The sequence below is a fragment of the Pyrus communis genome, chromosome 11, assembly GCF_963583255.1.
Source record: "Pyrus communis chromosome 11, drPyrComm1.1, whole genome shotgun sequence".
NCBI classification, from domain to species: Eukaryota; Viridiplantae; Streptophyta; class Magnoliopsida; order Rosales; family Rosaceae; genus Pyrus; species Pyrus communis.
Genome location: NC_084813.1, coordinates 5,905,455 through 6,019,567, shown reverse-complemented (window position 1 = coordinate 6,019,567; position 114,113 = coordinate 5,905,455). Strand labels below are relative to the sequence as shown.

The following is a 114,113-nucleotide window of genomic DNA, read 5'->3' as shown; positions in this document are numbered from 1 at the left end:
TTTGCTTAGTGCGATCCTTCTTCTTCATTTGTGGCGAGTGCCATTTCTTATACTCCAATAGTCAACCCTCCGCACGGACCCCTATTTCTCCCGGTGGCAATTGCACCCCATTCCACAACAATTCATTCCTTGTCTTCCAGATATTCCAAAGGATCATTCAAATGCTTGTGAAGATAATGTTTGGGCTAGATGAGCCATCCAATCCTGCAAGCTTAACCTGCAAAAAAATCATTAGTTCTTAAACCCAAGCAATAAAACCACACGGCTGCTACCATAGAGCAGTCCCTCAAAGACATGTTCGATAGTTTTCGGTTTTCCGACACAGAAAAGACAACCGTCGTCCTGAGTCACTTTGCGTTTAGCTAGATTATTGCGAGTAGGGAGGGCATCGCAGCAGCTCCGCCAAGCATAAATTTTGACCTTGTTCGAGACACACGCCTTCCACAATTTTCTCCAAAGATTTCCCACCTGTCCATTTGAAGCTGACGCTCCAGCCGCCTCATTCCCCGACTCCACCTCACTCCGAGCAATGTGATAAGCACTCCCAACCGAGAAGCGTCCATCTCTTTCGAAATGCCGAATCAACTTGTCTCGTACATCCATTATGCTCAGGGGGATACTGAGTATCACATCAATCTCTTGTGGACAAAATAATTGCCCCAGGAGCATCGCATCCCACATACGTGTTCCTTCACAGAATAATTTATCAACGGTAGCCTCCTTATTCCAGTCCAACGGGGTGGGTTAGTACTTTGAATTTTACGTTAGAAGGAGCCATGTCAGCCATACTTGAAAACTAAAAGATTTGCGACAAAATCCTTTGGAGAAAAGTTTTGCAAATCCGTTAATATGATATTACAGCACGTGAAATATATAATGCACAAATGTTTTAACATTTTTAAGTGTGTTCAATCATATTTCAACATTTTAAAATTAATAAAAGCATTTTTTGAGAAAATATTTTTAGGTTCTAAAAGCATTTGAAGTGTTTTCTACAAGAAGCACCAGTTATATGTGCTTTTACAGGATTTATAGTATTTTAACAAATGATTGTTTTCAACAAAAAATTCACCAAAAATAGTTTCAATCAATTTAAAAAAAAATTAAAAAAAAAACATCCAAATGAACTATTAGTCTACTTGAAATGTCAAAAGTGCTTTTATGCGTGGCACATATATTAACAAATGGGCAAGTAAATGCAGATATTTCAAAGTTATGGTCCATTATAAAATTTCACTTAATACCAAGGTGTAAAGTGCAACTAACGCCAATTAAAAGCAAAATCTTTCCCTCCAAGCTAATCAGCGTTCCTTGCAGGTTTACTTTAGCAATTTAATTGTGCTTTAAGCAACTCAAAAAATAAAAAAACAAAATGTTGTAAACTCGATGGTGTGTGCAGTGGAATAAAAGAAATAAGACACAAAATTAGAATAATAGGAGTACAAAAGTAACTCGCTCTATTATCTCATCTCTTCTTCTTCTCTTCTTCCTCTCTTTTCTCTCTTCCTCTTCCATGAACGTCTTCCTCTTTCGTGAGCCTTGTGTCTTCTGCCTATATCCTTTGTGTTGTGTGGGGTGTTGTATTTATATAGAAAGCAGGATTCGTATGAAGCAAATTTCGGCAGACAGTGGAAGGGCAACTTGCGCATTATTTAATTATTTGAGTGGACATCCACTGTTATACAACACTCGCCCTTGGATGGCCACAAGTCTTCGATTGACTCGTTAAAATCTTGATCTATTTTTGGATACTCCTCCTGATGAGCATTTTCCCCTGATTTCAAATCATTTAGGCTGATCGTTGGTCATTCTGCTACAGTCTCTTAGCGAGAAGAGTTGTTGAAAGAGGTGATTTACTTGTTGTTAACTTTCCACAGACTTGTTCTTGAACTGGGCTGGAGTGTCTTCTGATTTTCTCCAAAAGTTTGAATTTACTTCATTTATCTGGAGCTAAATTTGATTCAAGGGTGGTGGACACTTGATCTTGAATCGGACTTGTGATTTCTTCAAGGACCTCCAAGGCTTGATCTTGAATGAAATTGGACCATGAGGAGCTTCACGTGGCAAGTGATCTTCGGCTTTCTTGGGGATGAATTAACACGTGTTTGTTGCGCTTGTCTTCACATGCTTCAATGTATCATTTTCACTTGCTTTACATGTTCCTCTTGCAGAAGTGGTATCTTTCCTAGTTTTTCCCCATGCAGGTTTGGCATCTTCTTTTGCAATATTTGCTCACTGATGCAGAGTGGAATGCAAACCTTGCATTTGTATGGTCCTTCACTTGGTGACTCATCCATGCATGGCAGCGAAAGTTTGAGTGGAGGTTCCGACATATTGCTTTCTTTTATCCTTGTCTTGCAGGTAAGAATAAGGACAAAGGAAAGGACAGGGAGATTGCATGATATGAGATAATCTTGCTCTAGTGTGATTGGTTTTGAAGAGGTATTCTCGGAGATGAAGAAAACTGGGTATTTTGAGATGTTTTGTTAAAGATGCATTCTCGGAGATGAGGAAGAGTTAGGTATTCTTGCATGTCTGCGAAGGTCGACATATATAGAGATTTTTTAATAGCAAGTAGTGGTGATGTGCCTTTACTCTTGTCAGCAACTATGGTGTAATTAGAATAATAAGATTTACGCTTTTTCAACTTTGTCAGAGATCTTTGCAAAGTTGCAAGTGATATCCAAAAAGCTAAGATTGCGTCTGATAAGTATTAACAAACTTTATTCAGGAAAATCTGGCTTTTGAAATTCGAAGAGCGGTGCATCTTCGATCTTTGAACAAGTGGCTCTATTGCCTCTTCTTTTTATAGAGACATCAATTGTGTTCAAAAGTATGCCCAGAAAGTTGTTGCCTGTAGAAATTTTCCCCTTCTTGCACTTCTGAGATTTTATTTGACCTCATTTTTCCTTCATCATTTCTGAAAATGGATTGCCCATCTAACATTTGCTTAGATTTGAGTCTTAGAAGTGATATAGACGAGTAGTGTCAGGATAATATATGGCGCCCGTCCTTCTTATCTTTTAATGGTCTTTTTACGGTTGGGGACTTTGTGATGAAGAATAACATAACCGCTACTGTGGTAGATATGAATTTTCTCACTCTAAAGGATAATAGAATCCTTTCAAAACGGTCTGATGAGTCGGCTGTTCAAGACTCCTTGGCTCTCAGTGTTCAATGTTCGAGCTCTGTATCCAATATGGGCCAACGCCTACTTGCTCGAACTCACCAAGTTGAATCATTGATGGCTGAGGTAGCAAGTCTTAACTAAGAGATCAGAGGGCTCAAGCACGAGAATAGAGTGTTACACGTGCTTGCAAATAATTATTCTACAAGCATGAAAAGAAAGCTCGACCAGTTACTAGGAATTCGAAAGTCAGATTCAAAGTGATCACCAAAGGTTCGTTGTTAGATTACGAAGGCAACTGATGTCTTCCCCTTCTAGTGTTTTGCTAAATACTGGGGTGCCACATGATCAATCTCCAGTGCCTCCCCCTTCTGGGGTACTGCCGAGTACTGAGGCTTCACATGAGCAACCTTTGTGAAGGCTTCATCCTGTTTGTTTGTTTTAACTCATGTGTATATACATGTCTGTAATATCTCGGAGATATTAATAGATAAGCTTTATTTCATTCAATGTATTGTGTAAATACAATAAAGCATATACTTCACTAAGATGTGGTACTTCTGGACCAAATATCAATTCATCTTTATCCTCACGAAGATAAACAATCATTCTTAGTGTCTACATCATTTGAGTATTCAACTCATAATCTTCAATCCATATGATTCTTTAATATCATAAACATCATGGATAAGATTTGTGTTGGCATATTGTTCGATCTGCAGTTCGAAACAATATTTCTCTCAACACTTTATAATCTTTCTAGACTCTTCAGGAGTCTCAATTTAATATTATTTACTATTGCAAGAGATTTAGTATGTTGCAACAATATCATAATGATAGTACTCACTAAGGCAATTTATACCATCTATTTGTATTTAAGTACATATTTTATGCTTTGCCCTTCCAGGGTTTTCTTCAAGCAATCTGAATCCTTGAGGGATTTTCTACACTTCATGACACATTTTCCTTTTGAATTTATATAGGGCAATTTGCTTCCATGTATATTTGAGGGATTTACTTATGGAGATATGATGTGGGCGACTCATAACCCTTCATATATAATTCTCTATTCATATGAATTTGTTTATAAGAGCATAATTTCAGGTTTCAATTAGTAACCTTGTGTCATATCATATTAATGTAATTCACTGTATTACAGATGCCCATATGTAATCTTATTTGATTCAACATCTTTTGGCTATTTGTATTATATACACATATATATAGGTCCATTTTCCATGTTCTTACAAGATTGTAATGGAATTGCCTTTCTCCATTTTTAGCAAATAATATTTCCTTTCGTCGACGAACAAAAGAACATGACTCAATATCAATACAGCTCATTGATGAATTTAGTAGCTACTTGTAAAAACCAAAATTATCATTGGTTATCATCAATCTGTGATCCCATATTCTCAAGTGCATGCACATGCATAAATTTTATTTTATTTTTTTCATTTCTTCTGGATATCCATTGCCTCTTCAAGGGCATGACACTATCTCTTCCAGGATAGTCATAATTTAGAGAATGCGAATCATAACCTCTTCTTGAGCGTTATAGAGCTTGGATTGTAATCTTCACTTCTGGGAGTTGAGTCATTGGAACCTATATGTCTATCATGCTTCATGCATGAGATATCAACATTCTCATGTCCGCGGATTGTCTTTTCTGGGACATATATCCATGCGGCGACTGTCATGCTTCTAGCATGTAACAGTTATGCTTCGGGAATGCAAAAGTTCAGTAGTGCCATATTCTTCTTCTTTCGAAGGACTGAACATTTTGAGTCTGAAGGTTTGCCACGGTTCAGGTGTGTAACAGATAAATCATTTACTACCTCATTATATTGTCTAACATGGACATTAATTCTTGTAGGCACATTTGTAGCAAGTATATGTGATTTCATCACTTTCGTTGCATCATTAAATTCATCTGGCATTTAATTGACACATCATTGCATCATTCAATTATTCTTACTTCGTTTTCATATTGATTGCTTCGTGAATCAAAATAAGACAAATTCTCTTTATTCTTCACATACTTATGTTGATGAACAAAAAGACCTCTTGCCTGATATTCAATTTGTAACCTAAGAAAGAAATGTAAAATACCAAGATCCTTCATATCAAACTCTTTGGTCAACTGGGATATCACAGTTAATGCTAAAATCAACCGAACTGTAGTAGGTTTCACAACTATACTAAAGGTCTCATAATAGTCCAAACTGACTTCTTGAGAAAAACCTTTGGCTACCAATCAAGCCTTATATCGTGCCACAGACCCATCTGAATTTTACTTGAGTTGATAAATTCACTTACATCCAACACAATTTTTGTTTGAAGGTAAAGGAACAAGTTTCCATGTATGTTGTTGTAAAAGAGCATCCATTTCTTCCTTCATAGCAGCTTGCCACTACACAGACTTAGAAGCAGCTTGAAGAGTATATGGTTCTTGGAGAGACATTGAATCAGAGCACTGTTGAGAAACATAAGCTTTCTTTTTGTAAATGCCAAACTTAGACCTAGTCTGCATTGGATGACAGTTAAGTATCACAGATTAAAGATCAGCAACCTGAGAAGTAGTAACATCTGGATTGTCCTCAGTATGTATCACTGAATTAACCGAAGACTCCCTTATTGCAGAAGTAGCTAAATCACAAGTGCTAGAACCCTTTGATGAAGAACAAACAAGGTCACATTGTTGAGTTGATGAAGGACTAGACTGAGTAACATGGGAACCAAGAGCAGTGAAAGATGGACCCACAATAGGATAAGGAATTGGAATAGAAGTAATAGGAGTAAATTTGGTAGGATGACCAACTAAAGAATATTGTTTAGTTGTAGGTGAAGTGGGTTGAGATGCAATAGAAAATCCAGGAAACTTTTTTTCACCAAACATTACATGTCTTGACACAATGAGTTTATGGGTGTGGATATCATAACATATGTACCCTTTATACTGAGATGCATACCCAAGAAACAAGCACTCAGTAGTTTTGGGTTCCAACTTAGTGGATCGATATGGTTTCATAGATGGATAACAAGCACACCCAAACACTCTGAGATAATGAAGTGTAGGCGGGGATTTGTATAAAACTTCAAATGGAGAGTTCATGTGCAATATAGCAGTTGGCATCCTATTAATAAGAAAAGTTGCAGTTGCACAAGCATGGAACCAAAACTGAGAAGGAAGAGAAGCTTGTTGTAAAAGAGTGATGGAAATTTCTATAATATGTATGTTCTTTCTCTCAGCCAACCCATTTTGTTCAGGGGTATATGGATAAGACTTTTGATGAACAATACCATTGTCTTTTAAAAAACTTTGAAATTGATGATTGATGTATTCCCCACCCCCATCACTTTGGAGTATTTTAACATTGGCATTGAACATATTGAATATGAAAGCCAATAATTGAACAAATGTATGAAAAACAGCTACTTTATTCATCAATGGAAAAATCCAAGTGTACCTCGTACATTCATCTATGAAGGATACATAGTACTTAAATCCTTCTATAGACATATTAGGTGATGGACCCCAAACATCTATGAGGATGACTTCAAAAGGAACAAGACATTTTGAAGCAACACTGGGAAAAGGCAGTTTAGTGAACTTGCCTTGCAAACATGTAACACAGATTTTGGATGGTGAAGTACTAGGTACAAACACATTACATTTATTTAATGCAGTTGACAGCAATCAACGAAAAATCCCCAAATTGGTTAGGGTTTCAACCACCGACTGCAAACAGAAAACTTAATCACCGACAGAAATCACCAACAAACAGGAATGACGACGTCACAACCAAAGAACATAGGTAGCGGAAGCACAAGGATCTTCAACCGACTGCCGCGGCCATGGTCGGCGATGATACCATGTCAATTCTTCAAGCAATCTTACACTATAAGTAATCGAGAGAGAGAGAGAGAGAGAGAGAGAGAGATCTATGAGAAATGCACTGATATTTCATTAACTTTATATTGTGATAATTACACTTATGTATTTATAGTTAACACCTTAAAACACCACTTCACTAATCTAAAAGCACATGGCACTATCCTCGTCGTCCATTCCATCATATAATCTATCACTCGCTTCAATATGTAAGAAAATGTGTAAATTTACACAATGTATGCGCTGTTTTGACCATCACCACCGCAATTTAGAGCATGAACGGTGACAAAGACTGTTGAAAGTGGTGGTAGTGCCCCACTTGACACCCCAGCGCCGGAGATGCTCCTGCATCGTTTGGTAATGTTATTTTATATAATTTGGTTTTGTATTTAGCACCAAGGGGAGCCGATGATTTTGGTTTATTGGCAGAAAAGTGATGATCTAGGGGAAAAGCATTGGTTGTATATGTTCAGTTCCACATCTCATTCTGCAGCTCCTGCACCTTTTCAGACATTGCGAATGTCAACCGCAATGGATTTGGAGGTATCCATACCCAAGTTGCTCAATCTTTTGAGAAGAGCCAAGGATATGGCCAAAGATCCTGAAGCAGGTGGGCACTTGAATATGTTGAAAATAAGCTCATCCTCATGGAATGTATTGACTTGCTACCCAAAGTGAAGATCTTTAATCAAACTCTATCGGAGCAATTTACTGCCCTAGAATGCCGCCTTAGTAGCATTATCTTTCAAGCTGAAACCATTTACAGCAGTAAAATCCAGGGAGTGAAGAATTTGCCCGCCCCCGCCCCACAACTCATTCCACTGTCACATGTGCATTGGTCTGCTGTCGATCAGTCAGGACTGAATCAGAAGATGTCGAAAGAGTGGTCACAACTACGCCTGGAGGATAGAATTTCTGAGACTCCTGCCATGGCTAATATAAGGAGGGCATATGAAGATCTTGAGAGAATGGAATTGAAGTTGTGCTTCCTCTCTTTTTCAATCTTCCCGGATGGTTCTATGATGAAGAAAGGGCCTTTGATTTACTGGTGGATCGGCAAGGGCTTCATCACGTCCCAAAAGAAGACAGCGGAAGAGGTAGGAGAAGATATATTCGAAAATCTTATGAGAAAGGGCTTGATTAGTCAAACTGGCTCAAATGAATCATCCTGTCCGTTTGTAAAAAGTTGTGTAATGAACCCTTGGATCCGCCGTATGTTGATCATCTTGGCCAGCGAAGCTAGGCTGTTTCACTTTTATGCAACATGAGCAAGGATGCCATCTTATGATACTTCAACCTGCAGGCGTGCATGCTTGATTTTCAATAATCAAATTCGTCAGGGTGACGATGGCCCCAAGGTGGATGATCTGTTGACTGTGTTCAATGTCAACGACCTGTATCTTGGTTTGAAAAAGGAATGGCTTAGTAAGTTGAAGAAGGTTGCGGTTCTTCAGCTTGGGCGATGGCAGGACTTGGCTACGCATCATATTGAGGTTGAGTTTGTGAACCGAGAAGATGTGGGATTTCTAAAAGGTTTGGGGGCTCAGAATAAACACTTGAAGGTGTTACTTACTTGAAAAGATGCCAAAAGGGCTTGACAAGCTCTCTTCCCTGCAAGTACTCAAAGGTTGTCATTTCTTCTCTCAAAAATACTCCCTGCAGACTTGGCCTTGCCAAGTTGAAGAATTTAAAGCGGCTCAGTATACACATGGGGAATGAGGCTCTAGTTCAGAAGGGGGAACTCAACAAGTTGAAGGACATTTCATCTCTTCGGCACCTGAACATATCTTGGGGAGGGGCTTCTCTCGCGATAGAAGAACAAACTGCCCATGAATTAGCATTTCTGCCGAATTTAGAAAAATTGGACGTCCAAGGTATCCCCGTAGAGCACGTACCGAAATGGCTGAACCCGGGACAACTGGGAAATTTAAAGAAGCTGTACATAAGGGGTGGAGAACTTTCCAGCTTAGATCATGGGGAGACTGATGCTGCGTGGAAGGTAGAAATCTTGCGTCTCAAGTACTTGAGAGATTGGCCAAAGTTGAAGGGATCTTTTCCTCTTCTGCTGCACTCGGATTTGGAGGACATCCACAGTCACGAGGTTAAAAGGAAGCGAGTAATTTAAGGAGACGATCCTGCTTGTCAAATCTATTTCTTTCTCTCGAGTCCTTGAATGTTGTTCTACTGTCTCTGCAACTTCGCTGTCTACAAAGTTTAGATTAAAAATGTATATTTTGTTGTGTTATTTGTAATGGACATGGTTACGAAAGCTCGAAATCAATTTTCGGGTTAATAATGTAGAAATAAGCGTTTACTATCATGTAAAATCATCCATCGATTCTCTCTGTCGTGACTCGTTCACTGTTTCCGGCTACAACACATGAACATGTACATCAAAATGTTCAATCATCCCTTTTGGTCAATCTTTAATAGGGGAATAAAAGTACCGAGCTTTGTCTCAGAAATCACAGTAAACAGCCTTTAAAACCCTTTTCCAACTCCTGCGCATCCAAGTTCTTCCCTATGAAAACAATCTTGTTCGTTCTTGGCTCGTTGGGGCCCCACAGCCGATCAGGCGAGCCTTGGAATATATCGTGAACTCCCTGTTACCCAACCGAAAACACATTATTACAATAATATTCGCAACAAAAATAAACACTGACTAAATTTGTTCAGAACGACACATCGAACTTCTTTATCAGAAAGTAAAGACAGATTCAAAACATCCATTATGTAAAAAAGATGTCAATGTACATTAGCAGCAAGTTTCTCACCTGGAAGACAAATCTCTCTTTCATTCCTTGAACAGATAGAAGACCTTTCATACGATATATGTCCTCGCTTCGTTCCAACAACAGCGTACCAAGCCATATGTTAGCCTGAAAAAATTAAAACAAAATCAGTAGTCTTTGTCAGGTTTTCTTTCATACCTGCCAGACAAAGCCTCTAGATGCAACTGGCCCTCAAATGTGTACTTGTGTCATTCAAAAGGCAACAGGTCCACATAGAAGACACATAAAGAAATATTCAAATATATCGTGAAATAAGATGAAACAGAGATCCTACCTTCTCAAGATCTAAGTTCCCTTCACAAACTATGCTGACAGAAGAAACACCAGGATCATGAACATGATCATGGGCGTGGTGATCATCATGATGATCTGCATATCAGTATCAAATGCGTGAATATCAGTTCATAAATCTATAATAAAAATAGTAGCAATGTCAAATTACATTATTGTGGAAGATCGAAACTCTTAAAGCAAATCAAAATATTATCCAATCAAAAACCAAACTAATGCAAAATTATGAGTAACCATGACAAAAAGCAAATAAAAAAAACCTTATTATCCCCAACTTTGAATATGTAGTTATCTATTATCCATTCCAAGAAATGTGAAATGCATAAGAGAAAACGTAAAATAACTGGAGTAGGAGGGGAAAGACTGAGCTGCTAAGGGCAGGTCGTACACCAAAATCTTATCCTTTACACTTCGGTAATTAGTACCTTTCTTACAGAAATAAATTCAACAACAAATGGTAAATGAATTAACAGGGAGAAAGAGAAAACTTAGGATAACTAGAAGGGGCAAAGTAGTCCGAAAAGTTGAGCTATTTGGAGAGGAACTCAGCTATGTTTAGTTCCCTTACAGCTTTCTTAGTGCCACTTTCACTAGGACTGAAACCGCAGCACCCACATATTTAAGAGACTAGTGCAATTTGAAGGCCCTTAAGTCCATTAAGCTCTTTGCAGTTAAAATTTCCACCCAAGGCAGCAAAAGAAGAGCACTTAATAATTACTTCTTCAGATCTCCAAGTTAGTCATGCTTCATATCTTGCCCCAAGAAGCATACTACCACAACATTAATTCCCTCCCATGAGCCATTGGCCCCCGGGTTCCAAATAGGACTTACATTATACGCTGAAAACCCCATTTCAAATAAATGCATTTGAAAAGATGGAAGGAAAGAACAAGATGAAACCAAGGGATGCTGCCTCAAAGATTTGACTAAGCTGAACCCAAAGAAAATGAGATTGACAAGATATTGTTTTATGGTTGAGTCCTTTGAAGTGTAGAAGATAGCGCTATGATCTAGCAAGGAAACAAAAAGTTCATTGTCGACATGACGTGTAAAGTTAAAAAAAATTGCCCATTACAGGAAGCTGACTAAATTCTGAGCTTTGCCTAAGTTCTATGGCACCCACTGTTAAGCATCCACGTATCATACCCCATAGATGTATAATCGGACCCACTGAATGTCCACCCATTTGCACCCATGTGTTTTAAAAGTACTTGTTAGTTCCAATAAGATCTATATGTCTGCAGTAAGCATACATAGAGATGTAATGTAAGGGTTTCGGCAAATCAGAGGACTCAGTTTTGAAGTGATGCCATAACTTAAACCTGCAGCTGAGCTTCAAAGCTAAACATAAACTTACTACCCCGCCAATAATTCTCAAGAATATGTAATAATGATTTGTTTTCAAATTCCAAAAACACCGCCTATTGGGAACCAAGATTCCAGAAATGCACTTATGCGTGTGCAACAAACGGACTTTGAGAACTAATTAGCTTTACTTCCCCAACAGATGAACAAGAGTCCCCACAAAGCCATCATCAGCGAGTTCAATGTGTAGGAAAAACAAACTTATATTTTGCAGCAATAACAACTTGTGATTAGTAATAGAACAATTATTTAACAAGGTACCATCAAGATGAGTATGTGCCCTGATGATAAAAAAGATGTACCATGCTTGTGATTGTGTTTCTCATCATGATGGTGATGATGATCATGGTCATGATCATGGTGATGGTCATGAACTTCCTTTTCACCTTCAGCATCAATAGCACTCTCTATCCTGGCAAGATTAGGATATAATATCAAACTCAATACACAAGATCTGGTGTGAAATTATGAAGCATGGAAGCATGTTATGGAGCATTATATATCAATTTGAAACAGCGTAATGTCACAGAAGAACAAAGAAAATTAACACATGGGAAAGCAAAGGCCATATGATTTTTAAGACAAAATATCAGTGGCAATGGTGGACAACACAACTTCAAAAGTAGTATATACAAAGGGAGATTAGAAGAAGTGCAAACCAAAAAAATGAAAAGGAAAGGAAATAAATATTCCATCAACGATCCTATACTCGTATCCAAGACTCATAGAGTGAAATTTTAGTCAAAACATGAGTAGTCTGATTACATTTACTACTTTTACAAACAGATTCATGAGTCCCCCTCAATGTTCCTACTTGCTGAATGAATATTTACACAAGCGCAAATATACAAATATTCAATTGATACAGTTAGTTTGATGACCAAAGATAAAGGCATAATTTGCAGGAACTTCTATTAAACCTTATAATCTGCCTTTCTTTTCACATGCAGATTGTACAGAACAATTAGAACCATTATGCATCATCATGGAGAACCTAATTTACAGAAACGGAAGTAATGTCCACTAAGCAGAAAAATCGTAGGACATAATTGTCTAAACCAACAACGATGAAATGGGGTGTGAAAGATTACCTCTCCAAATCAAATCCTCCAATACCAAGAACATAATCCAGGTTAACTTTCCCAAACTCTGTCCGCTTCAATTGAGCCATGCCATTGATGTTCTAAAGCCAAGACAAAACATTTTGTTCAATGGACTGATCATAAGCAAGCATGATGAAATGGGGAAAGAAAATTAAAAATAATAAAAAAGAAAGGTACAGACCTTAATTCGTTGCACCAAAGAAGCAATTTCTGGCTCACTAACAAGATCGGTCTAGGCGAAAATGGACAAGTAAGTACTCGGGCATTATAACAAAAACTGTAACAATCATAAATAAATTCTGTATATAATATCCTAGAATAATCTTCAAGTGAACATAAGTTTTTTCCAATTTTTTATTATCAAAAAGTTTTTTCCAATTAATGATGCCCCAAAAAAAAGGGAGGCAGCCACAACATAAAAAACACATATAAACCTTCTTGTTGAAATATTAGAGCCACATATTTTCAGTTTTCAAGAATCACAAAGATTCAATTTGAGTGCATTGCAGTATAAATTAGATTCACAAATAAATCATAGTAAATCAGTGTACCTTATTGACAATGATACGGTCAGCATAAGCAATCTGCTCTACAGCCTCATTGACAACTCCTTTTGGCTTAACTTCATCCAAATGAAAAACAGCATGCTTAGCATCAACTAACGTTACAACACCGTCCAACTTGACATCATTAAAAACCTGATCTTCAGCATAAAAGGTTTGAATGATCGGTGCCGGATTTGCCAATCCTACAAATAAGCAGGAAACAAAATCACACGGTGGTCAATGCCAAAGGGCCAATCAAATTCAGACAATTAGGATTTCATGCACCCTACAACTTGCAAACAACACATCACTCAAAGCTTAGTGCAATAAAACAAAACCAAAAATTTCCATACCAGTAGTCTCTATAACAATATGATCAAACCTCCCTTTCTTCTTATTCACCAAGTCCGCAATCATCCGCACAAGATCACCCCTCACAGTGCAGCAAAGGCAACCATTATTCAACATAACAATGTCTTCGGCCCCAGTGGTTTTCGCAGCAACCAAAGAACCATCAATATCTATCTCACCATACTGAAAAATCAACACAATCACATACCTTCTTATACACAACAACAAAAAAAGGTAACAATAAAAACAATAAACCGCAAAATCCCATCCCCATACCTCGTTCTCAATCACCGCGATTCGCTTCCCGTGTTCCGCGGTCAATATATGGTTAAGCAATGTAGTCTGCATATTCCATTTCACAAGTACATTTCAGTAAATAATGAAGATTATTGCGGCATTCAAACGATGAAACTCCGATACAAACCCGCCATAAGTTATCAAAGAACATCGAACCTTTCCGGAGCCCAAGAAACCGGTGATTATGGTGGCGGGGATGCGATTATCCGGCTCAATCTGGGTCAAAACGTCGGAGCTCTCGCTCTGCGACGTCGTTGCGCTGCTCGCAGCCGCAGTGAACCTTCTGTAGCCTCCGTTGGGCTTGGCGACAAGAGCTCGGCAAAACGACGACGCCGAGTAGTGTAGGGCTTGGAAGCGTGCGAAAGTCCTCGGTCTCCACGTGAAGGGAAAGCGGGCTACGGCACCGACCCTGGGGAGTCGGGTAGAGCGGCGAGAAGTTAGCCCGATAAGGGTCGTGGCGATGTCCGCCGATATGGAAGCCATGGAAGCGAAACGGCGTCGCTCTGGTAGAGGGGTTCAGACAGAGAAAGAAAGAGGTGTGGGTTTATGTGAGGTTTGAAGAGTGCAGAGGCGGATAGACTGATACGGCGGCAAAATGGTAGTTCTGGATTGTTCTGTGCTCGCAATTTATCTACCAATCAGAGCCACCCACGCGCTTGATTTTTATTTTTCATTTTTCTTTGGGCGGTTTTGTTTTTTGTATCTTTTATGTAGCACTAGAGCTGGAAATTTTTTCTCAAAATTCCAAATCAAACCAAAAAAAAAATCTGATTTCTTACCGAAAAATTCACAAACTGGTAATATCGAAATTTTGGAAATTCATACAGAACCGATCTTGAACTTTTTGGTACGAAAATCGGAATTACATGTTCAATGATTTGAGAATCCCAAACCGAACCGAAAAAATATATATATTTATTTTGGTTGCATGCACTTTGAATGTTGAATTTAAGTAGTTTAATAGTAGACTATATTATAAATAGAAATATGAAATTAAGTAGTTTGGAATTTTGGAACATTAATTTGACTTGGTATGAACGAATTAGTATTTCAAATGATATGAGGTAAAAAATCTAAATTTCAATTGATATGAAATTTGAGGACAAAATTTTAGACAAAAAGCCCAAATTTTAGTCTATAGCCCAAAAATTTCAAATTTCAAATTTCAACCCCAAAACCGAAAATCCAATCCCGATCCGTCTCGAAATACCGAAAATATTTCAGGAATCCTGAAAATTGGAAATACCAAAATTTTGATTTGGGATTGGTTTTCAAATTCCCGTCTCAAAAATTTTCGATTTGGGATCCCATACGAAACCATCCTTATGTACCACCCACTAATTTATAAACAACTTTCATCTTTTCGTACATCTTTTGGAAGAAGACTTCATTAACCTAAGGTTTTTAGCCGAATTAGCCTTTGAGATTGACATAACTCTTTATGTTGATTTCTAAGATTTGAAATCAATAGAGGTGGCCCATGAGTTTATCAACTATCAATTATTTTGGTTATTCCCTGAAAAATCTCTATTAAATAAGGATAAAATAACAAAAATACCCTCAAGTTTTGTCAAATATTATGGCCATTGGTTGTTAAATTGAGGATTTTTTTTTTTTTGTCATTTTGATCTTTGTTTAACAATTTTTTTTATGGAAGGACCAATAGTCGATGGTAAACAAACTCAATGACCATTTTAGCTAAAAAGCCTTACTTTAAATTGTAATTGAGGAATGCAACTTAGCACAACAATCTATTGTTATTCTTTTTCATTCGTAAGCGCAAAGTATTAAGTCCAATTCTCATCAAAACCGATTCTTGTCAAAAGTGTGTCCAAACTAAATTGTTAACTGATCTATCGTGTAGCTTATCTCAAATTCATCCATTTATATTGTTTTATTATAAAACTACAATTAATGGGCATCTGCCTTCACGTTCTTTATAAAAATGTTATTGTATTTCAGATTTATATATTTAGAACACCACATAACCTGCAAAGAAAATAAAGTAAGTATCGAAAGACACTAGTGCGGTACTGACTGAAGGTACAGTTTGGTACCATTTGGTACGCAGACAGGACGGGACGGAATAGTGATTTCATGTTATGTTTGGTATGCGCAAGACATAACGGGAGAGTTGTTCTGTTTTGCGTTTGGTACGCACAGGACGGAAAGAAACCAAAAGATTAAAATGACTAACTTACCCATGTTCCGTCTATTGTTTGGTACAATGTTTAGGCTTGGACGGGACGGAACAATTTTTTTTTTTTTTTCCTTCTAGTTGCTGCTTATCTATGATATATTTTGTACACTATACTTGGATGTGTTCATATTTCGTACTGTATATAACATAAAACAAGAGACATGTATTTGTACTTTATATTGCTCATATATTAATTTAGTGGGATAATACATCAATTAATTTTATGTGATCTAAAAAAATAATAGGGTAAGAGCATGCTATTGGCTTGGCACTTGGCACATGGCTGTGTAGCCACAATATGTATATGGTTATGTATGTGTGATGAATTACATATGAAGAGGTTGGTGTGGTAGAACAACCGTTAATGCAATGGCTATGTTGAAATCTTTGACACAATCTGATTTCATCTCTTCATCATCACATTGAAATGCAAATTGTGTCAAACAATATGTATATTATAAGTTGAGTTGTGAGACAATTGGATGTCTATGGCAATGGTTGTCATGCAAGGATGAAAAATATATAAATTTAATTATATTATCTTGCTAAAGCAATAAACATGAAATATCCAGAACTTAAACATGAAATCCCAAATTAAACATTTGTCCTGACTTAAGAAAAAAAAAGAAAAAAAAAAGATAATGTCTTACTAAACCCCAGAAGTTGATATTGATATAGTTCATATCATACTAAACCCCTTAATGCTTAGATGCCATCCATAAACATTTTAATGAAATCTGCCTTGTGAGAGTCATTCAGGGTATACCAAATACCCATCATATCAGTATCTTTCACTAACTTCATTGAAATTTTCAACACTTGATCATATGGGAGACCCATGGCCTAAAGTTGAGAAGGTAACTTGGCTTTCGCTTCTCTGAAAGTAAAACTTTCACCTAAATTCTTCATTTCAGTAACTGCTTTATCCCAACCTTCACGAATAACAGCTACAATATTTGCAGTATTGGGCAGATCGAAGCACTACAAAATGCAAAAAAATTCAGCAGAATTAGAAACTGAGTGTTAATGAAATCGAAACAAGCAAATCAGAAAAGAATAATAATGCCACTTCAAATTTACATCAAAATTAATTAAAGATAAAGATTGGAGGATTTGTAAGAGTATGGGGTTTAGTTTCAACAGTACTACAAAATACCAAACCAAGAGAGATTTACAAGCAACAGCAAACACCAAACCCGTTCCAGGGATTGGAGGATTTACAAGCAGCATCAAAATTAATTAAAGATAAAGATTGGAGGATTTACAAGCAGCAGCAAACACCAAACCAAGAGAGAAAGTACTACAAAATACAAAGAAAGAGAGATCGAGAGGCTACACAATCACAACCAAATCGAACCTGGAATGGAGATGTAGAGCTAAAAGTTCACGGAGAGGCTACACAGAAGAGGATGAGGGGGAAGGCTACGAAGCGAAGATACAGGGATGAACAAGTTCACAGCAGCAGAGAGAAGAGAAATGATAGTTTTAGGGTTTGTTGGATGATATAGATGGTGTAAATATTGAAAAAGCTAAGAGGTATTTTTGTCTTAAACTTTATGATTTTTGTGTTCCACGGGATGGAAAAACCCGTTCTAGGGGGAGGCGGAACCAAAATTTAACCTATTTTCGTTCCGTGGGACAATGCGTTCCACATAATTTTAGCGCATTAAACATGGAACAGAACGCGTCCGTCCCACTTTGTTCCGTCCCATCCCACATACCAAACGCACCCTTTGGTACGTGGGATGGGACAGAACGCAGTGAGACGAGACACACTCATCCCATGTTTGGTGTGCCAATTTGCCTGGGACGCGCTATTCTGTGGAACAAATTTTAGTCAATTTTTTGTGCCACCCTCCCTTCTGGAACGACTTGTTCCAATCTATAGAACACAAAATTATAACTTTTTGGACAACAATACCCCTTATATTTTTCATTAATTTCACTATATACCCTTTCTCTTGTAGCCTTTCTCTCTCATGTAGCCTACTCCTCCTCCTCAACCACAAACCCAACAACCCAGGCTAACCCAATCCTAGTAAACCCATCCGAATCCAACCCCACCTTCCTCTCGTCGCCTCCTTCCTCCCTGCTAGTCCCACGACAAGTTCGTCAACCTCCGTTACAAAAACCTCAAGACCACCCACTCGCGAGACATGGCTGACGCCGTTGCTCGAGGGATGAGACGACAAGGATTAGGTGGAAGATGTGAGGGATGACGTTGAACTCATCAGCGGTGGCTCAGGTAAGGTCGAACTTGTCGGAGTAGATACGTATGATTGTCATTTAATCTTTCGTTCCATTCCGGCCTGTGCGTACACCAAACGTAGCATGGAACCTCCGTTTCATTCCATTATATCCTGTTCCGTCCCGTCTGCATACCAAATAGTACATAATGTCATCGATGCTTAAGATATCAAAGCATGCTTAGGGCACCGCTTGGGAAGCTTAGTTGTAATATACTATAATGTTGAACATTAATTACCAGTAAGCTTTAAAAAGGAGTAGAAACTACCTTTTATAGAGGCAAAGTTGGAGGAGCTTTATTAAATAGAAATTCCATGTAAAATTTTGATTTAATTCCTTCGAAATCTCATGGGGTGAGATGAGATTTGTGAATGCTTAAAATAAACTACGAAATCTCTCTAATTCTCTCGAATTCCTTAATTTTTTTAATTTCTTTAAAATCAATTTCTTTAAAATCAATTTCTAATTGAATACTGATTGAATACACATTAAATTTCAGATAACCACTTAAAATCGTAATTGAATGTTCATAAATTCATTAAAAAAATTAAAAATTTTCAAAATTCCATTTGAATACACCTTTAAGGCTTTATCAGATGAGTTTGGACCGTAGCGGAGAAGAATCGATTGCGTGCACATAATTGCAAGGCTTGATCCCCAAGTGGGGCCGGATCTTGTCAAACGGATAATGCTCAACCTTGTGGCCCACTCCTTGCCCCTAATCGCGCGCTTCACCTACGACACACCTGCCTCTGGAGCCATACCCGCGAAATACACCCACACGTGTCGCCCATCCGTTGGTTCGGGTTTGGTTCGGTCATACGCCATCTCGCACTTTCCTCCAGTCTCCGTCACTCTGAGTCGCTCTCTCTCTCTCTCTCCTCTCTGTCTCTAGAAAGCACTGAAACAGAGACTTTTTGGAGTTGTTCATCTCTCCTTTTTCTGGAAAATCAAACTGCGAAATCATGATCGGGTCAAGCCTTCAAGGTAGGATTGGAGAAACACTTTTCTCTGTTAAACTCCTGATTTTGTTTTGGTTATGGGCTGTTTGTTTCTCTGGAAAATTTTCATTTCCCTAGGAAAAAAGTGATTATTTTCTCTGCTGTAAGCCTTTGCTCGCTTCATCAACCAAAATACGAGTTTTTTTTTTTTAAAGGAAAATATTTATTTTTCACTCGTGGGTGGTTTTCTTTTTTCGTTAACATTTCCATTATTCCGTTATCGATGATGGGTTCTGTTTGTTTCCTCAGAAAATTCAGAATAATGAAGTATAAAAATGCAGAAAGTTCAAAATTATAGTTCTTTTTGTAGTTGTTCTCTGTGTGCTGATCGAATGCGTGAAACTAGTCGAAAATAAGGGAAGACGAAAAAGAAATTCTTTAATGTCGATCAATATGTGACCCAAAGTTCTTTCCTTTATGACAGTTAGTTAAAAAACTCGAGCATGAATTACAAGTTTTAGTGCACCTTGGTTTACAAATGGACACACAAATTAATCGTCTTTTGCAAGTGTGCGTAAAACTTGTCATTCAAATGTTAATGCTCTGCTTTAATTATTGGTTTGTTAGTGACTAGTCTTTGTAAACTGGGTGTTAACTGTAAGTAGCCAGAAAATCTGGGCTCGGTAATTATGTTCCTAAGTGTTTGCGGAGCTGTTTATCGCTAAACTGATGTCTAAGATTAATAGCTACCCTGTTTACTGCGTTATTACTTGAATAGTACACATTCTTTGCCATGGTTGATTCTTTCGTTGTCTATTTTAGCTGCAATGCTGTGTAGTTTCGGTTTTTCCTGTTGATCATTCCATGTTGATGTTTGCAAGAAAGTTTGGGGAGAGTATGGCTTTTGTTTATAAACTGAGTACTAGAAAGTTTCACGTCTACTACCCCACATAGTTTGCAAAGGGAATCAGGACAATCCTTTTTCTTTCTCTTTGTATTTTTGGGTTGGGGGACACGGGGGGATGTTATGGACAATGTAAAGGCTTAGTTGGGATGAACTTTTGATATTTCCATATATGGACCTTTCTTTATGCATCAACACTGTTTTGTAGGTTTAGTTTTTTCTGTTCTAGCACAAATAAGCACCATTTTGAGTTTGCTCACTTTTGTGCATGAAAGCTGTATTTCGTACTCTTATGCTGCTAGAATTTGGACCAACTGCCTCTTTATATGTTGTAATGTTCATTAAATAAATTGATGAGTTGTGCTTAAAGGCATTTTTTGCAAGGTCAATTGATTACCGTATTGAGTACTTGCCCTCTACTTTTACAGGTTTGTAATGAAAGTTTCCAGTTTGGCTATTGAAGGGATAAATAACCTTCTGATTCAGTTTTTATAAGATATATTGGTTACAAGGTATTTTCTTGATGGGGGGAGCTTGTTCTAGGAAGAGAGACCACCAAGACGATGTTTATGATTTTCAGAGAGGGTTTTCTAGGAGATATGCTAAAAGTGGGAGTTCAAAGTGGTTGGCAACCTCCTTCACCCGCCCTGTTTTGGATATTCAACCAGGCACAAGGAACGGTCCTTCTCTCATGGACTTGTGTGTCCGAAAAATATGCAAGGTAATTGCTTTTCGGAGTATTTCTTGTATTTGGGACTGAGGTTCACTATATTTTGGCTTATTGCAATTGTTGCTTTGATTTACAGGACATCAATAAATTTAACACATTCTCCAAGCTCCCAAGAGATATTAGTCAACAGATCATTAATGAGTTGGTGTACTCTGGATGCCTCACTGATGTTTCTTTTGAAGGTTTCCGTGATTGTGCTTTGCAGGTAACCCTTATTCGTAATGCTGGCAATCACATTTCTAATTCTTTATTAAAAAAAAGTGTCAGAGCCGTCCTGTTCATCTTTGTTGTCAGTGTCATGCTGACCTTGGAAGTTTCTTTCATTTTTTTTTTTTAATTGGAAGGATCTTTACTTGGGGGAATGTCCTGGTGTAAATGATAGTTGGATGGATGTCATCTCCTCACAAGGGTCATCTTTACTCTCTCTGGATCTCTCTGGTTCTGATGTTACTGACGATGGGTTAATTTATCTTCAAGATTGCAAAAGTCTCCAAGCATTAAATTTTAATGATTGTGACCACATCTCAGACCATGGCCTGGAACACATCAGTGGTAGTCCATCTTAATCTTTGTTTTTGTTTCTTTGATAGCTTTTCTCTCTAGTATTAAATCAATTTGCAATATAGTCAGTTTATATGGTTCTTTCTGCTGAAGCGCAATTCCGAAAGCCATTTTGGATAAAAGATGAAGCATATCTGCACAAAATTTTGTTACCCATTGTGGCCTGCCAAGATAGCTGTTGGAATAGCGCATCCCTTTTATAATCAGCTAGAACTATTTAGTAAGCTCAGTGTTAAATAAGAAATTTTGAGAAGCAAGAGAAGAATGAGGTATGATTGGGGAGGGATGGCGTGTCATCTGATACTTCTTTGTGATAAATAACCTGTGTAGCATACATAGTTGGAGTTTATACCATGTCTGCAATTATTTTGTACAAGACTGAATTGTTTTCCACACTTACAAAGCATTCATTATTGGTTCAACACTGTTACTGTTACACTTATTCTTCCTATTCTTTTCTTGTTAACCCTTTTATGCTCAACATTGTTGTATTTCCTTCTTACTGCACCTGCAAATGAAATATTTATGAGAGTTGGTTGCCATCATTGAGGATTTAGGAAAGGGGAGGAAAGCTAAAGCTTTGTGGGGTTGTTTGGTGTTGGCAGGTTTCTGGAACATTTGGTTGGAGCGGAATAAAGAGTTTTTGAGGATTATAATGGAGTGGGGGTAGAAGAACTATGGGTAGAGTAAGATACTGGGCAGCCTTTTGGGCATCAGTTTCGAATGAGTTTAGGGAATAATCTCTTTTTCATAAGTGAGGGATGTGTTAGCAGCCGTAAAATGAATTTGGTTCAGCTTTAGTTACTTGTAAATAGATCTACTTGAGAGGTCTTAGCTAGTTTTGCTAGATGGTGGATTTCTTATCCACCTTTTTGTAATTCATGTCACTGTTTTGATATAACTTTATCGTTTCTTCTCAAAAAAAGAAAAAGGGTTCTGCATATGATTTTGTTAGATTCTTTCAGGTCTGTCTAGCTTGACAAATTTGAGTTTTAGAAGAAACAGTGCAATTACTGCTCATGGAATAAGTGCGTTTGCTAGTTTGATTAACTTGATGAAGTTGGACTTGGAGAAATGCCCTGGGATCCATGGTGGACTTGTTCATCTACAAGGTAAACGCCTCTAAATGAAGTCATCTGGAAAATGAATTATTTTCTTTGTTGAAGGTGCTGGTAGAAAGTACAACCATGTCCGAAGGATTGTACTATGTGTTATGTAAAGGAGAATAGTTTTCCTATATTCTTGAACATGATGAGAAAACATTCTCAAAGGAAGCGTGCATTCTTTATTCTACAACACAGTTGGAGCTGGTGCTATTATCATCTATATAGTTTAGTACCCCTCTATAATATGAGTCTGGCATCCGTTTGAAGTGATAATGTCATTAGCTTACACTCAACTAATGTACGTACAAAAATACTGTAAATGATATGTGGCCCAATAAATGAAACACTTGCGCAATATGACAACAATCTACTCGAGGGTGGACTTGTATGAGTACAATGATGTAATGGTAGGCCAAAGGTCCTCAAACCTCTAGTATGAGATGTCTGATAGTGATTATTCACCATAATATGATCCATGATGTCTCCTGTGATGCACGTTGGAAATGAACCATGTACTAAATTATGGATAATGCTTTCACCTCAGCATGCCACCATTCTCATTACTTTGAATTCATTATTATCCTTATACATTTCATTTAAATCTTTGTACAGGCTTAACAAAACTAGAGTCTCTTAATATCAAATGGTGCAACTCTATAGACGATGCTGACATGAAACCTCTCTCAGGTAATATACATATTGGTTTTCTTCTTGTTTACTATGAAAAGGAAATGTAGGCCTTAATCTTATATTTTTGGGGTTTGACTTCTATTGAAAAGGTTCTCTCCCTTGACACAGATGACAGACTTCGATACCAATCCCTTTCCACTTCCCTCTTCTCTCTCACCCCCAAAATGTGTTGCTTATGTCTAATAGTTGCATATTGTATTAAGAATTTGTGTCCACCTTGATCTGTCTTTGTTGATAATTTCTTCCCCCATAAGCTGTTCAAGTTCAGTTCCACATCTTCATTCCATCTGCAAAATGTGGAAATAGACAGAGCATACCTAAAGTACCAATTTGAAGCAACTTCGACTGGAAGTCGTCTATTATATTTACATTTGGCAAATCAAGTGCATCCATGCCAAATTAGATTGAGAGATATATCTTTTCACATGATTTTTTTTAATCCCAGTCTTCAAGAAGAGCGCATTTTAAAATTTTAATATATGTTTGTATGTGCTTTGATTTTTAATGTGAATTAAATTTCTGTTACAGCACATTGTGTGAATTACTTTTTCATTTGTATTTCAGGGCTTACAAATTTGAAATGCTTACAAATCTGCTGCAGTAAGGTTACTGATTTTGGCATTACTTACTTGAAAGGTATTTGCTTTTGTATTTCATTTGTCTACAACTTACATCTTTGTGCTGCAAGGAGAAATCATGTGTAATAAGTTTTTATCCATGGATCTTTTATAGTTTGAAACTATTGTGATTGTGCAGTGTACTCCTTAGGGCTTATCTACTTGCACCCATTTTTAAAAACTTAATGCCTTTTAGTATTTTATCGACATGGGATGCCAGTATTTTGTCTCTGTTAATAAAAAACTTATTCTATTCTACTTAACCGGACATGAATGTTGTTAGGCGGAAGTTTTTAGCTGTTCCTCCATGCAACTGTTTATATCATCTCTATGTCTTACAGGTCTGCACAATCTTTCTCTTTTGAACTTGGAGGGATGCCCGGTTACTGCTGCATGCTTGGACTCGCTTGCAGGTTTGTATACTGAAGTAATTACACTTCTCTTAGCCATTCTAATCTTTTTCTGGTCGTTGTATGCCGTGCAATCCTTTTCTCATTGATAAGGTTGATAAATTACTATCAATTGATTGTCCACATACATCTTTGTATGAAGTATGTGATTACTTCGTATTTGACAATTTCTATGTGATTGTATTATGTGTGTAATCATTTCTATTATGTCTAGTGATAGTTTACTTTTTGGAAATGCCAATAGAACAAAGAATTAGTTTGGAATTAGTATGTGTCTGAATCTGAGCCCGAATAGCCAAATTAAATATTAAACTCTTGGAAAAGCTTTCTGCTTGCATTTTAAAACGTTTTGTGTTCCATAAAGAGAGTGTGTGATGAAAATGGACCATTATGCACAGAAAAGATTGGGAATCTGATTTTGGTTAGGTCTTGAACAATAACTGATGACTTATGGAGTAGCATAGCCGAAAGTTATACGTGTCATCTGCTAAAGCTGAATGTGAAGACTTTTGCCATTTTTTTTCCACTGCCTAAGTACATACTTTATCTTTTGTTCTAGCTTTAATTGGGCCTGATATTTATCTGTGTTGCTTGCTTACCAGCTCTTGATGGCCTGCTATATCTAAATCTGAGCAGATGTGGTCTGACTGATGAAGGATGTGAGAAGTTCTCCCGTAAGTAGTTTTTAAACTGACCCCAATGACTTCTTTTTTCCTTTTCTGTTGAAGTCATGGAATATAGCTCTATGTAGAGGCTGGCTGCGTTGTACTTTTATTTTTCGTTAGGGGAGCCCTGAGCTTGGATTTTGGCTTGCCTCATACTCTGCAGGATTTGGGAACTTAAAGGTGTTAAACTTGGGCTTCAATGACATCACTGATGCCTTTCTGGTGCACTTGAAAGGTGGGTTTTTATTATTTTTTTTTAACTCTTGCATTTGTTTGCGTTCAAACCTTTGATTTTTCGGAAAACTAATGAAAAGGGCTTGAAAACTTTGAGTTTTAACGATAAGGACAAAATAAAGGGTAAAGTGAATTGTACCAGTTTGACTTTTTAGTGTAAAAATGTGGTTTTTCATTAAAGTGAACAGTACCGTGGGCTTTTCGTTAAAAGTCCCTTGATTTTTGGACTTTCTTTAGGCATTTTCTTTTTCATCAATAGTAGAGAAAGTTTAGTAATAAAGAAAGCCCTTCTAAATGAATTAGAAATATATGCTTGGATGGAACATAGACCATGCAATTTCTTAATTCATTGAGCGAGTTGGAGGTTGGTTCTGTTCTTATATTGACTACATTATCAGATCCCATAATTTCCCTTGTGTAAGTAATATATGCATATCTTTAAATTGTGGTTTTGGCCTTGCTGCAAGTAGGTTTGACAAATTTGGAGAGCTTGAACCTGGATTCATGTAAGATTGGCGATGAAGGGCTGGTTAACTTGACAGGTCAGTATTACAAACATGCATGATACTTATAACTTCTGTTCTTTATGTTTATGTCCTTAAACTGGAATCTTTCCAAAATGTTTGTCTTGCATATTATATTTGCGGAAATGATGAGAGTTACCATACACAGTTGTATTTGTCGTGCTTTTTTCCTCTGTAACTTAACTTCCATTTGTGTTTTGTATCAAGTCTTATGGCATAAATCCATCATAAAGGAATTCATATATTTCTGGTAAACAAAGATGCCAAAGACCCATCGTAGAGGAATTTGAGTAAAAATTGATTCCAAAAACTGTGATTTTTATAAAAACTCGGGTTGAGCTCCAGTTTTTAATTTCAACAAGATGTTTGGTAAGAAATTTTATAATTACTTTTTAATCTTAAAAGTTTTATCCACACCCTTTGTCCCTCACAGTAACCACTACATCTCTCCTCCATGCCCTCCTAGTCTCCCTGTCATTCTCAGATCATGACTTCGCAGAGAAAAGCTTCACCTCCTTGTAATCTATCAAATCTGAAAGGGAAGCCAACTTTAATTGACTCCGGCGCGCCAGTTTCACCCAATATTTACCCAAAATCTTCAAATTGATACTACCAATCTCAGTAACCAAGACGTCAGGTTTAGAAGCGTCGAAAACTTCATCGAATTGGATTGGGACCGGGCTGGTCTTCCGGACTTGACAGATCAGATAATGCGGGCTTGCTTGGACATTGTCATGTTGGAGTGGATTACACTGATGGCGATGACACTGTGGGCAGCCATGGAAATAGCCGCACGGGACTCGGTTATTTGACGCACGGGATCCAGAGAGACACAGCGGCGGCAGCTAAATGAATGGAGTGGGTGTTGTTGTTGGTGTCGATGTCGGATGTACATTAGAGTAGCCCTGGTTGAAGAGTCTATTGAGGACAAAGACATAAAAAAAAACTCTAAACACATAAAAAGTCTGTTCTCAAGAATCAAGCATTGTTTTTCAGTTGTGGATTTGAAAATTTGCTTGCCAAATGCGACTTTAGAAAAAAGTGTTTTTGATTCTAAAAAACTGACTCCAAAATGAATACCAGACAGACCTTAAAAAGTCTTTTAGTGACGTTCTTCCTAGTGAATTCTAGGGTTTGCTAGTTGTTTTCTAGCAAAGGAATATCGTTTGATTTTGTTATATCCTGCTGCTCAGAACCTTTCAAAGATTTATGTGAATTTCAAAAGTGATCTCACACGTGCAGTTCTTAGAAAAATTGATGTATCTATTGTGGTTTTCTTTCTTTTAGAAGCTTTAATAAATAAAATTATCATTTTAAATTCTTCTTGGTGGCTGCTGAATCTACTGTCAATTAAAATTTTCAACAATATCAATCACTGATTTTTTATTATAACCCATTTTCATGACAGTTGAAAGGATCAGTTTTTCTTATGTGTGAATCGTGTAATTTTTATGAGTTTTGTGGTTTCTGCTTATATTTTATCTTGGTGGCATGACTTGCAGAGTTGTAATACTTGGGGTCAGAATCACGCTGACTATTTTAAATATGTCAGTATGCTGATTTTGAGTAGCTTTATCATTCTTTAGCCATGCTTATGAAATTAAGCATAAAAATCTTCAGACGGTACCTCTTTTCTATTCCTACATGGAATCTGACGAATGCAGGTATTTGTTTACATGCTTTTAGGCCTTCAACATTTGAAAAGTTTGGAGTTGTCAGATACTGTTGTTGGAAGCGGTGGGCTTCGCCATCTGTCAGGTTATACGTTTACCCTTTTTTTTGGCTTGCAACCATACATAATTTAATTAAATTTTTGCCGCATCAACCCACTTGCTCACCTACTCAAAGACACAGGCAGTGAGTTTGTAACAGAGAGTTGTGTATTTTTAGTTGTACTTGGTATTCTAAATTTTGAGGAAAAAAATTTTAACTGAAAAAAAAAAGTAAGTCACATCTGTCTTTTTCTTTGGTTTTGATTTGAGTAAGCGAATACAATTTAATTTTATAGAGACATTATGATGTCATTAATATATACAGTAAAAGTGTGCATAAGTGTTGCCCCATAGGGTAAAAGAGTGCAAAACTGTGCATGATTTATGTTCATTTTTTCCGTATATGGCCATTGAGTTTTTTTTTTCGTTAAATACACACTTTAATCAAAGAATGCTCTGGATTAGGTGTTTTCTATTGATTTTTAACCCTAGAAAGGAATGGTATGCAAATTTGGCAATTCTATGAATAAATGGGTGGCCATCTCTGATGCCACCATACAGGAGATGAAAATACTGAAGGATCCATCTCTGTTCTTACTTCTTATTGCTAAAATGGAATTTTTTTTATCAGCTTTAATTTGTGGTTTTGTTATTCCGTAACCTGACTATTGTTTCTTGTAGGTTTGATTAATCTTGAAAGTATAAATCTTTCCTTCACTGTTGTTACCGACAGTGGTTTGAGGAAGCTGTCCGGTCTCTCGTCTCTCAAATCCCTTAATTTGGACACTCGCCAAATTACAGATTCTGGACTGGCAGCTCTTACAAGTAAGCATGGTTAGATGAAAACTGCATTCTGATATTTTGGCCTCCGGACGAAATTTTCAAGTCTTGTCCAACATTACCTAGTAAGCTATCTAATTCTATGAATACTGCATCTATCTTCCTTTTGGAAGCAGGCTTGACTGGATTGACACACCTGGATCTATTTGGAGCTCGAATTACAGACCCTGGAACAACCTATCTGCGAAGTATGTTAACTACTTAACACTGTGCTGGTTCATTTACATAAATTAGACCACATGTGAGTTATTGATGATAACCGAAACACACACCAACCACTTCTTGGTGCAGTTCTTGATCTGCTGATTCAAAAGTAACTTATTGTAATGTTATCAACAGTTTATATGCAAGCTGGAAAGCCTGTTGTGATGCAGGGTAGTTTAGATTTAGGTGAATCACAATAACATGACCAAGCCTTCACATCGAGCCCACATTTAATTAAAGTTTTGCATCACTTATTCAGAATATGTCATCAGTCACATAGATCTCAAGGTTCTTTTTATTTGAAGTATTACTTGGACTTAAGAGTAAGACTAGATCCCAAAAAACACAAAAGCCATTATTCTCACAAACCAAAAGCCTAAAGCTAACTAGCCGATTGATGGGACCGGAGCGATGAGCTTTCCATATCGTATCGGGAACCATGATATGGATGGTGTTACCCTTGTACTCCAGAGTGACGAGTTACCGTAGTTTACTTTCTCATTGTATCTGGAAGTTGTTTCGGTCGAAGTAGCAGGCTTAACATTGCACCCTAGAGTTGGGTAACTGACCTTACTGTATTTTTTGGAATGTTAAAATTTAGATGAGATATACTATTGAATATAATTATAGAGATAACTTAGATTTCTATGTTGTTTGGGGGCATGATAGTTGCATATGTCAGATAAAGTATTTAACTAACATGCTAAATTGTATTGATAATACTTGCAGAACGCGGAAACAATGTTGCCTGGTCTTTTAAATATTAATCTTAGAGGCTGTTGGTCATAGTGGAGAGGATTGAGTTCCGAAAACAGTTTGGAGTTTGGTTTTTTACCAGATTCATTCTTTTCCCATTGTATCTTCAATTTGCAGGCTTTAAAGATCTGAAGTCCCTAGAAATATGTGGTGGAGGACTGACGGATGTTGGAATAAAGAATATTAAAGATCTTTCATCCTTGACCCTATTGAATCTATCACAGAACTGCAACCTGACCGATAAAACCTTGGAGTTGATTTCTGGTATGCTTTCAAACTTTGGTTTATAAGAATGATACATATGCTAGCTTTACCTGTTTTATGGGCTATTAAATGGTGGCATGCCGGTGTTTGAGATTGGACCATTTTAGCGAGGCAAACTTTTCAAGCGCTGAGGATATAAATGTATACCCATTGTCGACAATGTCGGTTAGCATGTGGTCAAAATTCTATTTTCATTTGGTGACCGTCGTCGTCCTGAGATATACAGTATTGAGTAGCTGACTTTTCAATCTTCGTAGCTACTGGGAATGTCCTTTTGTTTTACAATTATGACCATGACAATTGCATGCACCCGTTCTTTTTCAACCCTGACGTGCCTTGATGGCCATGAGAAAGGGAGAGAGGGTTGGTTGGAGTGCCTTCCAAGTATTAGTAAGGCATACCTGTTTGTTTGTTTAGGAAAAATTGAGGCATGTTATAGTTTCTGTGCCTAAGTTTTGAAGTTGGCAGTACCAGAAAGCATATCAAAACGATTCTGAGAGTGCTCATATCCGTAAATCCTTGGTTCAGTATTGATTCTGTGAAGCAATGGGACATTTCAATTTTAATTATGTTGGTTAACGTCATTATTATCGTTTAATTGTCACATTTTTGTATGGGAAATGCAGGGTTGACAGGATTGATCTCTTTAAACGTATCAAATTCTCGTATCACAAATTCTGGACTTAAGCATTTGAAAATGCTGAAGAATTTGAAATCTCTGACATTGGAGTCCTGCAAGGTAACAGCAAACGAAATAAGGAAGCTTCAGATGACTGACCTTCCAAACCTGGTAAACTTCCGCCCTGGAGGTAAATGAAATTTGTAACATTAAGCTTCTGGCAGCATGGACAGACAACTATGTATATAAAAACACTATGGAAGGAAGACATCTGGTAATTGTGTATATGGTTGGACGTGGATGTGGTTTTCCAAATGTCTATAGAACTACGGATTCGGAAATTTGCTCCGTTTTCATGTGAAGCTTTCATCTGACATCGAATTGTCATGGAAGATAATGTGGATAAAGCTTTCTTCCAATGTCTATATTGTTGAGTCTCATCCTACGTTTTAAGTGTATCCAGAACTGTCACCTGTGGTACTGAAAAATTCTTGATGGCTTAGCTGCAACAGTATTGTAATGCCGTTTGTGTTCGGTTTTTTATTTTACTGTTCGTTTAAGAAACCATTTGGTAATGGAGAAATTGCTAACGGAGCACATTGTGCAGTCAGGAATTTGTGTGTGCAGGGACCATGTTAATTAAGAATATGTAATGCTAAACTGTGGTTGCGAAGAGTGAAATTTGGTTGTATAGAAAGCGATCATTTGTTAAGACAGACTTGCTTATTTATAAATATTTTTATTTAACTTGTTTATTTATAAATATTTTTAGCGTAAATTACACATAACTATCTCAACTATTAGATCATTAATAGTTTCATACCTCGTATTTAATTTTACGAATTTGTTGCAATGTCATACATTTCATCAGTTTGTCTGATAAGTTTTTGTTAAATGCTGACGTGTCTTGAAGTATGACCCATTCTTTGTTAAAAAAATTAATTAAATATTAAAAAATAATAATAATTCTCAATAAAATATTTTTTTTTAATGGGGGACCCACCTCCAGCACCACCACCACCCCCCCCCCCCCCCTCCTTCACCACCCCACCACCTCCCTCTCTTCCCCATATCCATGTCAACGAGGAACACCACATCAACAATCCACCCAAACAGTCCCTTAAACCCCACCATCGCCTCCCCCAACCTGCAGTTCACCTCCGCTAGCACATCCGAGTCCCGAGAGTGCGTCACCGCCTGCACAATCGCCCTCGTCCACTTCGTCGGGTTGCCGCTCTTGAACACACCCAACCCGACAACAATCCACCCAAACAGTCCCTTAAACCCCACCATCGCCTCCCCCAACCTGCAGTTCACCTCCGCTAGCACATCCGAGTCCCGAGAGTGCGTCACCGCCTGCACAATCGCCCTCGTCCACTTCGTCGGGTTGCCGTTCTTGAACACGCCCAACCCGACAAACACCCCGTCTGGGTTCGGGTCGACGTTGCCATTTCACGCGTCCAGGGTGCATATCGACGGAGGGAAGGGGGATCCATGAGTGAGATGGAGGGAGGTGGAGATGGAGGAAGAGAGGCCGATGGTGGGGTGGTGAAGGAAGGTTGGGGGTGTGGTGGGGGGGGGGGGGGGGGCGGGGGAGATGTTGGCGCGGGTGGGGAAGGGGTCGGGGGAGGTGGAGGTGGTGGCGGGTGGAGATGTTGGCGTCGGTGGGGAAGGGGTTAGAGGTTGTAGGGAAGGGATCTGGGTTTTGGGTGGGATAAGGGGGTGGGGGAAGAAAGGGTGAGGGAAGGGGTGGATCCCCATGCCAAAAAAAATGATTTTATTTATTTTTAATTTATAATATTTAATTAATTAATTTTTTAATAGAAAATTGGTCCCGTCACTTGCCTCGTCAGCATTTTAACGGAGGAATTGATAGACAACTGAAGGAATGTATGAAATTGTAACAGATTCGTAGATAAGGTATGACATTTAAACTTTTTAAAGATAAGGTATGAAACTGTTAATAACCAATAGTTAAGGTAGTTCTGTGTAATTTACCCATAATTTTGTAACCAAAGTGATATTGCGGGATGGCCGGTTTGAAATCGGGATCTGGGATTGTAAGGGAATGTTTTGAACCCACGAGCTACACACCACTTGTTTTGTCATATACTAGACATTTTTGCAGACATGCATTTTATAATCCTTTATGTTGTAACCATGATTTCGGATAGGAGAGTGCTATCCACACAATCATTTTTATTTCTCGCATCCTTCTCAATTTTTGGTCGCTGTATCAAATGATTTGAAGAAGATCAATGACCACGAATTAATAAAGGTGTGTTGGAGGTAAAAATGGGTGTGGATTAGGCGAGCTAAATTATACGAGGTCATTGAATATTTGTAGTCCTACTCTTCCTGAAAAGCGAGTTGAAAGAACCGAACTCTTTGGAATTTAGCTATCGGACTGCTTGCCTAGCCTAATTGGGTATTCCTCGCTACACGTTTCATTGTTAGGAGTCACCTTTCTCAACAATTTATTCCTACTGGTAAAATAGACGGATATGATCGTGGTAGGTAAAATAAATGAGGCAAAATATTTATGTGGTTCGATAAGTATGCCTACGTCGTTGAGGTTGCAGCAGTATTTTGTCTCTCTAGTTCTCTCCTACGTACTGACTGCTCGACTCTCTGGTGCTTAGAAGCAACTCGTGTGGTTTGGCATGTTACTATCGGATCCAAGTCCAAGCAACTTTAAAAGATTTTGCAGTTTTATGACTTGCTGGAGAATCTTGGTCAACCCTAATTCACTAGTCGGTGTTTTCTTGCGATCCAAGTATTTTCCTAACTCGAATCTTTTTCAGGTCAAGCTTGGCGATGTTCCATGTCCTTTATCTGACGGAGTTTGCTTTGGCATATCAGAAAGCGAAAGTTGTTTTCGTGCTAGTCTGTCCTCCTATACGAAACCCTTCACTTCAACTTCATATTATAAATTTGTTGCAGTTCTGATTGACATTTGTTTTCCTTCTGAGAAATTGCTTGGGTTAGTGCAGGTTAGATGAATTTCTTTCATCAAATAAAATTAAATAATTGCAGCAAAAAACACACACACAAACACTGAAACACAAATAAATGAAAAACAGCCACCATGGAAAATGTTATAATGTTGTAGACAACTCCAGTAGAAATTTGAAACTTTATCAAAAAATCAAATAAGATGCAGCAAAAAATTGCAGAGAGAAATTTGAAAAACAAAAAGCTCTGTTTCTAAAGAGCTCAAGGTGGGAGGGGAGACAAAGGACACAGAAGATTTTTTACTTTCGAGTTCTGAGATTTTATTTTATAATGGGTGTAAAGATATACTTTTTTTTTAGTGAAACGATAGCGTTGATAAGTTAAATGTTAGATTAGCCATAAATAGGGTTCGAACCCACGCTGTCATGCAAGGGCACAACACCTTTCCACCACTATGGTAAAGGGCCACTTTAGGTAATAAATTTGAGTTTAAAAAGATACTAATTTTTTAATTAAAAATAATATGGATGCAGAGAGAAAGTTCGATGTAAAAAGAGGTTAGATTAAATAAAATTTCTCATTCGGAAACACTCGTTGGAAGGGGTCCTTGGTGACAATCTCATCGTTGCCGTCCCGTTGGCGCCATATTTCATCGGTGCTGCGCCTCTGGACTCCCTCCTGCCAATGACTCACTCTTTCATACTCCTGTTTGTAGGGCTGCTTGTACAAGCTTTTCTTTAACTTCTTTGGTTGACCGTCAATGTCATGCATGCTTTGTGGGAACGTACTAGTGCTGCTCGTCGACTTTGGGAAGTTGGCTATGCTCGCTCATTAAGGCACCTAACGCGACAAACACTTCCGAATAGCCTTTTCTTTCGGTTCCATACATCTCACTAAGATGCCGACGGGACATCAAATTAATTCTCATCACCCTTTTGACTCGTAAAAAACCAGAAAATAGTAAATTCTTACACTCTAAATCCTTATTCAACAGGACTTGTGCCTGTAAATGTTGATCTTCCGGCATGGAGTTTTGAGTCTGAAAAAGCTTGTGTATAAACTGTGACCTTATACTTGTCTTCACTTTGTAAAAACATCCTTCGTGGTGCCTGTAAAAACTGAATTTCCAGCATGGTAATGAAGCGCTCGTACGAGGGGTAAGCATTTTTTATGACAGTGATTCGTGGTACATGTACAAGTTCATGCACATTCTATGTCAGTTTTTTCTTGGCGCACTTTATTTTCTCCCGAACACAGAACAACATGGATGAAAATTATCACTGATGTCCCACAACTTTTATCATAGATTCATAGGCTGCGCCCTATTTTGCACATAGAGAAACTGAAATCTTATTGTCCAAACAATGACTTGCAGGTTATGTCTAACATCCAACTAACGACGGAGGAAAGACAAATGACGAACGAGACAGCAACGCAATATGACATAAAAAACCTAGAATTATATTCATGATCTGACCATCTTTGGAAGAAAAGCATACCTGAGAAATGTAAAACTCTTCATTTCCGACACATAATTTAAATACATTTCACTGCTAATACTCCTGCATTTAACTTACTTGAGATTCTGAACCAACTTGTTAAATCTACATATCTGCACATCATTCCTCGATTAAATTACACTGCATGAAGAACACAACTGCAATAACGCAAATTGAAAACGTGTTAAGAAAAAAAAGGCATAAAGTGTCGAATGATTGCTCTAGAAATCAGCGAATAAAAATATTGCTCGTATCGAAAATAAAAAATAGTCAAATGTAAAAGCATACCTGTATTTGGAATGGGCCAGCAAGCAAAGCATGTAAAACAACTTGTGCTCTGCCAGCCACTTGATTATCTCTGCGCTTGATCTGACCCTGCAGCTCCAACTTGATTAGCCGGCGCACTGCTTGCTGACCCATTTTCAACTGGTGGGGCCACACCCCATTTGCCTTCAGATTCAAGGGGCTCAAAGACATGAACAGCACCATCCGATAGTCCTAATGCAAACTGATTTGCTTCTTGCGGATGCGCCGCAATCACGAGGGGCTGCACGTTAGAACTGCAGCACAGGGGAAGCGAAGGGTTGGAATTTTCAACAGCTATCACAAACCTAGTTAGTGTTACCTAACTAGTAACTTTATTGGGAGGTGTTATTTGCACGCCAAAACAGTAATCATGCACTTCTCAAAATGCTAATCTCCCTTCATTCTTTTACAAAGGAGCGCAGGATTGCTTATTCAGAGTGGCAATAAAAAGTCATCAAAGAGGCGCTGCAATTACTGCTAGTTATCTGCAGTTTACTATAATTTTGTCACAAGTGTAGTTAAAGATCGTACACATATTTAGATTGGAAAAGAACGTTTTCTGTTTGGACTGCATGCAGAGATCATCACTCCAATGTACGATTTTTTTTATAAGCCGTGAAGGCAAGTATAAGTGAATTATAAATTCCTATTCTATTAGGCCATAAGCATCAAATGTTGGGTTTTTAAGGAAGAAGTAGCTAAAATTGCCAACTTTTTAAAAAATAATTACGTATTCGTTACAAGTAAAAGTTCTAGCTATACCACTAGATTACGTTATAGCATAAATCAGACAGGTGCATCAGTATTCTTATCACATGGATCAGGACTTATAGCGCATTAAGAATCATGTTAAATTGTTTAGTTTATGACCATCTCTCAAATTATAGTGCATATAACATGTATACACTGAAGGTTCAGCTGATTAAGATTATTAGGTTTTAGATCATACTGCCATGACGGTCAAGGATGACAACAGCTTCCTATGGACAGCAATGAAAAAGAAGATCCTATGTCCATCCAATGTAAGTATACTCAACTTGCTTGGTCTCTCATGATTTTCTAAGGCTGGGCACATAACCCAGAATTCAAAGTGTAACTTAAAACCTAACACGAAGACTCTGTTTAAACTGTCACTCAAAATAAAAATCAAACATATTCCGGACTTGAAAGAGATAATGAACAAGTACAATCCAAATTTAAACTTGAAATGCATCATTGAAATGAAGGAGGAATTACCTGACATTAGCAGGAAGATAAGCAGAAGGATTAATACGACACCGTAGTCTGAGATTTGCAGCACTAAACACACAAACGGTTGCATCTAAAAAGCTGGCATATACAAGCTGGCTATCGCATGAGAATGTTGCATGAGAGATTGGTGCAGCAGAATCACGTGGGACCCACTAAAACCAGGGAGAAAATTTTTCATTTAAACAAACAATTATTAGGGAGGTGATAAATCTTCACAACAATGCTCCCATAGACAAATCTACCTGCTTGACAATTTCTAGTTTTGTTGTTTCATATATGGCAAGTTGAGTCTCGTGAACAACCAAGAACTGTTGCTGATCGTGATGAAACTGTACACGCGTGTCTGATAGGGAAGCTGTCGTTCTTCCAGCTGGAAGCTGCAAGAATCTGGACTTCAGCTTCTCCCATCCATCAGAGCTCCATACGCAAAGCTGAAGAAAGGAGTGGAAAAAAAAAAAAGAATACCCCAACGAACATTAGTGATTTCAGTATTATTTTCACAAGGACAATTACATTTACAGAAATGCTTGTGTTGCGCAATTCCAAATTTAACAATTGAATTAATTCTTCAAAGAGAAAAATAATTCCGAATTTGACAATTGAATTAATTCTTTAAAGAGAAAAGTTGCGAGTCGCTGGAAAAAGTTTGAAAAGGTAAAATGAATGCATGTTGGATCAGAAACTAGAACACTGTTATTCTCTAAGATATGAGTTGTAATTAAAGGCCATAAATTTGCAAGTAAAATACACAAACAGTTGTTTTTTCAATGCCTCTAGTAATTTTCTTACTTCGGTTAGAGCATACTTGTCGAGGAAAGGTATTTGGGAGTCAGATTCAGTTTCAGTGTACCAGGGAGGACAACTAAATATGGAATATTAATTCATGACACCAAAGTTGATGAGTTCTAATACCTGTGCATCTGCTCCTGATGAAACTAGCACATTCAGTACATGAGAAAATGCCAGGCCAGTTATCCTTTTAGAGTGGCCTTTAAGCTTGCTCTTAACCTGCATCAAGAAAATTACAACAAATTAATAACCATCTCAAACAGTAAGTTTAAGACAAATTGCATACGCATGTCATCATACCTCATCTACGCGGACATTATATATCTGAATTGTAGAATCATCCATTCCAATAGCTATAATATTGTTATCTTGAGGATGGAAAGCAAGAAATGTTGCGGCAGGTGGTGGAGGCATGAAAGTTGTCATTGTCTGCACTCGCCAACAAGTTGTGATTAGCCAGATGAAAAATGGAACGAGGGAAAAAAGAGGGCTATCTATTTTTAAGACGAGTTACCTTAAATGTCATCATATTGAACAGGGAAATCTTTCCACCAGATGCTGACATTACATAAGAATCATTCTTGGACAAAGCGAAGCAAGGAACAGCTTCTTCAGGACTTGTGTCAGTAATATCATTGGTCATTAAAATGCCACTTGTGGGTTGCCACAGTTGAGGTGAAACATTAGCAGTTGCCTGCAGGGTATAAAAATTGTTTTGGCATTATGAGACTCGCCTCTCAAATTTATGATGAAAGAACTACAAATGATTGATGGAAACTACTACTAAGCATTTACACACCTTGCTAGTAGAGTTACGCTCACTCCTCTGCCATTTCCATAACAAATGGATGGCGTTTGATGCTAATGCCAAAATTGCACTTCCTGAGTTGGTATAGATTAACCTCGAAATCTGTAAAAATCAAGGATTCATCACATTGATACGGCACCAAGAAAGAAATTATCTCTTAGTTCACTCAAAATATACCATGTAAAAATGCAACGAATCAAACTATTTGGAACAACCTGTAATTAATATAGGTAATGGAAAGCATTCATGTCATATTGAATGATAAAGAGAGATTAACAAAAAGCCATATGTAAGTTATAACTCAGTTGTTGCTGCTGCATAAGTTGTCTATTTCACTTTCATATTTTTGAAGAATGAAATCATGTGAAGCACCATTCTGAAAACAAAATATTATCTGTTTCATATAAAAACTACTATGAACGGAAATAATCACTCGTTTCGGGAAGCAGGGTCAGGGCCAAGAAAAAGGTCATAATATTTTTGTTGATGAACACATACATTAACTTGTACCATGTAGTAAATGCTCCAAGACCACAACATACAGATTTATACTGTCAGTTGTAGAACACAAGGAAGTATTTATAAAGTACCGTGAGAAGGATTAACCAGACCAGGAACAAACAAATCCATCAATAGACATTAATTTTCCAAGAATACAGGCAATTAGCAATATCATACCTTGGTTACTCTCATGTTTTCAGGTAGCCTCAAGGAACGGCATTGGGATGGTTCACTGATTTCAGTGAGCTTCCAAATCTTTGATTTGTCATTGGATTCTTCAGCTATTCTAGGTTTCACATCCCCCAAGTTCCGAGCATCCCCATTCTGGTATAAATATGTTTGAATAATTAAAAGAATCATAAGTGTAGGTAATTTTAAACTCTAACTTACATATAATAAAAGAAGTCCGACTTAAGAACAAATGACCATGAGAGAGTAATTGCAGATCAAAATGCAGTTAGAAACAAGCAAAATAATGACAGTCCAATCAACGCAAAAAAAATAAGGATATACAACGAACCATTCCAGAAAGAGCAGCTGCAGCTGCACTTCGTTCAGCCAGTCCGGCACTGCTAGCTGCTGCCGCAGCAGCAGCAGCAACTTGAATTGGGGTTATTGCAGGCTGAAAGAGGTTGAGTGTTAGGCATGCTTAAGTTAATAAAGGATAAGCTTAATTAAATGTAGGTAGGCAAAATTAATTAAAATACCTTCATCACAACTTCAGAGGTCCTTGACGCCTCGTAAGAAAGATGATTCTCAAATGTTCGCAACAACCGCATTCCATCTGCATTTGCCAAAATCTTAATCCCATTCTCGTTGGCAGAAACAGCCAAGAGAGTGCCATCCTTGTTAAAGCGGATACGAGGGCTTCCCTAGGAATTAGGAAGAGTAAAGATGAGTAGCTGGTATTTTAGATTCTATTATTTTAATTTACTTGAAGGGAATGAACCTACTGGGAGGCCTCCATCAGCATCAACAGTCGTCATAAGTTGAGTGTTGTCCATGTCCCAAAATTTAATTGAAAAATCATCACCAGCAGCCAAAAACCGGTTTTTAGTAGTATCAAATTGCACAACACCTAAAGAACGCTTGCGAAAGCCATGATAGGTCCTCTTCACAGCGCCTTCACTTTCATTCCATTCAACAATATGTGACTCACCATCTTTACTTGTCCCACATGAAAATAGCCTGCAACCCACCGCCAAAGAAAAACAACGAAAAGAAATAATTAACCATATAGTTTGCCCATCGAGCAAAAGGAAAAAAGAAACTCTGAGCTAAGTAAACTAACCTTGTACCATCAGCACTATAAGCCATGGTTGTGCACCAGCGACCAGGAGCATCATAATCAACTCGAGATCCCAAATTGTCATACAACCAAGCCTTTATCTTTCCATCCAGTGCTGTTGAAAAGATAAACTGAAGCATAGCAGCAAACAGTGAGTATCAAAGGACAAGGACAAACAGGCACCAGAGACAGAAACACAAGGTGTAATTAGTAAGAATGAAAAAAAAAAAAAAAAATACCACAACACCTGAATGTTTTCCTTATAATGTGGGCAGACAGAATAAACTGGAGCTTCGTGACCTTCAAAAGTATATTGTTTTGCACCGGTTGCAGCATCCCACACCTGAATTTATGAAGGAAATCAGCAAGAAACAGAAAACGCTCTTCCAATGAGACAAGCAAACATGTTAGACAACGAACGAACCTTGATGGTCTTGTCATCCCCACAGGTAATCACACAAAGCTGCTTATTGGGATGGGAGAAAGCTAGATCATTTACTCCACCAACATGTGCATCAATCTATGACAGTAATTCCAGAGTAACCATTAGTACAGAAAACTCATAGATAACAAAACAAAAGTGGAAAAAATTGAAACAGCATCTTCAGTATATACCTCTAGGTGTTGTCGTACGTCATCACCCCCATGATATGAATATATTTGAACAATATGCCTTGAGTAAGCAACACCTGTAATTGGATTGTAAATGATACCCTAATTAGGATCTAATTCAGTCCTTAAATAATTATAAAGCCATAAAACATTTGCCACAGTTACTTCAGTATGCTCAAGCTTACCAAATAAAGCACCATCAGGGCTCCAAATCACACGGTTAACAGACACACCAGGTTCCTTAACTAGAGCAGCCTGAATTTCACGAAGAGAAATTTACTTTTCAGTCAACCAACTCATACATTTACAAAGAATACAGTTATATGAACCAGTATAGAAAGGGAAAGACCTGCAGGGGCATTGAGCATGAACTAAGATCCCATACTTTGAAGTTCCTTAAAACTAGTCGCTCCCTAGATCCAACTTCCCACAGCCCAATGTCCCCCACATTGGTACCAACTGAAGCATCACATAGAAAACAATCAACAGTCAATTATGAGCAAGACTAGAAGGGAAAACCCCAATTAGCAAACATAGCTGTAGAGCCCGAAGGTGTACAAACAAATATAAGTAGCTACTTAGAAAATACAAACCAAGAAGCAAAGTCTGCTGTGAAGGATGAAAATCCATGCTCATGGGTGATGAACCCTGATTCAAAGTCCGTGTGACATTCTTAGGCAAGTCCTCAGGTGCATTCAAAGATTGACCATGTCCGTGCCCTTGAAATGTTACTGGCAACATGTTAACAGGGAGATTAACCTGCACGAAAGAACAAATTGTCAAATACAAATAAAAGCTAAATGAGGACAAATATAGAGATCATCATTCAAAAGTTGATCTTCACAAGTATGTACATACTTCAGTCGAAAGCCCCATCGGCCTTGTTCTTTTAGAAACATGATCAGAATCCCCAGACGGGTACTCCACAGAAGGATTAGTTGGAGGAGTCCTTGGATGTTTCAAGGCAGCTATACAAGGTAATGAAACACCATTATCAAAATCCATCTTATCAGGATCATGAAGCACCACAATCAAAAACTATATTGATCCCGAAACACCACAATCAAGAACCATCTTATCGGGATCATGATAAATGAAAACTAAGAGATTTGAGTAGTAACAAATGCATTACCTGTTATTGATGGACCACCAAGACCAATACCTCCTCCTTCAGAAACTGCTGGATGAGTAACCGTGGAAGGATTAGACATCCAACCTGCAAGGGGAATTGGAACCGGGGCTGGTGTAGGTTGAAAAGGCTGAAAATGCAAAAGCCAAGCACATCAACAAAAAGTTAATAACAACAAAGTGTCTACTTCATTAGCGTATGAACATTTAAGCTAGATTACTTACCCCATGTGCACCTAGTGGAGGAAACCCTCCAGCTTTGGGCAAGGACCCAAGCAGTGGGTTGTTTGCAGGCGATGGTGCCCTTGCACCGTTCGGTTGTCCACATGAGTGATCCACAAAAAGTGTTTTTATATCAGGATTTGGTCTTGGATTTTTACAAAGTTGATGCTGCCAATTTAAGCTTGAATTTACATAAGGAAAATTAGTTCTCTCTCAAAAGAACCAGAAAGGCCATAATTTGCACAAACAATAGTTACTGGTGTGTGGAAACTTCTGACACCGTTCATCAACAAAAAAAAAAAAAAAAAAAATCCTGACACCAGACGCTGGAATCAAGCAGTGATGTACGACTGTCACCAGGCCCCTTTGCTATGTAGTAACGAACCATATGCTAAATTAAGATTCAGGCACATTTTCAGGCATTGCAAGAATACTAATGACTTCTTTTTGTTTCCACAGAATTCAAGCCATAACCAACTTTTTGATTGGCCACATAGAGAACGTACTTAAACAATAAACTCATTAGTTACTGCTATCAACTTGATGAAATTCTCATCCTGAATGCAACGAGAGACAAAAGCACTCATTCCATACGTGGAAACATTAAAGCAAGACCAGTATTTGCAACAATATCCAAAAGTCCCAATGAAGTGCACAGCTAATCTTATATAACTGAAGTTGTGGTTTCTGAGTAATTACCTTTGGTTAATGAGAGTCCGTAGCCTCGAATTCTTAAGGTTTGGAAACTGCAATTTATCACGGAATAAGGGATTCGCTTCAATCAGTTTCTTAAGTTCAACCAACATGATTGCCCTGGCAGATTTTGTATCTCCATACTTGGATAGTTGTTCATTCTCCCTGTATAATGCAAGAGACCATTTTTCAGTAAATTTGCTATAACTGTTTTCTACCTAGAGTTCTCCCTGTATAATGCAAGAGACCTTATTCATATAACGGAATTCTCATACCTAAAGTTCTCCAATGTCAAGAGCTGAGTGATTTCCTTGAAAAGTTCTTCATTGAAAGTGGCAAAAACCTTTAAATCCTTAACTAGAATATCCACGGCTTTGGACCGATCATGCCTGCAAAGTCCAGTCACATTACATGCAATTCAACCATATAATTCCTCAATACCGATCATAAAATTCAACCCGCGAAAGTTACCAACGAAATGACATCAAAACATTGTATGCTTACTTGTCCAGTGCCTCGAGATACTTCTGCTTCCTTATCTCGAAAAAGATTTTCATGGAGTAGCGGTTATCGTCCACTTTGGTGAACCCGGAGAGGTACTTCTCAACTTCATCCCAATTGCCATTATGCACCTCATCCTCAAAATACTTCATGTTGAAGAAAAACCCAGATTCCTGCTCCAGCCTATTTAGTATTTACATCACAAAAGCAATTAATGACGCAGTATATCAGTACATCATCAGCAATTATGCCAACAAAAAATACATTAATTTAAAAAATTAATTTAAAATTACAGAAGTCAGCCCTACTTGTGAACAGTCTCTTTGAATTTTTCCTCATCGAGAAACTGCAAGATCAGGAACACAAGCTCCCTACTCAGAGAAGACATCTTGACCAACAATATAACTAGATCTGCAAAAATAAAAAATATTATTAAGAAAAACCACATACATATGAAAGGGGTCAACTTAGACAGCTCAAAAATCAAAATAAATTACAAAATAAAATAAAAATTTGAAAAGGAACATACCCAGAACTAGATCACAAAGCTAAAACACCAGTTTTGCCAATAATTTCACATATTTTCACTCATGTTTGAAGTAAAATATAGGAAAAAAAAAAGACAATTTTTTGAACTTTTTTGGGGATCAAAGAGGCAAAGAAAGCAGCTTTCTTAAGACCCATGTGAGAATCGAAGATGCAAAAGAAAAAGGTTTCCAAAATTCGAAAACCCCCAAAAAATTATCAACCCAAAAGAAAAAATAAATAAAAATAAAAACTTCAAGAAAAAAATTAAAAGTTAGAGATTTCAGGAGAGAGAAACTCGCACCTTGAGAAAACCAAATCAGAACAAACAGCCACACATCCAGAAGAGGAAGAGAGAGAGACAGAGACAGAGACAGAGCTCGGAGAAAGCTTTCTCTCTCCAGAAACTTATAGCAAACTCTCCTTCTCTCTCTCCAGAAAATTTTTGAAATTATATTTTTCAGAGAGAGAAAAGAGGACATTGAACTTGCGGAAATGGGTGATTTTATAGGGGGCGAGGCGACATATAAGCAGGATGATAAGTCCATGTACTTATCATCCATCCTGGACTTATCAAGCAATAGGTACTCGTAGCCTGTGATAGGGACCTATGATCTGCACTCTGGCTTATGCGTAGGTGCGAATGGAGGTGGGCCCCACTTGGCCGGCTACCTTTGTCGAGCCCATCGGAGCGGAATCTGTAGCTGACACTGTCCTTCAGCTGAAGAGTTGAACAAGACCTAGAGCAGTTATCCCGTACATCGCAGACAATTGTGCACCCGTACCTCATGCCGCTGGATGTATCAAACAAGATTGACGTTGATATTTTTGAAAAGATAAACGGCTGAAATTAACCTGATGCTAACCTGAAAAGGATGGGAACTGAACTTGGAAAGCGAAATTCACCACCCTCAGATCCCCTTAACAAACGACAAGCTCTCTTGGACTGTTCCACAAAAGTTCGACCCCAGATTTTGTGAAATATTACGAAGCATACCACTGGGACACTTAATACATTGTGTATCACGTGATACGGTGAGACAGGTGATGATTGCGATATGATATTTTAAAAGTCACGAAGTGGTTTTCGTTTACTGGCTCGCGATATGAGGTTTGAGATTTATTATGCCAATTATTCATTTAAATTACTTGGGAAGGGATTTATTTGAGGATATTGGATATCTAGTTAAAGCTGTGGTTATCGAGTCGTAACGTGGCGTTTTGTGACTTTTGGCCATCTCATCAGTTCCGGAAGTACCAGGACCACTGACACAAATTGGGTTCTATTTAGAAAAATATAGTACGAGGCCGACTAATTATTTAAAATGTTTTATAAATTATATGATGTGGTAAGACCAACTTTAATGGTGAGTTAAAAGTTAAATTACCTCCCAAAATTTCTCCCCAAACCCACTCCAACCCAAGGAAAAAATTGGGGCTAAATGCTAAATGCTAAACCAATGCCAAATTCCCCCTAAAATTTAGCCCAGAAATCAGAGTGGACTCCACCCAATATTTATCGGAATTTAAATTTTTTTAGATTAAAATGCTCATAAAATTAATTTACGATAGTCTACATATTTATTTTTTTTTAAATTTAATTTAACAAAAAAAAAATTAGCCTAAGTTCATTCTTTAATAATCTCGGGCTAAAATTTTAGGCTAGAGCGATTGGAGCAGAAAAGTTATTTCTGGGCTAAAAGCTAAATTTTCCGGGCTAAAATATTTGGCTTTTAGCCCTTTTTATTATTTATTTATTAATTAACGTGCTCAGTTTTTTTGTAACACATCACATAATTTATAATTAGTCTAAAAAATTGACCCACCAAGCATTATTCTTTAGGAAATGTTAATGAAGAATGATAGCTACCTTCCCAAATTTTCAACCCAATGGACCAAAAATTCTAGCTAATTGGGTTATCCTTTAGGGGGCAGAAGAAAACTATGGAGAATATTTTATAATGCTGAGTTTTGTACGGCATTAAAAGCTTTGTGTTAAGTGTTGATGAGTGGAGACGTCAAATGGGTGGGTAAGTGGGGAAGGTAGATAACATTCTGTCAAATTGTTAACATAAGCAATGCTATTGTGGCTTTCTCAATTCCTTAAATTTATTTATTTTTAAGTTAAAAATTCACATATCGACAAAGTAATAATACACCTCTCACACTCTCATAACACTTCAATGGTATATGCAATTGAGCAGGCACACTCGTTTTGATGAGTCATTGAAGCGAAAAGTAGTGTCAATGTTGTAGGCAATTGAGTAGGCAAATTTGTTTTTCAAACTCTTCAAAGTAGGTAATATTGCCTACTTCAACATGAATAGGCAAATGGTGATGCTATTTACATACCTTTGTTTATCTCTTGTACACCCTTGTTCATTTTTGTCCGTAAATCTTTTTCAATTGATTTGATCCGACGGCCAAAAATTGAGAATGGTGTGTGAAAAGTAAAAACGAATGTGTGGATAGCACCACCCATAAACAAATTAGGCCCCATTTTTTTTTATAATAAAATATTTCATGTGGAGGAAAATGACAAAATGAAATATAAAAGTAAGGTTAAAGATGAGTAAAAAAAATTAATAAAGTACAATTTTGAAATTAAAAGGCACACCGTATACATATGAAATCACTAAAATATAATGAGAAATGACTTCAACACACCGTTGCAATAAAGTATGACCAATTGCAGAGTAATGAGCAGACTCAAACACTTCGTTGAAAGTCGAGCTCCACGAAGAACCATAAGATTACACAGAATAATATAATCGCTAAATCTCATATTTCACAGATATCGTCTGAGAACAAAAACTCTCAAATCATACTGGGACAAGGAATATGATACCCATGTGTCTAACCGCATTACCTAACCACAACCATGACCCCAAAGCATCGAGTTGAAAATGAAATCCAACACACCAACTTGAAAACTAAAATGAAAGAACTCTTCTAAAGGAAAATTTTAGAGCCAGTAAATTCCTAGTGAGTTTCTAGCTCTTAATTAAAAATAAAAAATAAATAAATAATTAAATAAATAAAATAAAAAACCCAAAGGGCGTCATAGTGTTGTATTGGCTAAACTCATAATTTTATACTGGCTAAATTTGAACTCAACGGAATCCGATACACACCCATATCAAATACTATAGTTAGAACCCAAATCTTATGTTGGTTGCGTGCATGGAGAAATTTTTCATTGTGATCAAAATACGAATAGTACATTATGTGTTTTTTTTTATAAGGGGTGGAAAATTTTATTTTTTAAGTTATTAATCTTTTTAACACACATATCCCACCATTTGTATAATGACACCACTTGTATTTCTATTACACTAAAAAATCTCTCTCGTGCATGGCCAAATGACGACTACGATGATTCCTAGAGACAAGCTCAAAGGCAAGAGCCGACAACGAAGGATTTTTCCTTGTTATTCTTCTCTCCAGACCGCTAGGAATTTTTACTTTGTAACTTTGGATCCTGAAAGTAAAACGATCATGTGACAATTGATGAAGCATATGCTATTAGGTCTTGAATCTAGGTATTTTTATCCTCATATAAATGGAAGATTTTAGGTCGACTAATATGATTTGAGGAGTTTATTGTGTGTATTTCTTCATACTACATGTCAACTATGCATCACAACAATTGGAATATTAACTCCAACTACAAAAGAGAATTTATTTTTCCTTAAAAATGTACATGTGGCAAATTTCTATGAGTTGATACTATTGCAGAAAGTTGGATTTCATTTAATCATATTAAATTAATCCATATGACCGTGGTTAATCGTCGTTCTTGTGTCCATGTAAAAATAAATTAAGAACACATGCATAAACTTTACATGAAATTCAGAATTCCAACTTTTAGATTTCATATGCGGACGAATTCAATGTTGTTGAGCCTCCCATGTGTAGTTACTACGATCTAGTGTTTTTTTTTCTTTACTTGTAATGTAGATGTTTCAATTTCAATCATTAATGTCCCAATATCGTTGTACGAAAGAAAAAAAAAAAAAAGAGTATGCAAACACATTAATAATAAAACAAATTTTTTCTTAACAAAAGACATACTAGGGCCCTTAATTTGGCGTTTGCTCTAAAGCCTCAAAAATCAATAAACCGACTTTGATCTTGCATACAAATATACAAATGAATTGTATATAATTATTTATATGTCTATCTTGTGGTGTAAAATTACAACACATGATTGTCTATTATTACGTGACACATGATAAAGGATAAACATATGATTGTGTGTAAAGAGGCATCCATCCGGCAAGGAAATGAAAAACCTAATGAAACCCTAGAAATATTGATGCCAAAAGAGCCCTATCTACGAGTAGTGGCTTTCACGTAGCCTATCTGACAAAGGTTTGGCGACATGTCACTTTCCCCTAGTGGGATGCATATTTTATACAGAAAACTAGCAACGGTTGTCAAGCCAGTTGGATCACCAGATCCCAATTTCATCAAAATATCAGGAGAAAATGAGAAACGATTTATTCACATTGGTTCCTTCATCCATGATCTGTTCTCTGCCTTGTGCCTTCCTCTTTTCTTTAGGAAGTAAGATTCTCTTTCTTTTTTTTTTTTTTTTTCTTCTCTTCCCTTCTTTTTTATTTGAACAATTACGATTAAACCACGTCAATATTTTTTATTAATTTTTTATAACAATAAAAAAATAAAATAAGAGAATGTGAGCTGAGAGAATGAAAGAGAATAGAAAGATAACGAGAGAACCCTAATCTTTCTTTTAGAGGTCAGTCGTCAGTGACAGTAGCCCCAGTGGGCCTCCTTTTATGGGGAAAGTGATGTTCCTCCTCCACTCTATCAATGACTTTTTCAATCCAACACACAGAGTACTGATTTCGAGATGAATTTTAGATTTGTATTTAACATGGTATTTTTTGAATTTAATTTTTTTACATTAGTAAATCACACAATAATGATTTGAAAGAGATTAAAATACATCTGTAAATATTTTTAACCTTTAAAAAAATAAATTAACGTAGCGAAACCATCAACCCGCCTTTTACTGAAAAAGACGGAAGAAATGACTTTTTCAAACTTTTTTTCTTCTTCTTTTAATCTTATTTTTTTCATTAGTTAGTTGGATAATGACTAATCTCCTTTAAGCCTCAGGTCACATGCCCAGGAAGGTTTATTAAAAGAATAATAAAATATTACCATGTTTTGCCAAAAGTAAAAGAATATTAGGTTTTCTTGTGCGTTATGCACAGACATATGCGAACGTAAACCCTAAGGAGGTAGAAGTGTCATAATCCACCACAGGTCACGTTATTTACTACGGAGCATCACATTCCTCGCCCCTTTCCCCAAATGAAAAATGTCAAAAGAAATCACATTGTACAACATTTTTATTAGAGAGCGAATCAGACCTACTTGTAATGGTTGCTCTAATTATTTCTATTAAAAAGAGTATATTATAGTAATGGCTCGAGTAGAGGCCTGCAAAAGGTGTATTGGCATAGGGCTCGATTTCTGAGAGGCCCCTAAATTTTTTTATCCTTCTATATGTACTACAAATATATATATTTTCTAATAATAAAGTATTCAATTTTCATGTGATAAATTTGATTTATTTATTTTTAGTCAATACATTTCACGATCTGCACTAATTAATGAAACAATTTTTATCAATCAAAAGATGATAAAAAGACAACTTAATCTTCTATCACACAAAAAAAAAAGATTGGCAATAATGTAATTTCACATGTTCAAATTTTACTTTTTTTATGAAAGCTTTACATACAGGTAATGTTAAAATATCTCTAATATTTAAAATTAAAAAAAAAAAAAACCAAAAACAAAAATCTCCCACTCCTCTCCAACATCCCACATCGTCCAGGGAAGTGGATCATGTAAGCCTTATATGCATATTCCTATCTTTACCTAGCACAATGCATTTTGGGAGTTCATTGGCTTCGGGTTCCGTAGGAACTTTGAAGTTAAACGAGTTTGCGCGAGAGCAATCCCATGATGAGTGAACCACTGGGAAGTTCTCGTGTGAGTTCCCAGAAACAAAACCGTGAGGGAGTGGTCGGTGTCCAAAGCGGACAATATCGTGCTACGGTGGAGTTGAGCCTGGGATCTGATAAGGGCCCGGGCCGGGATGTGACACCTCCCTCCCATGCTCTCTCTCTCATTTTCTAAAAAAAATATGTTCACACACAGAGTGTGTAGGCAAATGCTAGTATAAATTAAGTGAAGGCTATAATTATTATATTAATTTTTCAATTTTCTCTAACAATTAAAAGTTAAAGGTAAAAAAAATAATTTGTATATTATTTCCTCCCACAAAAACAAGCGTCATTCCGTACCTCTCTCTTTTAGTCTTGCATGCTCTCTTTTTTACACGGATGCAACCAAAATCTAATTTTAGGGCAGTTGAAGGAAAGAAAAATCCCAACTAGTGAGACTATTCAATAGTTGGAGCGAGATGTTTGCTTTCATTAAGTTGGAATTTTGATTCTTGAATTTTGCATGAATACATTGTTCGAAATAAATATTTGCTTGAAAGTCTACTTAAGAAGGATCACTTTATAAAATTCGTATAAGGCTCCCGAAATGTTAAATGGCCCTACAATGTAGTCACTCTAAAAATCATGGAACTCTTCTTACGTTCGAGAGATAAAGAGAAAAGAGTTGCAATACCCGTGATGGAAATTTTCTTTTCCACCATGAACCCTCGTATCATTGCTAGAATTAATATTTAAAAAAAAAAAAAAAAAAAAAAAGGTTATAACACTTTCTTTAGATCAAACATAAAATTATTAAAAACGATCAAGAACACACATAGGGCAGACATGCTAAACATAAAATCAAAGAGGTTGCACACTTTTAAAAAAAAAAAACAAGAGCTTCATAAATAGTTACAAACCCACTAGAAATACGATACAACTCCTCAATCACAGAGAACCCAAATTTAACCAACATGAAAAATAACACTCATAAACAGAAAAAATACTGCACCACTCCATCATGATCTTGCAATCGTGATAAAAAGAAGCACTGTTATGAGAAATCTCCAACAAATATCGAGTTTTCTTCTCATAGTCATTTTCTATGCATACAAACCACAAGCAACACAAAAATCTCTACCTCAACTCTGAACACAGGCACCACGCAGAAATACGAGTTTAAGACGTAAATCATAGACGCTTGAAAAACTCTCGTAGACAAAGTGATCAATGACCACAATCACCAAGACTTCTCACCAGTGCGAAAGAGAAATCACAACCAAAGGAGATGGTTTCAACACAGGTGAAACAAAAAGCAGAAAAGAAAGGGAAGAGAGCGACACGAAATGCCACCGACCTCAAAGCCAATGATAGTTGTGAAAAACTTCTCACACTAATTTATTATAAAAAAATAAAAAATCATTATTTATCAATTATTCAATTTTAAACCTCACGTAATTTGCACCAATAAAAATTTATCATTGGAGTTTGACCACTAAAAACATCTCTAATAAAAGATATAAAAGATAAATATTAAATGTTAATTTGAAGACCTACCTAGCAATGTCAGTATTTTTTTCTTCTAACCTTTTTTTTTTTTTTTTTGCAGTTACAATAATAAATGTAGGACCTGATTTTGAAAATAAAAGATTTAAAAGCAACATTCACAATCTATACTTTGAGAGATTTTTCAGTGTGATCAGTACATAGGATGGTATATCATGAGTTATTATACAAATTGTGTGATATGTATGTTTAAAAAGTTAATAACTTAAAAAATAAAATTTCCCACCATTCTTATTAAAATACGTAATGTACCACTTGTGTTTCTGTCACAACTAAAAATTTCACCAATACTTGATCCCTTACTTGGACCTACACAATAAATAACAAAAAAAATAATAATAAATGTCAACAACTTTGTTTGCTGTCAAATTTGGCAGCAGGCAGTCTCAATGCCGATTCATGTCAGACTGACGTACCGGTGAGGTTTCATCTTGTCTTAATGTTCTGCTACGTGACGTTTCACTGTGGATTTGACCCCTCAGTTAAACAATATTTTTTGGAGTGTATTATTCACACATTTGTTTTTTATTCCCACACGTATTCTTAATTTTTGTCAGTTGAATCAAATGATTTAAAGGAGATTAAAAGATATAAATTAACAAAAAGTAGGAGAAAAAAAAAGTATGGATATCATATCCCTATTTTCTTGTTGGAATTTTAGTTTTATAAGCTATTGTTTTTGAGATTTGTGTACATGACATCTAATAATAGATTAGATTTGAACTCATGAGCTCCCTATGTAATTCAACGTTGTCACGTGATAAAAAAGAAGAAGTTACATTTACTTTTTCTTTTAACTATAATTGTGCATGTATTGTGGAAAGAATGACTCCCGTGTAACAAAAATATGCTTTAACAAATCTCAAAACAACCACACTAACATATTAAATAGTTAAAACGCATTAGCAAAAAAACTTGTAATTGGAGCAGGAGAAGCCCCCTTTGACCCTTTAAGACCCTGTTGGTGGTACATGGAGTGGACAGCCCGATCTTGATTTGGTGTGGAACTCAAGCCGGTCCTCGCGTCCGGTTCGAAAAATGCCATGTTCGTGTTGTGCTTTGAACAAGGAGCATCTTCAATGATGTAGACAATGAAGTAGGAAAATTCATTTTGATGAGCCATGTCGACCAAAACCAACTCCGATAGTATAAGAACTAGAGTACTCAAATTTTGCCTACTTCTCTAAAGAAGTCAATATTGCCTACTACATTACGAGTAGGCAAATTGGGCTCCACATCTCTAAAATATATCAAATGGAAAAAAATGACAAAACTAAAAAATAAAAGTAAATGTAACAAATCTTTTGATTGACAAAATTAAAAAAATAAAAAGTAAACGTTATAGATAAAATAAAATAATAAAATATAAAATTAATTAATTAGTTTGACTAGTTTATTAGAGTGACAAACTTTTTCTATACGATAATTGAGTATACAACATGTCACGTTAGTCTTTATGATATAATTCTGCATATTTTACTGCCTATATACCATTGAAAAACGCTATAGCCATGCCATAGCTAGGAAACCACTTCCTACAAAAGGAAAGAGATCCTCTCTATATCCCTTTCATCAAATCTGCTCAATGAATCAATTCGGATTTTTAAAATTTTATCCAACTATTACAAACATGAATTTTTTTAAAAGTTATAATAACTTTAGCCGTTATATCAAATTTTAATGATCTGAATTAGATGATTTGATGAATTTGTTAGAAGGAATCCGGATCCATTTCTCCTACAAAACTTCCCCAACACTCGCGTGTCTGAACAATTCAGAACCAGAAATGCCCACGAGATTTCGTTATAATTACTGATCTTCCGTACCGTGACTTGTAGACTTGTAGTTGTTGTTGACACAAACGAACAAGCAAGATTTAATAGTCTGAGCGTGACATCCATACCCCACGATAACCTGTAACTCCACGCTCAGCATGGAGCGTGAAAACACGCCCATTGTAGGGCCTGTCGGTTTCCTTTCGTCTTTTATCTTTTTATATTTATTATTATTTTGTCTTTTGGTTGTTGGTTGACAAACGAGAGGAGGATTCTTTTCAAATCCTTATAAAGAAAATTTTGAAATCATTTTAGCTGGACCAATTAATTTTCATTAAGTATTATTTATGTTTAATTTTAAATAAATAATATAAAATAATTTTTAGCTGCATGATGATGAATGAACTATTACTATAAAGTGATGAGCGGGATTCTCACGGATCCAGATAGGATCCTATTCCGACAAACCCAACAGGATCCTCTTCGGATCCTTTTGATGAGAATTTTGAGAATCTGTAAATCATGTCTGTTTATCATACATTGTGCGATCAATTTTTATCAAGTACTGTTAGTATTTAATTTTAAATAAAAATATTTAAAATAACTTTTAACTGCATAATATATGATAAATGAACATAATTTACGAATTCCAAATATCCTCATAAAAAAAATCTAGCGAGGATCCGGATTCCCGACAAACACGTTGGCTTATCCGGACCTAAAAACAGAACGTAGGCTTAATGGACATATAGGCTTACGTGGATCGGTTCTATCCATACAATTGGAAACATGACATTTTCCCTCTCCTTTTGTTGGATAGGGAGATTAAGTAGGGGGTCATGGTTGATATGACAAGAGATAACATATCAAAATATCGAACGAAATAAATTTATTATTTCACGTGATATATACGCATTACTTATTATATCAAATAAAGCAGTAATATAATATAAAAATGATCCTTCTAACATATTCGTCTAATCATCGTCCAAGATCAATCACCAAATTGTAGAGAAAATGCACATTTGAAGAGTACTGTTTTCATGTTGCCAACAAAAAAAAAGCACTCAAAACATTTTGGTTAACACGAAGAATCTTATATCAATTTGTGGGTTTTATTTCACTTTACTTTATATAATAAAGAAATATTTGTGCAGAATCTTTAAAAGGTGGTCAAGAAAATGGATGATTTTTTTATCATCGAGCAATACAGGATTGTTAAAAGAATCAAGAAGATAGAAGAAGATGATCCAATTGTAAAGTTTGCCAACAACTCTCAATCTTTTTCAGCCTAAATTAAATGTCTCCAGTTGGTGAAATGTGAGCCGCCGTAATAGTGTAACAAAGAATTTTCTTCTATATACTTTTACACGTTTGGAGTACCAATAACAACTACTAATAATTTTAATCATAACAAAGACGTAAGGCGAATAGTACTAAGAAGTTCTCTTTCGGCTTGTCTTTGTCCTCTTGACTCACTAAGGCTTTTTCTTAGCATGTACCGTTTCTTACATTTTAGACTCTCATATACCATCTCTTACCTTTTATGTCAAAACCAACATGTTGCTTTGTCTTACCAAAAACAAAATGTTGCTTGATCTTCTCCTTGATTAAGCATAGCTCCTTATGTCAACGTAAAATTGTACAATAACATATGATTAGTGACATCATATTTTTCTTCTTTTACATTTAGTCACAAAATACAGCGGGATGAAAGTAATTCTACATGCACTTGTGAGAAACTAATAAATAATGCTCAAGAATACACTCACAAATATGAGTAAATCTGCCTTATATTGAATGATTTCACTGCTAATATAAGGTAGATTTGACTACATGAGGTTTCTGATGTGGAACATGCTTCAAAAAATGATATTGTCCTCCATTGCTTCTTCCTGAACTGAGGTATGTGGTTGCAAGTTATCGATTATAGTAACGTGGTCTAGTGATATCGTTTCAAAATGTAAACAAAAAGTCTTAGGTTTGAATCATATACATAAATAATGAGTTAAATACTAATGATGAATTAAATACCTAATTATGGCATGTCAGTAACATAATGCATGAACTAATTTTGTATGCATTCCTATTTTTAGATTATCAAGAAAGGATGAGAATCCTTTTTAGATCATCTTTGTGGGGATCCTAGGATCCTCACATTTTAGCCGTTTATCGTACATTGTGCGGTCAGTTTTCATTAGGTACTATATGCGTTTAATTTTAAATAAAAAAATTTAAATGATTTATAAGCGCACGATGTATGATGAATGACTAAGATACGAGTATCCTTAGAATCCCCACCCTTTGAATCCAGATAGGATCCAAATCCACGAAGAAAATAATCTTGTCTCGTTGATCTGCAATTCATTATATATATTTTTTCTAATCATTATATACTTGAAATTGTGTGTCGTTGATATATCTTTCTTGTAAATGTTTTTATAACATATTTACTTACTAGAAATAAGTGTCAAAGAAAAGAAAGAAAAACTTTCCGATGCCTGATTTGCCACACATTTACTTGATCAGTTATTCATATTTACTTTACTTTCCTCATTCCTAATATTTAAATAAGTTAAATATTTTTACAGTCCTTGGAATCAATGTAAATAACATTAATTTTTTTTATAAATTTTGTTATATTAGATATTAAATTAATTACTAACCAGATTCGAACACACATTGTTATGCAAATATTCAACATCTTTTTACTTCTTTGGTAAAAATGTCACCTGCTAAATAACAATAATAGTCAAGACAGAGCCATCCATCCATAATCTCCGGTTAGATTTGACAGCTTGTCTTCCAAAGTTGGACCACAGAGACGTACGCGCAAATGCAATCAAGGATTGAAACGAAAGGTGCAATGCTACAGTGACATTTTATTCTAACAAAATAAACGTATGTGTGATGTTGTATTTATATCGGTTTTTATTGGCATGAAACGTAACATTATGATTTATTTTGGTCATATAAGTTGTTTTTTGTGGGGCCCATTTTGAAACTTAGAAAAAGAAAGAGGTTCGTTGAAGATTGTGAAACCCATTTTCTAGCAAAGGCTTACTATTTTTTCAAGAAAAATGCTACGAGGGATTTTGTTTTTAAGTTATATTTTTTAAATTACATGATGTGATGGTTAATAGTTAAATTCTAATTTTAAGGATTTAGAATTAAATCCAACAATCAGCCGTCACATCAAAGATGATGTATTCACACACACTCTTTTGTTGTTTTAATGGTATATTAATTTATTGCCCTTAATCCTGTTGTGGTCGAAAATTGAGTGAGGTTACATTAGTCTTTTTGAGCAAATGATAGTATCTACATTAAGGGATGTGAAAATGAGTTAAGTTTTATAATGGACTATTAATAATATGATTCAAATTCGTTTTTAATGAAAATCGAACCTAAGAGCCTATTACACCGTACTACTAAATGACATCAATCTTTTTCAATTGAGTGGGGGAAACACCTGTCTTTTTCTATTGAATCGGTACATTGCATCCTATAGTTAATTTACAAGGACTTCTCCATCATTGATTTGGTTTTAAGCAATTGCAACTTCCCCTCGAGAATAAAAGTATAAAACCCTTCCTTATTTTGACGATCTATAAGTCTAATGAATTTATCGCGATATATTGACTATGGTACAGCTTTATTTTATTATGGCTTTTTAAATTTGGTGCCTTTTGACAGTGAAATGATTCCGACCTTCTCGTGGGCCCGTGGCCATGTGGGGAAGGTAAAATAAAAGGAGATAAGGGGGATTTTATGTTTTATTTTTTTATCAAATATGATAATATGAGGCACTTTGACCTTCTCCAATCGAATAAGGGTCAAATGATTATGTTTAGCCATCTAATCCTGTAACAAATTATATTTTAATAAATAGTATCAATCCATATTTTATAAAGAAAACTAATGAAAATAGTTTGAAAACTTTGAGTTTTAAGGATAAGGACAAAATAAATAGTAAAGTAAACAGTACTATGATTGATTTTTTAGTGTAAAAATATAGTTTTTCGTTAAAGTGAACAGTACCGTGACCTTTTCGTTAAAACTCCTTATTTTATATCATCTTCAATCGAGGGAGCCAAAAGACCATATGCCAAACATAATTTATTATTTTAATTAAATTAATATAGTTAATTAAATTAAACTACATATTAAAATAAGATTTTTGGACATATTGGAAGATTATTGAAAGAGGTGGCCATTTGAAAATTATTGAAAAAAAATTAAGAAAAGATTATTGGAAGATAATAGAATGTGAAGAATTGAAATAAAATGAGGTAAGATAGTAGTGGAATGGTGAAAAGTATGTGAGAAATGAGTTGGGCTCATCGAGCTAGTTGGCTAGCTGGAAATGGTCAGCCCGCTGGCCTAAGGTCATCTCTAACCGAGGGCTGGCCAAATGGCTTGTTTTAACCTTCTGGCCCTCCAAGATATTAATATCTTAATGAACAGTACAAGGTCATATTTGTCTCCATCTCCAACCGAGAGTCAAATGGCCATAGGGCTTGTTTTAGCACTGTCACAAAAAACCGTCTCTAACCGATGGCCAAAGTGCCAAACATAATTTATTATTTAAAAGCTACAACTTAAATTCAAATCCAATGGCTAAGTGATATTAGCTAGCCGTTGGTAGCTGACGTCAGTAAGCCGTTGGATTTGAACCAAATTTTGTAAAATAGAAGTTATAGGAAAAAAATTGAATTTAAAAAAAATATGAACCAAATTTTGTAAAATAGAGGGTATAGGAAAAAAATAGAATTTAAAAAAAAATATGAACCAAATTTTGTAAAATAGAAGTTATAGGAAAAAAATAGAATTTAAAAAAAATATGAAACAAATTTTGTAAAATAGAAGTTATAGAAAAAAAAACTTTAAATTCATAAAAAAAAAATATTGAATACAACGGCTAGTTGACTCAACTAGCCGTTGTATTCAAATTTTTCATACTATTCGTGTTGGTTATAACCGACATGATTGCAATTAATCAAAATTATTCCTGTGTAGCCATTACTATTTGTGTCAGTTATAACCGACACTATTGCGATAAACAAAATTATTCCTGTCGGTTATATCCGACAGTTTTAAGCAAAATTCTGGCCAGGTTGGAAGGGGCCAGCCCTCTGGCCCTTTCAGATTATGTGGGGCCCACGGGGCCCACGAGCCCTCGGTTGGAGACGATTTTTGGACTATTTTCGGTCCTTTGGACCCTTCGGTTGGAGATGGCCTAATTTGGTGGTTTTGGCCCAATGGGGCCCACAAGCTCTTTGGCCTAGCCGTTGGTTAGAGACAGTTTTTGTGTCATTTCGAGCTATTTTTAGCTCTATGGCCCTTTGGCCTGGTCAGTTGGAGATGATCTTAGTATTACGGTCTAGTAATATTTTTCTTCACTTGTAAGTGAGAGGTTTTAGGTTCAATTCTCGTAAAAGGAGAATTTGAACCAGATTATTGCTAGCTCATTGTGTAGCTTAGTCTACTTTCATTCTCTTAGTGTAAATAATATCGTTTGTTAAAAAAAAGAAGGTAATATGGAACATTTTATGGTCTTTCAAATGCAAAAAACCCCATCCAGCTCCTAGCTAGTGTTTTTGCACCTTGTTGTCCCAGTCTTTAATTTTTTTTTAAATTTTTTTAACAGGTTTTATTTAGTATTTTATTTTTCTTTCTTTAAATATAACAGGTATCTCCCTACATAATGATGATAGAAGACATCCTTATTCCGCAGCCCCAGTACCCTATGAGGCGACAACATATTTTTAGTCTCTCGAATCAAATAGTATGTCAAAGCATAACCATCGACACCAGTGCATGCAAAAAATACTAACAAGTCTTATTAAGAGAACAAGAAATAAGGTAAGATCCAAAGGCACTCATGGACATTTTTGTGTGGAGTAACGGAGATGCTAAACTTGTAATTGATGGTGCTCTTGGATTTTACTTGATTTAATAAAAGAGAAAGACTTGCATGAAACTATTATTAATTTGAAAACATATTGGTAGAGAAACGAATCTTGTTGATGACACTATTACTAACCTTGGAGACTACACTATTTCCTCAGTAGTGAAAGTATTCTTTTATTTGAGTGTTTGGGTTTAGTCAGTGACAATTGACATGTAATTCAGTTCGTTAAAAGTGTTAATTTTCACTTGCACCTGAAATTCTGAGTTCGTATCCTCCTCCAATATCTTATGTTATAGAAAATGAAGATTTGTTTTTTAAAGTCGATTTTTGTTACTGGGTTTTCCTCATGCCACCTCTCATAAACATGCGTGAGATACATATCATAAGGTTTTCCTCTTCTGCCAAACCCTTCCTCTCTCTGTCTCTCTTGAGCGTTGACCAAAAGGAAAATCCTCTCTAGATCTTTTGCTAGAAGGGGATGGTGGAGGGCATCATGGCAGACAAGTGTCTATGCCATGAGGTCAACCTTATTTTTCAATGTTTTAAAGTTTAATTATTAGAAACAACTAGGAATACGGTCGTCTAACGATATTTTTTCTTTAATTGATAAGTAAAAAAATTTCAAATTCGACTCACATAAGTAATAATGATGTATTATATTTGTGTTGAATTTGATACTTAGTTAGTGATTGGTCACTTATGCAGCCTAACCCAATCCTCCTCCACTTCGATGTACAATATCGTTGAAAAAAAAAGTTTAAACTATTATAAGTGAAAACAATGCATGATACCACTTCATACTACAGTTTAGTAGTATTTCTCTTCACTTGTAAGTGTAAGATTTTAGGTTCAATTCTTTCCAAAGGTGATTTTGAACAACATTATTGTTAGCCAATTAAGAGGCTTAACCTACTCCTCCACATCTTTAGTGTACATACTATCTTTTCTCACAAAAAAAAAAAAAAAAAAAAACAGTAATAGACGAATCGCTACTAATATTAAAAAGTTTGGTCAATCGACTTATTTCACAAAAAAAATGGAAAAAATGGAAAGAAAAAAAAAAGTCTTTTCAACATTATTTTTCTCACAACCACAACAAATGACCTAGTAATAAGGATGTGGACTGTAACTCTCCAATAAAACAAAGAAATTGTGGAAGGTCTTGGATTTGATGCTCCGAGCTAGTGAGTCTGCTTGACCGTGGCCACATGAAGGGTGAAATTCCTCGTAACCTCTTCAAAACGAGAAATGATAGATAACCGTAATTTGTTACTAATTATTTCTTTTAAATAATAATAATAATAATAATAATAGTTTTTCTATCTGAATGGTCGGCGATTGCCATTATCTATATTTAATGACATACAGCAGAAAGACGAGGTGTTTGCCCTGTTCGTTTTTCTTTCATGTCCTTTTCACTTCTTTTGGTCGAGGTATGTGGTTGTGGGTCTGCCATTTGTTCAACCACATGTTAATGATGGCATCAGCCAAGTTGGTACTTATTCTTGTCACCCTTTCATATAGCACTGTTAAGAAGAGGTTTTTGGGGGCACTTATTATGGGAGACGGATTGTCTGCCTCCCATTTCCATATTCTCTCCATATTTTTCTATTTGTGTGATCACGATTAAGTCACATTAATATTTTATATTTCTATTACTTTTTATTTTATTATTTCTATAAAATGTTGATGTGACTTAACCGTGATCACACATCACAGAAGGGCATGAAAAAAATATGAAAATAGGAGGGCAAACAATCTATCTTCCTTATTATGTATCACAATATAAATACCGACATATAAAAATATACTTTAAAAGTGAGATATAACAATTTTTATATTGTAACACGTTATACATCTCATTGTATTTCGAATATACATAAAAATTTCTCTACGTAAATGACTTCGTTATATTCTATTTACTGTACGTATGTGGGTCCATTACAATTTCCATTTTATATCTCAAAATCACATATTTCTATTGGAGATGCTTTAATTAGAATGGACAACACTTTCTTGTGAGACACAATTTCTGATGCATAAAATATCATTTATATACCAATCAAAGAGTATTGGATTATCCTTTCAATCCTAATATTTTTTTTAATCAAATATATTATCGACACTAAATGGGTGAAAGGGGTAAGCTAAGCCTTACAATATACAAATCTTAATGTAGTTCAAATTTATTTTTAGCAAGAATCGAATTTCAGACATTTTATTTACACATGAAAAAAAAAATATTAAATCGTAATACTAAATGAGTTCCTTTCATCCTACTCAGAAACCAATAATTCAAAAAGAAGAAAAAGAAAAGGTCACCATCAACCATGAGACGGTGAACAAAAATAACTTCTCATGCATGGAAATATCATGGTATTACATTTTCTTTAACAATTATATACCATGATATGTTATCTTATTAGGAAAAACGATAATATCATGATATATTGCAATAAAGTATAGGAATATTTATCCTTTCACGGTTTCACCCAACTTTGAGAATAATAATGCGAAAGATAGGGAAAAAGAAGAGGTCATCGTCAACAATGAGAGAGAGAGAGAGAGAGAGAGAGAGAGAGAGAGAATGAGAGAGGCTGAATTATTTGGACCAGAAATGCATACAGGAAGGGACAAAATACGGTGTTCGCCTCTTGATTAGGACTTTGGCCCATGCCTCTCAAAATCTTGGGGTGTGAAATGCTAGGAGACCTCTCAAAGGCAGGATTTTTTTTATGAATTCTCCGCAATTTTGTGTTTTTTGGCACAATATATTATAGGTTTTTTTTTTGATAAAAATTGTCATTTAAATTAGCATAACTTCTCATTTTGATTTCTGAGATTTAAAACCGATAGAAGTGTGTTCCTAAGTTTGTCTACCATCAATCATTTTGTTTTTCTGTAAAAAATTTTGTTAAACAACTACCAAAATAACAAAAATACCCTCAGTATTTGTTGATTTGCTCCCTGAACTTGTATGGAGTTACCAATTTCCATCTTCAACTTTAATTTTAGCCGATTACCCCCTGAACTTTTATAATTAGCCAATTCCCCCTTGAACTACAATTTTAGCTGATTATCCTCATGAACATTTATAAATAGCCAATTTCCTCTGGCATTAGATTTTAAAAACTTTCATTTAATTTGGCATTAGATTTTAAAAACTTTCATTTAATTTTTCATCCATCCAATTTCCCATCATTTTTGCCCTCATACAGGTGTAATGTGTTGTTTTCGTGATCAAGATGGATGAAAAATTGGATTAAAAACTTTAAAATCTAACACCAGGAAGGAAGTTGGCTATTTATAAAAGTTCAGGAGGGTAATCGGCTACAATTAAAGTTCAGAAGGAAAATTGGCAGCTCCATACAAGTTCAGGAGGCAAATCGACGTATATGCCTTTAATAAACAATGGGCCAAAATGATTTGACAAAAACTGAGGATGTTTTTATCATTTTATCCTTATTTAATAGAGATTTTTTATGGTATGATCAAAATGATAGATGGTAGGCAAATTCAATGACAACATCTATCAATTTCAAATATTAGAAACCATTTTGGCTAAAAAACTTAGTTTTTAATGTTGGCACATAAATTAATGTTAAATTGTGAGATGACAAAGAATCTACAAAAAGTTTATTTTTTTTAAAAAAAAAAAAAAAATGGACAACTGGTGGCAAGCCATAGTTATCCACTCATTCCGGGAGCTGGGAAAGACTCAAAAGACATTTCAGCCTCTCCCTGGCTACAAGTTTGGCTTCCTCACCAACATTAGGTTTCGAACCCGAGACATCCAATTTTTTGTTTTAATGAAACCTTGTAATCCATCCTTTATCATTGTATTCCTAGCTCGTGATTCGACAAAAAAATTATTAAGAATTTCATTTTTAAAAGAATCGTCTTAGCATTTATCTTCTACAAATTCAGCCAAATTCTAATTAAAAGTCGCAGAGAAACGGACGAAGTCATAGTTGGAAATATCTAAGGAAAGGAAACGAGTCAACCACAATGCGGATTAGCTTTAAGAAAATTTGTAACTAATGGACTAAACCATGTTTCCAGATGCAACTCCACGGAATATTCCTTATCAAGGACACCCCTTGCACACGACAAATACGACCAAGACTACGAATTTTGGTGCCATGTAATGCGTTCCAGTGGAACTGGTAGCCTTTTGTTTTTCGTAATCGATAAGATAAGAAGAGCCTATCACAATTAAGTATCGAATTTATTATGGTGTGTAATTTTTACATTTGTATAAGTAGAGGTGAGTACAACCAAATACGAAATTAGTTTATAATGGTGAACTCATATTTTATCGAATTTTAAATCAAAAAATTAATATGATTATCATGTCTATTTATATGACTCAAGTGACTTTTGATCAACAACTTTTAAAGTTACGTTTCATAGATTACAATTGTTGAACAAATATAAGTTATAATTACGTATAACAAAAAGTCCAGTAACTTGTCTCATTCATAACAAGTTTAATAAATTATTATTAGTTTATTGTGCAGTTTAGGTTAACCTTCTTAATATCCTGTGCAGGATTGGAATCGTTGAAGGTTTTGTTGAGGGAGGATGGACTTCTAGGCAGGCTAATAGAAGTGGGCCCACATGTTATACCTTAGGAACAAGGTAACCTATGAATGCTTGTTTTGATGATAAGTCAAATCTACCGGTTTCTTAATCGAGAGCCACACAAATTTTTTATCTTTGCAGAATCCTTATTAGTCACCTTCATTGTTTTCGTTTGAATTTATCTAATTTGACGGCAAAAAATAAATAATGTTTGTATGTGAAGAAAAATGATGTGGAGGCGTAATTTTTATTTTTTGTACAACTAACTACCTTGAGGCCACAATTAAATTGTGCCCAACAATCAGTTTTGGTCTAAAATTTGTGTGTTTTTTTATCTCATAAGAACTCAATGCTATTAGTAGTAAACCGCCTTTATATTGGTACCCTTCCATCTCGGAACATGCATTCCCTATAACCAAAACTCTTATTTGTGTTCACCTTAATGTGCTCTACTTTTATCGTAGTTACTATACGCTCATTTGGCAATAACGCTAGACTATATTGGACATGTGATGGGTGTCTATAGGGAATGCTCAAATGGTTATGGCTTGAGAAGAAATTTAGCAAGACTGATAGACTAGAATAGCTCTCATACGGAGCGAGACTGTGTAGGGTTGTATGAGACCGAACCATAAGGGGCTCATACCTTTGTGATCAAAGCACCATTACACAAGTTTTTCTCATCCACTCAGAAGGTCAACTGGCTAATTGTTTTTCTTTTGTTTGTTTGCTTACGTGGTGCAAATTTCACATCCACCTCAGCATGGACAGGGGCATACGCGTGCCACGTAAGCAACAAGCATCTGGCTAGCGAAAATGTATTAACAAAATTAATTTGTGCACAATACAGATAGACTTTGTTTTTGTTTTTCCTCTTTGAAAAGGAGACCAGCTGGTGGCTCAGTCCACCAACTGGTGGCTCAGTCCACCTTTCGAGGGACGGGGGGACCAGAAATTGATCCAAATAGTTGATAGGTTAATAATATTTCTCTTCACAATTGAACAAATTCAAATTTCCTGTCTCAATTAGTTGTTAAAGGAGGGTTATTTGTGCGCCCATGCTAAACAAGATAAGTGCTTCTATTTGCTGGGCTACATAAAGAGAATTCAATGGGCTGCCTTGGGCCCATAATTGGGCATATGTCCCCCACTAACCCCATTGCCTAACCTTATTTATTTATTTTATAAATATTTTTATTCAATGCGAAATTGTGTTTTTTTTTTTGAACAAACGATATTATTTACACTAAAGGAGAGAGAAATAAGCTTAGTCTCACAATGGCTAGCAATAATATGATTCAAATTCACCTTTGACGAGATCGAACCTAATAGAAATAGCATCCTCTAGTGGTGTCTCCTTTAGAATAAAATCTTTATGGCTCTCTCCTTACCCTACGAGAGATTCTAATATAATAATTGGTTGTATAAAACAATATTAATACAGATATATTCTGGTTACACCCTACAATTTAACCTTTCCTAACCCATCCATTTGTTAATCTAAACTATCTCTTCGCTCCTCTCCCCACTTTTCTGCTACATACATCCACCACGCATCTTGTAAGAAATCTATCTTGTTAGTAGTTTACCTATAAAAAAATGTTAAAGGTTTCGTATAATTAAAGAAATATTTTAAATTCCCACAAAAAAAGTGCTGCTATGTCCACTACATTGTCTTTTTTTTTTTTACCCACCTTATTTTTCCACACCTCATGGAAAGTTAAAAGATAACACACTCTTTCTCACCCATCATTATTTCAAAAATACTCTTTTTTTGTGTCAAATGGTAGATTTAATTCAATCAAGTCTAATTAAGAAGTTCACATGCTCACCAAGAATCTTAAAATGAAAATCAGGACTAATAAATTCCCAAATAAACGTTTCTCCTACATATTGCATGAAAACTGCAACAGTATGCGATGCTCTGTTGGTTTCTCGATGACAAAACACAAACTCTACATATTCCATCTAAAATACCCCTTCATGTATCAACTTCAAAAACCATTAACTTGTCTTTTAGAAAAAAGGGAAAAAAAAGAAATGGAATTGCTTATCTGTTATGTTTCAAAAGAAAACTTTTCACTGTAAACACTTCCAACATTTAGCACAAAAGCATAATTATATAAGGTTAAAAGTATAATCATCAACAAACGTAATTTTAACATCAAGCATAAGTGGAAATATCATCTTCAATGAACAATCATATGAACAGACGTGAAAAAATTAAAAAATATATATGATTTGAACATGTTTTTATTACATTTTTAATGGAAACGTTATCTTCTATCTCTTCAATAGAAACATCAACTTCTACCACTTCGATAGAAATGTCGTCATCTACTTCTTTAATGAAAACATCATCTTCTAAGTCCATTTTCTTGTTGTTTTCTCTGAATAAAAGGAGATAGAAAGATGAGTTACGGTCTAAGGGTAGATAAATCGTTTTTGGACAGAGAGCGAGAGTTAGAAGTGCGCATCGTTATATATTTTTTAGGAAATTATTATCGACACTCTCAAATTCTCATTGTGTACTCCAAACACTCTATAGTTAAAAAAGAAAAACACACTTGTAAAACTAATAAAATCTTTAAAATGTTAATAATGTTGTAGCCTATTTTATCTGACAAGGTTAAAGGGGGCCGACGGCAAGGTAGAGAGATTGAGAGAGATGTGTTTGTAGAATGGTACGAGAATGTGTCTGTTATCCCTCCTACATAGTGCCTTTTTTTATAGTAGTAAAATGAGAGAAGAAATTCCTTCATCCCCAAGGAATACAAGTTGTAATAGGAAATGATAACTAGAATCAAATCTAATCTAGGATTTACACAATCACATATGAACTAGGAAAGTTTACAACACTCACCCCTTAAGTGTGTAAATACTCAAGGTAGATTTAACATCATGCAGAAGTTGAGGAAGTCGACTCGTCGACACTGATTCTAAGGAACAACTCTTATTCTCAATAAGGTAGGAACTTTCATAAGTAAGTGAGTCTCACTAAAAAAAAAAACCCTAAGGCTATGGCAAAAACCCAAGTAGGGACAAAATCCATAGTCTAAGGAAAAATGTTTGAGAAATGCAAAGTCAAAAGAAACGTTTACGAGACATCATCAGGGATATGACTACCCCATGGTGGGTGCCTCGTTAAAACCTAGTTAGGTAGCAAAAACCTAGTGGGAAAAATGATCCTAATCGTAGGGAAAACGAGTACATTAAGATCAAATAAGTATCTTTAGGATACTCCCCTTGAGTTTGACACAATTCCAAAGAGAAATAGCAATGTTACAACTCAGAAAGTTTACGCATACCAATTTCATGAACAAGCTTTTGAAACGTCGTTTTCGACAGTGATTTGGTGAAGAGGTCGGCTAGATTGTCTTATGAACGGATTTGCGTAACTTCAATCTTCTGATGCTCTTGTTGTTGATGTGAAAAGAAGAACTTCGACGCAATGTGCGTGGTGTTGTCGCATTTGATGTAACCCTTCTTGAGCTGTTCGATGCATGCTGCGTTGTCTTCAAAGATCGTCGTCAGGACATCAACGGCGGGATAAAGAGAAGCTTCGAATATGGTCCACTACTGCTCTCAACCAAAAGCATTCTCGAGTTGCTTCATGTAAGGCGAGAATTTCAGCATGGTTAGACGAAGTGGCAACTAAGGTCTGTTTAGTTGACCTCTAAGAGATTGTGGTGCCTCCAACGGTAAAGACATAACCCATTTGAGAATGTGCTTTGTGCAGATTAGACAAGTAACATGCGTCGACATAACCAACAAGGCAAGAATTGACTCCAAAAGCAAGGGTGCGACATCACTCGAGGATCCGTAGAGATAGAACAAGCGCAGATCCATAGTACCCTTAAGGTAATGGAAGATGTCTATCACGCCAGTCCAATGTCTATGTGTTGGTGCATTATTGTATCTTGTCAAAAGATTAACAACAAAGGAAATGTCGAGTCTGGTGCATTAAGCTAAGTACAATAAAGCGCTTATCGCACTTAGATAAGGAACTTCAGGCTCCAAAATCTCTTCATCATCCTTATTCGGACAGAAGGGATCTCGTTTTGCATCTAGCGATCGAACGATCATAAGAGTACTCAAAGGCTTCACTTTATCCTCATCAAAGCGGCTCAACACCTTTTGGGTGTAATTTGATTGATGTACTAGGATTTCATCCGAACAATGCTCTATCTCAAGGCCAAGACAATATTGAGTCTTACTTAGATCTTTCATCTCAAATTCCGACTTCAGGTGCGCGGCAGTTCTCGCGAGCTCTTCAGGAGTTCCAATGAGATTCATGTCATCGACATATACTGCAACAATCGCAAATCAGGAATGTTACTTCTTAATGAACACACAAGGGCATAGTTCGTTATTCACATATCCCTGACTAGTCATATATTCACTTAGATGGTTATACCACATTCTTCCGGATTGCTTCAAACCGTAGAGTGAACATTTCACCGAATTGAAAGTGTGTTCCAGGGTTTGAAAATATTTAAGCTAGTTAATGTAAGTCATTCAAGAATTTTCATATAATTTTCCATATCAAGATACCAATAGAGATACGCGGTTACTACGTCCATCAGCTGCATACTCAGTTTTTCGGAAACTACCAAACTGATAAGGTAGCGAAAAGTAATCACATCCATAACAAGTGAGTAAGTTTTGTCATAGTTAATCCCGGGGTGTTATGAGAAGCCTTGTGCAATAAGACAAGCTTTGTAACGCAAAATTTCGTTCTTCTCACTACGTTTCCGAACGAAAACCCACTTTTGGCCAACGGACTTCACATGTAGAGGAGTAAGAGTTACAGGTCCAAACACCTTACATTTCACAAGCGAATCAAGTTCAACTTGGATTGCTTGTTTCCAGTTTGACCAATCAGTTCTACGTCGACATTCATCAACGGAATGCGGTTCAATGTCATCGCTCAACATGATCTCAGTAGCTACTGCATATGCTAATGCATTGTCGACAGTCATCTTATTTCTACGCCACACATCATCTAAACTAGCATCATAGACCAAAATCTCACGATTTTTAGGAGGAAGATTCATCTCTTCAAGGACGCTTCCATAATCTAGAATTTCCTCATGAGTTGGATAGAATGAGTAAGCGACAGCCGGATTCACGGTAGGTTCTTTAGGACCTTATATCATGGTTTTCTTATTCCCAAGGTGTGAATCATTTGAACCAAGGGGTCTGCCATGCTTTTGTGTAGGGGTAAATGATTAGCTAGCCGCTAATGTACGTGGATCACCAAGATTGGCGTCGTGGGCCTCCAGGAGGCAAGTTCGTCATACATTTGGTATATCCATCTTTGCAGTCGTATTCACAGCGGAATATATGATCTTATCACGCAAGCTAGATCGGTGAAAACATCTGGCATACTCTGAGCTATGCTGTGGAGATCTAATATGCGCTGTGTGGAGCCAAAAATAATCATAAGGCGACACATGGATTTTTGGATAAAGGAGGACAAAAATACCCTTGAGGCATACTGGGATTCCTACGCATGAGCAGCGGGCAATCATCCCTCAACCAAGTCAAAATTTCCCAAAGAATGTAACAAATTCAAAATTATTTCATCATTCCTCATTCCATATTCTTTACAAAGCAATCAGTCTATAACCTTCAAAACATTCCATAAAAATTAGGTTAATTGGTTAATTAATGGATTTATTTCCTAATTAATCCATTAATCACCAATTAATCACCCATTATACCAATTAATCACCCATTACACAAATTATCACCCATTACACACCAAAAATACCCAAAGGGCCGGCCACATTTTCTCTAAAAGGGACCGGCCATGCTCTATATATTGAACCCTATTTTTCTCTAAAAAGCTAGGTATTCACTCTGGCTAAAATTCTCCAAAACTCTCAAATGCTTTTCTCTCTAAATTCTAACTTTGGCATCGGAGTTTCTTCGGCCAAAGTCCCCTCATTCATCGTGGGTGCATGAGGCTCTTGGCCTTGACCTAAGGTGTTATTTTTTTTGTAGGTGCAATTTTGTCCAAGATCAAGGAGGAAGAAATTTGCATCCACACGCTACACTTCAGTTTCAGATTGAGCGATGCAGAGATCTAAATGAGACAAAGTGGGAGTCGTCCACGATAATTCACGTCATTCTTCAGGAACGTTGATGTTCTTATCTCCCTCTAACGACTGGAAGACTGTCTCATAGAAGTAACAATCCGCAAAACGAGCGGTAAACAGATTGCCTGTCCAAGGTTCTAAGTAATGAATAATCGAAGGAGAATGACATTCGACATCGATTCATATCCTTCGCTGAGGCCCTATTTTTGTACGTAAGGGTAGCGAGATCGGCATATAGACCACATAACTAAAAAACGAGCAGATGCGATATGTCGGGTTTGTATCTGGTAACCAACTAAAGGGCATTAAATGGTTGTGTCGCAATAGGCCTTAGGTGGACCAACTTTGTTGCATGCAATATTGCATGGCCCCAAGCAGCGATCAGGAGCTTAGTACATATGATCGACGATCGAGCAATCATTTGTAAGCGCTTAATGAAAGCCTCTGCCAGGCTATTCTGGGTGTGAACATGGGGTACAAGATGTTCAACTTCAACCCCAACCCACATGCAATAGTCATCAAAAGTTTTAGATGTGAATTCTCCACCATTATCCAATCGAGATGTTCAACTTCAACCCCAACCGACATGCAATAGTCATCAAAAGTTTTAGATGTGAATTCTCCACCATTCTCCAATCGAATGGTGTGGAGAATGCAGTGTTCCCTATGGACAACGAGTACACGTGTGACCAATGTGTGGAAGTGTCAACCAAAACCATAAAGTATCTAAATGGTCCGTAAGAAGGGTAAATCGGTCCATAAATGTCCCCCTGAATCCGTTGTAGAAAAATAGGATGATTCAAATGAATCTTGTCATAAGAATGCTTAGTAATAAGCTTTCCCATAAAACATGTTTGCCATGCGGTTCCTTAGATCGAACCTAAACTTCTAGTTAGTGGATGCTCGTGTGATGATTTTAGGATTCGGGGCATTGCTATTTGTCCAGGATGTCCCAAACGATCATGCCAAAGTTTAATTTAGTGCGTGGTCCCAGTAATAGGGCCGGCCACATAGTGGCATTCTATGGGGCGTATGGTTGTAGTATACAGATCACTCGGGATACGCTCCATCTTCTTTAGAATATGTTTCTGGCCATATTTGTAGGAAGTTATGCACAGAAATTCAACTTCGTTTTCTACGTGGGTTTCAGCGTGGTAATTGTTATCTCTAATATCCTTGAAATTTAACAATGTTCTTCTGGAACGTGGAAAATAGAGTGCCTCAACAATGGTCAAGATTGTACCATTGGACAACATTATACGTGCCTTACCGTATCCTTCTATCAGGTTGGATGAGCTTGAGAAGGTTGTCAGAGATGGATCTTAGGTATGAAGTTAGTGAAATAGATGTGTTCATGCAATACACTGTGCATGGATGCATTATCTGCTAGACAACTAACTTCCCCACTAGTCATACCTAGAATGAAAAATTAATTTGAATTGGTCATATGCATAAAAGTTCTAAAAACAAATAGCAATTTGAAATAATTTCATTTATTCAAGGATGGTAATTAATTAAAACTTAATATCCAAAAACAAATCACCAACAAATAATCCAAACATAAAGGAAAATTGTTTAAAAATCAACAAAAAAAAAACAAAGGGGGGGTTTGACCACTAGGTGGAATTAGGCCCCATTGTGCAATTTTAACTAAAAAAATAGTTTATATCTAAAATTCTAATCTTCCATAGGGGTGGTATCCTATTGAAAGTCAGAAACCTCCATCTTTGTAGTCTCCAGTTCGTCTACTTGCATGAAGTTTGATTCAAACTTCTTACGACGAGAATGATATTCAGCTACAACCTTTTAGGGAGCTCGACAAACACATGACCAATGGTCATTTGAACCACAGCGATAACACATGTTCGCATCCATGGTTTCAGGTGCTTAGCCTTTATTCTTGAAGTTTGGGGCCTTGTGAGTGAGGTTTGAGCGCTTATGGGCTTTGTTTCCTCCCTTGGATGGCCCTTGACTCTGTTGACCTTCGCGAGGTGGTTTCTAGCCGCCCCTACCACGTCTCTTTTGGCATTTTGGGGGTTGGTTTGTGCTATAATGTGCTTCAGGCACAATGGTCGCTCCAGTAGGTCAAGCTTGATAATTCTTCATCAACAGCTGGTTCTGCTTTTCAGCAAGAAGTAAAATAGAGATCAAATTCGAGAACTTAGTGAACTTCTGAGCTCTATATTGTCGTTGCAGGACAATATTAGAAGCAGAGAAGGTCGAATAGGTCTTCTTCCGGAGATCCTCTTCAGTCAAAGTTTCGTTACAAAACTTGAGAAGTGATCGGATTCGACAAACTTCAAAATTATATGCATTCACAGACTTAAAGTCTTGGAAGTGTATATGCTGCCAGTCATGTCTTGCTTCAAGCAAGAGCATGTCCTTTTGGTGATCAAAACAATCAACCAAAGCGACCTATATTGCACGTGGAACCTTATTAGCAAGATATTCAGTTTGCAGAGCATCATGGATATGTCTTTAGATGAAGATCATAGCAGTGACTTTTTCAGCTTCTCTAACAGGATTGTCCATTTCTTCTTCAATGGCGGGACACAAGTTCTTTGCAGTGAGTTGGAGCTTCACCTCTTGGACCCACCTGAGGTAGTTTCTTCCAGAGACCTCTAAAGTGGTGAAGTCGAGTTTGTTCAAATTTGACATGTTCCTATCACAAAATAAGTGGACAAGATGTGGTTAGTGTAATGGAGAAAAAAATCAATCAATTCACATAGAAGTAGAACATACAGGTTCTAATAGACATGTATTGGTTTAATTTTGCATGAAAAAGCTTTGGGTTTTCATGGGTGATGATTTTAAAGAAAACTTCAGGTTTTCAAACAAGGCATGTTTATAAGAAACTTCAGGTTTCAAAATAATTATGAACTTCAGGTTCATATGTTCCTGTATGCAAACATAAATATATACACAGAAATATGCAACAAAAATATGCAAATAGAACTTTAGGTCTATAATTATAATTGAATTAATTATTTGGACTTCAGGCCAAATTTAAAGTGTGGTGAAAAATATAAAACCCAAATTATTTAAAAATATTAAATTATCGAAGGTTGGGGCCAAAAATTGGACCAAAGCCCACGGGTGGGCTGAGCAAAAACGGTCCGTGTGACCTAGGCCCAAAAATTGGGCTGGGGTGTCTTGGGTGCAAGCTGCAGGCCCACGGGTAGAGACCGGCCAATGGTATGAGCTGTTGCAGGTGAGCCCAAGGGCCAAATTTATTTATTTGTTTCACACGAGCCAGAGGAAACGGTTAGGCCCAAAAGGGTGGCCCAGACAATGCTGGATCGTATATGACGCGATGCATAACTAGAATCAAATATAATAGGAAATGATAACTAGAATCAAATATAATCTAATATTTACACAATCATATATAAATTAGAAAAGTTTACAACAAATAACAATTTTTATCTGTCTTTTACAAATGGGCAAATTTATAATTAAAAATTTTATTAAAAATGAATGGGGAGTTGGGTGAGAGGAAGAGTAAATATAAATCCAAAATCCACGGCGCGGAAAGGTACACGTTTGAAAAATCAGCCAATTGGAAAACCTTATTTACTCCCAAAACCCATCTTCCATTGGTCGCAAAGGAGAGAGAAGATGTTGACCTTTTGAGATCCAAAGATCACCGCCGAGAAAACATCACAAGGCTCAAATCTTTTCTCCATTTCCAATCCGAATGCGGAAACCCCATTTCTCTGTGTAAGTTTTTCATGCATCTTCTTCTTTTCTCAGATCTGAATTGATTCGATATCTTTATCTTGCTTTGTTCGTTTACTATGGATAGCAACTATTCAGCTATCCCTAAGAAGTCGTACGTAGAATTGCAATCGCAGTATGATTCTGAAAACCCAGAAAATCTTTCAAAATCCCATTCCAAATTGTCGGATTTTGATGAGGAAAGCTTTCTAGATTCCAATAATTTGAATGGGAATGATGGCAGTGATGATTTCAGTGATAATCTTGATTTCGATATTGGTAGTTACCCTTTAATTGTTGAGGGGTCTAAGAATGGTTCTGGAATTTCCGGGGCGGTGTTTAATCTTACGACGTCGATTATTGGGGCTGGGATTATGGCTTTGCCTGCTACCATGAAGGTTCTTGGCTTGGTTTGGGGGTTTGTTTTGATAATTTTGATGGGTATTTTGTCAGAAATTAGTGTTGAATTGTTGGTGAGGTTTTCGGTTTTGTGTAAGGCATCGTCTTATGGGGAGGTGGTTCAATGTGCGTTGGGTAGGCCCTGGAGGATTGTGTCGGAGATCTGCATAATTATCAATAATGCAGGGGTGTTGGTGGTGTATTTGATAATTATGGGTGATGTCATGTCTGGTTCACTCCATCATATTGGGGTTTTCGATCAATGGTTAGGACATGGGGTTTGGGATCATCGAATGCTTCTGATTTTTGCTGTGGTGGTGGTTTGTCTGGCACCACTTTGCGCCTTGGAGAAGATTGACTCCTTGAGCTTGACTTCAGCTGCTTCGGTAGCTCTTGCAGTTGTGTTTGTTGTAGTTGCTTGTGCTATTGCGTTTATTAAGCTTGTTGAAGGGAAAATTGATTCTCCAAGGATGTCACCGGATTTTGGTTCGACCAAGGCAATCTTGGATTTGCTTGTGGTGATTCCTATCATGACCAATGCTTATGTTTGTCACTTTAATGTTCAACCTATATACAATGAGCTTGAAGGCCGGTCTCCTCAAAAGATGAATCGGGTTGGAAGGATCACAACTGTTCTTTGCATTGTGATCTATTCTTTGACAGCCATTGCAGGATATCTACTCTTTGGGAAAGATACAGAGTCTGATATTCTGACCAACTTCGATAAAGACCTTGGAATCCGTTTCAGCTCAGCACTGAATTATATTGTCAGGGTTGGGTACATTTTCCATTTGCTTCTTGTTTTCCCTGTTGTCCATTTTTCCTTGAGGCAAACAGTGGATGCCTTGGTGTTTGAGGGATCACCTCCGCTTGTGGAGAGTAGGAAGAGATGTTTCGTATTGACACTGGTTCTGCTGGGACTTATTTATTTAGGATCTACTGTGATTCCCAACATTTGGACAGCATTTAAGTTTACAGGGGCAACAACTGCCGTGTCATTGGGGTTTATATTCCCTTCCCTCATTGCTTTAAAGTTAGGTCGGAAAGGGGAAGGCTTGAGCGTTGTAGAGAAGACCTTGTCATGGTTCATGTTAGTAATGGCAGTAGCAGTCAGCATTGTTGGAATTATTGGCAATATTTATAGTCTCAGAAGCAAATCTGAATGATCCTTGTTATAAAGGTTTGAGTGTTGTTGCTTTGCACGGATTTTCGCCGGGAAGACTACCTGTATACCTGCTGGTATGCTGCCTGTCTGATCCAAACAGTCAAATGAAACCGGTGCGAGTGGATCCTTGGCCAGGAACTTAGGGGGTGGGAATATGCGTTCGGCAAGGTTGAAGGGGATGCGCTCTTGTTCCGGTTTATAATGTCTTGTATAGTTCCCAAGTTCTGAGGGATTCTGGGAGGTTGATTCAGAATTCGTGGAATGTTTGCTACCACATGTAGGTTATGTTAAGATTAATTCAAAAGTATTCACACAATTGTTACCCTTTTTGTTCCATTCCTTCCCCTCCCCACAACATTAAACACTATTGTAACAGTATGAGCAATATTTTTTCTGTTTTTGGATGATACTGTGTAAACAACCTGCTTTTTTAAGGAAATTTTTTAACATCGTTTATACGTTCGGCTTTCGGACATTGTGTCATGAATTTTTTCTTTGGCCTATTTTCTTTTCAAATGATGTCTCTGAGTTGAATATGTGAAAATGATTGCCTTAAAGATGCAATAGGCGGAAAAATGACAGTAAACAAACCCGTCAGATAGTATTAAAGCTCGAGGTATTAATATACAAGAAAGAAATCCATCATTGTTACATCCCTAATCTAATTAACATTCTGTATGAAGAAAGAAAAATATGAATAAATCATGGTTTCTGCTGAATGCTCATCCACCAAGGTCACCAATAATCACCACAAGAGCACAAACCATCTTCAAAATGGTGGAACCTATTTCCATCTCGGAGAATGATTTTGCGCTTGGCGACACTGGAGACGAATTTCATAAACGAATGGCAGTCACCGCATATTCGGAGGTTCTTCAGAATCTGAATTGGACTACCATTTGGTGTCTGCAGGATTCCATATGCAACAGCAAGTTTCTCACTGTGGTATACAAGGTCATCCTCTTTTTGCTCCTCTGCCACATCATGAAGAACAAAATTAGTATCCGGCACATAACCTGTTGCGCGGAAGCGTTTGTACAACTCATTTACTGTCAGGTTTATCTGTTTGATGTTGTCATGTGCCTTATCCCCCATTAGAAAATAGTGAACCTTATTCTTCATCTGAATCCAACTGAATCCGGGTTCTTTGGTCACTCCCCTATCTTTCATCATTTCCCTTACTTCCCGCACTTTCTCCCACATGCCTTTAGATGCATACATATTTGATAATAAAACATAGGTTCCAGATCTCCGTGTTCCCATTTGGAAAAGCCTTTCAGCCGTTCTCTGGCCAAGTTCAGTGTTTCGATGGATCCTACAGGCACCAAGAAGTGCTTCCCAAATCACAAAATCTGGTTCTACCGGCATGCTCTGAATGAGATCTTCAGATTCAGAAAGCAATCCTGCCCTACCCAGGAGATCAACCATACAGGTATAGTGATAAACCAAGGGCGTAATCCCATAATGTTGGCTCATGGAATTGAAATAAGCCCATCCTTCGTCTACTAACCCAGCATGGCTACAAGAGCATAAAAGTGCTACAAAAGTAATTTCATTCGGAGAAATCCCAGTAGTTTCCATTTGTTTGAAAACTTCGACAGCTTCTTTGCCTAATCCGTTTTGAGCAAACCCGGTCAAAACAGCATTCCAAGTGACAATATCTCGATCAGGCATCTCTTGAAAGATACAAAGGCCATCGGGGCTTCCACACTTGAAGTACATTGTTATCAAAGCATTGCACACAAACAAACATGAATCCAGTCCAAGTTTGTGTATCAAGGCATGAATCTGTTCCCCAAGCTTGGTTGCACCAAGGTATCCACAAGCACTGAGGAGGCTGGTTATTGTTGATTGGTTTGGTTTCAGTCCCCTGGATAACATTTCAAGGAACAATTTGAACGCAATATCTCCTTGTCCAGCTTGCTCATAAGCTGATATAATAGCAGACCATGACACGACATCCTGTTTTGGCATTTGATCAAAAGCTTTTCGAGCATCATCCAACATACAACTTTCTGAAACCCAAGATACTGTGTCTCTCACTCTCTTTATCCTAGAAGCTTGTGATATATCTATGGTTTTGCACTTTGCATACATGGATATCAACCCATTTCCTACGAATGAATTGAATTGGTACCTTGTTTTAATGGCAAGCGAGTGTATTTGTTTCCCCATCTCAACATCGTCAATATTTGCACATGCGAAGAGAGCACTTGTGAAATTTGAATGACTTGGTAGTACAGTGCCTGATCTATGTAGCTCAGCAAAGAGCTCCAGAGCTTCTTTGCTTTGTCCGTTCTGGACAAACCCAGAAATCATGGCTGCCCATGAAGCAGCATTTGGTACTGGAATTTTGGAAAATATATCTTTTGCTTCTTCAAGCATTCTGTTCTGGGCATACCCTGCAACCATGGCATTCCATGCAACCACAGTAGGATTTCCAATTTTATCAAATATATGCCTTGCTTCGTGAATCCTCCCATTCTGAGCATAGGCAGTTACCATCGCCGTCTGTGTACCGACACCTTTTTCAGTGTCTATCTCATACAATGCAATGGCATCATCCAACCTACCACACTGTGAAAATGCAGCAATCATTGTTGAACATGAGTAATCATTCCTTTGTGGCATTCTCACGAAAAACTTCACCGCATCTTCCAAACTTCCATTTGCTGTATAAGCATTCAATATTGCCGTGCCCACTATCACATTGATCTCACACCCTGTCTTCAAAGCCAGTACCCTTAAACTCTCAATCAACTCCAATTTGTCTAACCTCATCACAGCTGATAAGGCAGCAACTAGTATGGCCTGGTCTGGCCTCACACTGCTCCTCAACATCATCAAAAAGACCATCCAAGCCTCACGAAACGCACCTATCTCAACATAACCAGAAACCATAACCATCCAAGAGGCAATGTTCCTGTCCTCCATTTGATCAAAAAGCTCACGAGCTACATTCATCCTACCGCAACGACAGTACCCGGTAATCATTGAATTCCATGACACTATATTTCTCTCAGGCATTTGATCAAAAACCTCCCTAGCACTATTTAACAAACCATTTTGCGCATAAGCAGTAATCATAGCATTCCAAGAAACTACATTACGCTCAGGCATTGACTCAAACACCGCTCTAGCTTCATCCGCATGCCCATGTTTCGCATACCCGGATAACAAAATGGTCCAAGTTCTCACATTTTTATCTCGGAATGAATCAAAGAGCTCTTGGGCTTTGTTCAAATGCCCATTTTGGATGTACCCAGAAATCATAGTGTTCCAAGAGCCGGAGTCTCGGTGAGGCATTCGTTCAAACACTTGGCGTGCATCTGTTGCTCGGCCGAGTTGGGAGAGCCTGTGGATTTCTTTGTTGCATTGCAAGAGATGATGGGTTAGTGAAGTCGGTGAAGAGAGAGTGGAGAGCGAACGCAAGTGAGATAAATGACGATGTATCATTTGAGCATAGTCGGAGCCGTTGTAGCCTAAACCCGACAGTAACAGAAGCGAGTTTGGTTGCAAAGAAAGCAAAGAAAAAATGGGTTCTTTCTGAAAGGTTTTTACCACAAATATTTTGTGAAATTCCCGTTAAATTACAAAATCGATCGATGTCGTCCTTAAATATTAATGCGGTAAATCAATGTGTTATTTCTGATAGTGTGCACGTGTAGTGTACATGTGGACCCAACGCTTTCAATAACGAAGTGTACATGTGGAACCACGAATTCGGAAATGTCTCAGAGAGGGTCGTCTCTATGTTCCCTCTCCACTTTCATAGCCGACGACGACGACAACCATCACAAGCACCCGTCCATCACCATGGACGACATCCTCAAGGACATCTACAACTCCACCATCACCGCTGCCACAAATGACATGGACGACAACAGTCATCATTATAACTCCTTGCATTTTAGGTTCAAACCTTCCCCTTCTCTGCTTTTAGTTTAGTTTAAATAATAATGTCGCTTGTAGTAAAAGAATTAAATGATAATTGCTTGCCTAGTTAGATGCATGCATGCACACTCGTATAGTATATTAGGTTAGATGGATGCATACTGAGCATGGATAGTACTAGTTCCTTTATGTGGATGCACACATTCTGCTTCTTTCAAATAATGTATATTTACTATATAAATTTATAATCAGAACTGTTCAACTTCTTAATCTTCATTTGAAGATCGTCCATGCAAAAAAATTATTCGAATCGGAGATCGTTTAGTCATGTATGTATACGGAACAAACTGATAGGGTGAGTACCGAGTAACATATTCAAGATGATCCGTTTATTTGTTTGATGCATTAAGTGGCTAAAACGATCTCTGATTCATTTTTTTTTTGTTTTTTTGTTTTTTTGTTTTTTGTTTTTTGTTTTTTTGTTTTGGGTAGGAACAAAATTCATATAAAGATTAAGAAATTGAACGATTCTAATTATGGAGTTCATAAGATGATCATACGTTAGGTGTGAAATGTGAAATGTGTAAATTCCCCATTGGGAACACAAGTATTATTAGTGTGATTATGTTGACAAAGTGATAACCGAAAGGCCGGCAGTTTATTATGTTGTTAATTATTGTTAGTTGGGGTGGTCATTTGGATTGCATCTTGGCTTGTTTGTTGGATCTTCAACTCTCACAATTGTATATAAAAATCAGAATCAGAGATACCTTTGCTTTCTTTCGTGTCACTTGTTTGTTTCAAAACCTCCAATTTTAATAATCAACAAAAAGAATAAAAGATAACGAAGAATAAGCAGATCAACAAAAAGCAGATTTGTTCTTCACATGGAAATAGTGCTCCACTTAATAGGGCCCGTGAACCTCTTCTAGTCTAAATTGTAATTGATAGGGGCATGTGAATTGTGGCGCAAAGAACAAATGTCTACGGGTAATTTTGCAGTCGCCAATTTGTTGGAGCTAAAATTCAATATGTGTTAGTAATTTTAATTAAATATTATTATCATACTCATTTAAATTCAATCAATTAAATGATAACCAAATGACACGTACATATATAAAACAATACAATTAATACGAAAGAGTTGAGTATATCTATAACGTTATAGCAAGGAGAAATATAGCTGTTGTCCTAAAATTGTAGACGCCTCCTTACGTACATGTTGTAAGAATTGTCTACATTTTCAAGTTATAACTCCCGAAATCTCACAAGATATGTTTAATCCACTAAACACAATTACGGCAAACAGGAGTACCAATTGTCTATCGATTGGCCATTGACGAAGCATGAATAGGAGATGATATAATAGGGGGAGTAAATGAATTAGTGAAATATACTATATATAGAGAAATATTTATTTTTTTTATACAACAATATATTTACATTAAGGGAATGAAAATATAAATTATCTACTAAATTGCAAATTTAAAAATTGGAAACTAAGATCTTTCACATATAAGTGAAGAGACGAGAATTTAATTTAAAGTGTAGTATTATCTCTATGTGGTATTATCTTTGAGTAGTCTTTTTATTTATAGAACTCTATATATAAATTTTTCATCTAAACTAGACATGGCTCTTTATATTAAACTTAGGGGTGTGCTATCTATACATCTCATTTTACTTTTCACACACTTCTTGATAATTTTTGTCCGTTGATATTCTTCAATTCATTCAATCCAACAGCCAAAAATTAAAAAAATGTGTGAAAAGTAAAATAAGTCTGTTACAAACTCTTGTATTCTTATATTCGTTACTTTAATAATAAAAAAAAATGTGTAAAAAACTAAAAGCAGTATACGAAAACCACCTCCTTTCTTTTAAATAGCGACAAATAAGTTTTGAATCTTTTAATAAATAAACTATAAAATATCACCTATATGTGTCTAAGTTTAAAGTTGATGGAACGAAAAGAAAGAAGACACTTTATATTAATGGATAATTAGTGGCTTTCTTTTTATTGGGCGGTGCCATTTAGCAGATTGGCGGACGGTCAAAGCAAAATCTCTCAAGGGCAGCAACCCGACCGACCTAAAGATGCACTGGGGATTTTTTGGGTGCCTCATACACTAAGATTGGCTTTATGAGGCCTTGGTTCAATGTATATTTAGAGTTAGAAGGCTAAAGTAGAAGTAGTCAAGCTACAATGTAGATATATATCTTTCTAATATTATTTTTATTGTCAAAAGTTCAGGGATAGATTGACTACTTTCAATACCAATACTGAAGTATTTCATTTACACAACTTCAAGCCAGAATGACTTAAGTTACGCGTATATCTTTCTACTTTTAAGTGAGAGGTATTTTAACTATCGTGGATGAGTTGATACCAATTTATTATGACTCTCACTGTATGCTCCTAGCCAAAATTTTCATTCCTTGTTATAAATATATCGTAGTATAAAAAACAAAATAAAACATTGAAATTTAATATTAAACCTATACACTATTATACAAAAAATCATTTTTTATTAAAGAAAATTTCCGTAAGTTGTTAGGGCATAGCTATGAAAAAATTGTGTCCTTCCAAATAGTGTCCCAGATGACAAAATACTAGAAATCAATTAGTTGACGATGGTAGAAAAAACCTACTACCATAAACTTGCACAATTAATTAATTAATTATTTTTTCAAGCATTTGCCTTCTCACTTCTGTAACGTTTTCAGATGCTATATTAATCTAAAATTATGAATAATTAGTTTCTGCATAATTAAATACTGCAAGATTAAGTAACATGTTAATCATTGTTACTTCTTCCAGTTTAGTAAAGAAGAAGAAAGCTTTATACTTAATTACAGTCAATCTGCACCAGATTCCCATGTCAAAGATTGCTTATATAAGATTTCAGTAATCAAACGGCACAACAACCAGCCTCGGAATTGACTTCTTTGATTAGGGGATTCTTCAATTTATTATTTAGAAATTTGCATGATTAAATAAAATTGGTGGTTTCAAAAGATGTTTTGAATCATTTTAGGTGGCCAAATTATATTGCACTCATGCAACGTGTTTGGCCCATGAAAAGAGAAGAAAAAAAAAAAAAAACAATTATCCTAGTTGCTCTACCTCTTAGTACTACAGTCTAATAGTATTCATCTTTGTTTGTAAGTGAGAAATCTTAAGTTTAATTTTTGTCAAAAAAATGAAATTAAACTATATTATTATTACAAACTCATTGTAAGCCCTAGCCCACTTCCCCACCCCTTAATAAAAATATTATAGTTTGTTCAAAAAAAAAAAAAAAAAAAAAACTTATGTATCCTAACTTTCTAAATCGCAACTGATGTGACGGTATCTCATTTAGTTAGTTGATGAATTTTATTTATGTACGAGCATTAGAAACTCCCTACCCTACCGCACTATTTGACGGTAAAGAATCCAAAATAATGGTCTATGCGTGTAAATGTAATGCAACTCAAAAACAAGCATGGTTGGTGATTCAGACCAACAGGTTATAGAAATTTCAATCGTCATGCAAAGATAATTTATTAAATTTTTATTAGAAAATATATGTGCATGTTACGTATTTTTTTGGAAGTCCCTAGAAATTAGGAACTTTGTGTTGTTGCATCTTTTGCATGCTTCCAACACCACACTTGTCAATTAATTTTATGATGAAACCTACTTTCTTCAAACTCATCATTATACAATTCATGTGTATATAATTAGACATCATATCAATTGCTAATTGAGTTGCCTTCACTTTTGGTTTAACCAAAGTCTCATTTATTTCTCCCCTAAAGTTTCATTATCTCTTGCAACAACTACGGTAGCACTTGTCAATTTCTGGGATTGGAGAGTATATTTATTCCACTTTCTTCCAACTAAAAACGCACAAACACAAGTAATGGGATTGTCCCACTCCACACCCTATTTTGTTCCCATGCCGTGATTGATGGCAATACAATTCCACATGGAACCCCTTTGTTCTCACTCCCTTTAACCTATTTTGGAGGTAATTCACATCCTGTTTGGATTTAGTAGTCCGAAGCCGACAGATTGAGAAATTTGGACCATTTAAGAGAATGAGAGAGATTCAGACCCTTAGTTTGTGTGAGTGAGTCAGTAAGATTGACTAATAGAGATTGTAAGGTTAAAATGAGTGATCCAGATCTCTAGATCTGCTAATTCTAAACACAGAAATCGAATAGGATTTCAATTCTTTTAGAGGAGGATATAATGGACATGTAAACCCCACACTTCTTTCTTTAGTCACCCTCAAGATTTGAACTAACCACCAATCCTCTATTGCAAAAATCAAACCCCCAAAAGTAAGTCTAAGTGACCACAACAAACTCCATCTCCTACTTTATATATATCATCTCTCTCTCTCCCTCTCTCTCTCTCTCTCTCTCTCTCTCTGTAGCTACATCTCAATTCTCAAATCCTAACACACAAACTACACAAGTTTTTTTTTAGATCATCCTACATCATTTGAATCCATGGATTGGTTCTCATGGCTGTCAAAAACCGGCCTAGAGCCGTCGCTTGTGTACGAGTACGGCCTCGCTTTTGCTCACAATGAGCTAGAAGAAGAGGACATAATGTACTTCAACCATGAGTTTCTTCAAAGCATGGGAATTTCCATAGCCAAACACAGGCTAGAGATCCTCAAGCTTGCAAGAAAAGCAAAGGGCATGAACACTCCGCGTCCGATGCGAAAGCTTTTGGTGGCAATCAAGAGGACTAAGAGGTGTTTATCCGAGTACATACGCACGTGGATTCACCGGGATCAGGACTCAACGGCGCTGGCGCTCGTGACAAGGCCAAGCAATTACAGGACAAGGTTTAGAGGAGCCATGCTGAAGAGGAACAAGAAGTTGATCACGGCCAAGCAAGGCAGCCAGTTACTGCTCACAAATGGGAGTCCTCTGGTGGTTTCCGCCGGACCCCATCATGTCGACAGCTTTTCGAGTCCGGTGGTGTATGATTTACGGAAGGAGGAAAAGACGATGGATGGTGATGAAGCAAATGATGATGGTTATTGGTGTACTGGAGTTGAAGAGATCAGGTGGGATACTATGTTCCAGGACTTGAAACCTACTTGAAATTTGATCTTTTTTATTTTTAAATTTTGAATTTTAATATTTCTCCTAATTTGGTTCTAGTTTTTTATTTCCTTTTGTTTATGATATTAATTTAATGGTGAGAGATGGGGTTTAAGGGTTCTTTCCACCAAGATATTTTTTTATTTTTTTTTGGTTAGCTTTTTCCCAGTGTGGGTGGGTCTAGTTAGGTAACGAAATTGCCTCCCCTGTGTTTTTTTGTATGTCACTTGTCTCTATCTTTGAATATCATTCAAAGCATCCAGTGTCTTTGTGAAAGCTATGATTTTGTCAGGCGTGCAAAGCGATAGTAACAATAGCATCATTTCGCATCACGTATAGTTTTTAGTTTTATATTATTTTTGTTTACGGTATTGGAACGGGGAATTCGAACATATGTGCAAAATAAACGCGTTTAACCACTTGAGCTACAAGTTCTCTGATTATATTTGTTTTAACTTTTGAGATACAATGACTGAAATTATGTTTCTTATCATTTTTTTTGGGGGTCAAAGGTGGAGTAATTTATTAAACAAAGTCCAAACAGACATAAAACAACTTACAACAAAAAAAACTAGCATACAAAAAGAACATCACTGATGCAACCAAAGCATGAGTAATAGTTTCTTTCTGCAGCGAGTACAAAAACGATAGATTCAAAAGTGGTTAGTAGAGAAAACTCTAGAAGCCTATGTGAGGGACTGCCAGTAGCAAAAATTCAGATACCAAAGGCCACGAATAACACACAACGCTAATTTCACACCACAAAATAACAACGGCTCCCTAGATCAATACCATATGCAGATCTTTGAATGTCCTCAGCTTGGATTTTTGCCACCAACTATTCATTTTAGAATCATTTAAAAAACAGCTTTTTTGTCCAGAAAATTTAGGTTTTAACCTTTGGGCTAAAACTTAAAATTTTTAGCTCAGAAAATTTAGAGCATGTTTGGTACTCTACTTGAATCCAACTTTTTAAACTCAAAAATAATTTTCAAGTTTTAGACCTTAAAAACTTGTTTGGTAGGATTATTTTAAAAAACTAAACTCAAGACTAACTAAAAAATATAGTCTATTATCTAAAAACACAAAAAGTGAGTTTTTAGAGTTTTAAAACTTAAACTCACTCATTTCTTTTCTCTTCCTCCTCCTCCCTCTCACTCCAAATCTCTCTCTCTTTTCTTCTCTCTCCTCCTTCTCACTTATTTTTTTTTTTTTTGCCTTTTTAGTCTCTCCTCCAATCTGCTCTCTTCATTCTTTCGGTTCTTTATCTCTCCTCTTCTTATCTATCTCCTCCGATCCTCTCACTTCTTTCTCTTTCCTCCAATCATCTTTTACTTTCTTTCCTCCTTTCTCCTCTTTCTTTCTCGACCCCCTCTTTTTGGATATTTTTGTTCAATTTAAGTTGAAAGATTTAAAAATTTTAAATCGCATACCAAACAAAATTTTGAGTCTTAAATAAAATTCTTAAGAAATGTTTTGAGAAATTATAAAAATTTTCAAATAGGATACCAAAAAAGTCCTTAGGTTTTAACCCAAAAACAACTTTTTTGCTCCAACTATTATGGGTTAAAATTTTAGTCCCAGATCATTATAGAATGAATTTAGGCTAATTTTTTTTCTTACAGTAACTTTTTTAAAAGAAAAAAAATTATGTAGAGTATCCTAATTTAATTTTATGAACATTTTTACCTAAAAATATTTAGATTCTGACAAATATTGAAAAATCACTAACCGACACCATGAAACTTGTGAAACACTATGAAAGAATATGAAGCACATAAAAGAATTTTTTTTAATTACTTTAGTTGTTGAATTTAAATTTGGACTGTTAAATATTTTTTTTTACCGTTGGATTTCATCAAATTAGATCTTCTTAACAATTGGATTCAATGAATTTACAAATATAAAACTAAAAAAAAATATACATATATAGTGGACTAGCCCCACTAACCTGGGGGGATTCCTGGGCTAAATTTGTCCCAGAAATGAGTTTTGAGTTTTAACTCATATTTGCCCCAAGGGTTGGAGCAAGTTGGGGTAAGTTTAGAATCTAAAATTTGAGTTTTACTTCAAGGGTTGGAGTAGGTCTAAGAAAATTGGTCAAATTTCTAGCTCTCTTACAAAGTAACCAACTAAAATAGCTTTGCTTCCAAAAACTAATATGTACATGCTCAAAATACTCAGCTTAAGTACGCTTTAATAATATTGGTATTCGAATACAAGAACGACAATATACTGATAATATTTTAAAGGTGACGTTATTGACACTCTAAAATATTCATTGTGCATTTCAAACTTTCTACATTTAGAAATAAAAATACACTTAGGGCCAATTTGAGATTGTTGTGTTTTTTTTTTATTTAAAAAAAAAACTGCTTATGTTGTGTTTTAAGAATAATCAGCTGCAAAATAAAACAAATGAGCGTTTGATTAACTGTATTTTAAAAGTGTTGTGAATAAAAAAAGCAGTGTAAAAACGTTTGGTAAATTTTATAGTAAAAGTAATATAATTGTATACAATGACAAAATGGACATAGCAGTAGGAGTGGGGAGACGACATCAGTGATGAGGACGATGGTGGTAATGGTGGTGGAGGTGGAGGTGGTGGTTACAATGGTGGTGATGGTAGCAACAATGGTGGAGGTATGGTGGTGGTGTTAATAGTGGGATATGGTGGTTGGGGTGCACATGTAACAATGGTACTAGGGGCCGTGGTAGCGCCAATGGTGGCAATTGTGGTTGTGGTGGCAATGGTGTTGGTTGTGATTATAGTGGAGGTATGGTGGTGTGCTAATAGTGGGATGTGGTGGTTGAGGTGTAGAGGTAACACTCGTGGCATGGTTGGTGGCGGCGGCGGTAGTTGTGGTGGCAATGGTGGTAGTTGCGGTTATGATGGTGCTAGTGGTGGTGGTGGCAATTATGGTGGTGATACTGGTGGTAGTGGCGGTTGGTGGTTGTGGCCGCAATGGTGGCGGTTACGATTATGATTGTGGTGGTGGCAACAATGGTGATGATAATGACATTGATGGTGTAAGGTTAGTGTTTGTGATGATAAGTCGTAGCGGTCACTTTATTCTTGAGGCATAAAATTTGTGTGGAAGGCAAATAATGTCATTTTAAAAAATTAATGAAGGTATTTCAACAATTGAAAATATTTATTAAAGACTCAATTCTGTTTTTTATTAAAGCAACATGAGCAACCTACATGCTGCTTTTAAAAGTTGCTGTTTGGAGCCCATTGCTAGCAAAACAAAAAGGGCGATAGTTTGTTCGTCTCACGTGCTAGAGAAGCACCAAAAGAAGTTAAAAGGATACATAACAGAATGTGAAGGAATATGTCTGCGAGAGTTCCAACTCTAATATGGTATAACAGATGATAAATGGTAATCATGGTGTGGGGAACTTGTAGCATGTCCCATGGGAAATTGTTGCAGCACCACAGCAACCAGAATCATCCAAAAACCCTGCCGAAATACTTCTGAAGATCGCTTATTCTTGATTTTAACAGCACTATGCGTTCTCAAGTGTGCTTAGTTTCGTATGAAACATAGTATACCGGGGGGACCTACAACGGACTCCATTGACTCTTCCTTGATCCGCCATTAACACGCAACCAACAAAGGCCAAGTTGGGTGAAAAATTATAGTTTAAAGCTCAGAACTTGCAGTACCTATATAAGACAGCAGAGTCAAGCCGCAGATATTCACTAATAATCTGAATGACGAAATCAGAACAGGCTTCCACAAGCCTGTATGGAACTATGGATTCATGTCACCGATCTCTAATCATTAGTGGCTCGAAGGCAGACGGAAGGAACCCCCAGCATAAAGCATTTGGTAAACTGGTCGTACTCTAATTGTCAAAATTACACTCAAGATGAAGCCTAGTCCACAGGCGCTGGCTAAAACTATAAATGTGAGCCCAAAGCAAGCAGAACCTACGCATGTAGTCCCTCCTTGCTTGGCAGCTTCAGCATCATACACATCACCAGCAAGAAAAACGGAGAAAAGTACCGCACCGATAGGATTCCCAAGTCCCATGAAGCTGTAAATTACAGCAAAATTTTTCAAGCCGAAAAGTTCGGAGGCTGTTGGAACCATCAATGAATACTGAGCCCCATAGCAGATACCAAACAGAGCAGTTGCAACATAGAGAGTACCACTGATACCTAGTGCATATAAAACATACGATATGAGCATAACTACATGCGCACATGCCATCCACACTGTGCGAGGAACTGTTTTTGTCCTGCAATGGCAAAATGTTATACCAAATTAGTATTATGCCCTTAAAGAAGCAAAAGAATGAATCATCCATTAAAAACAGAGAGTGGAATGTGATCATATATTCTCGAACAGAATAAGGTTGGTATATAGTTTACGAGTATAAGAATCTAGGTCACAATCTCAAAGTATATTGGAACACTTTGACATAAAAGTAAGATGTTCAAGAAACTCTGACATAACATTGCAATCTGCTAACCCTACAATAGAGGGAAGAAAAAGGTGAACGAAAACACATTAAAGAATAAGCAACAATTTCCAAGTTTGAGAGATTTATCCACCAAAAAGAAGATTAAAGGTTAAAAGAAACACAAGTCAACAAAGCAAGCTAGCAAGATACTTCAGAAGATCGTCGAAACTTAAAATCAGGGCCAGTGGAAAAACAGGACTTATTATTGCCGAATTGGTGTCAGTTATACTTAAAGTTAAAAAGCCAGGCTTGTACAGAAATTTGTATAACTTAAAGAGAAAAAAAATGTTTCAGAAACAGTTAAGCAGAAGTTAGTCAGAAATGACCTGAGAAAGTATTCAGAAACAGCACCAGAACCCAGACGACCCACAAAATTGCAAAAGCTGAAGAGAGACAACAGTATTGTCGTATCACTAGCGCCTAATGCAATCCCAATCTGGCTCAAATTATTGAGTACTGTTATTCCAGAACCAACCCCAAGAAAATATAGAAACCAAAGAAGCCAGAAATCAGCCTTTATAAAAGCTTCTTGAAACTTAAAATCCTCTCCCCTCTTAGGTCTCCTTTTCTTCTTCACTGCCCCTTCCCCAATTGCAATAAGTGTTTCGATATCTGAAGCATACTCAGCCTCAAGAAAACTGCCAAGATGTGTAGCTGATGAGGATGGTGTCAACAAAGGATCCCCTTGGGTCGCATTGCCTTCTTCCGAAGCAAGACGGTCTGAAGATTCAGCTCGTGCCCTTGAAGGAAATAGTGTCATTTTCACAGGAATTGCGAGGGGAGCAAGTAGAAGAATAACCATTATAGCAACCAAAATGTAGGAAATAGCATTGCTAAGAGATACCAACTGCTCTACTAATGTGACAGTGAGAAGATAAATAGCTAGCAAAACACTGACAGCTATGGTGAAGAGAAAATGGACATGCTCCGAAGAATCTTCTCCAGAAGCTGGAGTACATGGCCGGATAAAGTACATCAAGGCTAAACACAAAACTGGAATCCCAAGAGCAAGAAACAACAATAGATTCAAAGCCGAATCCTGAAGCACCGTACTGTATAATACTGTATAAACAGCAGCACTAAGCCCGATATAACCTTTGAGAATGCCAGCCACAGTGCCTCTACTGAGAGGGAAGTTCCTCATGTTGGTTACAAGCACAGCTGTGCCGAACCAAGCATTGCTATTTGCCGCAATTAAAAGTGTGATCCATAACTGCAATAGAAATAAAAGATAGATATTAGATGTCCTAATGCGAAAACTAAAACATATATTTAACTAGCTTATTTCTGAAAATTTCCTTCTGTAAGATTTTTACTTTTTCGGCATAATTCAACATCAACATAAAGATAAAAGGGGGACGGGGTTGCGTAATGCATAAAGACAATAATAGAATTTGACATGTGGGTAATGCCTTTTGTATTAAAAGGCAATACATTCCATAATATGACTTTCCTTCAGAAGACAACATTTAAGTCACCCCTAACAGCCTGAGACAACAATGCACGAAGAAGCAAAGTGGTGAAGTAATTATATCAACAAAATAGCAGAAAGCAGATGAAAGCAGGCCTGAAGAAGAAAAGGCCCATGTAAATCAATTCCAACACATACACGAGGAAAACAAAATGCTTATTGCTACAAGAACATAACACCTGTACAATGAAGTACAATGCAGTCAATAGGAGATGAATCAATTTCAACTAAAAAAGAAGTTGAAAACACATGTGGATCAATTGTATCCAATCAATCTGTTCTCAGAAAAAACATTTCTCTACGTACAATCTTCATGCAGGATGCTAATTGTGCGGCTTCAGTCTTAATCACACAAGAAAGCTCCAGAAAGAGAGGACAAGAATACTATGGAGATTATAGTTTGCCTTAAGTGAGACTTGAAAAAGTCCAAGATCTGAGATACCACTAACAGTTTCGAAAATGAGCCTGCTTGTGAGTAATCAACACTTACACGACTTTACAACTTCGAAAAATTTGAAATTTTAATCAGTTAAACATAATGTCTTGAGCTCAGTTAGGAATTTTTTGTTATTAAAGTGGACTGGAGGTTCCTCATCTATCTACATTTTTAATCACTTTCCATCTCCAAGTTGTCTTTGCTTGAATTTATAAACGATGCATGTTAAGTAAAGCCACTGTAAACCTGTTGATACCTAGACCATTCACAGAACTAATAGACACATATGAGATATGAAAATTGCTCAATTTGGTACCTGAATTCTCACCTTTAAGGTTTTCAATCCTTGAGAGTAATGAGCAAAGTTCTGTTAAAAATGTGAAAGTGGGAAAGACAACAATTCCAAGGAACACTACGATAAAGAATTTCTTGATAAGGAGAGGAAGCTGCAATGCAATTCGATAGGTTTTCAGCATTTAAGGTTAATGATGCGTTTTGTTTGCACTTATACTGCTTAGCTCCTTAAAATGCATCGAAAAAACAGACTTGCTATTTTTTTTATCACTGATTTAAAGAATTTCTTTTAATTCTCGGATACAATTGGTAAATAAGAGTTACTACATTCCCCTTGAAGAGTAAAAAATTCTGCTAGTTCAACAGAAATGGAATATCAACATGATCTACCGTAACTTCGCATGCTTCCTAAGAATCTAGATAAACGAAGAGAAAAATAGATACATTGGAAGAAAGTCTACCAAATTTGAGAAGTACACCAATCAAGCAATCATCTCCAAAATCTTATCAAAAGAACAATTAACCCATCAAACAACAAACTGCCTATGTGAAAGTTTCAACTTTTGGAGTTAAACAATCTATTTCAAAATTCAAATCATTCAAAACAAAGAAATGGAGATATATAATGAAGTGGGCAACTCACCACCACAAAAGGGAAGCTGCCAATAGTTCCGCTGACAACAAGCCAGATAACGCCATAGCCCAAGAAACAGAGCACACAACCAACCAAAAGCACAGCCCACGGAGGAAACCTGTTGCAGGCGATCCCAGGGAGGAAACCGAAACTCTCTCCAATGTCACTGGCCACTCCGAGAATGGTGAGCTGCTGCTGACTCAAACCCATCACCGATTTCAGCAGCGGGGAATAGAGCGGGAAGTTGTAGGAGCTTCCGGAAGCAATTTGGACCCAAACCGCCGCTCCCAACCCCACCCACGGCGGCCGGCTTCCTGCTTTCAGACTTGGGCTCGGCATCTTCTGATCGCTGATACAATGGGATCAGAGAGAAAGGAAGGGCAATAGAAATGTGGGAAAATACGTCGTTGCAGTGTGTGATTGGAAGCGGTTGAGAGAGAGCTGTCAGCGCGACCAAACTCCCAGTTTGGAGTTTATGGAGTGGCTGTAATCACATGGGCATTCGGGAAACGAGTGTCAAAGTGATGGGACAGAACCATAGACCAGAGGGCAGGTGGCCGACGGCGGGGCTGCCCCTTGTATTCCCGTTTAAGACTAAATTATTGTACTTTGCATTTTGTTCACGTCATATACTTTGTCCCGCATGTTGTGCCCTTTGTGGTGAATCAGCTATACGCCGACGATATGACATAAAATTTCGGTATTTGGCTTGGAGCCTTGGATCGATTACACACTTAGATGCGTATGTCTTCGTTACGTCGGATTATTTCGAATTAAGTTAAAACTGTCTTGTAATATACTAAATTAAAATTAATTTAATGAAATGTTAAATATAGCGTCAGACTAAAAAACAAGATATTAATAAAAATTATCTCTCTTTTTTTTATATATTTTTTATAAGAATAAACTGTTTAATATTCAATTCTTTCCACTGCAGAGTTTGATCCTTAGAATATTATCTTGATATTTTGAGATTATTCTTAAAGGTAAGCTATCAATACACTATTTTTACTTCTCACATACCCTTATTAATTTATATAATTTGATATTCTTTAATTTAGTCGATCCAAGGACCGTAAATTAAGAAGGTGTGTATGAAATAAAAAAAAAAGTGTGGATAGCACACTCATTCTTTCCCTCTTGGATGATTGTTATAGGAGAAAATTTGCATGCAAAAATTAGAAAGATTTTTCTGTGTACCCAAAACATGAAATGGTAGACTATGTATCATTATACAAGTGAGATGAGATACGTGTGTTAAAAAATTAATTTAAAAAAATAAACAAAATTCTACTTATATAATAAAATATGATGTATCATTTATGTTGTGAGTATAATGAAAATTTTCTCCGATAATTGATGGTCTAACCGAATCTTTTCGACTTTTGGATTCATCTTCCATCTTAGTGCAAATTGCTGTCATACTACTACTTTCAATAAAGAATATCAAATCAATTTGAATTGTGTTGCTTTGCCCTCAGATTTGGAATATTTTCTGAACAGTGAAAATGGTCTTTTTCTTTAAAAAATATGTGAAAGAGAGAGAGAGCACTCATCTATTACTTTTTTTTTTTGAAAAACTCATCTATTACTTTTAGCATAAAAGTAATTTTTTTATATTAATCATCATGCACTAAATATATATTAAATAATAACTTGTGGCTGTATAAGCTAGAGCCTACCCTAAACATGTGGGGTAGCTCTGTCGTGTATAAACTCTCAAGTAAACACAATGCTAAATGCGTACAAATAAGAGTTGGAAAAACCTAACCTTGAGATCGAGTCTAGCATTTGATATTATGTTTTCCCAAAAAAAAAAAGAAGTAATTGATATTACTTAAGACAAGATTTCGCCTCACGTGCTTCAAAGTTTGAATAACAAATGTCTCCCATGTACAACGATATTTCACTTTGTAACAATAGCACTCCAATCCATAATCCATAAAACGGTGAACCAAATAGCATTTGAACTTTCTCAACGAACACCATTCCAAATATTCAATGTATGTTTGGGTGAGGAACTTTTAAATTCCAATAGATTTAGGCATAGGATAAAGAAATGGATAACCAAAAATTAGACATTAGAGATCAGAAATATGATAAATTTTAGCCAAGTGAGCGGTTTCGTGTATAGTCCGGGCAAAGGTACCATTTTCAGACCAATAAGAGAAATTTTTTTACGCAGACATGTGAAGTATCTAACTTAATATGTGGTGTTGGGCTCTGCTCGATGAGAATTCTAAGTGCTTCTGTATGCAGGAGAAGGCTAAAAATACTGTTAAATATGCAGGAGAAATTAACAGTTGGTAATTGGACTATCAGAAATAAACTCGATCACTATCAACTCAATTTGTTCCTTGTTTCTCCGGCGATCGGGGCAACCTTCAGTCCTGCGGTCGCCATACATACCACAAGTTCGACAAAGACTCATAACAGCGTATTCAACCCAGTCATCGTCATCAGAATAGCCACCCTCTTTACGACAACATTTACAAACTATTGTGTCGGCATGGCCGAGCTGTGCACCCTTTGGAACATGGTGCAGGTACGGGGAAGATGCAGTCACGTGACGCCCTACAGCAGTACAAAGCCAACATTCACAACACCAAAAACGTGGTTTAAGTAAACATCACAACACCAAACTTTGACACCATAAAGGCATAAACAAGTATCTTTACTGCAGAAATCTGGAGTGCAACCTTGACCGATGTTCCGAGTATAATTTAGAAACCCTAGCCAGCAACCTTAGAGCATAGTAAATAAATGAATACTAAGTGCCAACCCAACTACCAAATTAAAACACCAACTTACAAGGAACCATCAAATTATCAGGAGATATTGAATAGAATCTGAACGAGCCTTCAAACTAAATTAATGTCACAACATTTGTTTGGGCCCAAAATAATATTTTGGGCCAAGCTTAGAATCGTTTTCGGTCCAGTAACATTCATCTAGAATCTTGTCATGGGCCTTCCAGTCAAGGTCGACCGAATCCTATTACGGAGAGGATTGGTTTAGATAAGGGTGAGGTAGTTGAACCCTAGTGCAACAAGGAGTCTTAAAGCTGAGGATGCTTAGAATTAGAGGATGAATCTTGTTCGTCAAAGAGCTTGGTTCAAAATCCTATAAGGGTTAGGATTGGCCGAAACCTGATCAGATTGGGTTGAGGAATTCTAATCCAAGTGAATCTCTAGTTCGGCCATAAGGGGGTTCGCTGCTATAAATAGAGAGGGGAGTGCATCATTCAAAGTTCGTTCAAATCAACACACAAATTGCCATGCGCAAAGCTTCTCAACAACCCTGAGATTTTTTCCTTTCCCCTTTTCTTCCAGCCAACACATCTTTAGTTTGGATAAGCAACACTGTGAAAGCAACCGGCGACATCTTTAGTTTGGATAAACAACACTGGAGCCATAGAATCAGCCGATTGAGGAGCACCTTCAGTTTGGATAGACAACATTGCTTCGAGACTGATTGGTTATTTCCAAGTTTCGGTCAATAAGGATTTCCGAGTCCTTGTTGGTAGAGGTCATTTCATTAGCCTTCTTGGTGAAGTGAGGTGTTACTAGGTTATTGGACTTGGCACTTTGAAAGCTAAGTTTTTTATTTTATGATTGGATATTCACAAGTACATTTTAAAGTTCAGCATTCCGACGGCTGAACCACATTTACAATCAAGACATTTATCTCTTTCGAGTATTTGTGTCCGTACAATCTGGTACCAGTTCGGCGTACTTATACTCTCATGAATATAATTACTGAGACAGAACATGACGCTGGCGATTTGTGAACTTTGAAGAAACTAGCAACCTTGTCTTTAAGCTCTAGAACCCGAAGGCCGAGACATGTTCCTTCCTCGTCCGCAGTCGCAAGATCAAGAAGTCAGCAACACGCCCAACGCCACATTAACATATTTTACTCCCTAGCCGAACTCGGCCGACGAGTTGGCACGCCCCCACATACAGCTGAAGCACGTAGTTAGCTTATTAGTTACTCGGCTTGTGCACCATGTAAGCTTGGTAGTTTTTAGGGTCAACATTTTTGGCACTCCCGGTGGGACTCGGTGCTAAAGCTAGGAAGTTCATGACCATTGAAACACGGTCAGTAAAAAAGAAAACAATCATGGGTAAGTCAACGACTAATCTTCCACGTACAGTCTAAAGCCCAAGAAAAGATGGCTTGTCACAGGCATAGAATCCCCCTGTTACTGTAACACTTGAAGCCACAAGTACAACATGCCGAGAAAAGGAAATTAATCTCGGCGGTCAGGCTCGTGATGCATAAATCTCCACCAAAATGACAAAAGGTGTTTTTGTTGAAGGACTAGTGGAGGATTATGACGATGATGATAAGGCCTCCGATCCATCTTTTCTCTGGCGACGATTTGAAGAACAATCCCGGCAGTTTGAGCAAATGTTCAGCTGAGAGATAAAAAACATACTTGAAGAGATGTGTGATAATAGCGTTGTGCACAACAGATTACTCGAAGTTCTGGTTAATAAAGTCTACAAAATTGGACCCGTCGATCGACCCAGACAACCTCTTTTTCTAAAGAGTAATCCCTTGCCAGCAATACAGGCTAAGATAGGATTTGCTCAGCTCAAAATGGTTGACTTAGAAAAAAATGGCAAACCAAGCAGCAGATCGGTTAGAACCGACTGAGGGGCATAAACGGCGTTTGTTGACATGGTTGAAGTCCAAAAAATAATTGATTCGGCCTTACAAAAGGGGCCGAAGTTTCAAAAATTCATTCACCTATGTCCATCATTTGTAGAAAGATTCAAGTATCATAAGGGATTCAAGATTCTAGACTTTAGCCTTTTTGTTATAGAATCATCCTTATCCTCATTAGAACACGGGGCTCGATTCATCGCTCAATATGGAGACGTTAACAGTGATTTTCATTAACTAGGACTATTCAATTTCTCGTTAACCGGCTCAGTGTTCGCATGGTACATCCACTTCCCACCCAACTCCATCCAAAGCTGGGATGAATTAGTCGAGAAATTTCATGAGCAATTATATCGGCCAGGAATGGAAATGTCAATCTCTTCTTTGGCCAGGATGGCTCAATCATCCGGCAAGTCACCAATGGAATATCTTATGAGGTTTAAGTCGGCAAGAAACTGGTGCCGAGTATAATATTCCCAAGGCCAAAGATTTGAAAGGAAAGACGTATTGCAAATACCACAACTCAAACAAGTATACGACAAATAATTGTGTCATATTTCGTGACGCCATCCAAAGCTGGATTGATAATGGCAAACTCAAGTTTCTTGAAAAACCTCCCATGGTTGTTGACGCCGATCATTTCCCTTTGATAACAGTAAGCATGTAGATGTTTATCTACCTAAGGACAAGAGAAAAGGGAAAGCCGAATTCATCCCGACGCAGTACATCCCTAAACAGAATTCTTGGCCATAATTAAAAGTTGATCTATCTTTGGACGAGCCACCCAAATACTTTTCAAACCTAGCTTATGCCGAGTCAATGTTAGACTCCAGCACAGAGGAAACTAACAGGCCGATGGTTTTATGTAGTCGGTGCAAATAAAATGTTATCATAACTGAGTCGAAGGAATAACCATTGGCGGAAACACCACAATTGGGGCCTGTAGTTGCGGCAACATCTAAAAAAATGCTCGGTGCAAGCTAATGCCAGAAAGTTTTCAATAGGTTTGGCCCTCAAACATAGAATAACAAGCTGTTTTCGACTAGATGACGAATTGATTTCGACAAGCCATTTGACAATGAAGATTATTATGCGCGCAACTTTGGTAGCTCAAGTTCACCTGCGAACTTTCAAGACACCTGAATGACACGATTAGCGTTGGTATAGCTACATCTTCCCTATCGGTGCATATACCGCATTGTCCAAATCGCATAAACGCCGTTGCCAGAGAATAAACTGTATGGCTTGCCGACAAGTAACTTATGCTACCCTAGCTACCCAATGGCGGCCGAAAGAAATAGTGGGTAACGAAGAAGACTGACAACCTCTGACAATCATGACTGAGCTGCTTTAAGGAAAGAAGGTAATCGATCACGATTTTGAAACCACAATTGAAGAGTTTGAGAAGCGAATCAAACTCCTTCTTTGACTTGGGGAGATGAAAGCTTGCCTCGAGAACTTTCGAAAGGAAGCCGAAAGTAAACTTCCTTCGCTGCCCCCACAAGAGCCATTAATTAAAGTCAGACGAAATCGCCACTTGCCGTTTCTCGGCGAAGCTTTGGAATACATACGGGAGTTTCACAAAAAGCATTCGGCTAATGACTTGTATGGCATGCCAAAAGCATGCCTAAAGTCTCCTGACCTGACATTAACAAGCCCTGATGTCGAACAGAACATCCAAAAGTGGTCAGATTCAGGAATGAAGGCCAGGTTTCAACATGTACACAAGGCTCGAGTTCTCGGCTTTGAGGTAAAACCATATACTGATATTGATACTGCCAATCTTTCTTTCTCTCTTGAGGATCTCCAATATATGCGGTACCATTTTGAAGTTTTCTCAACCGTTTCTCTCTTCGGCCTTATGACCAATGAAAAAGAGCCTGTGGTGCATTTAGATGTTTACTTGGACACAAGAGACGTCTGCATCGCACATCAGGAGTGAACTCGTAAGGCTTTCCAAGAACAAGACCAAGTCCCAACGCTGAGCGAGCCAGTTGTCGAAATTCAAAACAAAACAACTCCAACAAACATGCAGCATGAACGTGTTTTCATCATAGTCGAAGATGGCCAAGCGAGTAATGCCCATGAGCAAGACACCTTGCCCGAAAATCTAGTGGACGAAGATCACGACCTGATAGGCCATTTGGTCATCGACAACATATAAATCAGTATGGTCCATGTCTTACTCGTAGAATTTTGGCCAACCACATCCCAACCAAATTTCCTAGATGGTGACATGATTGTCGAGGAGGCCATGCAAATCGATTTTGTGGCCGTCAAAGAAATTGAGCAAATAAGCAAAGATGATAAACTTAAAGCAACTATCGTCGAACTGTTTCCCTTTCTGTTAATCTTTATCACTTAAGGCTGTTGTGTGTCACGACCTATATTGAAGGATACTTGATTTCCAAAAATTTTATCGATTGTGGAGCAACGGTCAACATCATGCCCATTTCTATCATGAAAGCATACGTCGCTCCAACGACGAACTCATTCCATTAGGGGTAACCATAAACAGCTTTGTCAGCCACAAATCTCAGACTAAGGGAATGCTTCATTTAGAGGTGACTATCGTAGGTCGAAATCACATGACTGCGTTTTTTATAGTCGATTAAAAACTGAGTATAATGCATTGCTTGGTCGTGATTGGATCCACCAAACTAGTTGTATCCCCTCATCATTATATCAAGTCCTCATTTTATGGGACAACAAATCGGTTGTAGTACATTTGGCCGACAATCAACCGTTTGAAGCTAATATGATTCACGTTCGCTATTACGATGATTATGTTGGCTACATCACCCTGCAAGGTTTCAACGAAGAAGAATGACCGACGCGGATCTCAGTTCAGAAAGCCATCGAGGTTAGCACCGAGACTGTTAAACAAGATTTGGCAAGACTTGGTTTGGTTAACCTAATTGATGATCCTATTGCCTAATACCAAACATGATAGACTCCAGGCCATAATTTCATCCATTCTAGAACGCCTGCTGGCCCATTGGTATACTATTTCCAAGCAACCGAATTCTGGTGTGAACTTAGTAGAGTTCTTCGCCAAAGAAGACAACAGTCTAGTCTTGTTACTTGATAAAGTACAAGCTGCACAGCCGAGCTTGAAGACAGTCAACCCTAAGTTAAAGATCCATTGGATGAAGTAAATGTTGGAACGGCCGATGACCCTCGACTTTTATATATTAGTTCTTTGCTGCCCTAATCTATGAAAGTCGGGCTTTGTAAACTGCTTAAAGAATTTAAAGATTGTTTCTCTTGGAGTTACCATGAGATGCCTGGTCTGGATCGAACACTCGTCAAGCATAAATTACGAATCAAGGCTGGTTGTAATCTTTTCCGCCAACCTCCTCGATGATTCTCGATCGAAGTTCAGCTCGGCATAAAAGATGAACTCGTTTAATTTTTGAAAGCCAGTTTAATTCAGACAGCTCGATACATTGAATGGTGCAAATATTGTCCCATTTTTAAAGAAAAATGGTGCTTTACCTATTTGCATTGATTTTCGTAATTTGAAATTGGCAACCCCTAAAGACGAATATCCAATGCCAATTTCAAACTTGCTAATCGACACTGCAACAAACCACGAGATGTTATCTTTCATGGATGGCCATGCTAGGTATAACCAGATTTTCATTGCTGAGGCTGATGTTCACAAAACTACTTTTCGTTGCCCCGGGGCACTCGAGACCTACGAATGGGTCGTCATGCCTTTCAGACTTAAGAATGCCTGTGCCACATATCAACGCGCTATGAATACCATTTTTCATGACTTGATTGGCACATTCTTGAGGTATATATCTATGATGTTGTGGTCAAATCAAAGCATTGTCGAACACATTTAGAGGATCTTTGGCGAGCTTTCCTTCGTATACACCAACATAACCTTAAAATGAACCCTGCCAAATGCACTTTTGGTGTATCGGCAGACAACTTCTTAGGTTTCCTTGTACATCATTGTGGCATCGAGGTAGATGAGAATAAAGCTTGAGCGATCATTGATGCTCCACCCCCAACAACCAAGAAGCAATTACAATCCTTACTCGACAAAATCAATTTCCTATGCCATTTCATTTCTAACTCTGCGGGGAAAATGAAGGTTTTTTCCACGCCTTTGAAACTTAAGGATTCTGACAAATTTGAATGGCTTTAATAACATCAAGACACTTTCACGTAAATCAAGATCTCCTTCACCACCATACTTGTCCTTGTGCCACCTCGGCGCAGTAAACCTCTTAAGTTATATATCTCGGCTGCTGAGGAATGCATTGGCTATTTTCTTGCGTAAGACAACGACACTGGGTGGGAGCATGCCATTTTTTATCTTAGCTGGAATCTTAACTCAGCTGAGATAAATTATTCAGCCGTCGAGAAACTCTGTTTGGCTTTTGTTCTTTGCTACTTTTAAACTCAGGCATTACATGCTCTATTCCGTTACTTAGGTCATTGCCCAGACAGATGTTATTCGCTATATGCTCACTCGGTTGATAGTAAAAGGCTAAATTGGGAAATGGACAATGACGCTGTTCGAATTTTGTTTCCAATATATGCCCCCCAAAAAGCTGTCAAAGGATAAGTGTTAGCCGATTTCTTAGCTCAACATCTTTCTCTATATGGTTTTAGGGGCAACGACATCGAAATTGGCATGGTGGAAACACGTGATAATTATTGGATGATGTATTTTGATAGCTCTAGTACCTTGGCCTCGGTCGGTGTTGGAATCGTCATCCAGTCCTCTAATCATTACTTATGGTATTTTTCTCTTAAGTTGGATTTTGACTGTACAAAAAAATCAGGCCGAATATGAAGCCCTCGTCATTGGCCTTAATGTCCTTCACGACTTGAAGGCAGCCCGCGTGCTTGTCTTCGGTGATTCAGAACTTGTGATTAACCAACTCAATGAGACTTTTTGTTGCATGAGTTATACTCTGGCGCCCTATCATATGGTTGCCAGCTATTTAGCCGAATCATTTGCAAGCATTACGTTCAAGCACATCTTATGAGTTTGAAATACTGACGCAGACGAGTTGGCATAAATAGCCTTCAGAGCACAACTTCTGGGGTGAATTGGGCCAGGTCATACCAGTAGTGCGATGTTTACACCCATCTTTGGTTAATTAACAAGTTATCCAACACGATCATGTAATTTTTACATGAGTTATGTCCCTATCTTCATTGTTGGAACAAGAAGATCCTATAGATATTTGCAAGGTCGAGACATTAACAGACGACTGGAGAAGATTAATTATGCAGTATCTTGATGATCCCAGTGGCAAACACGACCGCAAAACAAAGGTACATGCCACAAATTACATCATGTATCAGAATAAACTATACCAAAAATGTGAAGATGGTCTGTTGTTATTGTGCCTCGGCCCAGAAGAGGCTGCTCAAGCTATTACAAAAGTACATGAAGGAATATGCAGGGCTCATTAATCCGAATGCAAAACATGTTAGTTGCTTCGCCGACACGGTTATTTTTGGCCTGGTACGTTAAAAGATTGCATTGAATACGTGCGAGGTTGTGTACAATGTCAAATCCATGGGCTCATACAAAAGGTCCCGACCAAATTACTTTACTCGGTTACCAAGCCATGACCGTTCAGAGGATGCGCCATGGATGTAATCGGTAAGATTATGCCGTCTTCGGGATCGGAAAAAGATGCATAGATACTTGTAGCGACTGACTACTTCACCAAGTGGGTCGAAGCAAAATCATACACCGAGTTAATATTTGAAGAGGTTTGCAATTTTGTAGAAGAAAACATCGTGACGAGATTCGGTGTACTAGAAACAGTTATACCAGACAACGACATGATTTTTATGACCGACAGGTTTAAAGAATACACAACAAGTTTGAAAATTTGGCTCGAATAGTCCACGCCGTATTACCCACAGGCAAATGGATAGGTCGAAGCAAGTAATAAAGTTTTAATCGGTATCCTTGACAAAATGATAAAAGAAAAGCCTGGTATATGGCATTTAAAGTTAAACAAGGCATTATGGGCATATCGAACTTCACTCCGATCAACAACAGGGATGACCCCATATGTGTTAACTTATGAACATGATGTGATGCTACCAATTGAGCTAAGCATAAACTCGTTTTGAGTTATTGAACAAAGCAATTTGTTCAGTGCCGAGTATAGTCAGGCTATGGGGCAAGAATTGGAGGATTTGGAGGAAGCTCGGCTTGATGCCTATAATTTACTAGTGGTGTAAAAAAAGATTGTTGAACGAGCTTATAATCTACGAGTTAGGCAAAAGACATTCGGTGAATGTGATTTAGTGTGGCAAACCGTGTTACTAGTAGGGATTAAGGATCCTAGATTCGGGAAATGGTCGCCGAATTGGGAAGGCCCATTCATCGTCCATAAAGTTCTTGGCAATGGGGCATACCACCTCAAGGATCGAACTGGTTTAATTCATAAATTGCCGATCAATGGGAAATTCTTAAAGAAATATTATCTGGTTACTTGGGAGATGTAATAATGAAGGATTTGTTTCATTAATTTTCAACGATCGTACACACAAAATTACAAAAAGAAAACGACCGGCCCATAAGTCGGCACCAGAAAATTCTAGGGAATCAAAAGAAGAAAAGCTTCGAGAGCGGCTTTCAGTTCTAGCCACTTCACTTCGCCCATTGTAACCTTGGCCTGTCGAGTTGTTTTGTCAGCCTTTAGTTGCTGTATCCGGTTTAAGCTAGCTGCATACTCTGCTAGTTAAGGTTTGTTCGACCCAAAATCCTTTTCGAGCTCAGAAATAACGGACGACCTTTAACGATGAAGTTCGGCAATTTGACGGTCAAGGTTAACCAGTTTCTCCTTCTTTGCCTTTATTGCCTCGAGCCTTGGTCGGATAGTTTCGTGAGCGACCATTGTAGCCTTGAGGTCATCATCTGTCCGGATAGCCTTCTCGAAAACAATAAAATATTGTCGTTCTTTCCAGAACAGTTGACAGATGAACAACATTTTCGTTGCTCAGCAAGCCGTCGGCTGCAAGGTCATTCAAGCACTCTCCCACAGAGTTGAGGCATTTGCGTTAAAGGATTTGTGAGGTCGAGAGAGACAAAAGTTCCTGCAGCTTGGCAATGGCGCTAGACTTGGCAGGTGTTGCAGACGACCTAGCCCTCCTCGAAGTGTTGGAGAGAAAGACGTTAAGCTTGACTTCCCATGAAGGCTGCATAGAAAAAAGTTGTTAGAGAAACGAGAGTTGAAGAGGATGACAGAGAAAGAAGTTATTTTAGACTTGCCGAGAAAAGACTTCGGTCATGTCTACTGGTTTGTTGATCGAACCCAAAGAGCTTAATGGCCAAGCCTAATGTTTAAGGCAATTTTTCAATTCATGCAACCGATGAAAGTTATCTATGTTTGATGGCTAGAAAATATAAATAACGCCCTTCGATGCATAAATGTTTTGGTGAAATGAGCGATTGGGCACCTTGCATTTAATTTTTTTATTTGTTTAGAGTTCTAAGGTAGGAAATTAATAAAAGAAAATGTTGATGTCTTACGAAGGTCGAAGAGACCTCCTGAGGAGGTATGCCGAGGTTCTGATCTTAGGGATGAACCAGTGTCTTTGTCGTTGCTTCTGGTTTAACGAAAGGTGCTGCTTTATGTCCCGAACCTACTTCGGCTGTTTGGGGGTCAAACTGACTAGCCGCCTCGACTGCCGGTTGGAGATCACCCATAGAAGATGTGACATATTTACCTTTGTCCAGAGGCAAGGGACTTGTAGTAGGTGGTTTAACCCGTCGAGGACTCTACACCAACCAGGGTACTTCATTTTTGTTTTCCTGATCATAAAAGATGATTGTTTGTTAGTTGGGAGATCTAGTCAAAATGAAAGGAGAACATTATTAAAGGAAATTGTTATACCTCTTCCTCCAGGATGATTACTGGATTCTTTTTTGGATTGGGGGAAAGGTTTCTTTAGGCCATGATTGCTGCCTTTTCCAGAGTAGCAGCTGTTGGGCCAACATCAGCATAGGCAACGACCAGCTTTGGAGTTGCAAGTTCCTCGACCACTGAGGTGATGACTGGTTCAGCTTGGATAATAGGTCGAACCACGATCGCCTGGCCTATGATCGGGCTCGAAGGGTTTTGTGGTACCTTTGCCGAGACCTGGATAACAGGAGAAAAGAGAGGGATATTAGGATTGGTTGTTTCTATGTTCTGACTTGAGATAACATGAATCTTCCACTCTCCATTCTTTGCTATTTTCTTGATACGCTTTTAGGGCTGGGCAACGTTACCAGTTGTCTTGGCCTTCAGGCGAGGCTATTTGCTCGGTGCGAACATCACAGTAGTGGCCACTACTCGAGTTGGAGTGGTTATCTCTTTGGCTAAAGAAGCCGCGATAGTTGCAACCTTCTTTGGATGAGGAGCGAGTTTCTTCTTGTTTGCGGCCATCACAACTATATCGGCCCATTTTATTGCACGACCATTTGGATAAACTAAGCCTGAGTCAGAATTAAGTTTGAATAAATGAACAGAGAAATAAAATATATATACCTTGAGCTGTTTTTTTGGATTTTGGAGCAAGCGTCTTTTTTGGTCGATGGCCAAAAAACTTCTTTGAAGTATCCTTGGCTGAATATGCTGGTACAATGGTCTATGGAGTATTCGGTTGATGGCGGAATTTGGTACATCGCTCTTGATATTCCTGCTCGGCTTCCTCACATTCCCTCTTCAAGGAGCTGGAAAAGCATTCTCCGCTCAAGAGTGAACGAGAAGTGAAGAGTGGGACATGACAACCTTGAAGATAGCCCAATTGATGGGCCACGATGTGGGGATGGTAGACTTCCCAGCTAGCTTGTTGAGCATCACAATCAAAGGGAGCTAGGGTAAACAACCCCCAGGATTGTCGAAGGCCGACTTCCTCTTCTTTCTCCCATAACGTTGTGGGGAGGTTGATGGAAGACATATTTTTGGTGGCGGTAGACCAGAAATTCATCGTCTGACAGATCTTCAAAGCCGAAGAAATACTTGAAGAAGTCTTCAGCTGAGTAAGTAAGAATGGGGTATGAGGCCAGTTGATGACCCATCGCTTCAGAAGAGTTGAAGTTTAGGATCTCTGGCCTCAGCATGGAAAAATAGACCTGCAGTCAGAGTTGAAAGATCCAGAGTAGGCCGTTCTGGTGGGATCGATTTTGCCAACAGTGGCATTGGCCAAACATCGAGTGAGGTTGGCGATGATGGTCGAGCTAAGGGCCATGACATAGCCAGTGGCATATTTTTGACTAAACACTTGTTTGACTTGGTACAAAAGATGAATTTATTGTACCAGCAAAACAAGAAGGCCTCGTGCTCTCCTTTCTTGAGATCCTCATCATATGAGCCAGTAAAGTGGCTGATTAAGGTGCCGTAGTTGAAGAAATTTTTGTACAGTTTGTGCACATCTTCTTTTGATGCATCCGAATCTTTCTTTGTTAAAAATTTGACGGCACACTTGTCGAAGACTGTTTTCAGGTCTAGGTCAAATTGATACCGAGAAAGAGTGGTATCAATTTGGAGACCATAAGAAGAAGTGCCGAGTATGGCTGTGATATTCAGTACAGTTGGACTAATAGGGCCAAGAGGAAGAACCATAGTATTAGTGGCCGAACACCAGAAACTTATGGCGGCCATCAGAAGCTCTCGGTCCTTGTTGACTTTAATGGTTGAAAGTTTGATGGCATCAAAGATGTTGAGAGTTTTCCATTCATCGCTGAAGTATGGCTCCATTCGGGTGACCCAAGTAGCCCAGGTCGTGGGGGTTAAGGGCCAAGCCTCTTGGGGTTTGGTCGATTCCTACTTCGACCAATCATACCCTTGGAATAAGGGTTTTAGGCAGTGGGCCTTCAGCATTTCAGTGATGGTTTTTGGGACATTGTCCTTAAAGAGTGGTCCTAGAATCTGGTGGGTGGCGATTGAATCACCCTCAAATCGGAGGGTAGCATTTCGATCAATGAAGTCTTGGCATTTGTTGCATTCCTCGGTGAGCTTGGTAATGAAAGTATTGGAGGCCATTGATGAAGGTTTGGAGGTTTTTTTGGGTTTCAAAGTTTGGTTTCTTTTTCTAGGTTGAGAGCAAAATGGCACGAATTGATGAAAATTGAAAGCGTGAAAGGTCAAATGAATCTGGGCAGAGTATTTGTAGGCAATTGGGGGAAAAGATCAACGATTTAGGTTTAAGAGATGAAGGGTAAATCCAACCAAAGAATTTCATAATCATAACAGGTCTTTTGAAATCCAGGTGAAGAGTCCGAAAAGCACGCAAATTAAGGTTGCACTATTATGTGTAACGACATTGCAATAGAAAGAAGAAAAAGAAGGTGAATCCAAAAACCAGAGGGGGCATTGGAGGGAGAACGAAAACCATCGTCCCTTGTTATTTTCCTCTCTTTTTCTGCTGTGGTGTGGGCATCAAATTTTATTTTTTAAGTTCGTTCTTGATGCAGCTTATAGGAGAAATGGATGAGAATGTGAAATTAAAGATGGCAATTAATTATTAATTAAGGAGAGAGAATTAACGAAGCAGAAATGGTAAGTTTTAATTTTTAATTCATTCAATTATTTTTTTTTTCATAAAAGATTTAATTAAATGCATAGGTAATCCTTAATCATCTAAATGACCTATTAACTAGGACTGGGCATTTAAAAAAGGGAACTTTAACGAAAAACTCCCGATACTATTTACTTTAACGAAAAATCATATTTTTTCACTAAAAAGTCAATCTTGGTACTATTCACTTCACCATTTATTTTGTCTTTATGGTTAAAATTTAAAGTTTTCAAGCCATTTTCATTAGTTTTCCTTTAAAAAAAAAAAAAAAACAGATTGAATTGGCCCAACTGCACCGATAACGTGGTTTGGTTTAGTTATTTATTTATTTACTTTTTATTTTTTTTAACTTTCAGTGGTTAAACCGAACCGCGATGATATTAATCAGTATGATAAACGGTTTCTAGAATTCTCAATCAACGGTTAACTAAACCGACTTGCATGTTTAAGAGTCAATTTCCTTTTCATTTGCTCTCACTTAACTGTCAAACTCATAACCTACTTTTGGGTTTGATATCATCTTCTTTCGTGAGGACGAGTCCTTGGGTTTGATTCCATCTACTTTTGGCTTTGGGTACTCATCTGCTTTTGTGATGGGATAACACTTGGGTACTGTCTTATCAGTATCCAATTTTTACTGACTTATTAGGTGACCCAATAATTGTCCAACACCTAGCTTTAAAATTCACACCCAAATCATTGTTATCCTAATAACCCAACACCTATCTTCTTCCTACTTTCCCTTGGGTTTGATTCCATCTACTTTTGGCTTTGGGTACTCATCTGCTTTTGTGAAAGGATAACACTTAGGTACTGCCTTGTCAGTATCTAATTTTTACTGACTTATTAGGTGACCCAATAATTGTCCAACACCTATCTTTAAAACTCACACCCAAATCCTTTTTATCCTAATAAACAAACACCTATCTTCTTCCTACTTTCCATATGCTAGCCGCTCCGTCAATCCCATCCTCATCCCACTACCTCTCTCCTCCGTCATAGCCCTTCCTTTGCAAATTCAACCAAACCAGTGCATCGACCAAGAGCAATTTTTACAGGTGCCATGAATTCGATTACTCAACGATTTCATAGGATACAATTAATCATCGGTTCGAAAACGGATGAAGGACGATGACTGGTGATGGTGGTGGGTGAGGATGGTTGTTGAATGTGCAAAGGACAACGAACATGGCGACTCCCATCTCCACATGGGTCTTATTTTGTTCATGTTGAAAAGAATTCATTTTGTTTATTTGCAATTATGATAAATTGCAGCCATGGTGGTGATTGGTGTAAGCAAAGGAAGATGAAGGAAAAAGGGTGAAAAAGTTGCAGGGAAGAAGAAATGAGGTGTTTGGTTGTGTGTTTAAAGGTGTTTGGGCGGGTGTTTAAAAGAATTCTAAAAATACCAGGTGTCCTTAGTTTAGTTTACCACATAAGTAGGTTAGCATATTTGGTACTCGCTGGTGAGTATCCAAGTATTTTAACCTATTTGTTTGCTACTTAGTACTACGATCTAGCAGTATTACTCTTCACTTGTAAGTAAAAGGTTTTAGATTTGATTCTCGTCAAAGACGAATTTAAATCACATTATTATTGTGAGGCTAAGCTTACCCTCTACCTTTAAGGTACTTTTGTTGCACTGGACTATCTTCGACTGGACTAGCTTTAAGGACTAAGCTGGATTGGTTTTGAATAGACTAAGTTGGACTGATTCATGAAGCGTTTAGTGCAGTTTAATATTATATTATTTAATTTATATATGTTAAAACTTGATTATTAATTTAATCTATATCTATCAATATTTTATTATTTCTTTATCATTTTCCATTTGTTCTAGACTCATCTTCTTCTCTGATCAAGGTTCTACAAGACGTTAGGCGTTAGTCGGGCGGCGGACTAGAGCCTAGCGCCTAGGCGGTTAGGCGAAGACTAGGCTGGTGCCTAGGCAGACTAGGCGGATTTAAGTAAATATATTGTATTTCGTTTAAATAAGTGTCTGTTTATATTTAAAATATATATAATTTCATCATAAACTAGAAAATAGAATGACATATATATTGTGAAGTATTAGAACATAATGAAAACATGGGGGGCAAACATATAATGCGCGTTTATTTAAGTGTTCAATAAATCTCTTACAATTTATTGGAAACAATAAAATGCAAAAGGAAAGTTATCTATTTTCTATCTAAGTGAGTTGCAACCTAAGCGGGTGTCTAGGCGAGTCTGGACAGGCTAGGTGGGTGTCTAGGCAGGTCTGGACGGGCTAGGCAGGTGCCTAGGCGGTTTAGGCAGGTGCCTCAACAGGTCTAGGCATCATTTCTTAATTTTCAAATGCCTAAGCATTAATTGGGGCGGTGGTCAACCGCCTAGAGCCTAGGCAGGGATTTTTAGAACAGTGTCTCTGATCTCTATACCTCTATTTTTTTTTTAATTTTTTACTCCGCTCACTGTTTCCCTTCGTTCTTCCTTTTCCCTCCCTTTTTTACTCTGCCTACTATCTCCTCTTTCCCTTTTCTTTTTCTGTTGTTTCACCTCTGTACCACTGTCCCTTCTCCTATCTCTCCCTTTGTATTCATTTTGTTTCGCCTCAACGGAAGCGCTTAGCGCATGAGCTGCGGGGTAGCAAAGGGATCTCAAATTGCAAAGATCGTTCTTGGATCCTAAGTTCTTCAGGCGGAGACTGTTATCTCTGTTTTCTAGGTCTAATTCCAACTCAATTGACGAAAATGGAGAACCCATTTCCACATATCGATTAAGTGTTCTTTCGTCGGTTCGTCGGGAAGTCTGGGTTATGGGTTCGTTGGAAAGCAAATAGGGGGTTGGGTTCGCAGGACGATGGAGATTGGCAAAAAGGCAGGATTTTGGTGACTGTGTTCGCAGGACATTGGTGGTGGAGACGAGATTAGCAATGCCGTAGTTTTCGAGGGGCTTAGCTAAGATCAACTAGCGAAAGACTTAATCGACAATAGTCCGATTTAGTCTCATTAAACTCAATCCCTTCTCGCACCAAAAAAGGGATTGGTAAGCCAGTTCAGTCCAGTGAATTCTAACGAAGCCAAACAAACGTTTTCTTAATGTATATCATATCGATTGTTCAAAGAAAAAAAAAATCCATTTGTTTAATTTTTTTTTGTTTTTTACCTTTAAAGTGGACCCATTTGTTTTCCTTTGTCATTGCTTTTACCCATTTGTTGCTATCAACCCAGAGCGAATAGCTGCATTCCCCCACTTCCTTCCTCGTTGTTTGGTTTTATTTTACTAAATTGCTAGTTGAAATTGGAAAGGAGTTAGATACAAGGTAGGGCCGTGAAAAGGATTTCGCATGTCTGGAGAAGAAATGGGACATCCATAAATCAAGAACAACCCAAATCGACTTGTCATTCTTTGTTAACTGACCTGATCGATTTTAAACCAGCTTGGTAGGTTTTAGTTTACGATTTTGGCCTAACCGATTGAGTTGGTTTGGTTTCAGTTTTGGCTCAAACCTGATCCAAACCAACCTCCACCCAGCCTTAATATTAATAAAACTTTCTATGTCAATAAAAATTTGGTGAAAAGAAAATTTAGTCTATTATTACAAAATAAATCATGGATAATAATCTAATCTTACACAAATGAACATAGCATCAATATAAGTGATTGCTCAAATGAAAATTTAGTCTATTATTACAAAACAAATGAAAATTTAGTCTATTATTACAAAATAAATCATGGATAATAAATTTCTCTCCTAAAAGCTACAGAACATAGCATCAATATAAGTGATTGCTCAAATGAAAGCACAAATGAAGCAACCCAAGGAGAACACCAAAGAAGCAGCTGCTGCCTTCTCCAAATGGTCCCCCTGTTCTTCTTCAAAGGAGCTATTAAACTAATTAAGTTTTGTTTCTTGTAGTGGAACATGGTAACTCGTAAATAATTAACCATTTATATTACTACACGTATTAAATATGAATAAAAAATAAAATAAAATATATGAGAATCGGCGCGGTTAATCCCACCTTAAGAATTTTGAAAACCAATTGTAAAATGATTAAGATTGGTGTGCTTCGATTTAATTGCCAAAAAAAAAAAAAAAAAAAAATTCCAAACCAAACCAAACCACCCTGCCGGTGCGATTCGGACGGTTCATTCGACTTCTTTTTTTCTTAAAATGCCCAGCCCTATTCTTTACCTACAACCTACATGTAATGTGATGAAAAAGCATAACCCTTAGACGAATTTTCTCGGCTAGCTTCCTTAGTTCCTTTCATCTCCTAAATCCTTTTTTTTGTGTACGTGTGATGGCTACACTCTAATGGTTTATTAAATAGACACGTGGTGTCAATGCAACAAGATCTAACGGCTAAACGATTACCACATCTTTAATATTATAAAAATTGATTTGTTTTTTCCTATTTTCATTTCCTTCGCTCTTCTTTTATCATACTTATATTTTGTTTTAAAATAAAAAAAAAAGTGTGAAAATTAAAAATAAATGCATGAATAAAAATCCAAATATCCACCCATCGCAAAACAAAGCCAAAACCCAAGAGTCCATGACAAATCAAAGCTAATCAGCAAAAACCTTTTCACAAATGAAATCAAATTTACAAATGAAATCCAAAAAAAAAGAAGAATCTGATAAACCCCTAATCCGAAGAAAAATAAAAATATTTCTTCATCCAAGATTCTACACTACTATCACCATGCGATCATCCTTTACCAAAAAAAAAAAAAAAAACACGATGAACGATTCCTAAGTCAACTCACCGGTAAAACTCGCTCCTATCTCCAAACTGCTCCATTAAACCCTAACCTCCCAGCATCAATATACAAGCAATATTCCGAGAACCATTCAGGACTTAAACGTCGTCGTCGGAAGCTTTGGACATTACGGAGAGCCGGCTTGGCTTGGGCTGAAAATCCACCCGGCGGCGCTGGCTGTGCGACGACGGCTTGATCAGAGCCGACAAAGCCCTCTTCACTAAATCGCCTTCCACTCCTCCGATTCTCACCAGCGAATTTTTCATCGCCGACCTTCTGTAGTTAAGGCTGATACTCGAGTGGTACGACGAAATTTGGCCGCCACAATGCGATTGGTGAGCGGCGCCGCCACGTGGCGAGTTCTTGTGGAGGGCGCACCGGAACGAGCCAGGGTGCGTCGTAGGGGAACACAGGCACGTTCTCTTGCCGGCGTCGCTGTTGTTGTCATTGTTCTTGCGGTTGGGTAACTGATTCTTCACGGAAATCGAACGGCCGGGAGAGCCGGGGCGGTTCGCGAATCGTACGGACGACGACGACGACGGCGGCGGGGAAGGAGAGTGGGCGTACATGGAGATGCGCGTCGGGGAGGTGGAGCGCGCGAAGAAGGTCGACGACCCGGAGGAGAAGCTCGAGGAGGTGGACGACGCGAAGCCCGACGAAGAAGAGGAAAAGAACGACTGCGATTTGCGATGCTTGTACATGTCGGATCTTGTTCTCGATGACGAAGCCACGGCCATTGTCGCATGGTAGTTAGAGAAACAGATAAGACGGTTATGCTTTCTAGAGAGAGAGTATTGAGTGTTCGAATTTTCTGTGTGTTTCGAGAAAGCGCCGTTGGGTGGCAAATTATATAGAGAGTGGGTGATTTGTAATTTTGTGATGCTTCGGAGGATGATTTGGTATTGTAGATTTTTTACGGGCTGTTCGCCGCGAGTTGGCCTTATTAACTGCCAATTTAGAATTAAGTTACGGTTTTGGGTTCAGTTTAGATTAAATTTACAAATTAAATAATATTTTACTAATAAGAAATAAACACGTTAATTAACAATTAAGTAGTAATTTAATAATTAACTTTCATATCGTTTAGTTTACAAAATTTAATCTACACATTTAATTCCCATAGTTTACCTTAATAAGAAATGAACTCAAAATCTACTAGCATAAAATAGTGATTGAAAAGTACTCCCCTTAATTGTTTTTCCTAGAAGAGTTACTCGTCAAGTGGTGGGTAGTATCACTATCAACATAACAATCAAGGTTTTAAAAAAAGTTAGGTGTTAGTCGCAATGAAGGATTTAGAATTTTAAACTCGGAGAGTCCCAATAACAAAGGTAAAAATTTTTATAGATTAAAATAACATTTAAAAGTTAAATTATAATACATTTTATTGATGAATCATACGTAAAACAACATTACAAGCTATAAAATCTAATTCAAGCATCTATGACGAAGTTTCATAGTCTAAAAATGTTCCATTTGCAAATATGATCTTTGAACCTCATCTTGAATATTAGGAGAATAATCCTTCATTCGAATTCTTTTTCTAGGGTCTCTCTCAAGATTATTCAAATGAATATCATACTCATTTTGTCTTGAACTTGAACTATCCAAACAAATAGATCGTGATATTGGTTTTGGCTTGAATTTTTTTTCCATATTTCTTATCTATACACTACATATTAATAAAAAAAAACACAAAAACATATACCAATTAATCAATAAACAAAATTCCAATAATTAAATGAGTATACAAAAATAAAATATATCAATAATAGATTATAAAATCTCCATCAATATATAATATAATTTAGTTGAGATTAGATTAGAATACCAAAAAAATCTTATTTGAATTTTGAACCAAATGGTGGTGGTGTGGAGATTTAAAACAAATTGGGATATGATATTGGAGTAAAATTAAAATATGAGATTGGGTGGGATTTTAGGATTATGAGAATTGGGAAATTGAGGATTGGACATGCGAAAATTGGGGGTTTCAGGTTTTGGATGGGGGAAGGGATGGTAAGGTATGGGGATTCAGGAAGAGTAATAGAGGCCTTGGGGAATTAAAACAAAATCAAAGCAAACGGCAACGTTTTTCTGTTGTTTAAACTAATAAAAAAAAAAAAAGTTTTAGTCATTTGGCCAAACATGCGTTTTGGGCCAAGGTTGAAATTGGCAAAATTTCTTTCTCCTTCTGGGCGGTCTTCTTCCCCATCATGACGCCGCAGTTGTAACTGCACAGAGTTCCCAGAAAATTTCAAGCAACCATTCAGGCGTCTTTGAGGGGTCCTGGGACCTCCCAGGTCCCTCTGTGGATTTGCCACTGTCTAGTCGGGTGGCGATCAGGGGTCTAGCGCTTGGCTGGCGGGCAGGGACCTAGCGCCTAAGCTGATTTATGTAAATTTATTATATATCTTGTAAATAAGTGTTTATTTACACTTAACGAAAAAAATTATACTTTTATGGATAATAAAAGAATGATAAAATGCAAAAATAGAAATAGAAGAATATACAAAGTACATCCATCCAACAAGTTTAATATTTAAAAAACAGTAAGCATATAATCATAATGAAAAGTATTCTTGGATGATAGACTAAAATTTTCTTGTTCATGACCCTTGCATTGGTTTGACATAGACTAAATTATTTAACCTTGTTGTATCTAGTTTATTTCTTTTCTTTGTATATATCCCCTTAAAACTGCTCCAATTCATTTCACAATTGGATGAACTTGTAGTCAATCCATCCTTTTTAAATTAGGTACACCATTTCCATAAGTATACCACTATGACACTAAAAAAGAAAAAAAAACACACACACACACACACACACACACACACACACACACACACACACACACAATTAATAAAAAAAAATTAACCGCCTAGCTTTAGACCCATTTTTCGAAACAATTTGCACTAAATCGCAGTGGGCCTTCACTGCCTAGGTCGATTTTTATAAAATTGATACCAATTATTGTGTATTGGTTGCATAAAGTCGAAAAAATGTGGGAATGTCTCTGGCCAGAGTAACGTTGGTGATAGGTAGCCTGGACGTGTTGATTGGTGTTACAAGTGGGATACTTGCTAGGCCTAAAATTCCAAGGGCAACATAATTTAGTTGAGGGAAATTTGGAGAGAAATAAGGATAATTGGGTTACTGTGGTGCCTGCGACGTGGGTTGGTGAAGAGGTTGGGGTCTGCCCAATCAAAACCTTAGGGATTGGCATGCTGTTGTTGTGGTTACTAATAGTGACCACGACCCCTTTTAGAACCACCACCTCGACCACTTGGTGAGTGCAGTGATTGTAACCACGGATGCCGGTGAAATGATCCCAATGTCCTTCAGATTGCACTCCTAAAAGAATTGAGCCACCAAGAGGACATGATGTTTGTTAAGCCCATTTACTTGCGCCCACTACTTCTCCTCTTGCAACTGGCCTGTACCGGCCTTATTTCCTTAGGTCCAAGTAGCTAGGGTTTTTCCCTTTTATAAAGAGTATAAATATGTAATAATGAGAACAGAAAAGGACCATGAATGATGAAT

The 114,113-nt window shown here is 37.2% G+C and overlaps 9 protein-coding genes and 1 pseudogene across 10 annotated transcripts; 4 read left to right on the top strand and 6 right to left on the bottom strand.

Annotated features, from left to right (window-relative positions):
* The first annotated feature begins 7,430 nt into the window (after positions 1–7,430).
* On the top strand, positions 7,431–9,182 carry LOC137708939 (disease resistance RPP13-like protein 4; annotated as a pseudogene).
* Positions 9,183–9,311: 129 nt separating this feature from the next.
* Positions 9,312–14,375, bottom strand: LOC137708233 (uncharacterized). The gene is made up of 10 exons (XM_068447267.1): positions 13,923–14,375; positions 13,746–13,811; positions 13,472–13,652; positions 13,125–13,321; positions 12,755–12,805; positions 12,562–12,653; positions 11,773–11,882; positions 10,089–10,183; positions 9,797–9,901; positions 9,312–9,625 (listed from the first exon to the last, which is right to left on the bottom strand). Exons 1-10 carry the CDS (start codon positions 14,247–14,249, stop codon positions 9,488–9,490), a joined length of 1,362 nt encoding a protein of 453 aa, XP_068303368.1. The 5' UTR covers positions 14,250–14,375; the 3' UTR covers positions 9,312–9,487.
* A 4,719-nt stretch (positions 14,376–19,094) lies between these two features.
* LOC137707555 (uncharacterized) lies at positions 19,095–30,706 on the top strand. 2 transcript variants are annotated; one of them, XM_068446447.1, is made up of 16 exons: positions 19,095–19,200; positions 20,487–20,779; positions 20,865–20,993; positions 21,133–21,340; positions 22,315–22,461; positions 23,068–23,142; positions 23,710–23,781; positions 24,104–24,175; positions 24,775–24,846; positions 25,001–25,072; positions 25,542–25,613; positions 27,282–27,353; positions 27,989–28,132; positions 28,264–28,335; positions 29,225–29,371; positions 29,998–30,706. In XM_068446447.1, the coding sequence occupies exons 2-16, from the start codon at positions 20,582–20,584 to the stop codon at positions 30,186–30,188; spliced, it is 1,743 nt and encodes a 580-aa protein (XP_068302548.1). In that variant the 5' UTR covers positions 19,095–19,200; positions 20,487–20,581; the 3' UTR covers positions 30,189–30,706. The 2 variants fall into 2 exon arrangements, with proteins under 2 accessions (XP_068302548.1, XP_068302547.1); XM_068446446.1 differs by having other exon boundaries at positions 27,989–28,141.
* A 3,679-nt stretch (positions 30,707–34,385) lies between these two features.
* LOC137708701 (protein TOPLESS-like) lies at positions 34,386–43,543 on the bottom strand. Its single transcript, XM_068447833.1, has 27 exons — positions 43,373–43,543; positions 42,852–42,954; positions 42,547–42,726; positions 42,318–42,431; positions 42,049–42,207; positions 41,353–41,530; positions 41,132–41,258; positions 40,858–40,967; positions 40,593–40,758; positions 40,349–40,458; positions 40,185–40,254; positions 40,003–40,076; positions 39,812–39,907; positions 39,635–39,730; positions 39,391–39,518; positions 39,053–39,287; positions 38,807–38,971; positions 38,620–38,721; positions 38,277–38,423; positions 37,590–37,700; positions 37,305–37,484; positions 37,091–37,219; positions 36,914–37,009; positions 36,244–36,432; positions 35,987–36,153; positions 34,733–35,004; positions 34,386–34,602 (listed from the first exon to the last, which is right to left on the bottom strand). The coding sequence occupies exons 2-26, from the start codon at positions 42,929–42,931 to the stop codon at positions 34,797–34,799; spliced, it is 3,417 nt and encodes a 1,138-aa protein (XP_068303934.1). The 5' UTR covers positions 42,932–42,954; positions 43,373–43,543; the 3' UTR covers positions 34,386–34,602; positions 34,733–34,796.
* Positions 43,544–71,080: 27,537 nt separating this feature from the next.
* Positions 71,081–71,653, bottom strand: LOC137708938 (uncharacterized). Its single transcript, XM_068448097.1, has 2 exons — positions 71,498–71,653; positions 71,081–71,410 (listed from the first exon to the last, which is right to left on the bottom strand). Exons 1-2 carry the CDS (start codon positions 71,651–71,653, stop codon positions 71,081–71,083), a joined length of 486 nt encoding a protein of 161 aa, XP_068304198.1.
* A 902-nt stretch (positions 71,654–72,555) lies between these two features.
* LOC137708004 (amino acid transporter AVT6E) lies at positions 72,556–74,732 on the top strand. The gene has a single exon (XM_068446964.1). The coding sequence runs from the start codon at positions 72,793–72,795 to the stop codon at positions 74,275–74,277; it is 1,485 nt and encodes a 494-aa protein (XP_068303065.1). The 5' UTR covers positions 72,556–72,792; the 3' UTR covers positions 74,278–74,732.
* Positions 74,733–74,850: 118 nt separating this feature from the next.
* LOC137708003 (pentatricopeptide repeat-containing protein At1g09410, mitochondrial-like) lies at positions 74,851–77,794 on the bottom strand. Its single transcript, XM_068446963.1, has one exon. The coding sequence runs from the start codon at positions 77,730–77,732 to the stop codon at positions 75,012–75,014; it is 2,721 nt and encodes a 906-aa protein (XP_068303064.1). The 5' UTR covers positions 77,733–77,794; the 3' UTR covers positions 74,851–75,011.
* A 4,790-nt stretch (positions 77,795–82,584) lies between these two features.
* On the top strand, positions 82,585–83,719 carry LOC137708679 (uncharacterized). The gene has a single exon (XM_068447803.1). It carries the CDS (start codon positions 82,674–82,676, stop codon positions 83,277–83,279), a length of 606 nt encoding a protein of 201 aa, XP_068303904.1. The 5' UTR covers positions 82,585–82,673; the 3' UTR covers positions 83,280–83,719.
* Positions 83,720–86,433: 2,714 nt separating this feature from the next.
* LOC137708132 (protein NUCLEAR FUSION DEFECTIVE 4) lies at positions 86,434–91,315 on the bottom strand. Its single transcript, XM_068447131.1, has 3 exons — positions 90,597–91,315; positions 88,079–88,965; positions 86,434–87,527 (listed from the first exon to the last, which is right to left on the bottom strand). Exons 1-3 carry the CDS (start codon positions 90,924–90,926, stop codon positions 87,068–87,070), a joined length of 1,677 nt encoding a protein of 558 aa, XP_068303232.1. The 5' UTR covers positions 90,927–91,315; the 3' UTR covers positions 86,434–87,067.
* A 19,052-nt stretch (positions 91,316–110,367) lies between these two features.
* LOC137749184 (uncharacterized) lies at positions 110,368–111,539 on the bottom strand. The gene has a single exon (XM_068489300.1). It carries the CDS (start codon positions 111,302–111,304, stop codon positions 110,666–110,668), a length of 639 nt encoding a protein of 212 aa, XP_068345401.1. The 5' UTR covers positions 111,305–111,539; the 3' UTR covers positions 110,368–110,665.
* Between the last annotated feature and the right edge of the window lie 2,574 nt (positions 111,540–114,113).

Excerpts from the sequence above, each read along its gene's own strand:
- LOC137708233 (XM_068447267.1), bottom strand. The coding sequence starts at position 14,249 with ATGGCTTCCATATCGGCGGACATCGCCACGACCCTTATCGGGCTAACT. Across the intron at positions 10,184-11,772 it reads GAAACACAATCACAAGCATG|ATCATCATGATGATCACCAC; the intron begins GTACATCTTTTT and ends ACTGATATGCAG. Across the intron at positions 9,626-9,796 it reads AAGAGAGATTTGTCTTCCAG|GGAGTTCACGATATATTCCA; the intron begins GTGAGAAACTTG and ends GTTGGGTAACAG.
- LOC137707555 (XM_068446446.1), top strand. The coding sequence starts at position 20,582 with ATGGGGGGAGCTTGTTCTAGGAAGAGAGACCACCAAGACGATGTTTAT. Across the intron at positions 22,462-23,067 it reads TGGACTTGTTCATCTACAAG|GCTTAACAAAACTAGAGTCT; the intron begins GTAAACGCCTCT and ends ATCTTTGTACAG. Across the intron at positions 27,354-27,988 it reads TGGGCTTCGCCATCTGTCAG|GTTTGATTAATCTTGAAAGT; the intron begins GTTATACGTTTA and ends TGTTTCTTGTAG.
- LOC137708701 (XM_068447833.1), bottom strand. The coding sequence starts at position 42,931 with ATGTCTTCTCTGAGTAGGGAGCTTGTGTTCCTGATCTTGCAGTTTCTC. Across the intron at positions 40,255-40,348 it reads CATGCTCAATGCCCCTGCAG|GCTGCTCTAGTTAAGGAACC; the intron begins GTCTTTCCCTTT and ends CGTGAAATTCAG. Across the intron at positions 36,433-36,913 it reads CATCAGGAGCAGATGCACAG|CTTTGCGTATGGAGCTCTGA; the intron begins GTATTAGAACTC and ends TCCTTTCTTCAG.
- LOC137708938 (XM_068448097.1), bottom strand. The coding sequence starts at position 71,653 with ATGTCAAATTTGAACAAACTCGACTTCACCACTTTAGAGGTCTCTGGA. Across the intron at positions 71,411-71,497 it reads CTGTTAGAGAAGCTGAAAAA|GTCGCTTTGGTTGATTGTTT; the intron begins GTCACTGCTATG and ends CGTGCAATATAG.
- LOC137708004 (XM_068446964.1), top strand. The coding sequence starts at position 72,793 with ATGGATAGCAACTATTCAGCTATCCCTAAGAAGTCGTACGTAGAATTG.
- LOC137708003 (XM_068446963.1), bottom strand. The coding sequence starts at position 77,732 with ATGATACATCGTCATTTATCTCACTTGCGTTCGCTCTCCACTCTCTCT.
- LOC137708679 (XM_068447803.1), top strand. The coding sequence starts at position 82,674 with ATGGATTGGTTCTCATGGCTGTCAAAAACCGGCCTAGAGCCGTCGCTT.
- LOC137708132 (XM_068447131.1), bottom strand. The coding sequence starts at position 90,926 with ATGCCGAGCCCAAGTCTGAAAGCAGGAAGCCGGCCGCCGTGGGTGGGG. Across the intron at positions 88,966-90,596 it reads GCAGCTTCCCTTTTGTGGTG|TTATGGATCACACTTTTAAT; the intron begins GTGAGTTGCCCA and ends TTTCTATTGCAG. Across the intron at positions 87,528-88,078 it reads GTTTCTGAATACTTTCTCAG|GACAAAAACAGTTCCTCGCA; the intron begins GTCATTTCTGAC and ends TTGCCATTGCAG.
- LOC137749184 (XM_068489300.1), bottom strand. The coding sequence starts at position 111,304 with ATGGCCGTGGCTTCGTCATCGAGAACAAGATCCGACATGTACAAGCAT.